At 38.0% G+C, this 120,286-nt stretch overlaps 1 protein-coding gene across 1 annotated transcript; it reads right to left on the reverse strand.

Annotated features, from left to right (window-relative positions):
• Positions 1-28,739: 28,739 nt before the first annotated feature.
• On the reverse strand, positions 28,740-91,923 carry OTC (ornithine carbamoyltransferase). The gene is made up of 10 exons (XM_036271314.1): positions 91,641-91,923; positions 78,778-78,916; positions 76,931-77,012; positions 68,370-68,457; positions 50,297-50,450; positions 48,036-48,158; positions 41,365-41,418; positions 41,135-41,284; positions 37,541-37,678; positions 28,740-29,171 (listed from the first exon to the last, which is right to left on the reverse strand). Exons 1-10 carry the CDS (start codon positions 91,715-91,717, stop codon positions 29,112-29,114), a joined length of 1,065 nt encoding a protein of 354 aa, XP_036127207.1. The 5' UTR covers positions 91,718-91,923; the 3' UTR covers positions 28,740-29,111.
• Between the last annotated feature and the right edge of the window lie 28,363 nt (positions 91,924-120,286).

Genomic DNA, 120,286 nt, shown 5'->3' on the forward strand with positions numbered 1-120,286 from the left:
AGAACTAAATCATAGTTTGATGGAGTCAAAATTCTTGAAACTTAAGAGTTTCTGGCTATTACTCTCCTCATGTCCTTTATAATGAACTGTTTCCTTGCTCCTTTTCTTGCCCTCCAAGAAGGGACTTCTGATGACAGACTAGCTTGACAGCTTCTGTGCTGGAGAATCACAAGAAAATGATGAAGTAGACTGTGTGAGCAAGAGTTTCATAGAGTCAGGGGTTTCTAGATATGGCTAAGATGTTCATGTAAGCATGGATGTCATGGTGTTTGTTAGAAGGAGAGAGATGAGGAAGCTCCTGTGGTGTGTGATGGGCATGCAAGGGAGAGGAATAAAAAGGGAATGTTGAGGCTGGTTGCTGAGGACTGTGTGTTTCCCTTCATGGAGTTGCTGAAGTATAAGTAAAAACTTAACCTATTTAAAATTTACTTTTAGTTGTATATAATATTCTCTTTTAAAAACAACACCATTTTAGGAATGGTTTTATAACACTAATTTATCAACTTTAAATTGGTAATATTAATGAGTAACATTTTATTCTGTCCCTTTCCCTCTCAGAGCACATATACAGTGTATGAAGCTGGGTCTTCAGATGATTTGTAAGAGCTAGTGTTGTTTTTTTTTTGTGAATGCAAAACAAACATGGATAATATTGAAAGATTCTCATGAAATTAGATTTGACATATTATTTGGGCCATTATAACCTGATTCAATTAAATTGTTCCATTTTCCACTTCATAAGAACCTATTACATGAGGAACAGATAAGTAACATTATTTTAATTTTACAAATGGGTGAATTTAGATGCAAGAGATTAGATGCTTGCTCTAGGGTCACTTGATTAATTGGGTCTCCTTATTAATTAAATTGCAGAGATGGCATGAACTTCCATTATTTTTTATCACTAAGAGAATGACCAGATGATTCTGGCAACTGGATCTGCTACAGAGGTAAGTATAAGGGTAAGATATGATCAATATACTGATGTTCCAGCATTCTCTCCATCCTAGTATCCTGCGGTGAACACCAGGATGTTCCCCAGAGATATCACTCTTGAGGATGGATCATTGGGACTTTTTTGTGCTTTGAAAAAGGCTTCACTCTTTCTTATATCCTGGACTTCACCTCCAGCTTCTCTTCTCCCTGCACATTACCCTAGAAGAATCATGTCCTTAACTATTTTAAGTTGGACTGTCATCTGTAGGGATTTCAGACATTGAGATTTTAGAAATTAAGATTTTTATTTTGCTGTTTTGAAGAGCAAAGACCTAAGAAATATTACGAATACAAGAGTGGGACAGAAAGAGGACAGAGTGTGAATTCTGGTTGAATTTATTTCTTTTTTATTATGCTGTGAAATAGAAAGTTTAAGATTGTACTTGATAACATACCCATGAATAAGTGGATCAGGGAGGAGTACTCTAAATCAGTCCTGTCACTAATAAGAGAAGACAATGTCATCAGCCTCTTAAACACTCTTCCATGAGTAACAGATCTATTAGGTAGATATTGTCCCTCTCGCTGCCAGCAGAACATGATTAATGTCATGGAGAAAGCTCAAGGGTGGTTGTGGAGCACACATTTTATAAAAAAGCCTAACTGTCTAAAACCTGAAATGTATGAATTTAATTTTCTCCAGAAATGGTTTGCAATTATCTTCCCTTGTCACTGCATTTTTCAGGATGGAGAAAGCCATTGTGTTTGTGATACTCTTCAAGTTCTTTGAGTGACTGATAACACTGCAAATTGGATGATTCAGGAAGGATTTTTATTCTCTTTAATGTATTATTTTAATAAGTACATTTAAGGCAGTCTATTCCTCCCACTTAATTGGTTTTGTGACATTCCATTGAGTCCTGGTAGTTTATATAATAAGGCTGACTCTGTTGGAAGGGTGACCTGCCTGGCCAGAAGGAAGAAAAATCACTTTTGGGCCTAAATTTATTCCCAGTGTTGACTCATCTTCCCAAATGCATTAATCAGCATAATCTTATTCACCGTGATCAAGGTTATGGCAAGAATGAGACCATTGGTCTGAGTCAAGAATTCTTCCAAATTCTGTTCCTGGTTCTTCCAAGGCAGAAATGCAAATTAAGCATCTGGCAAATGGGTTATAACCTTTGTTAGGTCACAGACCTTTTGAGTATCTGATGAAGCTGTGTTAATCCAGGTCCTCTAAAATGGGATTGGCCATGCAAAAGATTTATTGAGAGAAAGGCTTATGAGGGGAAATGAGTGGGGAGGCTAAGAGAGACATCAGACTGAGAAGGATATCTGATGTGACACACTGTATAGAAGAGAGCAAAGGAAGGAAGGTTAAGTGGAAGTGCCTTAAACTTCAGTGCAGTTTTAGGGGAGTTCTACAAGGCTCTCAGGGTTTCCTAAGAACCAAAGTTGCCTGTTAGAGCAGTCCCACCACTCCCAGGAACATGCCTGCCTTATTGACCCTGTCATGCTCACTAAATGCCTTGGGAGCCACTAGGGTTATCAGTTAAGTATACTGCCAATAGAAGTCTAAGAGGGGCATTCTTATGAAAACCAATCTACTCCTTGATCTGCACAGACTTACTTCACACAAATTTAAGAACAGATCCTGCATGGTTCCCATGGACCTCACTTCCTGAGGGGAAAACTCAGAAAAGGAGGGTTAGTGGGATGCATTACAACCTTTGTTGCTGCAGTTAGTCTTAGGGCTGCCATTATTACTCTTCCTCTCTATTTACTATCCATTCTAACCTTCTCTCACCTTCAGATATTACCTCTGTAGGTCTGGCTTTACCTGGTGATATAATCCAAACTTTCATTCCTGAAGTCTGAGCCCTTGGAAATCATAATCTTCTGAGGCATCATTTGCTACACTTGCTAATTCACAGTCATAATTGGGTAAGAAAGTAGCAAGAGGTAACCCAAGTTATCAACCTGAGTAACATACACATTCCTCCCTGCTGCAGTCCTATTTCCTCCTGATGATCAGCATCAATTACTCTTCCCATAATTGTGACTCCTTCTCTTGCTTGCTGATCTTTGTGCACAAAGTGTCCAAAGAGTCCTGCTGGTGTCCAAGGCATATAGTTCAATGGCACACTTTCTTACTCTGAAAAAAGTGTGTCCTCTTTGGGGACCATGATCACCAACGCTGTCATGCCCAGAGTTGATGGGACTGGAAGCATGGGGCCATCGTGTGGTATGTGGGGCCACTCCTGCTTCCAACTGTTGGTCTCTGGATCCATGTATTTTTTTCTACTGAGGACACAACACCAGATAGAGATCTCTGGTTTAATATATATATATATATATATTTCAGAATGTGGCCTAAAAACTGGCAATTTAGTTACTCCTTTGAAAATCCATTCCAGTGTTCTATGAGGATGGATAGTGTGGTATGTGATACTACCAGTAGATGCCCTAGAAATGGGTTTATTCCTGCTCCTCTTTTGCTATATAATGGGTCCCCTGTTCAGATCCTATGTTAGGCTATAATGCAGTTCTGAGGGAGATCTACAAGGCTGTCAGGGAGCCCTTGAGTCAGAGGTACCATCAGAGAAATCCTGCATTGTCTTGGAGTAGGCTGTGGGAAGTAAGGCCTTGGTGTCAACATAATGATGGACTTTAGAGTACTGACCATCAGTCACTTATGGTCCATGCTGTAGGAGATCTGAGAGAGCTGTTCTCATGCCTGTGACAAAAGCTTTGTTTTCCTTTACCGGAAAAAATATTCATATACACATGTAAAAAATGTATATAATTTTATGGGGTACATTTACCCTCTTAAATCCATTTCTTGAACTAAAGAAGTGGTTAAGAGCACCTGTTCTCAGAACTGATTGCTCAAATCATTTAATGAGAATTTAATGCTGTGGACTTCAGTTTGAAAGATAAGCAATGCATCTGTAAAATACACTATAAATTTTTTAAAGGTGCTTTACAGCCTCTTCATTAAAAAGGGGGATCTATATCCTCATAATATAATCTATAGTACAAAAACATTGCAGATAATCTGAATATGTTGGATGGGTATCCACTAAGGATTCCAGCAAAAATAGTCCCATTTGGGGGATAGTTTTGCAGTAGGATTGGGAAGTAACAATAGCTTTTCAATCTTGAAGCCCTGTCTTGTCTAGCAGTTTAGCAGAGCAGAAATTTTATGAATCCACCAATTATAGAAAGTTCAGACCTTTGTTCTAATGAAGAAAATACCGAATTTACTTAATCAAATAAAATTTTTCTAAAATATAATTCCTCTTTGGTAAACTGTGTCATTGAAGTAGTGTAGTGGAATACATTTCCAAATCCAGACAAAGGATGACCTTGGGCAACTCATTTAATTCCTGTGCTTTGGATTTCCCTTCCTTTTTTAAAAAAAATATTTAAAAATCTAAATGCATTTATTTAATTTTGATTTTAGTTGAGATAAAATTTATGTACTTCAAAGTGTAAAAATATTAAGACAACTGCTTAATATATTTTTACATTCACTCATGTAACCACAAATCAGGTCAAGATATAGAACATTTCCGGGATCTCCAGAAAGCTTCCTCATGCTACTTCCCAGTCAGTACCTATCCACATAAAGGTAACCACTACTGTGATTTCTATAAATATCGGTAACTTTTTTCCATCCTCTAACTTTATGAGCTCCTTTGTGTATGGCTTCTTCTACTCTGTATTCAGCCATGTTCTTGTGGATAACTGTACATACTTCATTTATTTTATTACTGTCTAGTATTTTATCGAGTGACTATGTTGTTATTTACTGACCCATTTTACTGTTGATGGATTAGCATTTTTGCCAGTTTGGGGCAGTTACAAAAAAAGCTGCTATGGATTCTTTAACATGTCTTTTGGTGGACACAAGCACTCATTTCTCTTGAGTACACATCCAGGAATGAAGTTGCTGGGTTATGGGACACATGTATGTTCAGCTTTGCAAGATATTGCCAAATAGTTCTGTAATGTGGTTGCACCCATTTATACTCCCATCAACAAGGTGTAAGAGTTTTAGTTGTTCCCTCTCTCACTTTATCCTCGCAGACTAAGTATTGTAATTTCTTTAAATTTCAGCCATTCTGGTGGGAATTTGACACTTTTTTTTTTTTACCATATCACAAATTATTTATTTATTTATTTATTTATTTAATTGATTAATTAATTTTTGTTACAGATGTTTCTCCTTTTTCCCCACAGATAACTTCCTCCCTATCCTGCCCCCCTAAACATTGTTGTCTATGCCCATTGGTTACAAGCACATGCATATAAATTCTTTTCATTGGTTTATCTCATCTCTCCCCTTTGCCCCCATACTCTGAGGTTTGTCAGTTTGAACAGTACTCCTTTGCTATTATCATTCAGGAAAAAGGCATGTTAGTGCTCTTAGAACCTCTTAGAGAGTTTAGGATGGTTTTACTCTACTAGATACACAAGGTTGTGATATAGATGTATTTTATTGACTCTTTATTATAGCATTTTTGGTTCTTTGAAAGTGGACTATAGAATAACAAAAGAAAGAGTTTTATCATTACAAAGGGCCCTTAGAAAAGCCACTGGAAATGATTCCTGGAAACTCTAGTGGAGTCTATGGTCCAAAATGAGGTGGTAGAAGGAGGGAAATGCTTCAGGGTCCAGAGAAGTGGTCAGCTCCAGAGGAAGAAATGAATCATGTATTTTACACTGACATTAACTGTCCACTCTTACTTAAATATGTATAACTTCTTCTAAATTGCATTAAATGATTAATAATTTAATTATCAAAGAATTTGGACTTTGTTAGATCAGAAAAACAAAGATGTTCACATCTATAAGATTCTGCTATTATTGAGCTTTTACTGATGACAAAGGGACAGGGAAAATATTAATAATTATAACTAAGCAGTTTGCTTTCTTTACTCTTAGACCCATGAGAGAAAATATGTTTGTTTGATCTATTAATCTATAAATCAAGATTTGAAGATAAGAAATATATGTCAAGCACCTTCTTTAATCCTTTTCCTTAACTATTCTCACCCTATAAAACTACCTTGATCTGTCTGTGGGGCTCTATTTTGAAAGGTATCAAGATAATTAAAATGAAAAAAAAAATTAATTGTTTTCCTTGTGCTAGATAAGGAGCTAGGGGTCCTTTTGTCTATTATCATATTTATGGTTCACACCAAATGTTATGTTTAAGTTCTCATCCCTGTAAAGATAAAATATTATAATTTATTAACACTGCTTTAAATATAGAACTATTGAGTCCAATAGATGATGTTACCTGCTTTTATATGTTTTGGGATCATTTCAAGTTTAAAGTGTTTATTCTTTCTCTTTGACTTATTTTTTTTCTTTTTTACTTTTTTTTAAATTAATTTATTTATTTTTGTTACAGATGTTTCTCCTTTTTCCCCACACTGATTCCCCCCTCCCTCTCCCTCCCTGCCCTGTCCCCAGCTTTTTTGTCCATGTCCATTGTTCATGCATACATGCATATAAGTTCTGGGGTTTATCTCTCCCCCACCACCCCCTCTTCTGGGGATTGTCCGTCTGTACACCACTTCCACGTCTCTGGGACTACCCCATTCCTCAGACTGTTATGTTCATTATATTCCACAAATAAGTGAGATCATATGATACTTGTCTTTCTCTGTTTGGCTTGTTTCGCTTAGGATGATACTTTCCAGGTCCCTCCATGTAGTCTCAAAGGGTAAGAGATCTTTCTTTCTTACAGCTGCATAGTACTCCATTGTGTATATGTACCACGGCTTTTATATCCATTCGTCTACTGATGGACACTTGGGCTGTTTCCAGATCTTAGCTATTGTAAATAGTGCTGCTACAAACATGGGGGTACATATATTCTTTCTTATTGGTGTTTCAGGCTTCTTAGGGTATATTCCTAGAAGTGGGATCACTGGGTCAAATGGAAGTTCAATTTTTAATTTTTTGAGGTAACACCATATTGTTTTCCATAGTGGCTGCAGCAGTCTGCATTCCTACCAGCAGTGTACTAGAGTCCCCTTTTCTCCACACCCTCGCCAACACTTGTTGTTTGATGATTTGTTGATGGCGGCCATTCTGACAGTGGGAGGTGATACTTTTAGATTTAACTTTTATGTCTTGTCAGTTTTGTCTCAGATCAACTCTTTCATTTCCACATCTGCTAATCTAGTTCAGGGAACAAAATAGCCATGAGACTGGTTTACCAAATAAATTTATACAGTATCACCATATCAATATTAATGAAACACTTCTTTCATTATGTCTCTCTCTCTCTCATGCTAAACTGTTCAGTGGTGTGGCTCCCCAGAGCCTGCAGGATAAAGTCCAAACTTAGTAGCTTATTGATGAAGGTGCTCCTCAGTTTTGAAACAATATACTTTTCCAAACACTTGTAGACACAAGTCTTCCATTTCAAACAATATGGACTACTCACTGATCATCACACAAGAGTTCCCATCTCACACATTCCCATGTCACATACTTGTTCACAGTACCGCCAACCAGAATGTCTTTCTTCTTTGCCTTTGCCTATCCAGATGTTGCCAGTCCTTCAGTGATGAAGTCAAATGCATCCACTTACCTGAAGGGTGTTCTCATTCCTGCATGAGGTTTTTTCTCCCCTTTCTGAAGTCCTGTGGCATTTCATAGTTGTATTAAGCAGACTGTAAATTATTTACAGACTAACAACAGAATGAAAGGTGGCATGATAAATTTGAAAATAAACTATACATTCCTTGAAATGAATGAGCTCCAAATCTGAGATGACAATATAAATGAAAATTTTAATTAGGAAATTGAAAGTATATTAGTAACATTTTTAAGCATATGCTATGTAATAGGTCATACACTATTTTTCCTGGGCTTGCACGCTTATTTCTATAAGTAGGCAGTATCATTATCCTCTATTTAAAAATGAGGAACCTGAGGCTTAAAGATGCTATAGGACTTAGCCAAGGTCATTCAGCTAATAAGAGGAGGGGTGAGATTTAAATAGTCCATATTCTTATCCCTTAGTCAATAGTTCACTTAAGATATGATCTCAAGTTCCACTTGTCCAGGAGGAAGACAGGGAGACTGGGAGACTGGGGGGATATAACACATTGAAAGACTAATAGGAAAATGAATACAAAGAAGCAGAGGAGGGCAAACATTAACAATGGAGAAATTAAAAGATGGAGTAAAGCATGAGTCAGTAAGATTCTAGAGCTGGATCTGTCAATAGTTGTCTTCCAGGGTCCTCCTCCTATAAACAGATATGTTGTAGATTCTTAAATGACTCAAATTCAGTCAGATATTTGTTTCTCAGCTTTAAGGCTGTGAAAGTGCCATTGTATTAGTCTGTCAACAGTTCAGTAGACTTTAAAGACTAACTCATACTAACCACATATCTAAAAGATTGATGAATAAACAAGATAACATTGTTTTTATACACACTGATGCTTATTTTACAATACACTCCACTCATAGCTGTCTTCTCAGAATATTCCTAATGGATACATCCTAGCAATGACTTCCCATTGCATTTACAATAAAAAACAAAATTCTTGCCTTAAGCTCAAAGGCATACATTGTCTAACTCTGTTAAACTTTTCAGACTTGTTTTAGGCTCCTCTCTTTCTTGCTCACTGTATTCTAGCTATACTCATCTTTTCCTAGTTCCTTGAAAAAGCCAAGCCTTTTTTTCACCTCAAGGCTAATCTGTACACTACTCCTCTAACTGAAATGTTATTTTTTCCATTCTTCACTTAATTATATGGAGATCAGAAATTAAATACCTTAATTTCTTTTATTGACCTTAGTTAAAGAAATGTAATTTTTACAATTATATTTAGTGAAAAGCCTTGAGGGGAGATAATCTTATTAGCATAAGTACTTTGAGAATTAATTCAAAGTGTCATGATGGTTGTACAAGCCTTAGGAAGATAACAAAGAGAATTTAGAGAACATTTACATTCTAGTGACTACTTTAAAAAGGCACTACTTAAAAAAAAATAGCTAGTAGGGGCATAAGTTTGTAAAGATAAAGCTATGTGCTCTGTCTCTGGTTAATGGAATAAGATCTTCAGTGAGTTTTATGACAAGGCTAGTAAATACAAAATGTCTAGTGTGACTTTTGCTCATAAAATATGTTTATTATGGGAATTCGTTGCTCACTTAAATGATAAAATATTTTTATAATAAGAAATGGAATAGGTTCACTTAAGCAGTAAATGTACATAATAGCCCTACAGTTTAACCTATAGTTGTAAAAGAATTGGCATCACCTCAGACAAAGCTGAGATCCAAATTCAATGAAAAGCTTGGGTCCTCCAGTTATTCTCATCAGTCAGGACTCAGTTTTAAAGTCACCTCTGAAAGGCTTTCTCTGAGTAGTGTATTTAAATCAGCACTTCTCAAATTTTGGAAAATCACTTGATAAAACTACAGAGGCCCAGGCCATCCCTACTTCAGTAAGCCAGGACCTCTGTATTATTTATCTATTTATTTATTATTTTATTTTTTATCCTCACCCGAGGACATTTTTTTCCATTTTTTGTTCAGATAGAGGCAGAGGGAGAGAGAGGAAGAGAGAGAGAGAGAAACATCGAGTGGCTGCCACCCGCACAACCAACCAGGGCCGGGGACAAACTGCAACCGAAGTACGTGCCCTTAGCGGGAACCGAACCCGGGTCTTTCTGTACCGCAGGCTGACGCTCCAACCGCTGAGCCAAACCGGCCAGGGCGATTTATTAGCTCTCCAGATGATTCTGATATTCACCGAAGTTTGAGAACAACTGATTCAAATGTGTACCTTTTCTTTTGTCCCGCCCCCCCCCCTTTTTTTTTATTAGAATGCCCATTCTGTTTCCTTCATAGCTCTTATTATGTGTGGTTGTCTGCCTCCCCTACTAGGCTATAAGCACCATGAAAGCAGGGGTCATGTCTTCCCTGTCAATTACTATATCTCCAACACAGTTTCTGGTATAAGGCTGGGACTCAAAACAACAGATGGATTGTTATGCATAAAATGAATGAAAAAAATTCAGTATGGATCTTGCTCATAGTTGTGCAGCCAAGACTTGCTTTATAAAAGTGAGTCATACACTTTTTAATTTTATACCAGAATCTTTTGGGGGAATGCTACTTAATATTACAGATAACATCAGAGTAGAGTAAACTATTCTGGTTTAATCAGGAATGGGTGTTCCAGAGTTCTTCCCTCTTGGCCTCCCTCGGATCCCTGGAGGTATTATAGGACCTTACTTTACAATGGGTAATCCCTGGTTCAGCTGGTTCAAAAGGGTTGGCACAAAGTGTTGGTGGCTAAAACTGCTGACACCTTAGCACAAATTAAGGCAATAGAACTAAGTCATTTTATTCTTCACTATCACATAGTCAGTTTTAAAAGCTAGATTCACTTATGGATATCCTTGATGAATCAATAAAAAATTTACTAATTTTAAATTTCAACCCTTGAGTATACATCTCTTTAATATTCTGTGTGATAACATGAGAAGTAAGCATTAAGCCTTTCTGTTGCATAAGGAAATATCATGATTGAAAAGCACTGTGCAGCCCTGGCCGGTTTGGCTCAGCGGTTAGAGCGTCGGCCTGCAGTCCAGAGAGACCTGGGTTCGGTTCCCTCTAAGGGCACATACCTCGGTTGCAGTTTGTTCCTGGCCCTGGTCGGTCGTGTCGGTGGCAGCCACTCGATGTGTTCCTTTCCCATCGATGTTTCTCTCTCTCTCTCTGTTCCTCTCTCTCCCTCCCACTCTACCTGAACAAAAAATGGAAAAATGTCCTCAGGTGAGGATAAAAAAAAAAAGAAAGAAAAGCACTGTGCAATTCTCTATGTTGTTGAACTAGCTACTTTTTGTGTAGTATACCAGTTTTAACTAAAAAAAAAAACAAAACAAAAAAAAAAAAAACCTCACATGTTATGGTCATTAGGACTTGGGCATTTAGAAGATGTCTTCTTGAAAATGAATGATGTAAACCTATCACTTCAAGGAAAATAAGTAACAGTTTAAACAGAAAATTAGAATCGTGTAGAATTTGTATCTGCTTCACAATACTTAAAGGTTTTTCTAATGAGATAGGTGGTTGTATGAGTCCATTCGAGCTGCTATAACAAAATTCTAGTTAGCTTGTAAACAGCAGATAATTAATTCTCACAGTCTTGAAGGTTAGAAAGTCCAAGATCAAGGTACTAATATGGTCATGTTCTGGTGAGGACTCTCTTTCTGGTTCATCACTAGTACCTTCTCATTATGCTCTCACATAATGGAAGTGGCTAAGGAACTCTGTGGAGTTTCTTTATAAGGTACTAATCCTATTTGTGAGGGCTCTACCCTCATGACCAAAGGCTCTACCTCCTAATATCATATTCTTTGGGGATTAGGATTTTAACATATGAATTTTGGGGGAACACAAACATTCAGATCATAGCAGTGGTGATATTAATGAATGTGATTTTTAAATTTTATATAATGTATATCATTTGGAATATATGCATAATTCAGTGGACTAATATTTTTCAAATGACCAATATGGAATCACACATGGGTAAAATATCTTTTTAAAGTGCAAGGCAGACATTAAGTTTAACTTTGTAGAAAACTTTAGAGATGAGGTTTTAAATTTCACATTGAAACTAATCTTTGAGGAACTATCACTTGTGGAGTTTCAGTGTAACATCAAAGAATATCCATGATTGTTTCAAAAGGCTATTAAAATAGATCTCCCTTTTCAAATACTTATCTGTGTGAGGCTGGATATTCTTCCTATACTTCAAACCAACACAGTGCTCCAGATGGAATGCAGAAGTAGATATAAGAATTCAGCTGTTTTCTATTAAGGCAGGCATCAAAGACATGAAATATATAAAACAAGGTCAGCCACTCTATTTGTTAACTTTGTTTTGAAAAATATAATTTTTTTTCATGAAAATATATTATTTATGTTGACCTATAATAGGTTCACTATTGTTAGTTTAGAATTAATCAACTGGCAAATATTTCTTAAATTTCTTAATTTTAATTTCTAATGTGGTAAAAACTGATAGGTATATCACACAGAAACAATAGCTCTTTGAGATCTTCATAATTTATGGGCATGTAAAGAGATTATGAGACCAAAATATTTGAGAACTACTGATTTAAGAAAAGTTTGAAAACGTCTTCCTTTGAGCAGTTCTAGTCTCAAACAAAGATGGATAAACCCTGACAAGATTTTTTCTAACCCCTTTTTCTTTTATCTGCTAGACCCAAGTCCAACAATTTCCAATGCCTTAGATTTATTTCATATAAATGTACATTCCTACCATGTTTTGCTAAGCAAAGAGTTTAGTCACCTTGATTAGATTTTCAGATTTGTTGGTTTCCATGATGGGGTTTGGCAAAGAGCCAGGTTGCTCACCTGGGTTGCATATTTACAAATCAGATCACAGAAAAAGATGGCCCCACTTAAGTATCAGCTGCTGGGTTCTGCCGACTTCAGAAGACAAGCTATGAGATGGGCATTATGATTTCTATCTTGCATATAAGGAGAACAGGGTTAGATTGCTCTTATATAGCAGAGAAGGGATGAAACCCAGGCCTTGGCAGATCCAAAGACAGATTATTACTAAAAAGATCTGAGTTGTGTCAAGTGCTTTATGATGGTACTTTATGGATGTGGAGATGAAAATACCTCAAATAAGTCTTTTGAATTGTCTCAGGCCAATGATTCTTAAAGCGTGGCCCCTGGACCAGCACCATCAGCATCCCTGGGAACATGTTGAAAACACAGATTCTCAGGCCCCAATACAGAACTCATGAGGAACTGATGGAAGAAGCCAGGAAACCAACTGAAAGGGCAGACCAACTAAAGAGCTACCAGGATTGCCAGTCAAGAAAGGTACTTAAATATCACAGAAATAAATCAGAAATATTATGTCAGTTAACTCAGATCTACTCTTCTTTGGGCAAAGCAAATTGGTTTCTTATTCCATGGAATTAATACATTCCTTGTTATGAATTTGAACATGTGACAAGAAAATAATATTTGTCATGTATAATGTTCTACTTCCTTCTAAGAAAGGTTGATCCTGGTAACCAAAAAAGTTGTTGCTTGCTAAGCACAAGCTTTTTACCATTTGTCACCATTTGGACTTTTATTTCCCTACTCTGCCCTCTATACCTAAAGGATAAGTAGTATAGTACAGACCTCTGAAAAAATCTTTTTTATGGATCATCTTAGATTAAATTCTCTAGGAACAGAGCCTGAGATGGAGATTCTTGTGTAAATAATTTATTGAGGAAGCACTCTCAGGAGAAGGAAAACAGGTTAGTAACAGGGAAAGCTAACTAAGGATGTGGTCTCAAACAGTTACTAGCTCCAGCCTGATCCCATGGGGAACTCTGGTGCATGAATTTCACCACAAAGTTGATCCTCCCTGGAAGAAAGTGAGCCAAGTTTTGGTACACCTCTCTATCAGTCTTCATTGACTGTGGACTTCCAGTGATGGGATGAGGGTGAGAGTCCAACCTTGTGGGCTAAGTGGTTTCTGGCGGCTAAAGGTACCTCTTTAGAAAAAGAGGTGGCCAATGGGGTAAAAAGGTAAAATATCTGTAACAAAAAAATAAATAAATAAAAATTTAAAAAAAGAAAAAGAGGTGGCGGTAAGCCATTAACAGCTAACTTTGACAGTCACTGGGGGATGGGGAAACCCAGGTAAAAGGGATCTGGATGAGTACCAACAGCATTACTACATGGATTTTTGGGGGGTCTCTGTTCATATCCCTGGATATCTGTACACATCCCTGCCTCAGGTGTGAACTCTCCTCTCTATCTGTTGGGCTCACAGAACCATAGTCCTGGACCAGCCAGCTTCCTATTCCACACTCAAGCATATGAAGTAGATCAAATCATGTGGTAACATTTGTAGGATCCCAGATAGTTTGCAGAGGAGTATTGAATAGATGTCTTATCCCTCCCTATAGAATATATTTCTATCCTAGGAACATTTTGTTGTTATTTCCGGTTTTCTTCTTTTGTAAAATGAAGGGGTTCTTTCTAAACCTCATTCTGGTTTAAAAATTCATTTGCCTAGTGATTTTGCTCCAGAAGGCAGTTGTGCTTGCATTTCCTCTGGGAGTGAATTTCACAAAAAAACATTGATTAGAAACTGAGTCTAGTGTCATTAATATAAGTCAGACACTATTAAAACTATGGAAAGATTTACTCCATAACAGGGAATTCACTTCTACATGTTCTGACCAAGATTCTTTTACCAATAATTGATATTAAACTTTCTGGACAATTATTAGAGATTTCTTTAAAATACTGAAGAATTGCAGAGTTGACCTCAAATTCCTGATTCAAAGATCTGTGTCATGTATTTGCCACATAAATATGAACAGACACTCATTTTCATTATGAGGTCTTAATGAAACTGTGGGAAACACTGAGGTAAGACACCAACACCATCACTGAAGTGTCCTGTGTGTCTCATTTTAATCAAACACAAGGTGATATTTTTAAAAATTCCTGATGTAGCCCTGGCCGGTTTGGCTCAGTGATTGGAACATCAGCCTGCAGACCAGGGAGTCCCAGGTTCAGTTCCCACTAGGGGCACGTACTAAAAAAAAAATTCTTGATGTAAATAATTGATGGTAGGGCCAGCCCACCAGATACTTGCCCTTTGTATGCTTTAAAACAAAGCCCCTTTTCAGGCTTATAAAATACTGAAAATTATTTCCTCTGGGTGGACAACTTACACAAAAGTTGTTCCTTCCTCTTGGCTGTAGGCCTGTAAAGGGCACAAGATGGTAACTGAAGTATAGACCAGGTTTCAACCCTTACTCATACTTTTCACCTGAGACGTTTGCACAGAGCACAACTTGTATGTTATATATAGTGTTCCTGGTTGTAGGAGTCTGATTATTGTGACTGTTTTTTGAAATGTTTTTCTTTTTTTTTCTTTTTAGGGAGAGAGAGACAGAAACATCGATGTGAGAGAGAAACATCAATCAACTACCTCCCATATAACCCCACAGAGGATTGAGCCCCCAACCTGGACATGTGCCCTGACCGGGAATTGAACTGGGCCCTCTCAGTCCATTGGGACGATGTTCAGTCCACTGAGCCACACCAGCCAGGCAACTTGATTGTTTTTAATTCTTTGATATGGCCTTTTATATTTGTCAAAAGACATCAATCCTTCAAAATTGTTGAGTGGTGCCATGTCTCAAAACATGCCTCAACAATCTCCATAATCTAGACATTGATGGGAACTTCCAACACAAAAAGGCTCAAAAGAGAATGTGTTATGGATCCATTTGTATGTATTCGTCATTCATTTTTATAACATGAGAAGTCTTGCTTTGGAACTTTTGCATTAGACCAAAGGGCCTTGCCATTTTAAGTGAGATTTCAGTGTTGCTTGAATATGAGTTCTAATGTGGCACTGCCATGCTAATCTGCACAAATCTTTCTGCCTGAGAATCTTACAGTAGTCAAATAATTACCACAATAACCATTAGAAATATCTGATTATAAACTTATCACTGAAAAAAAGTGCCCAAACATCTATTGATTCTTCCCTGACATTGAAATCATTGCAGTGTAATCACTTGATGTTTTTACTTCCAATGTTACGGTAGAGAAAGCCTGGAAGAAAGGGACTCTGGCTAGTTAAATATTAGTAAAATGGGTAGTATCTATTCTGTATACCAGAGACCCAAAAGGGTCATTGCTGGAGTTGTTGTTTTTTAACTCATCTTTATTGTTCACTGTATTACAGATGTTCCCCCCTTTTATTCCCCCATTGACCCTCTCCTCCCCATTCCCGCCCCCTCCTGCCTTCCCCACACTATTGTCTGTGTCCATTGGTTATGCATATATGCATAGACGTTCTTTGGTTTGTCTCATCCTGCCCTCCCTCCCCCTTTCCCTTTGAGGTTCATCAGTCTAACAACCAGTTTGTACTTCTTAATTCCTTCATCTTTTTCACCCATCCCCCCTCAGCCCCCACCCATCTGGTAAGCAACCAAAAGTTCTCTGTATCTATGAGTCTGTTTCTGTTCTGCTTGCTCATTTTTTTTTAAAGATTTAATTGTTGATAAATATGTATTAATTGCCATTTTATTGTTTATATTTTTGTTCTTCTCCTTCAAGAAGACCCTTCAACATTTCATATAATACTGGTTTGGTAGTGGAGAACTCTTTTAGTTTATTCTTGTCTGGGAAACTCTTGATATGTCCATGGATTCTAAATAATAGCTTTGTAGGATAGAGCAATCTTGGTTGTAGTTTGTTGCTTTTCATCACCTTGAATATCTCTTGCCACTCCTTTCTGGCCTGCAAAGTTTCTTTTGAAAAAATCAGCTGACAGTCTTATGGGAGCTCCCTTGTAGGTAACAAACTTCTTTTCTCTTGCTGCTTTTAAGATTCTTTCTTTGTATTTAACCTTTGGCATTTTGATGATGATGCGTCTTGGTGTGGACTTCTTTGGGTTCATCTTGTTTGGGACTCTTTGCTTCCTGACCTTGTATGTCTGTTTTCTTCACCAAACAGACATAGTTTTCTGTAAGTAGGGAAGTTTTCTGTCATTATTGTTTCAAATAGGGTTTCAATTTCTTGTTCTCTCTCTTCTCCTTCTGGCACCCCTATGATGCGAATATTGGCATGCTTGAAGTTGTCTCAGAGGCTCCTTACACTATCCTAATCTTTTTTTCTTTTTGCTGTTCTGAGTGGGTGTTTTTTGCTTCCTTATATTCCAAATCAATGGTTTGCTTCTTGACTTCACCTACTGTACTATTGATTCCCTGTAAATTATTCTTTATTTCAGTTAGTGCATCCTTCATTTCTGACTGGTCCTTTTTTATGTTGTTGATGTTCTCACCAAGTTCCTTGGAGGTCTCCTTAAGTTCCTTGAAGGTCTTACTAAGTCCCTTGGATGTCTCACTGAGTTCCTTGAACAACCTTATAATCAGTGTTTTGAACTCTGCATCTGATTGATTACTCATCTCCATTTTGTTTCATTTTTTTCCTGGACTTTTGTTCTATTCTTTCATTTGGGACATGTTTCTTTGTCTCCTCATTTTAGCTGTTTCCCTGTGATTGTTTCTATGTATTAGATAGAGTTGCTATGTCTCCTAGGCTTCGTAGGGTGGCCTATTGTTGTAGGTTTCCTGTAGTATCCAGTGGCAGAGCCTCCCTCATAACCCCAGCTGGGCCATCAAGGTGCATCCGTAGTGTGGACTGTATACCCTTCTGTTGTAATTAAGTCTTGATTGCTATTGGCATGTCAATGGGCAGGATTTACTCAGGCTGATCAGCTGCAAGGACTGGCTTTGCCCACTGACCACTGGCCTCTGATTACCTTGGAGGATCAGCTGTGTAGGGGCCCATCACACAGAGCAAGACTTACTTCATCAGGGCTTTGGTACCCACTGCGTCTGCTCATTGAGTGTGTCTCTTGTGGAGGTGTTTAGTTGTTGGTGTTTCTATGTGGTCTGAAGCTTTCCACTGGGTGTGCAGGGTCTGGGGCAAGGTCAGCCACTGCCTGTGTTATATCTGGGGCCACCTGGCATAAGCTACAAAGTGATCTGCAGATGGCTTCTTCTTGTGCTGGGCTTGAAGGTGCCCAGAAAAAGCCAAGTTGTGAACCAAAGCTGGTTGCTTCTAGTGCCAAACCTGGGGTCACTTAATGAGAGGTATGGGGCTTGCCGAGACCAGAAGCTGCTTGTTTGAGAGATTTTAGGAAACTCTGAATCAGGATCCAAGACAGACCAACCCTATGGTAAAGCCTTTGGAAACAGCTTGGGTAGGCCCGAAAGTTGGGTGGGGTGGGACCTCAGAGACTCACCAGGGTGGGGAAAACAGTGTGAGCCAGGTTGCTGGAGTTCCAGATATGGCGGCTGTCTGCAGTCCCAGGGAAGGGCTCACCAATGGAACATCAGCCTCCGCAGGCACGTCTGTCCAGGAGAAAGCCGCCTCTCCAGCCCTTGTTCCAAGACCAAACAGCTCAGTTCTTCCCTGTATGTCTCTGGCACCCCTAAGGCTGCTTCCCCTCAGAGTTTAGAGGGAGCAAGTCTGAGTAAGTCTGTGCGCGGGCCCTTTAAGAGAACTGCCTGGGGCTTCAGCAGCTGCACCCTCCCTCAGCCTCAGTTCCCGCTGGTTTTTCCAGCCAGAAGTTATGGGGACTTCTCTTCCTGGCACTGGAACCCTGAGCTGGGCACCTGGTGTGGGACGGGGCCCCTCACTGCTCAGGGAGGACCTTTCCAGCTGAAGAGTCCCTCCTGATATTTATCTACCACATGCGGGTATGCAACCAGCCTGTCCACACCTCTGCCCTCCCCCACCAGACTCAATGTGGCTGCTTCTTTAATTTCGTAGTTGTAGGACTTCCATGCAGCTCAATTTTAGGCTGTTCTGAATAATGGTTGTGTTGTAGTTTAGTTGTAATTTTGATGTGGTGTGAAAGGAGGTGATACTGCATTTACCTACGCTGCCATAATGACCAGAAGTCTCTGGAGTTATTGTTAATCTTTGTCATTGCAGTGGTTACATAGGACAAGTAATAAGGGAGGAAAGGGTAAAAAGAAACAGAAGATAAAAATAGTCTGGGAGCCCGGCTGGTGTGGCTCAGTAGTTGAGCATCAACCCATGCACCAAGAGGTCACTGGTTCGATTCCATGTCAGGTCACATGCCCAGAGTGTGGGCAAAATCCCCATTCGGGGGCATGCAGGAGGCAGCCATTCAATGTTCTCTCTCATTGATGTTTCTATCTCCCTCCTTCCCCCTTCCTTCCTCTCTTTCTAAAATCAATAAAAGGAAAAAAAATTAAAATAGTTTGGGAGAGGGTTTAAGATGGATGTGGCATGACAGGAGGCTGAGTGCCCTTGCTCCCAGCCATGGATAGGATTTATAGCTAAAATATTGTGTGGTCAGCTTGAAAAAACAAGATAAGTGTAGCTGATTGAACATATTTTGTCTAAGGAGCACTGAAGAAACACCATAGAAACTGGTAAGGGAGGGAGAATTGTGGAAGGGGGAACCTCCATGGAGCTGGTGCTCAGTTGAGAGGCCCGAGTGATATTGGCTGCAAATCTCCCTCCACTAGGGAATGTGGGCTGGTATCCCCATGTAGCGATCCCAAATCCTGAAAAGCAGAGACTGGAAGGAGAGCCCATGCAGCATCTGGCAGAGGGATCCAGGGGGACTCAGTCTGCCTGGGAGGCAGGGTTTGAACCTTCCAAGTGAAAGAGCATGCCTAATGGCAGCGGTCCCAGTGATTCACCCAGGGATCTGACTGTTGGAAAGGCTGCAACATTGTGTGTGGCTCCAGAATAGAAAGGGCCCTGAGGGATGTACCCAATTATGACTTAAAGGGACCCTTTGCTTTTCTGAAACACATTTGTTCAGAGTCCTAGAGAGCAACTGGGGTGTGTGGCAAGGGGAAGGGGCAGAGGACTCTGTCACCACTGTCTCACCACTCTTACCAAAGTGGGTTTGGGATCCCTTCCCCCACCTGTGGAATAAGCAGGCTGCTTCATCCTGTAATGCTGTTGGCAGGGCAGATCAGGATTTTTGGCCCACACTGAGGAGAGGGAGCACAAGCAAAGCTGGAACTTTTGGCCTGGCTTTGCTGAGACCAGCTGCATGGGGACAGTGGAATCCTGCATAGGTCTGACTTTGTAACTCCTTCTGCTTGGACCAGTCGCACAGGGGTGCTGGGCCCTCATAAAGCAGGGTTTTTTCTTTGTTTGTTTTTATTCTTGGACAGCATCCCAGGACATCCCCCAAGAAGGCTTATGTTGGGAAGAAGAGGTGGGCTTTGTGACTGCATTGTGGGAGGCTGAACTGGGTATCCTCTGAGTTCAGCCAGCCAGTACCAGAAAGGAGGGGTAAAACACATCTACTCCTTCTGCAGGCTGGGAACACCATCCCCAACAGGAAAAGGTGTGGATTAGCTCTTTGAAGCCCTGGATACTTCCTCTGAGCGCAGTTTAGTGGGGGTAGGGAGAACAACTCAGAGGTGGACATTCCAAGAGTAAGACCCTCAGAGGCTATTGTCTGGTACCCAGAGGAAATGCTTAGCCCCACTCCTGTGGGCTGGCCAGGCAACATGCTCACCAGACACTCTTTTGATCAATCCCACTGAGCCCAGGGCAGCTGAAACTTCTACTGCAGAAAAGGCTGAAGGCTATGTCCAACCTGAACCTGCACCAAGCCACCTTAAGGGGAACTAGAGTTGGAGGATAAGGTAGAAACTGAATAGTTTGGTTTTAAAGCAGAGATTCATTTCCCCTCATTGGGTGCCTAACAGAGAAATGTCTATGTAGTGGACCCACTAGCCCTAGCTATGCCAGCCTAGCTCCACCTTAAAGAGTTCAAAAGACACTGGAGAAAGACCAGGCAACCTCATGGCAGGGGTGGGGGTGTAGGGCTTTGGAGTAGCTGACAGGTAGAGGTGGTCCACAGAAAGCCTCAGACTGACCACAGTTACAGCTACAACAGGACAACAGGACAACAAGAGCCAAACTTGGACAGCTCCTGACATTGGTTGACACAAAAGTACCTCCTGGGAGGCCTGAAATCATCATATAAAACAGTGGGTCTCAAACAACATAAGCTTCCCAGAAGAAGTTCATTTGGCTGGCTATAAAAAATTATTATTATTTTTAATATATTTTTCTGTTTTAATGCTTTGATATTATTATTGTTAAGATTTTTGCTCCTTTCTCTCTTGTTTCATTCATATCTCTTATTGGCCTCCTTCCTTTTCTTACTCTATCTTTTTGTTTGTTTCTCCTTTTTCTTTTTCATTCTTTCTTTTGCTTTACCTTTCTCTCTTCTGTTTACTTTTGCATAACCTTTTTTTCGTTCTTTCCGTCTTCTAGTCTTTTTTTTTTTTTTTTTTTTTTTTACCATTTTCCTGTTCCTATGCTCTACACTTAACGTTTGCTTTCTCTTCTTTCCTTTCAGAATATTTATTCTGCCCCCTTTCTCTTCCAGTAGCCTCTTTATTTTATATTTTACTATTAGCAATATTATCTTTTTTTCTCTTTTTAGTTCATAATTCATGTTCTATTTTCACATTTCTAATTCTCTTTTCTTTTGTGGTTGTTTTTGCTTTTAATTTGGGGATCTTTTGTATGTTCCTGCTGTTTGGTTTTGTTTGTTTTGCCCTGTCAGCACCTGTACAACAGCTCACATGATGTGGTAGTGACTGAGCCTTACAGTTAGCTGTAAGTTAGCCTTACAGTTAGCTGTAAGTTAGCCTTACAGTTAGCCTTACAGTTAGACTGAGAGGACAGCCCATCGATGAACAGGGAAACAACAATCAAGACCCAATAACAACAGGAGAGCCCAAATAACCCACAAAAGTGCCACACATTGAGCATACAGCTCAGTAATATAAGAAAAGTGTGCCACTGGGTCCCACAGGACATTTACTACAAAAGTCCACCCCACAAAGACTAGGAGCCATAGCAAGTATATCTAATACATAGATACAAACACAAAAAGACAACTTAAATGGGGAGACAGAGAAATGACCCCCAAATTAAAGAAAAGGGGAGATCGCTAGAAAAAGACCTAAATTAGATGAGGTAAGTAAGTTGTCAGACATATAATTTAGACTAATGGTTATAAAGATGCTCAAGGAACTTAGTGAAAACTATAAGAAACATAATGGGAACTACAAGGAATTAGTGAGAACTACAAGGAACTTATAGGAAACTACATCACAATGAAAAATATATAGAAATCATGAATAGGAACCAAGAAGAAATAAAGAATAATATATCTAACATCAAGAACATGGTGGAAGGAATTAAAGGCAGGCTCCATAAAGCAGAGGATTGAATACGCAATTAGAAAACAAGGTAGAAAAAAACCCACTCCCTTAGAGCAGCAAAACAAACAAACAAACAATAAAACTTAAAAAGCACTAGGACAGTTTAAGGAAAATTTTGGATAATATGAACAAACAACATCTGCATCATAGGGGTACTAGAGAAAGAAAAATGTGAGCAAGGGATAGAGAACTTGTTTGAAGAAATAATAACATAAACTTCCCTAAGCTGGTGAAGGAAAAAAACACACACACACACACACACACACACAATTTCAAGAAGCACAGAGAGTACAAATCAAGATGAACCCAAAGAGACCCACTCTAAGACACATGGTAATTAAAGTGGCAAATGTTAAAGACAAAAGAGAATCTTAAGGGCATCTTGAGATAGATAGTCAGTGCCTACAAGGGAGCTTCCATAGGCTGTCAGCTGATCTCTCAACTGAAACACTACAGGCCAGAAGGGAATGGCATAAAGTATTTAAATCAATGAAAAGCAGGGATCTAAAACCAAGACTTCTGTATCCAGCAAGGCTATCATTCAAAACTGAATGTGAAATATATAGCTTCCCAGACAAAAAAGTGCTACAGGAGTTTATTACCACCAAACTTGCAATGCAAGAAATGTTAAAGGGATTTTTTTTGTAAGAAGAAGAATAAGAAATATATAGAGAGGACCATGCACATAAAGAATAAAATGTCAGCATAGCCGGTGTGGTTCAGTGGATTGAGCATTGTTCCATAGACTGAGAGGTCCCTAGTTTGATTTGCAGTCAAGGTACATGCCCGGGTTGTGGGCTTGATCCCCAGTAAGGGGTATGCAGGAGGCAGTGGATTGATGTTTCTCTCTCAATCAATGTTTTTATCTCTCCCTCTTGTTTTCTCTCTCTAAAAAAAAATGAAAATATTTTGAAAAAATAAAACGGCAATAAATAAGTACCTATTGATAATAACCTTGAATAAATGGATTAAATGCTCGAATCAAAAGACATAGGGTAGGTGAATGGGTAAGAAAGCATGATCCATATACAGTCTGTCTACAAGAGACCCACCTCAGAACAAAAGACTCACACAGAATGAAAGTGAAAGGATGGAAAAAAGTTCCATGTAAATGAAAACAAATAAACAAAACAGGAGTAGCAATACTTACATCTGACAAATTAGACTTCATAACAAAGGCCTCAACAAGAGACAAAGAAGGCCATTACATAATACTAAAAGAATCATTACAACAAGAGAATATAACACTGGTAAACATATATGCACCTAATATAGGAGCACCTAAATATATAAAAAAAGCTCTTGGAGGACTTTAAGGGGCAGATTGACAGCAATACAGTAATAGTAGGAGACTTTAACACCCCACTGACATCATTGGATGGATCTTCCAGACAAAAAATCAACAAGGAAACAATGACCTTAAATGACACACTAGATCAGATGGATTTAATTGACATTTACAGAACATTTCACCCCATGGCTGTAGAACATACATTCTTCTCAAGTGCACATGGATATTCTCAAAGATAGACTACATGTTAGAACACAAAATATATCTCTACAAGTTCAAGAAGATTGAAATCATACCAAGCATCTTCTCGGATCACAATGGCATGGAACTAGAAATCAACTACAATTAAAAAAATTCAAAAACATTCAAACACATGGAGGCTAAATAGCATGTTATTAAACAATAAATGGGTTATCAATAAAATCAAGGAGAAATAAACATGGGAAACAAAATAAACACACAAACCCAAATCTATGTAACACAGCAAAAGCACTCCTGAGAGTAAAGTTCATAGCATTATAGGCCTACCTCAAGGAACAAGAAAATTTTCTAATAAACTATATAACCATGCGACTAAACAAATTAGAAAGAAAACAGCAAGAAAAGCCCAGAGTAAGTAGAAGGAAGGAAATAATAAAGATCAGAGTAGAAATAAATGACATAGAGACTAAAAAATAATAAATACAAAAGAACAATGAAACCAAGAATTGGTTCTTTGAAAATATAAAAAATATTGTAGAAACTTTAGCAAAACTCATCAAAAAACAAAGAGTGGACACAAATAGATAAAATCAGAAATGAAAGAGGTGAAGTAACAACAGATGCCACAGAAATATAAAAGATTGTAAGAAAATACTATGAACAACTATATGCTAACAAATTGGACAACCTGGGAGAAATGAACAAATTCCTACAAACATACAATCTTCCAAAACTCAATCAGGAAGAGTTAGAAAACCCAAACAGATGAATAGCAACTAATGAAATCGAAGCATTAAAAAAAAAAAAAACTCCAAACAAACAAAAGTACCCTGACTTCACAGGGGAATTTTATCAAACATTCAAAGAACTAACACCTATTCTCCTCAAACTATTCCAAAAAATTCAAGAGGAAGGAAGACTTCCAAGCTCATTATATGAGGCCAGCATTATCCTAATTCTAAAACCATAAAAAGACACTGCAGAAAAAGAAAATAATTGGCTAACTTCCTTGATGAACGTAGATGCTAAAATCCTCAACAAAATATTAGGAAATAGGATACAGCAATACATTAAAAAAATCATACACCATGACCAAGTGTGATTCATCCCAGGCATGCAAGGCTAAAAGATTTGCAAATCAATGAATGTGAAATATCGCATTAACAAAATGAAGGATAAAAGTCATATGATCATATCAATAGATGCAGAAAAAGCATCAGACAAAATGAAGCACCCATTTTTGATTAAAAAGCTCTCAGCAAAATGGGAATAGAGGGATCATACCATAAAATGATAAAGATTGTATATGACAAACCTAAAGCCAACATCATACTCAATGGGCAGAAATTAAAGTGTTTCCCTTAAGAACAAGAACAAGGCAGGGATGTCCACTTTCACCACTCATATTCAACATAGTGCCAGAAGTCCTAGTTACAGAGATCAGACAAGAAGGAAAAATAAAAGGCATCAAGATTGGAAAGGAGGAAGTAAAACTGTCATTATTTACAGATGACATAAAACATAGAAAACCTTACAGAATCCGCCAAATAACTTACTAGGTTTTTATGGTTGATAAATGGGTTCAGCAAAGTTTCAGGATACAAAATTAACATCCAGAAATCAATGTTATTTTTATACACCAATAATGATTTCTCTGACTGAGAAACTAAAAAATAAATCCATTTTACCATTGCAACAAAAATAATAAGATACCTAGGAATAAACTTAACCAAGGAGGTAAAAGACCTGAACTTGGAAAACTACAGGTCATTGAAAAAAAAAAGATAAGAGGAAAACACAAGCAAGTGGAAGAATAAACCATATTCATCGACAGGAAGAATTAACATAATTAAAATGTTCATACTGCACAAAGCAATCTATACACTCAATGTCATCCCTATTAAAATACTAATGGTGTAGTTCACATTATCTAGAACAAATACTCCAAAAATTTATATGGAACCAAAAAAGATCTCGAATAGCCTCAGCAATCTTGAGAAAGAAGAACAAAGTTTGAGGGATCATAATACCAGATATCAAATTATACTGCAAATTATACTGCAAAGCCACTGTAATCAAAACAGCCTGGTACTGGCACAAGAACAGACATAGATCAATGGAACAGAACCCAGAACCCAGAAATTAACCCAAGTTATTATGCTCAATTAATATTTGACAAAGGAGGCAAGAGCATACAATAGAGTAAAGACAGTCTCTTCAATAAATGGTGTAGGAATAATTGGACAGGTACTCGCAACAATATAAAAGTAGACCAACACAATTCACAAGAATAAACTCAAAATGGATAAAAGACTTAAATGTAAGTCATAAAACCATAAAAATCCTAGAAGAAAATGTGGGCAGAAAAATCTCAGACATCTCATGTAGCAGAAATTTGATGAATACATCACCTAAGGGCAAGAGAAACAAAGGAAAACATAAGCTAATGAGACTATATCAAACTAAAAGTCTTCGGAAAACAAAAACAAAAAAACAGCATCAAAATGAAAAAGGCAATCCACTGTATGGGAGAACATATTTGCCAATAGAACATCTGATAAGGGGTTAATTTCCAAAATATATAAAGTACTCATCCAGCTCAACAAATAGAAGACAAACAATCCAATAAAAAAAATAGGCAGAGGAACTAAACATGCAAATGGCCAAGAGATATATGAAGAAATGCTCAACATCACTAATCACCATAGAGATGCAAATTAAAACAATGAGGCATCACCTCACACCTGTCAGAATGGCCGCCATCAACAAATCATCAAACAACAAGTATTGGTGAGGGTGTGGAGAAAAGGGGACTTTAGTACACTGCTGATAGGAATGCAGACTGATGCAGCCACTATGGAAAACACTATGGTGTTACCTCAAAAAATGAAAAATTGAATTGCCATTTCACCCAGTGATCCCACTTCTAGGAATATACCCCAAGAAGCCTGAAACACCAATCAGAAAGAATATATGTACCCCCATGTTCATAGCAGCACTATTTACAATAGCTAAGATCTGGAAACAGCCCATGTCTATCAGTAGATGAATGGATAAAAAAGTAATGATACATATACACAATGGAATACTATGCAGCTGTAAGGAAGAAAGATCTCTTATCCTTTGAAATGACATGCAGGGACCTGGAAAGTATTATCCTAAGTGAAACAAGCCAAACAGAGAAAGACAAATATCACATGATCTCACTTATTTGTGGAATATAATGAACATAACAGTCTGAGGAATAGGGTAGACCCAGAGATGTGGAAGTAGGGTACAGACTGACAACCCTCAGAAGAGGGAGTGTGTGGGGGAGGGAAGAGATAAACCACAGAACTCATATGCAGTACATATAACCGATGGACATGGACAACAAAGCTGGGGATGTGGTGGGGGGAATGGGGAGGAGGGTGTCAATGGGGAAAAAAGGAGAAACATCTGTAACAAAAATAAATTAGTAAAAAATGTTTTAAATGGAACCATCATGTGACCCAATGATCCCACTTCTAGGAATATGTCCTAAGAATCCTGAAAGACCATTCAGAAAGAATATATGCACCCCTATGTTCATAGCATCATTATTAACAATAGCTATTATCTGGAAACAGCCCAAGTGCCCATCAATAAATGAGTGGATAAAAAAGCTGTGGCACATTTACATGATGGAATACTATGCAGTTATGAAAAGGAAGGATCTCTTACCATTTGAGAGAGCATGGAGTGACCTTGAGAGTATTATGCTAAGCAAAATAAGCCCGTCAGAGAAAGACTAGTATTGCATGATGTCACTTATATGTAGACTCTAATGAACAAAATAAACTGATAAACAAAATAGATCCATAGACATAGAAGCATAGAACAGACTGATGAATGTCAGAGGGAAGGGATGGGGGAAGAGATTAATCAAAAAACATATCTGCATATGCATAACCCATGGGCACAGACAATAGTGTGGTGAAGGCTTGGGAGGTAACGGGAGCAGGGTGGAGAGGGTCATTGGGAGAAAAAAGGGGAGACATCTGTAATACTCTCAACAATAAAAATAAATTTTAAAATAATTTGGGAAAAATTAAGGGTAAACTTTCCTTTCCTGTTTCCTTTATTCCGGATAATATAAATAATGTCTTCTTAAGATGAAAAATTAGGCAGGCAAATAAATTTCTACAGATTTGGGTTGAAAAATATTAATTTGTGTATATATAAATGAGAGAGACTTGGGGCTTTTTGAGGTAATATTTTGGCAAGAAAATGATTATGAGTTATTTCTTATTCAGGGAGTAAGTTTATATCTTCCATTTGGTTCAAAGAATAACTAGTAAAGAGATGAGAACTTATTACCATGAAGGACCATTTAGAAAGTGGAAGGATACTCGGGATTATGTCCTTTACACGTAGGCAGATTGAGGGAGAGCCTCAACAATCCACATGACACCTTCTAGTTAAATCATTCCTATACCCTCTGTTGAAAGAAGATAGTCCACTAAACTATACACTTTCTTTATTGTATTCTTTGTATATTACCATAGACAGGAAAAAAAACTTTGGTGTTTACTAGGAAAAAAAAACCAAAAACTTTCCTCCTGTAATATTATGAGCCTTTTCCCCTACAGAATGTTCTATTGCATCTTCATTGAAAATCTAATTTGTAGTTCATCTCTTACTCATTTAAGTCATAGATATCTGCTGGAAAGTATCAGTCAACCAGCCTGAAATCATTCTTCTAATGAGGGAAGTAGAATGTAAACATAATTACTTTTTTTTTTTTTGTCCTCTGTAAAATACATTATTTTTAAAGTTCCACTGATGTTACTTAAATTTTTAACTAAATATTTTAAAATTACATCATAATGATTCAACCTTCCATATTTTAGTCACCCACATGTGACACCTAGCTTTAATTACATTACAATAATCCAGTAATACAAATTTTATTATCTTGAAGAAAAACGAGTAAAATCGGGCTAAAATATGGCAAGTAGTGTATTTATGGAAATATCCAAAGTGTGGTATGCGTAAATGCATGATGAACATAAACATGAAAAAATTAAATAGTTCCTGCTGAAGAACTTGAACCTATGAAAATGTCTCTCTCTCTAATGGATCTTACATTCTTAGCTAGGTATATCTATGGTTTTACCACTGTTCACAAATATTTCCTTAGTGTTGTAATACTAAGTATTCATTACAGAACAGAGATATGTGCTCTAGAAGGACTCTCCTTCCCACAAATCACTGGAAAAAACTCCAGAGATTAGGCACAGTTATAGCTGTTTTCTAAGAATTTCATCATTTGCCTTTATAAACGAATGTCTGTTTACCTCATTTGCCTGAAAATTGCAATATATCAATAAGATGGATCATTTGGCTTCTTTGTTGGTCCTGTGGGATATGAACACAGCCCACAGTTCTACCAGCAGCTGACTGCTTGGTAAATGTTTACTTATAAATTAGTGTGGGTGATAATTTATTAAGGTAATAAGCATAGATTACATTTAATGGCTTAGACATTATGTATTATGAACACAGTATTTTATGTTTAGTTGAGGCAAATGTATAAGATTATTAATATGATACCTAAATATAACTCAGAAACTGTGAATTAGAGAGTTGAAACCAGGTCAAATCATGTATTATAATGCATCGTTACTTAAATTAAGGGCTTTAGAAAAGTTTCACAATGGCAAAGCAATATCATATTGTTCACCTATTCCATGTATCAGGATTTGTTTATTTCTTTTAGATTCTCTTCTCCTTTTCCCATAAACTGACTCATTCTGTTACTGAAGAACATCATTTCTCTCTTGAAAATCATTACAGCATTAAAACTTTGGCTTCTGGAGCTGAGGTGAATAATCTGTCAGCAGGGACACCATGACAGCCTAGGATGACACAACAAAGAAAGAGAAAGAAATAAATGGGTATTAGCAAGAGTCTGCTTAGAGACCTAAGGGGAACTGGGTTGCAGTTTTGAAGGCCTGTAGTTAAAATATGTTTTCCCAAGGAAATGATAAGGGGACACTTCCAATCTAATATTTATTTTTATTTAGATAAAGGAAAGTCAAGAAGGATCAGACTGACCCAAATATATACACAAACACCATGCTTATTTAGGCCTCATTCCAAGATTAGTTGAAATGAGGTATCATGGTGGTAGCCATGATTAGATTTTCACATGGTAAATGAAACCTACGTATTGGCTGGTTTTAGAGAAATATAATCCCTCCCATCCTCATGTTTATACTGTGGTTTGGGCACTTGTAATCTAAGTCAGATGTAAAATAATAAAAGTGAATTGTCTGGGCTAACAAATAATATCTATTTGAATCTGAGTCCTGATGAAAAAATATTTATAACCAAGAGTACAACTTCCCATTAGACTGTCAGCTACAAATGGGAATTTTCACTTTCACCCTTCCTAACTTCCACTATAATGGCAATAGAAATAATATCAAAGAATGAGGACAAATGTTTATTGAGTGCTTACTATGTGCCAGACTAAGTGTCTTATCATGATTTGCCAAGCACTGTGCTAGGTGCTGTGGTAAGCTGGAGAGAAATGTTTATGCATTATCTCATTTAATGCAACAGCATTCTGAAGTAGCTTCTATTATTATCATTCATTTATAGATAAGGAAATCTGTCCTGGTAATGACAGATAATATAGAACTGGATTTGGACCCAGATTTCTCTGACTTCACTCTTTTTTTTTTTTATTGCTTTTTTTTTCTTTTTTATTAATTTATTTTTGTGACAAATGTTTCTCCTTTTTTCCCCATTGACACCCTCCTCCCCATCCCCCCCACCCCATTCCCAGCTTTCTTGTCCAATGTCCATCAGTTATGCATATATGCATATAAGCTCTGTGGTTTAGCTCTTCCCTCCCCCCACACCCCCTTTTCTGAGAGTTGTCAGTCTGTACCCTACTTCCACGTCTCTGGGTCTTCCCTGTTCCTCAGACTGTTATGTTCATTATATTCCACAAATAAGTGAGATCATGTGGTATTTGTCATTCTCTGCTTGGCTTGTTTCACTTAGGATAGTACTCTCCAGGTCTCTGCATGTCGTCTCAAAGGATAAGAGATCTTTCTTTCTTACAGCTGCATAGTACTCCATTGTGTATATGTACCACTGCTTTTTTATCCACTTGTCTACTGATGGACACTTGGGCTATTTCCAGATCTTAGCTGTTGTAAATAGTGCCGCTATGAACATGGGGGTACATATATTCTTCCTGATTGGTGTTTCAGGCTTCGTAGGGTATATTCCTAGAAGCAGGATCACTGGGTCAAATGGCATTACAATTTTTCATTTTTGAGGTAACACCACATAGTGTTTTCCATAGTGGCTGCATCAGTCTGCATCCCCACCAGTTGTGTACTAGAGTCCCCTTTTCTCCACACCCTCACCAACACTTGTTGTTTGATGATTTGTTGATGGCGGCCATTCTGACAGGTGTGAGGTAATACCTCATTGTTGTTTTAATTTGCATCTCTCTAATGATTAGTGATGTTGAGCATTTCTTCATATGTCTCTTGGCCATTTACATGTCCTGTTTGGAGAGGTGTCTATTCAGTTCCTCTGTCCATTTTTTAATTGGGTTCTTTGTCTTCCTTTTGTTGAGTTGTATGAGCACTCTCTATATTTTGGAAATTAACCCCTTATCTGACTTCATTCTTAAGAGGTAGGTTTATTACCTTTCAAGTACTTGCTCTTTCTTTTACACCATATTTCATATGTTTCTCTAGCCTATATCAGAAGTGCAGGTCTTATATTGAAAAAGTGTTCACTGAGTATATTTGTTGTGCAATGACCATGTGCTGGGCCTTGTGTTGAGTGCTTTATGTGCATCCTACTCTTTAATAACCCTTTCTACTGTGAGGCATTAAGAGATAAAATACAGATGAGGAAACTGAGACATAGGTTTTTTCCTGAGTGGTGTTAGTGAGGATGGACTTCGATTGCCTGTCCCTAGACCTTACTCTTACCTCATTTAATCCTCACAATCTTATGAAGTTGTTTATATTTTTATTCCCATTTTTTATATGAATAAATTGGGCTTAGAGAAGTTACAGTACTTGATCAATATTATACAAAGAGCCAGGATTGTAACCTGATTTCCAAAGCCTGTGTTCTAGAACAAGTACCCTATATTGCCTTCAGGCTACAAAAATGTATTCTTCCTGATTCTTCTTGTGCACATATTTAGGGTATTTGTCAGGCACCATTTTAAGTATAATAAAGAACAGTACAGCCAATATCAGTGCTGTAATGGATGTTTTATTGTAATGGGGGACAGGCAACAAACAAATAAGAGAATATCAGGTAGCCTAGCCAGTGTGGCTCAGTGGATTGAGCATCATCCCATGAACTGAGAGGTCTGTGTTCAATTCCCAGCCAGAGCCCATGCTGGGGTTGTGGGCTCAATCCCCAGTAGAGAGCATGCAAGAGGCAGCCGATAGATGTATGTCTCTCACTTTGATGTTTCTATCTCTCTCTCTAAAAAAAAATCATTAAAAACATATTTTTTTAAAAAAGAAAATATCAGGTAATAATAAAAGTTGTTAAAAAATAAAATTATATAAAGGCGCCTGGGAAACCACTTAAAAGTAGGGGCCAGTGAAGACCTTGTTAAAGGAATGACATTTAAGTTGAGATCTGAATGAGAAGAAGAAAGTAAAAAGGCCAAATTCTGGGATTAAAGCATCTTCCAGGTAAAATATTTTAAGCTTTTTTATAGGTTCCTGGGACCTCATCTCAGATTTTATTTTGTTCTTAATTGTCATTGCATATGTCAAATTTATTTTCAAAAGTAAAATCTTAGAAATTCAACCTGGAGTAGAGTTTCCAGATTTAGCTGAACAAATAAATACAGACAGACACTTAAATTGGCATTTCAGATAAACAAGGTTTTTTGAAACTATAAGTATGTTCCAAATGTTGCATAGGACATTAGATATACTAAAGAATTATTTCTTTATCTGAAATTTCAATTTAACTGGATGTCTCATATTTTATCTGGCACTCCTAACATGGAGATAAGAAAGAGACTATAAAATAATGTGAATTATATTTTCAGTGGTGTTGTATATCTGAGTGTGATCCTGATAGCAGTACTTTTGAAATGTCAGCTTTTTTGGCAGGATCCCTTTAGGTTACTTTAATTCCACTGCAAAATTTGTAGGCAGAGGAAGAAACACTCCTGATTTTTGTGAGTCCTACAGCCTTACTAATTATTGAAAGCTTTTGGTGGAGGAGAGGGTGCAAAATAATGATCTGAAGGCTTTTGCACTATGGACAGAATGATATGATTACTAGAGTGTTATGAACAATATTGCAGGAAATCACCAAGCGCAGAGTCCTTAAAAAGCTACTGAGTGCTGAAAGGGTATATTTTTTAAAGGTAAAATAAAAAAGAAAGCTATGTTTTTAGAACAAGTCCTTCACCCTATTCACTGTACCTTATATACCAGTCATTATGGGCATCTCAGAACTTGAAGGTAGGGTTTATCTTTCCTTCCGCCTTCCATCCTGATCTTAAATGAAATTGTTTGTGTGGAAATCATTCTCTAGACTGTAGTACTGTTCAGTAGAACTTTCTGCAGTGATGAAAATGTTCTATATCTGTTCTGGCAAATACAAATAGTGTAGCCACTGGATGGCTATTGAACACTTCAAATGTGGTTAGTATGGCCCTGGCTGGTTTGGTTCATCAGTTAGAGCGTCAGCCCACCAACCAAAGGTTGTAGGTTTAATTCCTGATCAAGGGCAGGTACCTGGGTTGAAGGTTTGATCCCAGACCCTGGTTGGGGTTGTGTGGGAGGCAACCAATTGATTGTCTCTCTCCCATCGATATTTCTCTCTCTCTCTCTCTCCCCCTCCCTCCCTTCCACTCTATGAAGAAATGCTCAACATCACTAATCATCAGAGAGATGCAAATTAAAACAACAATGAGGTATCACCTCACACCCATCAGAATGGCCGCCATCAACAAATCATCAAACAACAAGTGTTGGCGAGGGTGTGGAGAAAAGGGAACTCTAGTACACTGCTGGTGGGAATATAGACTGGTACAGCCACAACGGAAAACAATATGGTGCTACCTCAAAAAATTAAAAATTGAACTGCCATTTGACCCAGTGATCCTGCTTCTAGGAATATACCCTAAGAAGCCTGAAACACCAATCAAGAAGAATATATGTACCCCCATATTCATAGCAGCACTATTTACAATAGCTAAGATCTGGAAAAAGCCCAAGTGTCCATCAGTAGACGAATGGATAAAAAAGTGGTGGTACATATACACAATGGAGTACTATGCAGCTGTAAGAAAGAAAGATCTCTTATCCTTTGAGACGACATGGAGGGACCTGGAAAGTATTATCCTAAGTGAAATAAGCCAAGCAGAAAAAGACAAATACCACATGATCTCACTTATATACGGAATATAATGAACATAACAGTCTGAGGAATATGGTAGACCCAGAAACATGGAAGTAGGGTACAGACTGACAACCCTCAGAAGGGTAGTGGGGGTGGGAAGGGATAAACCACAGAACTTATATGCATGTATGCATAACCAATAGACATGGACAACAAAGCTGGGAACGGGGTGGGATGGATGGGGAGGGAGGTGCCAATGGGATAAAAAAGGAGAAACATCTGTAACAAAAATAAAATTAAAAAAAAAATAATTAAAAAAACCTGGACATAATCCTAGCAGGCAACTAAACATGTAATGAAAATAAAGGTAATGCAATATCTTAAAAAAATAAAATTAAAATTAAAAATAATAATAATAAATGGAAAAATATTCTTGGGTGAAGATTAACCAAAACAAAAAAACAAAACAAAACAAAACAAAAACAAAAAACGTGGTTAGTATGTCTAAGCAATTATATCTTAAATTTTATTATATGTTCATTAGAAGTTTAAATTTAAATAGCCACATGCACCTAGTAGCTATTGTATAGAATCAGAAAGTTTGAGAGGAAAACAAGTATTGTGCCTTTAGAACATCCCAGAAGTCTAACAAAGAAATGCTGAGCCTAAATGCCATTCTAAATAAGCTGTCTAAGAATAATTTATTTGCCTAAGAATTTAGACTAGATAGTCTCTAAGATCTCATCCTACTTGAAAATTATATGCTTTTATGAACTTTACAGGCTGCAGGGACTGTACAAAATACATATTTTAAACTCCAATGCCTGGCATACAGTGGATATTCAGTATATGGTTGTTGAAGTGAGCTTAACTCAATGGGACATCCAAATCATCTAGCTTAGAGACATAAACAGTGTAGTATGTATGTCATCACCTCCCTTTCAGAATCCATGTCAGGTATCACTAGTCAGCTATACCACTCTTTCTTTCCATTAGCACAGATAAGCTTAAAACTGTCTGAACATAGGACTCCAAGTAGCCTATTAATGTAGTCCCTGGACCAGCAGCATCAGCATCCCTGGGAACATGTTGAAAACACAGGTTCTCAGGCCCCAATACAGAACTCATGAGGAACTGATGGAAGAAGCCAGGAAGCCAACCAAAAGGGCAAACCAACTAAACAGCTACCAGAATTGCCAATCTAGAAAAGTACTTAAATATAACTTCAGATTAAAAGCTAGTTGCCATCTATATAGCTGGATCTGCTCACTGTACATATGAGGAAACTGAAGTAGAGCAGTAATATGTATCTAAGATGATACAGCTGACTAGTATTATAGACAGTTATAAAATTCAAGTCTCCTCACTACCAGTTATGTGTTCTTTCTATTTTAGACTCTCCATCTTCATTTTAACATAGCTATATTTCTTGTTTTCTTTAAAATATAATTTCCCCTAATAACAGTGGAGTACCTCAGGAAATTAGGGGATAAAGAGACAGTATTAGAACATAGAAGGATGGGAAATGGGTAGGCATAAGATTTCATTGTATGTATGTATATATACATATATATTTATATACATATAGTTATCCTTATAAACATTTCAACTATGTGAATATATTATGTATTTAATTTTTAAAGTAAATTTAAAGATGTTGTTTAATTAAAGTTCTTTAAAAATTGAGAAGTGCAGTGCTTCTCCATAAATGATATTTTAGAAAGCTTTTTTTTAGTTTTCTTCCCTTCCCCTTGAATTTCTAAAAGGAACTACTTTAACTATTTAGGCTGATTTATCTTTGTAACTTCAATCATCTTCTGATAAAAAATAGAGCTTGAGGAAATTTTTGCTGTTTCTTCTTGAGGTATATGGTTGAATAGCTCACATTTCCTTCCTTCCTTCCTTCCTTCCTTCCTTCCTTCCTTCCTTCCTTCCTTCCTTCCTTCCTTCCTTCCTTCTCTCTCTCTCTCTCTCTCTCTCTCTCTCTCTCTCTCTCTCCTCTTTCTTAGCATTTGCTGAGTAGGCATATTGTCTGAACAATGATCAAAGCATCATTTTTCTTTCTTCGTTTTTTTTTTTTTTTTTTAATATTCCCTGTGGATGCTTGCTGTTGTCTGGTTTATATGATTCTACTTTTTATGTTCTTTTTTTTCCCACACATTTTTTTTTCATTATCTAGGTCTTTGCTTTTCAAAATGTGGTCCACAGGACAGAGGAATCTGCATTACCTGAGTGCTTGTCAGAAATGCTAAATCTCGGGCCCCATCTCAGACCTAAGACCTACTGAATCCCAACCTGCACTTTAACAAGAAATTAAAGTTTCAGAAGCACTGGTCCATGTGACATGGCAATTGCCATCTGTCCATAGTTAGCATCCTGAAGTGGCAAGCTAGAAGGTATAGTAAAAAAAAAAAAAATCATCCTTCTTATTAGATACGACAAATTTAGGCCTGATACACAACTTTCCATTGCAAAGGGAGTCATGAATGGCTTTCCAGTCAAGCCATAGTGGAACTTGAATTTCTACTGGTCACTGTATTGGATCAACAATGAAGATGCTGATGGTTATAATTATAATAACAAGGTTTGCAGTGTATTAGATATCATACTAAGTTATTTACATGTATTATTTTAATGCTCACAATAAATATCAATCCCCATTTACAGAATAAATAAATAATTAGCAGATAGTCCTTTTTAGTTTATTTTTTGCTACTCCAGAGGATGAAAGCTATAAACTACATTTCCCAGACTACCTTGCAGCTAGGGTTCAAACATGCCACTTAGCTGCATATACTCAAGACAGGGAGCCATAAGTGATCTAAATGCAGTGGAAGCCATTCTCTGGGAGAGTGGATCTTCTGATCCATATACAGGTAGAGATATTTGGTTCAGCTGGGGCAGCTACAATGCAGTATCTAGCATTTAGTTTAAAAGGCCTTAGTTACAAGGTTATGGGTGGCTGTGTCAATGCTGTTTTTGCTACAAAAGTACTACAGTGTTGTTAGGTGATTTTATTGCCTGTGTTGTTTCTGAATGTGGGGTGTCCAAGAATGGTTTGCTATACCCTCTTTCCCTAGATATTCTGGGAGCTGCTTAATGTCTTTTAATAAATTCCTTTCCAATTACCTACCTAGAGTAGACTCTATTGTTTACCAGTAAAACCCAGACTGGTATAGTAATTGAGATCAGTTAAACCACTAAAGGCTAAAAAAATTATGGTACTAAATTATGACAGTATTCAGTTTTCCAGAAAAGAAGGTGAAATTTGGGATATTGTAAAGTAGAGACTTGAGGTTAATGTTTCCTAGAAAAGCAGTGATGAAAATGAAACTGGTAGCATTATGTTAAAGGGACCAATAATTTTTAAGTTATTTTGCTGCAATTCTGGAAATGTACCATACCTAAAAACAAATGTGTCTGTATGGCCAAAGTCAAGTAGAGAACCAAAACCGTTATCTAGGTAAGTTATGAAAGGAAGGAAATAAGATTTCTTTAAATGGCTCATTTTATAGCAGGCACTGAATAAGGGCCTCTATAAACATTAGCAAGGAAATTGTAAAATAAGAATTATACAAATTATAACACTTAGTAGGCAATGGTGGCTTGTGTTCAGATCAAGAAGAGTAAGAATTTCAATTAAAATAGATATATTTGGAGTGAGATTAGTTTTACTCAATTAAAATATACTAAGAATGATACTAAGCAATAATAATCTATTATGAACTTTCTGGAATAAATAAATGCTATATAAGCAAGTAAAATAGGTGGATAATCTCAGTTGCTTATTATTTGCCAAAAAACATGAATAACCAAGTTAGGGCCACAGAGAGAACTCCTTATTCTCTATTCCCCATTTCTTGCTTACCATGATTGTCCACTTTCTGTTTTCAGCCTCTGGGAATACTAGTGATCTTGGTGAATAAAACACTTCATCATCCACTTCTTCTGGCTTTCTAGGCAAGCAGTGTAAAAATGTCCAGTCAGAGGCAGCAACTTTAGCAGTCTAAGGAAGAGATGGGGATACGACTGAGTTTTGAGTATTATATGTGGCGATCATATTTGTATTCTTCAATATTTAAAAACATATATGGCCTGGAGTCAGAGTTCATTGCAGAGGGAGAGATTAAGGGTCATGCAAAGAGACAAAGAAGGGTGTAAACTCAAGGCACCCAGGAGAAATGTATACGGTACTTTCAACTTATGGAACTTTATAGTCATTTTTTAAATTTGGGAAATCATCACTCCAAATTAAACCAGTAACTCAGTTTTTCTGGTACTCTCTGTAGGGGGGTGGTGGACATTTTAGTAAAGAACTCTATTAGTATAATATGTGGCTGATAGCAAAAGTCACCAATTATCACCCAACATATTTTAAAAGTTGCTTTTATGTGTTATGTTTTTTTTGTTGTTGGTGTTAATCCTCACCCAAGGATATTTTTTCCATTGACTTTTTATATAGAGTGGAAGGGAGGGAGGGTAGGAGAGAGGGAGATATATATATATGTGTGTGTGTGTGTATATATGTATATATATATATATATATATATATATATATATATATATAGAGAGAGAGAGAGAGAGAGAGAGACATTAACATGAAAGAGACCCATTGATTGGTTGCCTTCCCGACTGGGGCCAGAGATCAAATCTGCAACAGAGATGTGCCCTTGACCAGGAATTGAACCTATGACCCTTTGGTGCACAGGCCAACGCTCTAACCACTGAGAAAAACCATTCAGGGCTAATTATGTTATATTTTGAGCTTACAAATTATGGTTTTTAGTACTTGAAGCATGCTTTACTACCACTTAAAACAACTTGAAAAGGAGCGCTGAGATAGGAGTGCATTAAGCAGGATTATGGGCACTGTGCATGATGTTTAATTCTTAATGCAAATGTCCTAACAGTTTTAATTTTCTTCAACAATTAATTCTTGCAAGTTACATTTTCCCATCCATTTCTATTGTTCAATTATAAATTCAAAACTACATTCCATCATAATTTCTTACATCAAAATTAATGCCTTTGTATTTAAATTTTGTTTTAACTCCCACTCTAGGTCTAGATTCAGAACCTTCTTAGTTTCTAAATACTGGAAATGTGACAAGGGAAAAGAATAAAATTTGAACCTGTCATACATCAGTGAGATTGCAGCTCTTAATGTCTACAATTCCAGCACCAGAAAAATGTCTAAGTTTGATTAAGGTAAGTATGAGGTAAACCACAGGGAACTTAAAAATTCTCCATGGATACAGAGAACAGAGTGACAGCTCTCAGAGGGGGGGGGGGGTGTAGGAGGGCTAGAGGGAAAAGATGAAGGAATTAAGCAAAATAAAAAAAAACACCAACAACTGATAGACTGACAACATATGGCGATTACCAGAGGGTAAGGGGGTGGGGAGAGGTAAGAGGGTAAAGGGGGGAGATAAATGATGATGGAAGGAGACATGACTTGGGGTGGTGAATACACAAAACAATATACAGATGACATATTTTAAGATTGTGCACCTGAACTCTGTTTTTTTCTCAGTGGTTAGAGCATCAGCATATGGACTGAAAGGTTGTGGGTTTGATTCCTAGTCAAGGGCACGTACTTGGGTTGCAGGTTTGATCCCCAGCCCTAGTTGGTGTTGTGTGGGAGGCAACCAATCAATGTGTGTCTCTCACATCAGTGCTTCTCTCTCTTCTCTCTTTCTCTTCCACTCCCTTCCCTTCCACTCTCTAAAAATCAATAAAAAAATATCCTTGGATGAGGATTAACCAAAACAAGTAAACAAACAAACAAACAAACAAACAAAAAATGATTGTGTCCCTGAAACCTATGTAATTTTATTAACCAATGTCACCCCCAAAAATTCAATAAAAATAAAAATTCTCCATTAAAATATTTGCCATATATATGACAAGGGCTTGGCTATAATATATAAATAACTCCTATAACCAATAATGAAAGGCAAAAGAAATAGAAAATGGGCAAAAGATATGATAGTGGTTTATAGAAAAAGACATAGAAATAGCCAATAAACACAAAAAGGATGTTTAATTTCATTAGTCATCAGGGAAATACAAATTTTAAACAGCATGAGATGCCAATTTTTAAAATTAAAAATGTAAATAACCGTAATGGAGAAACTGTGGAACGACTATAAGTTGTCAATCCTTTCGGATGGGCAATTTAGCAGTATTTCACATGTCTTAATAAGTATGTGCCATTTCACCCAGAAATTCTTCATCTAGGGATCTATTCTCCAGTAATATTTTCACAAAGAAATATATATATAAGGATGTTCATTGTAGTATTGTTTGTAATGGAGATAATTGAAAATAGCCTACTATATTAACATGAAACATTTCAAGTGAATTATATAGTCCACTAATACTTTGGAATTCTATGCAGCCATTAAAAGCAATGAAAAATATCTAAAAGAAAAGATATAAAATCTAAAATTTGTTAAGTGAAAAAGTAAGTCAGAATAATATGTATAATATACCATTTATGATAAATCAATAGTTGTTTGTATAGGTATATGTAAATACACACATCAAATTGATAAACACTGGCTATCTCTGGGAATAGTTAATGTTAAGGGGAGGGGAAAAAGACATTTTTACTTTTTATTTTGCAAACTTTGTCCTATTGACATATATAAACAAGGAGCTTATATTTATATATTACTTTATCAATAACATATCTACTATACTTGCTTAATCTCTTTCTGCACTAAAACAGATTATTTGCTCTGCTGACAAAATCCCAATGTCCACCTGACTTCTAGGGTTTTCCTCCAGAACAGTGGTTCTCCAAGTGTGACCCTAGAGCAGCAGCATTGCATCACTAGTGAACTTGGTAGAAGTGCAAATTCCTGGGTCCCACCCCTGACCTACTACTGATGCAGCATCCCTATGGGAGTGAGGTCCTGCCAGCTGGTATTAATACCTCCTCCAGGCAATTCTAAGGCATGTTTAAGATTGAGAAGCATTGCTTCAGATATTCATGAAAGGCCTCCCATCAGATGAGACTCCCCTGGGAATGCCCTGGAGACAGCAAAACTCAACTGGACTTGAGTCCTTAGAAAACAGAGTCAAGGACCAGCCTGAAAAACATAATTATGGGGCTTTTCTTAGAGAAGAAATCAGAAGAATCTGCATATAACAGAAGTAACCTTATGTCTCTAAACACATAAAGCATAAAGCATTCTAACAACTCCATTGCTGTGAGAGGAAAAATATTGCTTCTTTCTTCTGTTTGGGTTTTAAATTTCTTCAACGAGGACAAAAGTATATTTCTAAAGGACAAAGCTAATCTTCAGGAGAAGATAAATCTCTAGGGTGTAGAGTCAGTGAGTCCTTCATAGGGAATGAAAGGACAGTCTGCTCTCCCAAAAATAAATGAGTGATTAGATGGTTCTGGCCTTTATGAATGGACTTTATGAACCTTCAGAGAGGCATCAATTTGTACCTTCATTGTAACCTGATAACCTTGGAAAGCCTGGAGCCGCTTTTTCTTCTCCTCTTCTTGTCCCATGCTTATCCAAGTGTCTGTAATTAATACATTGCCTCCACGAGCCGCTTCCAATGGATCATTTGTCAGCGACAGCTTGGTACTATTCTAGAATATACAAGCATGCCAATTAAACAACTTCATGGGACAGAGAAAGGCAATAATAATTTCATATATAAGGAACATACCTCCTTGGCATACTGCTCTGCCAACTTGATTATACTGGGATCCGGCTCATAACCCTGCAGGGGGGAAGAATTTAACTGTTATTTAGGTCATTTTACTATATATATACTTTCTTACATATGCATTGTATTCTTTTTAACAGTATTCCCACGCTTTTTCCCTTTTTTTGCTTTAAGTTGTAGAGCAACTATGTTCAGTAGTATATGATATTTACAACTTGATCAAACCTTAATAGTGCTTTTTGAAATTTGAAAAGATAACAAATTGCCCCATTTTTCTTTTATTGTCTTGACTTCTTTAGTCATAAAGAAATGGAATAGGATGCTTTTTAGATCTTGGTAGCACTGATTCTTGTTCCTCTAATAGCTTCAGAGGATCACATACATAATTCTACAACCTTAAGAATTTTTGTCGCAGAGTCTTTCCATGAGACGTTTTTTTTTGTTTTTTTTTCCCCAATGCTCTTTTGTCTGAAATGCTTTTCCACACCCAGTCCATGAAGATAACACTTTCAGGTCTCGGCTCAAATATTTCCTACTGAGAAAAACCTTTCCTGACCACCCCAGCTAAATACTAACGACTTATATGCACATCTTATTCTTTTGCACTCATTAACAAATGTTCTGAGTGTTGGGAAAGCAAGGTGCCTAGGGCACAGAATTGAAGGAGGTGCTCATTGTGAAGATTATGCAAACACAAATTTTGCACCATCAGGTGCCTCACTTGCACACCCTAGTCTTAACTCTAGGTGACGGGACATTATGAGAGCAACTAAAGCCACTCATGCTATTCCAGACTGAACAGGTAGCTCCTCTGCCTCCATCCTCTGCTTCCTATTTGTTCTGTACTTTACAGCAAGAATTGTTTTCTCTGAAACTTTCAATGTTTACTTTTGTTTCTTAAATTGAAGCTGATTAAGAGTATCAAGGTTCCCCACTGACATCCCCTGCTTCTGTCTAATTCTTCTCAACATCTTGCTGCAGGAAAGCCAATCTTATTGACATCCTTGCATATGTCTTTCCCTTTTTTTGTCATCAAAAAATGTTCCCTTTTTACCCTTGAACACCTCCCATTTTGTCCCCTCCTGGGTATCTTCAAAGGAACATGTCAGCTCCTCCTTTGTCAAAACACTTGCCCAGCTTCACCTCTGCACCTTCCATATGGGTCTTGTCAGTCCAAACACCATAATTATTCCCACTTTCCTTCATGCTTCCCATTTTCCTGAATTCTTAGCATTGATTGTGAGTTGGTTTCTATAAATTCTCAGTATGGCATTGTGGTGGATGCTGTGATGTGCCACCTAGATTCCCCTTAATGAATAAAGGATTCCCCCCCACCCCCCCAGCTGGTGGGCATGCTGCTGAAACATGAAGAGAGCTGAGGCACTCAAACTCCCACACATACCTTTCTAGGGCAACCTACATTCCATGATTGGTTGATGGGAGGGTATGAAAACCTCACTCCTTCCTCCCAACTCAGGACAGCTCTGAATGGCCATCTCAGATTTATCACTCTCCATAAGGTCAGCAGAGGCTGTTGTTAGGCCTGCATCACAGCTTCCTTTCTCCCTATGCTTACTCCTGCTTCCTTTTCCTCCCTTCCACAGGTGTTGATCTCAAAGGCATGCCCTAATAAATATCCTGAACAAGATACTGTCACACAATCTGCTTTCCAGGAATCTCAATACATGACAGGTATGTTCACGTTTATTCATTTGAAATTGTGTTTATTTGCACGTGATTGTCTACCATCATTTCTTCTCTCATTACAAAATTCTTGAAGAAAGAAACTATTTAGATGTTGATGATGATGGCTACCGACATTTTAGCAGCTTTACTACCCTTCAAATAGCCATACATTTAAAGCTTTGTTTATGGGGCTTTGGGGAAGGTAAATTATAAAGGTTTGCTAATTTACTAACTAATATTGTGACCATTCATACTGGTAAACATAAATGAAGAGACTTGGCTATTACCCCATGTGCCTCCTGCCCTGAAAATTTAGCCTTTTCTTTGAAGAGCAGGTTTTTATACTCCTTAAGCATAATTATTCTTAAAGAAAGAATCAATAAGTACTTAGGGAACCAACAGAGAGGTTTGGAAATTAGAAAATCACCCAACCTTGCGTGCACTGGGCCATGACTGAGAGTACGAAGCAGAATTCTTCATTCACAGTTTAGCTTTCAATACTAAATCACTCATTGGCCTTTACATAAATCTTAAAACCAGAGGAAGAAGCTGATTAACAAACCCAGTTCAATCTAAATATTCACTTAGAATGATGTTAAAATCATTACCATCAATCGTTTATGGAGCAATTTTACAATCAAGGACAAAATTATGTTTTCTTGAACAAGTAAGTTACTCTTGGTTGAAGAATGGGGAAACAGATTAATTATGGCCTTGGAAACTTTTTATTGCTTCTTAAATTTACAATAAATCTCCTAGCTCTATCTCTAAAGGAAATAGGTCTGCTTATAAATTGATGGAACAACTTCTACATTATCAGACTTTCCAGAAGACATTTTAAAACTCTTACTCGCACCAAGAATTAACCAGGTTTTAGTACTCTTTATCATTTAAATGAGTTTCTGCATAAGAACAATACTGAAATTACTCTGTAATATTGGAATTTTTTTCTTTGATGATGATAAAACATCTTTGACATGCAATAAGATGTTTAAATCATATTCCTCTAACCAAATAAATCCCTTTAAAAAACACTGTATAGCAGGGAACAATTATTGTTAATGTATGTTTTATCTGTAAAAAACTAAATGCAGTAATAGTTCTCATTAATACAGTGTTTTTTTTTCAAACTAGATTTTTAATGAGAGTGCTAACTCTTCTGATAAAGAGAAGCACCACCTTAAGCACATGTCAGACCTGGCCCTTTCTGTTCATGTTTAACAAAAGAAGATTGTTGTAAGTTATCTCTCTGAGTCCCCAACGTTTACTATAATGGGGTGGCTTCCAATACATGCTATTGCCTTGGCCTGCTTTTTCTTCTATGGCAAGTATATCAGGCAGAATAGTGTCCTCCAAAAACTTCATTACCATCTAGGACCTCAGAATGTGATCTTATTTAGAAGTAGGGTCATTGTAGATGTCATTAGTTAAGATGAGATCATGCTGAATCAGGGTGAGCCTAAATTTACTATGACTGCTATCTTCATAAAAGAGGGACATTTGTAAAGAGAAACACAGGCAAAAATGAAGAAGATAAGGCAGAGATTGAAGTGATACAACCACAAACCAAGGAATGCCTGGGGCCACCAGAAATGGGAAGAGACAAGGAAGGATCCTTCCCTGGAGGTTTCAAAGGGAGTGTGGCCCTCCAACACCTTGATTTTGGACTTTTAGTCTCTAGAGCAAACAGAAACAATAAATTTCTATTGCTTTAAGCCAACCAGTTTGTGGTAATTTGTTAGCTCCTGCAAATTAAGGCAGCAGGGTGCATTGACTAAAACTGGTCCAGCAAGAGTACTAGGGAAAAGCAATTTGTTTTGTTTTGTTCTGGTAGGATGTAGCAGAAAATGCTGATGCGCTACATGGATGCCATCAGAGTGTCCCTTTTTTTAAAATATGTTTTTATTGATTTTTTTTTATCCTCACCTGAGGACATTATTCCTTTTTGTTGTTGTTGTTCAGATAGAGTGGGAGGGAGGGAGGAAGTGGGGGGGAGAGAGAGAGAGAGAGAGAGAGAGAGGAGAGAGAGAGAGAAACATTGACATGAAAGGGACACACATCGAGTGGCTGCCACCTGCACGACTCAACCAGGGCCGGGGTCGAACTGCAACCGAGGTACGTGCCCTTAGCAGGAACTGAACCCGCGTCTCTCTGGACCACAGGCCAACACTCTAAGTGCTGAACCAAACCGACCAAGGCTTTTATTGATTTTTTTTAGAGAGAGAGGAAGGGAGACAGAGAGAGAAACATCTGTGTGAGAGAGAAACATCAATCGGCTGCCTCCTGCACGCCCCTCACTGGGGATCGAGCCAGCAACCCAGGCCTGCGCCCTGACCAGGAATCAATCTGGGATCTCTCAGTTCATGGAACAACGCTCAATCCACTGAGCCACACAGGGTGGGACAGATGGCCCCTTTTCATAGCTTTGTTCCCTCTCCTCATCTCAATGTGCTTTTCTAATAGAGTGCTCACTCTTCTTCAGAAGATGACTGTTGGGCTACTAGCTGCTTTTCCTGCCAAAAGTGCCAGGAGATTTGGCACCACACCAATCCTTGCTGTTCTTGACCAAGAAAGAAGTGGTTCAAAGGATGAAAGCCTGCTTTCCTTTCCCCACGTTGAGAAAATTCTGGGGCAAAACTTACACTCCAGAGCACTTGTGGGATCAAGCAGAAGCTCCCTTCTGTGAGACTGTACCTGACATGGCACTATAGTTTGCTTGGAACTCTACCAGTTTTAGCACTGATAGTCCCATGTCCCCAGAAATCTCTACTCCTGGGAAAACCATGATGGTTGGTCACTGTAACTGGCATTCTTGCTTAGATTCTTCCCTTTCTTCTGCTCCCCCTGTTCCCCTACAGGTTTTCCTTAGGAGTACTTTCTTAATAAATCACTTGTATACAAATCGTCATGGGGGGTCTTCTTTTCGAGAACCTGGCCCAAGAAATTGATAGAGGGTGGGGGTGAAGATTCAGTGCATGAACACCTCAAGGACTGGAATATTTCCTGCTGGAGAAATTCAGTTATTAATCGACATTATCAAATTTATGTTCTCAATGATTGGCAAATAAGCATCTCAAACTCAAGAAACAGAAGCTGGGAGGAATTTTCAGACCTCACATATTTACCTCTAAATGTCTTAGCTTATCAGACTAAACCATAGCAGTGCCTATTGAGATAACAACAAACACATGCTTGATTAGAAACACACTGGTGTACAATAATTGTGAATAGTCATTGTTAATGAAGGGTTCAATTCTATCTTTTACTTTGTTTCTGAAATGGTTTCTATTCAGGCTACTTTTCCCTTCAAAAGACTCCTGATAAAATATTATTGTTCAGTGAGAAACATAATGGAGAGAACAATTCAGTAGAGATGGGATTTTTTAAAAGATTCTGTGGAAGTCCTTCATGACTGCTTTGTGTACGAGTCTTTTAAAGGTTTAATTTTTATCCTCTAAAAGGCCAATTTATTTGTTTGAGGCTGTGGGTATCTTAATCTAGGGCTTGTCCTAGGGAGATCTACACTTTTTATTTTGATGTATTTATTTATGCTTTTAGGTCATTATATAAGTAAAACATTTACATTTTAAAAATTTTAAATCATATAAAGGAATATACCATGAAAAGAAAATCTTCCTCTTTCCTCTATTCTTGAACCTCCCAGTTCCCCTTCTTGGAGAAACAACTATTATCAGTTCATTATATATTAGAAGGATCACTTTGGACCTCTGAAAGAAGTCTTGCTTCCTATATATTCTATGAGAGATTAGCTGAAACATAGGAAGGATGTGGGAGTCAGGTTCACAGCCATGTGGGACTGAGATTTAAAAAGCTTACAAGTCCCTCAAGTTGAGTTTAAAACACTAAACTGGTATAGATGCTATTACTGTGACCTTCATATTAAATTGACATTTTTCTATCAGACTGTAGTATAGTAATCCTCTGTTATATGTGATTTAATTTTTCCCAGTTTCAGTTACCCACATTTAACCATTGTTCAAATATACTAAAAGGAAAATTCCAGAAATAAACAATTGATAAGTTTTAAATTTTGTGTTGTTCTGAATAGTATGATGAAATCTTGCACCATCCCTCTCCATCCCACCCAGGACATGAATCATCCCTTTGTCTAGCATATCTATGCTGTATACACTGCCTGCTCTTAGCCACTGAGCAGCCACCTCAGTTACCAGATCAACTGTCAAGGTATTCCAATGCTTATGTTCAGGTAAGCCTTATTTTACTTAATTATCTCATTCACCTCACTTCATCTCATCATGTAGGAATATTACCATCTCATATCATCACAAGAAGAAGGGAAGTGCACTACAATAAGATATTAGAGAGAGAGATGTCACATTCACATAACTTTTATTATATATTATAATTGTTCTATTCTATTATTAATTATTGTTAATCTCTTACTGGGCCAACTTTATCATGGAGATATATATATATATATGTGTGTGTATATATATATACACACACACACACACACACACACAGTGTTATATAGAGTTTGGTTCTCTCCATGTTATCAAGCATCCACTGGAGATTTTGAAACAAATCCCCCATGGATAAGGGGTGGACTACTGTATTAGAATAATGACAGCATTCTAGCTGTGCCTTGTGAAATCTATACTGTCTGGATTTTATTGCTTTCTTCAGCCTTTGTGGTAGCAATACACAAGGATGCCAGTCATCACAATGGCTTGTTTCAGGGCATTTGAGGGGATAATTCAGACCTGCTTTTACATAGACTCATAAGATGAAAGGCATCAGCCAAGACTATCTCTTATTATAGAGATGGGAAATTGGGCACTCCAGATGCCAAATAGCTATAACAGTAGAGCTGGTAACATAACCTAAATGTTATGTCCTCACTGGTGCTTTTGAATGCAATAGAGGTTTGTTTTCACTGGGTAATTGCATCTGGGGATGATTTAAGGAGGGGGGTTTAGTTTCAAGGCAGAAAGTTTCCCTACCTTTGGAGTAGCTGCCTGAATGTGCATTCCGAATTTTGCTGCACTCATCATTATGGAGTGCAGGATGTTGTTCCCATCCCCAATCCAGCTGAGAGTGAGGCCTTTCAGAGAGCCATAGTGTTCCTAAAAGGAAAGGGATGAAGGAGGTTATATGTGGCAGGAAATCCACTTATGTGAAACAAATATTAGGGTTAAAATAGAAGAAACAGTCTTTATCCCAATTTGAATACTTTTTTGGAATGATTAAGCTACTTTTTGAATTACACAGAGTAATTAAATAATATGCATGTATAACCACAAAAAATAGCAAAATTGCCAGATATCTTAAACCAAGATAGCATATGAATTCATATAAATACTCATATTTTCAAACTTTTAAAATTTGAATCTTTGCTGTATTTATTCATTCATTCAACAAATGAAGCACCACCTATGTTCATTTTCCTTGGCTCTGTAGGTATAACAATGAACAAAGGAGAGAATAAAATTACTACCTTTATGGAGCTTACATTTCTTGGTATAAGAAAGGGCAAAGAGCCTTGGCTGGCATGACTCAGTGGTTAGCATGTGGGCCCAAGCATCAGAGGGTCATGGGTTTGATTCTCGGTCAAGGACACGTACCTGGGTTGCAGGTTCAGTCCCTGGCCCCAGTCCCTGGAGGCAACCAGTCAATGTATCTCACATCAATGTTTCTCTCTCTCTTTCTCTCTCTCCCCCCTCCCTCCCTTCCACTCTCTAAAAATCAATAGAAAAAAACAATCCTTGGGTGAGGATTAACCAAAAAAAAGACATGAAAAGAAAGGGAAATACAGTGAACCTAGAACAGTGTAGCATGGTACTTGAGTATGTTTCCATGTATATAAAGTTGAAAAACATGCCCATTAATATTCTTAGCTGTTTACAGATATAGGCATGTATAGCTCAACTATAAACACATGCCTAGGAATTATAAATACAGATATCAGGATCATAATTACCTTGTGGGGTGGGAGGAAATGAGATTAGGAAGAGTTACATGGTCAGCTTCAATTCTATCGGTAATGTTTTATTCAAAATCAACAAAAAAAGTCTAAAATAAGATTTGACGAAACTGTATGATGGGCATATGGTTGTTTGTTTTATTTTTCTTGAAGTATCTGTAGGTTATATATAGAAATAAGATTAAAAAGGTAAAAGCTAAGCAATTTGGAGATCACAGAACTACTGGGTGGCTAAGCTAGGATTTAAATTTGGGTCCATATAATTTAGATTCCATGCTCTTAATAGGCTCCTATTTATTCATTCAGCTCTCACTTTGAGGATCGTCTATATGAAGGCATTGCAACAGGTCCTGCAGGGGACAATATGATAAATAGGATATTTCACTGTCCCTCAATGAATTTATAATCTAGTAATAATAAAGCCCCAGGGCAAAGCATTCAGTTATCTGGCATATATGTAAAGCCACATTCACAAATTGCCACTTGGTATCTAATATCGTTGTATCATTCTCTCTGCATGAATCTTATCCTCATCACCAATGAGTTTCATTTTGAGTTTAATTCACATTTATATGTGCATAGCTTATTCAAATGAGGAGGAATATGGACCTATCCAGTTTTCTGTCTCCCCAGAATAGTCCATAGGCACAGAAACCATGGTTTTCAGTATTCCCAGTTGCAAAACTATATAGATTGGCTGTGACAAAACAAACAAGATAAATCTTTCAAAGTTATTCAAGTTCCTAATTTGGGGGTACATGGCTAAATTTGAGCCTCAATTCTATGTATTCTCCATGTCCTTAACTCCATTCTTAAATTAGCAGTTTACTAAAATGATAGGAAATAGCCTTCTTCTCAGAAAGTGATTTTGTAATTGACCATCTTTGAATATTCAAAGTACACTCCACCAGTTTTCACTCCCAAGCCACGGGGCCTGATGTATAGAGGATTACATAAAGCTTTTTTATTCTGTATGTTCCAGCATTCCCTATTCACCCATCATGTTAAATATGGCACCAAAAAGCAAAATGATTGAAAGAGCAGGGGATGAGAGAGAGGTAAAAGAGGCTGGGAGTTGGGTTGAAAACAGAAGGCTCTTATAATATTTTTAACAATGCCCTGTTCCTTGAATATCTAATATACAAGCATATGCTATAATTCTTTGCCAAGATGATATATGAAAACAAAACACCAATACCATCATTGAAATGGTTCCATTTAGAGCTAGCCAAGAACTATTTATTGATTTTGCTCTTGTATAAGGCAAGGAAATAAGCCAACCTGGAGCGTGAGGTAATCAGCCAGGATCTGGATAGGATGGTACAAATCTGACAGCCCATTGACAATGGGGATGGATGCTTCTTTAGCCAGGATGTCCAGATCTGATTGTTTATACACTCGAGCCAACACTGCATCTGTCATGCTGGATAACACACTGCAGCAAACCAAGAAAAGATAATTTAAGTTAATTATGCATAATAATTCCTTCTTTAATATAGAATCTTAAACAGTAAAAAGAAATGCTGATAAATTAGAATTTTTCCTAAGTTACAACTACCCATCACCACAAAAGATTTAAAAGCTAATATTAAACATGTCATCACAGAAGCCAGATGTTGTTCCACTGATGTCTTAAACAGTGGCTACTGATTTTACTATTTTTTACAGAGATGAGAAATCAATTGTGGGACTAGCAGTCATAATGATGAATTATGATTAATAAGTAGCAGTTGGTAAAGTTAAAAGAGATAAGACCACAAACGAGATGTACAAGGAAACATTAATGACCTGGCATGTGGCTAATTTTCTTTTGCACCATTCCACAGACAAGTATATATTTTCACTTTAAAATGGAAAGTACCAGTGTAGCAACCACAGAAGTGTACACACAGATTGCCTTACAAGAGAGAACCTTCTAGGAGGAGTGTCATTGGTTCATAACCCCCAGCTGCTGTACCTTCAGAATCCACTGCAGCTTTCTTGCTGAGGCCCCACTTTCCTCAGGTTGTTCCCACCAATGACTGAGCATGGTGGAGGCACCAAAGCTGGGCCATTCTACCTGACACAAGACTTTTCTGATAAGCACTCTGGTAGGGCTCCTCATCAGCCTGGCCGAGAATTTCTCAGAGCTGCACGGTGACTGAAGTTCTTTGTATCCTACCCGTTCCTTCCTCCTCTCCTTTCACTGGGGTCAGACCTGCATCACCCTCTGAAAGCTCTCCCTGGTTACTTCTGCTTTCTCTCTCCTTAATGCTTTATAGTTGTTTTCCCAAATACATCTCTTGCATGTCTAAGTCCTTCCAGTGCACTTGTACTGACCTAGCCAACAATGAACTCTTGCAGAGGCTGAGCCTGAGAAGGCATTTAGCCCTTGTCCCTGCACTCTGCATATCTATCAGCATCTCTGCAAAAGACAGAAATTGTTCAACATCAATTGTACCACACACACACACACACACACACACACACACACACACTCTACCAAGAAAGCAACACAAATCAAATCATGGCCACAATTTGAAACCATAGAAAGATAGATATTATTAATCTCATCTTATAGTTGAAGGACCTGAGACACAGGGAGCTTAAGTAACTTGCCCTGAATCACACAGCTAATTAAGTTGGAGGAGCTCATATTCACATCAAAGCCAGTTTAACACAAACGTCCAGTTCTTACCATTACAACACATGGCCTCAAATTTGTAGATGATACAAATCTGAAAGGAGAGCCTGAGATTCAAATTTTAAGATCTCTCCACGTGTCATAATAATGGTGGTCCCTCAGCTAAAGCTTCAGCCTTACAAAAATAGCAAGAATCGCTTTTTGTTTAAAATCTTATTGTTGTTGTTGTTGTTGTTGTTATTATTTAAGGGAAACCCTCACAACAGAGGCTTCTAATCATTTTAGTTTTAAGAAACTACTCTTAACAGCAAAATTTATGGAAATCCTCTCATGATAGTAGTTATATTAAACATAGAGTCATGATTATAAGGTATCCAGTTAGTCTGGGGTTCTAAATCTGGGTCTGTAACTTACTGTGTGACTTTGGACATGTTTTTTTAATTTACCTATGATTTAGTTTCTTCATCTGTAAAGCCATAACAATATCTATCCCATTGGGTCATTGTTAGGATTACCTGAGATAATTTATATAAAATGCATGGTATGATGCCTTGTTCATAGTAAGAGATCAAAAAAGAGTAGATTTTACTGTGTCAAAAAAAAAAAGGAAAAAAAATCTGGTATGTATTCAGTTAAGTCTTCATAAATTTGTATTTTAATAATCATATACAGGTGGAACAAAAGTAGGTTTATAATTGTGAGTATGTAAAACACAGTTTATTCTTATATTACTATTGATTAATTATTGTATTATTTTTCATGCAAACAACTGTAAATGTACTTTGGCCCACCCTGTATATTTGGAAAATTAGACCCTCTTATATATCTGAGACATATTATTTACTTGGTTTATAGAAAATTGTTGATACTTGTAAAATGTAAGGAACACTAAAAAACTCCTTGCTCCCAGGGATTAGAGAATCAAAGATTAAAAACTATATTCTTATAATAATATTTTCTAGACTCAGATTTTTCAAGCTTTCATTGATTTCTCATACCCATAGTTCTCAGACTTTCAGATTTCATGGATCAGCAAAATTTCCAAAAACATATGGAGATCAACATAAGATTCCCAACTTTTGTTTAGTAAATTACAGGCATGAGGAACAAGCTGATAAATACATATAATTTGTTAGTATCTCCACTTAATAAGTGGGCATTTTGACACCAAAAAAGGTGTGGATGGCCTAATCTCAAAGAATTATTCTTCAAATAGAATTAATTTATGAAATTTACATATTTTCTTTCTTTCTTTCTTTCTTTCTTTCTTTCTTTCTTTCTTTCTTTCTTTCTTTCTTTCTTTCTTTCTTTCTTTCTTTCGTTTTAATTTGACCTGTTCTGATGAAAACTTCCTGTGGCACGGCATCAGTAGAAGGGTCAGGATAAGGGATCCAGTGCTCTAAACTATCTAAGCATATTGTATATTATAGCATGAAAGAGCTGAATAAAGGAGCCACTATATAGTTTCTCTTGTAAACACATCATGTTTAATGGTTAACTAAGACAGGGGTTTTCAAATTTTGCTGTACATGAAAGTTACCTGGACAGATTTTAAAACTCTTGATGCCCAGGCCGTAATCTCTATTAATTATGTCAGAAAATTAGACTCTCTAGAGGTCAGTATTTTTTAAAACTTTCCAAAAAATTCCAATGTCCAGCCAATGTTGAGAACCAAGGCAAACAACTCATTCCTCAGATCAACAGTATCAGCACCAAACTATAGAATTACAGGCCCAACACAGATTTACTGAATCAGAATCTACATTTTAACACGGTTTTCAGGTGACTCATTTGTATATCAAAGTGTGAGACTTTTGATAAAGAAGAAATTGAGGACACCATATTTTTTAAAGTACCATCCATTTTTTCTTAGAAATTTAACCAGTGCCACCACCGCGCCCCCCCACCAGAAACAAAAACAAAAATAAAAAACAAATAAACCAAGAGATGGCAGCCCAGAAAGACAGAGACTTTCTCTGTAATCTCATTAACAGGGAGTGCTTTCCAGTTCCCTGCCATTAAGGCCCACTCCTTAGAGTAATCAGCTACCCTGACCTATTGGACAGCCTAAGGCAATGGTTCCCAAACTTGGGTGTGTATCAAAACTAAGTGAAGACCTACTAAACTACAGAGGCCCAAGCTCCTAAAATAGTGTAGAGTCTGGGTCTTTTTACTCAATTCCCTGTTTCAGAAGAATTAGTTGATTTTATGATCCCTAAAATCCTATGAGAGGGGTGTTGGACCCCAAAGGATTTCTTTAAATATTCATCACTCTTTAAAGTGTATACAAGTAGGATAAAGAAAATCTGGATTAACTATTGCAGTTGACTTTCTGGAATCTCACTCAGAAAAACAAATTTACTTCTACTGTAGCCTCTTAAATAATTGTAGGCAGCTAGGCCATGGCTGTCAACTCTTGTTGAGTTTTGCCAGATTTTGTATATATTACACATAAAAGTTATCTTTTTTTTTTTTTTATCCTCACTCGAGGACATTTTTCGATATTTTGTTCAGATAGAATGGGAGGGAGAGAGAGAGAGAAACATCGACGTGAAAGGGACACATCGAGTGGTTGCCATTCGCACAACCCAACCAGGGCCGGGGACAAACTGCAGCCAAGGTATATGCCCTTAGCGGGAAGCGAACCTGGGTCTCTCCAGACTGCAGGCCAACGCTCTAACCGCTGAGCCAAACCGGCCAGGGCACATAAAAGTTATCTTAACCTCATAGATGAGGAAACTGAGATCTTTGAGAACCTTGAAGTAACTAGCACAAGTTTAGGAAAGAATGAAGAAAGATGAAGCTGAAAGATGGAGATGATAGGGAACTAATTGGAGACATCGATGCTATACATGTGAGTTTTTCAAGATGATTAAAAAAGCGCATTGTGTTCCTTTTGTTGAGTTGTATGAGCACTCTATATATATTGGAAATTAACCCCTTATCTGATGTTTAATTGGCAATTATGCTCTCCCATACAGTGGGTTGCCTTTCCATTTTGATGATTGTATCTTTTGCTCTGCAGAAGCTTTTGAGTTTGATGTAGTCCCATGTGTTCATTTTCTCCTTTGTTTCTGTTGCCTTAGGTGATGTATCAGTGAAAATTCTGCTGTGTATGATGTCCAAAATTTTGTTGCCTACATTTTCTTCTAGAATTTTTATGGATTCATGAGTCACATTGAAGTCTTTTATCCATTTTGAGTTTATTCTTGTGTAGGGTGTAAGTTGATGGTCTAGTTTCATTTATTTGCATGTAGCTGTCCAATTTTCCCAGCACTATTTATTAAAGGGGCTGTCCTTCCTCCACTGTATGCTCTTGCCTCCTTTGTCAAATATTAATTCAGCATATTATCTTGGGTCCATTTCTGGGTTCTCTGTTCTGTTCCACTGGTCTATAAGCCTGTTTTTGTGCCAGTACCAGGCTGTTTTGATTACAGTGGCCTTGTAGTATAAGTGGGGTACAGACTGACAATCCCCAGAAGAGGGGGTGGTGGGGGAGAGATAAACCACAGAACTTATATGCATATATTCATGAACAATGGACATGGACAACAAAGCTGGGGACAGGGCGGGGAGGGATGAGGGGGGAATCAGTGGGGGGAAAAGGAGAAACATCTGTAACAAAAATAATTAATTAAAAAGAAAAGGGCATTGTGGTTCCCTCCCTTGAACAATCCCAATAGCTCTCAAAGTAAAGCAGTCAAAAGGCAAGCATGCAATTACTTCCTTTGTTTATAATGTGGAGTTGGTATCCCTGGAACCTCTATAGTTTGCTTTATTGAGGTAGCTCAACACCTCCTAGAAAAGAGGTCCTCAAGTTGGCTGCATGTTAGTATCACCTAGGGAGCTATAAAAAATTCTGATGCCATATTCTGTCCTTTGGAATGTTAAATCAGAAGCTGTGGTGAGGGATTCACATCAATATTTTTAAAGCTCCCCACGTTATTTCAGTGTGAACCACTGTCTTAGAAAATATATAGAGAGAAAGGAGGTGGGAGGAGAAGGGTATACTCTGCTGATGGATGGAACAGTGGGTCAGTGAAGAGGAGGAAATTCTTAGTAGTTGCTGAAATCCCATATTATAAGAAAAGTAAAGAATAACAACATGATGTGTTTTACTGAAAAGAATGAGATCTTATACACTTGTAAAAGAAGTGTTTTTCTTTCATCTTAGTCACTATTAACAGCAGTCCCATAGAAGTAGCAGTAGCTATAATCTGTTACCAATTGAACTCTTATAAGTGCCCAGATTTTGGTTTTAATACTGTTATAAACAAACAAACAAACAAACACACAAACAAACAAAATCAGAAAACATTAGAGGATAGTCAATTTCATCTCCTTGAGCAGGATAAAATCAATATAGGTCTGTAACACCCTGTTGTTACCAGGAAGCGAAAGTGATTTTAAAAATAGCAGGGACAGTGCTAAAAGAAAAAAAAAAAAGAATCAACTTAAAGGAAATCCCATTGTCAAGTTGTGATCATTTATAGTAATAAAAATCATTAAATGAAACAAGGTATGAGTTTATTTTTTTTAATATTTTTATCTTTATTGATTTTAGGGAGACAGAAAGGGAGGGGGAGAGAGAGATAGAAATGTCAATGAGAAAGAACACTGATTGGCTGCCCTTTGCGTACCCCCCACTGGGGATCAGGACCACAACCTGGGCATGTGCCCTGATTGGGAATTTAACTGGTGACCTCTTGGTGCATGCTCAACCACTGGGCCACACTGGCCAGGCAACATTTGTTGTCTCATATAAAGTGAAGTAGGAGTCCAGCAGTTCAGTAGCACCAGTTGTCATATATAATTTCCAAAAAGAGAGACGATACAGCCATTCATTCCAAAATAATAACTCAGTTAACTGTACTAAAGAAATCTAAATGTTTAGTCTCGCTTGCCTATCTCTCTGGGAATGAAACCCCTTGATAATCCAACTAAGTATAACACGATACCATTGGAAAAGGCATGTATTTTAAAATATTTAAATTAGGCCAGGTTAATACTATATATCATGAAAATATTATAATGTGTCATGTAACTGCCATAGATTAAAACAAATAAAAATTAAAGAATACCTCATCTTTTAATTTCATTTAAAAACTCAAAATTTATATGAAAAACAGGAATAAGGATTCTATGGTAGACAGAATAATGCCCACATCCTAATCCCCAGGTCTCATGAATATGTTTCCTTACAAGGCAAAGGAATTTTGCAGATGTGATTAAATTAAGGATATTGATATAGGGAGTTTACCCTGGGGTGGCTCCAATATAATTACAATGGTCCTTAAAAGAGAGAGGGAGAAAGTCAGAAATGAGAAAAGATGCTAGCTATACTACTGGCTTTGAAGATGGAGGAATGGAACCATGAGCCAAAGAATGTAAGCAACTTCTGGAGGTTTGAAAGGCAAGGAATGGGAATCTCTCCTGGAACCTCCAGAAGGAACACAGCCTGTGGATTAATTTTAGACCTCTATCCTCCAGAAGTTTTTAAGATAATATATTTGTGTTGCTTTAAGTCACTAATTTTCTGGTAATTTATTAAAGCAGCAATCAGAAATCAAAATAGAGCCCATGATGAAAAGTGAAAACTATGTGATAAAAATATATTCAGCCTAGTAGCCAGCAGCTTGAGTTTAATTCATCTTGAATTTAGCAACCAGTTCTCAAAACCAAATCAAACTTAAGTGGTCAGCAATCTGCTAAACTTGCATTCCTTGCCTACGAAGATGATTTTTTTTTTCTTCCATTCTGGCAAAATTACATACATAAACCCTGAAAATGTATAAAAATAGTCTCTTGTAGAATTCCAGACAACCCAGCAGTATATAGAAGTTTAAATTCCAGAACTATGTAAGAATAAGAATAAAAGTAGGGATAAAAATGTAAAACAATATTAAATCTATGATATTAACAATATTATGCCCAGTTTTGGTGTTAAATATCAATCAGTTCAATAATCAAAGTGATATTTTATGTGTATCTTTTCTTTTTAAAATGTTTAGAGCATTCAAGGAAATCTAAAATGTTAGGCTTGTGATTGAGTTAAATGTTAACCATTTGATTAAGTTTGCAATCATGTTTAAATGGCTAAGGAAACTTGTTTTATTCATTTAATATGTACTTGATTTATTGGTTGGATAAGTAATATGTGAGTGTTTACAGCAATTGTTCTGAACATTCATCAGAATCACCAGGAGGGCTTGTGAGAACACAGCCAGTCACGTTTCTGGTTCACTAGGTCTGGTTTGGAGCTCCAAAGAATTTGCATTTCTAACAGGTGCTGCTTATGCTGCTGGTTTGGGGAGCACACTTTAAGAACCACTGAGGAATGTTTGCTATTTTATGTTTAAAGGAATGTTACATGTTTGATAAATTCATAAGATTAACAGATTGGACTGTAAAAAAAGTAGAGTAGGGAATATTCCTAAAGACACAAAAAACCCTTGGACATGAAAGCATCAATGGGCAAAAGGGACCACAACAAACTTGAAAGAAAATACCACTGCAATCCTCCTTTAGCCATGGAAGGTTAAGGTGAATGTGAAGTGGAATCAGTAATGTGGGGAAGGAGGAGCATCTCCCAGGTTGTTTTCATATTGGAATCACTTGGGAAAACAGAGATATTAAAGACATTTAAGTAGATCATTAGTTCATCTTACTTTGTCAATGATGTTGATTTCTACTTTATGTTTCAAGTTGATACAAATCATGGAGAAACCACTATTCTTATTTTTCTTCTTCTAGACTACTAAACATCTTGAAATATAAAAGGCCTTTTCACTGGAAAAAATGACAACTCTGTAAATAGAGCTGGACTTATAGGCACATTAACTATAATTTGGGCTTTCTATAGCTCTACATCAATTTAAAATCCCTGCTTTAAACATTGTAAAAGCTGTGTTATATGTGCTATGAATGAAAGCTTGACAAGTTAAAAATAGTCTCTGGCTGTGTAATGACTTTTCATTTGGTCTCTTTTCATTCTCATTGAAAATATAAAATTCTGTTTGCCTTCCAGTGGATTCCTGAAACTTTGCAGACAATCTTAGGTTTCTGTCCACAATGGTAGCAAAACAGCTTTTGCAAAATTTAAATTACCCAAATTTAAAGTTTCTCACACATAACAGTCTCCTCTGGATGTTTAATAGCCAATATTAGAATTAAAAATAATTGAAAAGTTAAAAATTTATTCAACTCATTTTGCCTAAATGTTTAAAGTGTGTTCAATTTTCTCCCTACCCCCATCATCTCTTCTGCTGCTGTTTAGAAAAAAAAAAAAAGAGAGAGAAGCATGGCATAGGACTTTAAATGGAAAGATGGTTCAGGAGATAAACCATCTTGATTATTTCTAGATGATGGCAGTATTGGTGGTTCTGTCTATATTTTGAAAATATCTTTAATAGTTTCTACCAAAAGGAGTATTATTGTAATAACCAGAAAAATCATATTATTCAAAAAATATAGTTTTTTAAAAATTATTTTTATCAATTTGTTTTTGTTACAGATGTTTCCCCCTTTTCCTCCATTGACATCCTCCTTCCCATCCCCCCACCCCATCCCCAGCTTTGTTGTCTATGTCCATTGGTTATGCATACATGCATATAAGTTCTGTGGTTTTTCTCTCCCCCCCCAACATCCCCTCTTCTGAGGTCTGTCAGTCTGTACCCCATGTACACAATAGAATACTATGCAGCTGTAACAAAAAACATACTTTTGATAGTAATTGAAAATGAACTAGGGCTTCTTAGAACAATGGCTAATTCTTGGTCTTGGTAAAAAAAAAATGTGCAAGATGGGCTTGAAATATCTTACCATATCCAAAGACAAGAGAAGTATCAAAGACTAATAGAGTTTTGTCATGACTCAGTAGCCAACTTGAAGACAGAGCACCTTGGATGAATATGGGACAATTTGAGCATCAATAAGAATAACTGCAATGAATTGAAACCTTAAAATATGTTAAAATGCATAAATTTATAAAGATACTAAAAAAAAAACATTGAGAAGAGTCATAGCAAGACCACTTTCAACTCAATTTAAAGTTGAATCGTCAGTCAGTTTGTATAAACTCTCATCAGAACAGTCAGATTGTATAAAATAGAACAAGATATTTCAATATGTAAAGAGTGCTCTGTACTGAATTTTTTCATCAGGCTCAAGGACAAATTTGAAGGAACGGTATGGAGTAATGAGAAGGATGGTTGATCTAAATAACCCATGTAGACCTTCCCAACCTCAAGTTTCTATGATCCTTTGATATTTTGTCCTTTGGTTTAAGATCAAAACTTGTTTATGAATTTACCAGAACACCCAGAAGACCAAATCAAACAAAACAAAAAACACCCATGGACCCAGGAAGACTTGCTGCAGAGTCTCTGTGGTTGAGTGAACAGATACTCAAAACAAAACAAAAAACAATAGTGTGCTGCACCAGATCATAAGCAAATGTAGATACTGATGAGATGTACAATCACATAGCAATCCTGATGCTCTTAGAGGGAGCTGAGTTATTCCTAAACTGTTGGAACACAGTGAATATGTTTCAAATGCCAAAGGCAAACAGAAATTGTATTCTCATAGGGTCCTGCTATGCATTCTTCCTTTTGTCCCCATCCTGCCTTAAATAAGACTGTGTGCCCCACAAATTCCAGTTTGTTATCAATGATATCTCCTATCAGTAGAATAGCTAGCTGACTGGCAAACAGCAGGAGAAATTTTTGGCTGTGTATAATGATACCATTCAGAACCTAGTAATCATAAAAAATATTTACAAGTATGTTTCCAATTTTATTCTTTATTAAAGCAGGCCAAGGCCATAGAGGAAACATAGACTTTATCCCAAAGTAAATTAGTAAAGGAATAAACTCGCTGAGTCTCCTTCAAGGAGAATATTCCAGCACTTTGTTATCTCTACCCAGGTTATAATTTTAGTTATATCAATATAGGAATGATGAGAAAACAAGGTAATACCTTTAGCTAACATAGATGGGCTCCTCTCAAATGGGCTGGTGTCGGAAGAAGCCCAGGAATGTTGAATGAAATTGCCATATGCAATTGATTGATGAAGGCTTCTGTAATAGCCAGATTATTTTTACTTAGATGTTAGTTCCTAGCTTTGAGGACCTCAGAAATAAATGGGTAGGGCATAATGGCATTCAGAATGACCTCCTCAAAATGTGCTTTAGGAATTTTAGTTTTGTGTCAGCTGAGATGGTCATAATTGGGTCAGAGCTTATTTGGAGACTGAGCTAGGCCATCACTTAATTCAACTAACATTATTTGAATTTCTTCTGTGTGCCTGTCCTTCACAAGCATGATCTCTTTATCTTCATATAACTCACTGAGATAAACATTTGTATCTCTGTTTCACAGCTGAGGTACATAAGACTCAGAGCAAGTGGTCCAAAACACAGGGTCAATAAGATATGAGTTGTGAAATTAAACTGAAGCCTGACCCTGCTTGAAAGCCCCTGCCCCTTACACTTTGGCAAACTGCCTCTAAACTATGAATATATAATATTTCATGCTGGAAGGGACTGTCTTTTGTTACCATTTACCCCAAAACATATAACTGTCATGCCTGCTACCTTCTTAGTGACCACTGTAAAGATTCATGGAGATAACATATTTCCTATTAGATATCAATTATTAGGTACATATTTCCCACTAGATGAAAATATTTTAAACATTTTACTAAGAAACCTAAGAAAGATTGCTTTTTTTTTTTTTTGGTCTTAATATCATTGCTGTAAATACCTTTATAACAGTATTATAACTTTTTAAGGCATTCCTTTCGATGTGAAATGGTTCATTCTTTCTGTTGAGGACTGTGACTCATCTACAAATTCCTCTACCAGAGTGACAATGATTTAAATCCCTTTCAAGTTGTTTCAGGGGCATGTGGATATGTGCTTTATAGTGTTTGAATGGTGTCCCCCAAATTCATATTCACCTGGAAACTCAGAATGTGACCTTGTTTGGAAGTACGATCTTTGTGCATATAATTAGCTAAGATGAGGTCATACTGGAGTAGTGTGGGTTCTAAATCCAATGACTGATGTCCTAATAAGAGGAGAGGATACATAGAGGCATACAAAAAGAAGCCAAAATGACAATGGAGGCAGAGTTTGGAGTGGTGCATCTATAAGCCCAGAACTGCCAAGGATTGCTAGGAGCAACCAGAAGCTAGGAAAAGACAAGGAAGGATTTTTCCATGGACCCTTCAGAGTGACCATAGCCCTGCTAACACATTTAATGTAGGTTTCTAGCCAGAACTATGAGAAAATAAATTTCTGTTGTTTTAAGTCACCAAGTTTGTGATCATTTGTAGCCCCAGGCAACTAATACAGTGGTTTGTGCTGATTTTCCTTTCTATTAGTTTTACATCGACAGAACACACTTTAGCAATCAGCACCATAAGTGAATTACATTTATAAGGAAAGTAATTAGAGTAGAACAACGTTACATTATTTGGTTTTATATGGAGCTTTTCATACACATGGTTCCTGAAGCTGCATTATAAAGTACTGTATTAAAGTGAAAATGACTATGAAGCTATTATACACCTTTCAATAGTGAACTCAGAGCATTAGGCATGAACAGGTGTCGTTATGGAAGAAACAGAAAGCCTTGAAACTGGAATGATAATGTCTGCTGTTCTTAAATTCCAACCAACTTTAAATGTCTAAAAAAAATCAATGATCTGAGTCATGCTAAGGTGTCACTTCTGGTGTCACATATAAAAGAACAAGCCTAGAGCAAGCAAAAATAATAATAATAATAATAATAATAGAATATCCAACTCAACCCCAGCAGAAAACCAAAGAATTGACAACATCTGAAAATATCATCAAATCTGAAGCAAATTTAACTGAATATATATGTATATGTTTTGTGTCTTCTAATATATTAGGAAGTAGAAAAGAGTTGCTATGAGATACTTTTCAAAAGACGGAAGTAAGCAATGGTTGATTCTATTCAATGGGAGTCTGGCACTACAGGGACCCACATTGAACTGAGGACACAATTCAAATCCCTTAAGTGTAGAGTGTAGGATATACTCCCCTACCAGTTAAAGCTTATCTAGGTAAAAGATAGTTAGAAAAATTTAAAATAGAGATGCGAGCCCAGGTGTGAAAACAACAATAACAACAATAAAGAGTTAACATAGCAGTCCTGACATGGTTATCTTCAAACGATCTGCTTACAAGGTTGGCCCTTGGCTAGTCTCTGGAAACTTTGACTTTGGGAGGGTTTCTAGCATTCTAGAAATAATAAGGATGACTCACGACATAAACTATAAATGCTATGGATTATGCTGAATGCCTGATCTTCTTTTGGGAGTCTAGAATATAGGTTCATGCTAGGCAGAAGGTGCCCATGTGACCAGCCCCCAATAAAAATCATGAGCACAGAGTAAAGACTCACTGGTAAATAACATTTCACACCTGTTGCCACAACTTGTTGCTGGGGGAATTAAGACTGTCCTGTGTGTCTACACTTGGAGAGAAAACTTAGAAATTTATGCCTGATCTCCCCTGGACTTGGCCCCATGTGCCTTTTACTTTGCTGACTTTGCTTTGTATTATTTTTTAATGTAATGAATCTTAGTCATGAGTATGACCATATACTGAGTCCTGTGAGTCCTACTGAATCATCGAAACTGGGGGTGGTCTTAGGGAGCCCTGACACACCAGCTTCTCCACAATGTCAGTCCATGGCTTTATTTCAGTGTTCCCCCTTCTCCCCACTAGCATCCTCAGATTACACAATATTCAATTTAGACTTAACTAAGGAGAGTTTTCCCACAATATTTTGAAGAGTGAACAGGTTTTATTATTTTAATCATGAAATAAAAGAGCAACACATTTTATTTTGGATGTGTATTTAAGTTTTTGACTCCTTGATCTTATTTTATTTTACCTTTCTTTGGTGCCTGAGATAGGACCAATTCATACGGGTACTATTTTTATCTGTGGATTTAAAATATGTTTATCTGCAGACTTTAAAACATTGTTGCCTGTTCTTCTGTTCCTGAATACATCAAGCTTGCCTTAAACTTTTGTACCAGCAGTTTTTTCTGTCTGCTATGCTCTTCCCACAGCTTTGCATACCTGGCTCTGTCTTTTCAGTCAGTTCTCACCTTAACTGTCACCTCCTCAGGGAGGTCTTCCCTGACCACCCAATGTAAAGTAGCCCTCACCTCACCCACAGATCACCCTGTTTTAGCTTCATCATAGCACTTATTTCAACGTACTAGTCTATTCATGCTTTATTTATTTGTTTGGTGAAAGCTTCCTCCCCCTAGAATATAGTTTCCACACAAACAAGGCTCTTATTTGATTTGATAAGCCTTTTAGTCTCAGTGCTAAAATAATTTGTGGAAGAAAAACTAGGCATTTAATAAATATTTTAATTAAATTGACTAAATAAGAGAGACACTTTGGAAATTGCATTTAACAGTTTTCAGGGTACTAGCACCCAATTTTGCTTTTTTTCACCCTGTTGCCGCATTCACTGTATTCCCACTCAGGTTCTTTTTTCACCAGTGGACAGTCACTTGTTTTTATTTCAGGTCCCCCAAGCAGCCAGACAGGCAACTAGAGAAGCAATGCCATCAATCATTGTCAGGTAGGCACTGTTCTCTTGATTTGAAAGAGCCAGCACTGTTATTTAAACACCATCCAATCTCTTTGCATCTTACAAAGTTTAACTTCTACAAAAAGCAAGGAGGCAATTGCTATGTACTGTACAGTGCATGTTGGCAGATAGATGTCATTAAGATTTACTTCCATCTCCTGTTCATTTGCTTCTGTGAAAGGTAGTGAGTTTCTCTTGTCTTCTTCAATTTAGATTTATTGAGTTTCTGAATTTCAGCCATATCTTGTTTGGCAGATATTTTGGCAGATGAAGTAGTAATGGGGTACACAAAAGAAAGTCATATTTCCACAGTGGTCATTCCACCCACTTTCTGACATTCCCATCTCCCATTGCAGCCTCATCTGATATTGCACTAGCCTTATTCTCCCAGTACCCTGATCATTTCCTCCAGTCCTCCCTTAACTGCACCTGTCCTCAAGATTCAGCCTTCTGCAATTCTCCCACAAAGAGACTCTGGAGCTCATTTTCTACCACTGAGCTTATACTTCTATTTCTCCAGCTTTCAACTTCACCCAAGGTCTTTATCCCCAATGGCCTGTGGTCATTTATTTGTATTTGGAGGTTCAATCTTTAATGAAATATGTTCAATACCCAATCTATCACCTTCTCCTCAAAGCAGAAACTTCTTTCATTTTCTTTCTTCTAATATATACATACATATTTTAATAATAACTAATCTGAAACCATTTTGTCTCTACTGTCAATGTACCCTTCATAATCAGTTATCATGAAACCACATAAATAGCTTATTAGCTGTCTCTCTTCTTTACCATTCCCTAGCATAGATTGACAGCACAGGAGCCCAGAATTACAATACAAAATTTCAATTAAGCTTCTCTCAAAGTGTGGTCTAGCCACCCTTACAGCAGAATCAGTTGAGGAGCTTGTTAAAATACAGATATCCAGACATCATCTGAACCCTAACCTGCAGAACTAGAAATTACCTTTCTACCTTCTATGTCCACCCCGATTAACTCTGCAACTTTCTACACATGGTTTACATTGGGACAAACCTCTGTTTAGGAACTACACCTTTGTATCTAATACATTTCCATACATTTGAAAGTATAAAGTTAAACTTAAGGATCAGAACTCCCTCACATTTTAGAAAAGGAAATTAACATCCAGAGAAATTTTCACCTATGGAGTTTACCGAGTAGGTAAGTGGCAAAGCTTGAAGTAGATCTAATGTCTTGTGATTTTCAAGCCATGCAGAAAAGAGTTAACTGACTGCTATCTTTTGAAAATCCTGCTTGTAAGTTGCCCCTGGATGGCATCTGGGAACTTTGATTTGGACAGTGTTTCCATCATTCCCAGGATTGATAACACTTGTTCGATGTGCCTAAACTGTTTTTACAAGCAATATGGTTTAAAGTAAACACCTGCTTTCCTTCAGGGAGTCTGAGCTTTGGGTACATGTCAAACAGAGGATGCTGTGTGACCATCTCCCAGTAAAATCCCTGGGCAATTGGTCTCTAAGGAGCTTCTCTGGTTGGCAACATTTCACACGTGTTGCAACAACTCATTACTGAGAGAATTAAACACATCTCGAGTGACTCCACTGGGAGAGGACTCATGGAAGCTCGCACCTGGTTTCCCTTGAACTTGGCTACATATGCCTTTTCCCTTTGATGCTTGTGATTGGTATACTTTCACTGTAATAAATTATAGCCACGAGTATCATTATATGCTGAGTCCTGTGAATCCTATTGGTGAATCATCAAATATAGGGGTGATCTTGGGGAACTCATGACACAAAAGCCCATGATTTTCATAACATATTTCACTGACCCTCTCATGGGATGTGTAGAAGAGGCAGCTGGAGTAGTCAAAACAGCATAGCCTTCAAAACACAGTATGATAGTCCGGCCGGTGTGGCTCAGTGGTTGAGTGTCAACCCATGCACCAAGGGGTCGCAGGTTCTATTCCTGGTCAGGGCACATGCCCAGGTTGTGGGCCAAATTCCCAGTGGGGGGCATGCAGGAGGTAGCCAATCAATATTCTCTCTCATTGATGTTTCTCTCTCCCTCTCCCTCTCTTCCTCTCTCTCTAAAATCAATAAAGGGTAAAAAAGCTAAAAACAAAAAACAAAAAAACACAGTATGATTTAAATGCCGATTTAGCTGCTAAGTCTGAGTCATGATTTCATTGTCTATAAAATTGGGCCCATTTACTTACTTTATAAGGTTTTTACAAAGATTCAGAGATAATAGTACAAGAGGTCCATAGTATACACCCTTTCAGGAGGAGCTATTATTTTCATTCATAGTCTATTGCATAAGATGAAATGATTAGAAGAAATTCTATGGGTCAGATTTTATGTATCCTTATATACATGTAGCAATGGATCTAATTACATATGTGGACTAAAAGGTCCCAATCATGTTGTAACCTGTGAACAGATTGTTTTTCTCAGGATGTGTGTAGAGCTCCTCTGACTAAGGACTTACAGTGGGAATTGTGTGGAGCACAAACACAAAAAGAACATGTTTATACTCATCCTCAGCTTTCAACCCATGCTTGGCTACTTGTCTCTTGCTTTTGGGGTCCTGCTCATTCCACTGATTTCTGGGCCCTGACCTCTTTCTGGCTGCGAGTCTGCCTTCCTTAACTATTTATTGGGTGCTTAGCTGTTCCTCCAACTCTGTCCTTTTCCAACCACTAGTTCACACATGACTGACTCATTCACCATCATTCACTTGGTCCTATATGGAAAATCCCTACTGTAACTCTATCCTGACTGTGGCCCTGGCTTAATCCCTTGACCAGCTTGTAATATTTGCTCTTGAATAAAGTATACTTCACTTTTGTTAAAGGAGAATTATTAGAAAAATACAATCCCAGTCAGTGGCAGCATATTTGGAAGAAAAACTAATTTATGTTTCTTTATTCTTTTTATCCAACACTTCTTCTTAATACTAACATTGTCTCATATGAAATAATGTAACAAAAATATCTAAAGTTAAGTTATTTAAAATCTCTTCAGCAATTAAAATGAGGTGTTTTCTTTAGTATATACTAGGTAGCTGCCATAAAAAGCAGGCAGTCTGCAAGGAATTGCTTTATGGTACATTGTTTTCAGAAAGAAAAAAATAAATAAAGAAGAAAAGGAAAACATTAGTCTTTCATATTAAGGTTAAAATATCTAAACAAAGACATTTGCTCTCTATTTATCAACCAGAAACGACCTAATGGTGAGAGTACTGTATGGGGAATCAGGAGACCTATGTTTGAATCTTTGGTATAGTTGTTATGAGCCTTTTTCCACCTCTACTTCCATCTGGGTAGGGGTGAGCTACCAGAACGTGCCAACAGAATGTGAGTGGAAGTGATTGTTCCACTTCCCTGCTCAGATAGCTTTGAAGCAAGTATCCTGTATCCATGCTCTCTTCCCCTAGCTCCTGCCTGAATGCTGACACACAGAATGACCTTAGAGGCTATATGCTGAAGATTATAGAACCACTCTCATTCAGAGTCTCTCAATGGCCACATAAATAATCATTCCTTCCCTCTTACCAATCAGGAACATCTACACTATATTAAACCACTGACGTTTTGAGATTTTGTTATAGTAGCTAGCACTTCCTTAATAACGTTGTTTTACCTCTTTATGCCAATCTCTTTGGGTTGTTATAAGGATTAAATGAGTTAGAACAATGCTGACGCATAATAAATGCTCAATAAATGTTAGCTAATAATATCATTGCCTGCCTTAATGCTAACTAGTTATGAGTCATTGAATGTGTCATTTTCCCTGACCTCCATTTTTTCCATTGTGAAATGGAAGGGTCATGCTTGATTATTCCCAAGTTTTTCTAAATTTGAAAATTTATATCAGAAACCTCTTCAAACTTTTAAGAAAAAAATTATGTTAACCCACAGATAGTGGCCAATGAGGTAGAGGCATTCAGAATATCAAGTAAAGAGGGAAAGAAGGAAAACAGACAACAGTACAGAAGACACTGAGAGGGAAAAAACATTATTAAAAAGAAGCATATTTTCTTTTTGAAATGTATCCATCAATTTTGAAATAAGCTTTTGAAGAGAAGAAGATTTACAAACCGGGCTGTGTCTGTGAGACTTTCATTCACACCCAAGTGAATGTCTTGTGTGGTAAGAAAACAAGGGTGTCCTCCCAGAAGTGCAAAGCCTACAATAAAAGAAAGAGAGAGGAAAAAAGCATTTTGAAAAAAAGGACTAAGGTAGGAAATACAATTATTAAGAACTGTCACCATTTCAATTGAAAAGTCAAAATCTTTAAAGTTCTCTCACTTCTCTGATAGGGAATTCCCAGGCAAAGCAAAATGAGGAACCGAGGGAATTTTCTATATAAACATTGAACTTTATTTCAGATGCATGCCCATTTCTCCCCCTCTTGTGCAAAACCTGACAATAATAGGACATTGTTCCCTTTTGGAAACTGTGCCTGGTTTTGATTCTTTAAAATATATAATGATGTCTATCCAGGAAAATGGAAAAATAAACCTTAGTATGGGATATCATGGACTACTACTCAGTAATAAAAAGGAATGAACTAATAATACAGACAGCATGGATGAATCTCACAAACATCACTTTACCTTCTCCTTCTATCCTATATCTGGGCAAGCTGATAAGAAAGTGCAAATGCTCCCTCCATTGGCACTAGACAGAGGTTCAAACTATACAAGTCCTGGCCTATACATGGGAATCCTCACCCATCCCCACCCCATAACCAAAAAAAAAAAGTGCAGGCGAGTATCATTTCCTCAGTCTCTAATGCCATTTTCAGAACACCTTGGGAACCAGCCCTACTCTCTCCAGAAAGCTACATATCCTTTCATACACTTTTGGTGCATGGTGGTGTCCTCACTGTCAACAACCAAGCTAAACTTGGTGGTAGACAATCTTGTCTCTGTGGAATGACCACAACAGGTATTGGCATCACAGCATGGTCCTGAAATGTATTCATTCATTCTAAAATTATGTACCTGGTACTATTCTAGACACTGGGGAAAGCATTGTAAACAAATGGTACAAGTTCCTTGCCGACATGGAACTTAAATTCTACTGGGGACACACAGATAATAAATTGCATGAGTAAATTACAATAGTTTCTTCTTTTCTGTGGTTTTGCTTTTTGAGATTTCAGTTACCTGTGGTCCACCACAGTCTGAAATATTAAATTAAAAAATTCAGAAATAAACAATTTATACATTTTAAATTGCACACTGTTCAGAGTAGCATGATGAGATCTTATACCCTCCTGCTCTGTCTCTCGGATGTGAATCATCCTTTTGTCTAGCATCTCCACCCTGCAGAGACTCTCTGCTTGTTATTCACTTGGTAGACATCTGTTATCAGAATGACTGTTGCGGTATTGCAGAGCTTGTGTTCAAGTAATTCTTCTTTTACATAATGATGACACATTCACGTAACTTTTATTACACTATATTATTACAATTGTTCTATGTTATTATGAGTTGTTGTTAATCTCTTCCTGTGCCTAATTTATAATTTAACTTTATCACAGGTGTGTATAGGAAAAAACATAGTATATACAGGGTTCAGTACTATCGGCTACTTCAGGCATATCTTGGGTCATATCTGTTGTGTATAAGGGGGACTACTATAAATATCATGTATGTTAGTTGTTGATACATGCTATAAGAAAAATAGAGTGGGGAGGAGGGATAGGAAATGTAAAGAATAGGAGTTGTAAGTTTAACATGGTCAAGGAAGCCACACTGAAACATGCAGACAGTGGGAAGAGCATGTCCTGAGGTCCTGAGGAAGAGTCATGATTGGTAGGTTCAAGGGAAAACATGAAGGTTGGTGTGGCGGGTGCAGAATGTGTAAGGAAGAGAGTAATAGGAGCTGAGGTTGAAGAAGGAAAGTGAAGAGGAAGCAACATTTTATTTTTAAACCTTCACTCGAGGATATTTTTCTATTTATCTTCAGATAGACTGGGAGGGAGGGAGAGAGTGAGGAACATCGATGTGAGAGGGACACATTGACTGGTTGCTTCCTGCAAGATCCTGACCAGGGCTGGGGATGAACCACGACCGAGGTACATGACCTTGACTGGAATCAAACCTGCAACTCTTTGGTCCGAAGGCCGGCACTCTAACTGCTGAGCCAAACTGGCCAGGGCAGGAAGCAACATTTTGATTTTCGTCTGAGTAACATGCAAAGCCATTTGAGGGTTGGAGCAGAGGGGTGACATGATTGGACTTAGGTTTTAATAGAACATCTGTAGTGGGTCATGGGTAGAAGCAGGGAGATCATTCAGGACACTGTTGCAAAAATCTGGGTGAGAGTTGATAGATTGGACCAGGGTAGTAGCAGCTGAAATGATGAGAAAGTAAATATATTCTTGATATATTTTGAAAGTAGAGCCAGGACTCATGAACTTGCTTCCTATCTCACTGAAAAAAGTGGTAGCAATAAGAGAAATTTCAAATTCCACCACCACCCCATTTTCCCACTTGCTAGCATCTGTATCCATATATTCTGTTTTCTTTCCTGTTAAGCTTTGAAGAACTTTCCATGCCACATGTATGCACTAAAAGCCATACCCCTTGCCTACTCAAGCATGTTACTCTTCCCTTTCTGCTTTACATTACCTACACCTCATTTTCTCACTCACTAATAAAGAATAAATGCAAATGTTCCCTTGTCCTTATTTCCCCTGACAGGTATCCTTTGAATTATTTGCTCCCTTTGCAGCAAATCTCTTTGTTTTTTCTTTCTCTCTTCAATCCTTCTTTTTCATTTCCTTCAAACCTATTCTCACAAGGCTTTGGCCTCCCAACACTGCACCAAAACTGCTCTCACCAAAGTCACCAATTACCTTCATTTTGCTACATCTCTTTTTTCTTGACGTAGCTCCATCTAACAAAGCTGTTCTTCACCTTCTCCTTGATAAACTTTCTTGACACGCTGCACAGGACACCACACCTTCCTGCTTTTACATCTACTTGGTAATTGGTCCTTCTCAATCTCCATTGCTGGTTCATTTTCTTTTTCCTGACCTCTTAATATTGATGTGCCCCAAGGCTAGTCTTTGGTCCTCTTCTCTCCATCTACCCTCATTCCCTTTATAATCGTATCCAATACCATGGCCTTAAATACCATCTATATGCTGATGACTCCAAATGTTTCTAGGCCAGATCTCACTCCCTTACTCCAAACTAATATCTGACTGTCTTTTCCACATCTTTGCTTGTGTCTAATAGACATCTCAAACTTGATACTTCCAAAGGTGAACTCCTGATCTTTCCCTCTATTTGGCTTCATTCTCCTCACAGTTGCTCAGACAAAAACCTTAGTCATCCCTAATGTCTCTCTTTTACCTGATACATCAGGAATCTCATTGGCTCTCCCTTCAAAACATATCCAAAATCTATCTTTCTTACCCACTCTATTGCTACCACCCTGCCCCCAACCTCTATGTACTATAGCTACCTATTAACATGTTTCACTGTTTCTATCTTGCCTCTATCCCCACCCCAACACTTTATCCTCAATAGAGCGGTCAGAGAGATTCTTTTAAAATGCAAGTTAGATCATTTCCCTCCTTAGTTTAAAACCATCTAAACTTTCCCCATTTCACTCAGAGTAAAGCCAAAATCCAAATAATGGAGTATGTGTTTTTCTCCAGTTCCAGGAACATTTTTTCTCCTTGCTGAGAGCACTTATCACCTTCCACTGATATTGTATTATCATCCACTTATTGATTGTTTATTATTTATTGTCTGTGTACCCACTAGAATATATGCTCCATGGAGGCAGGGGTTTTCCTTTATTTTGTTCACTGCTGTATTACTCTCAAGAACCTAGAATAAATACTGGTACATAGTAATTGCTCAACAAATACTTGTTGAATGAATTTAGGAGGGATTTTGACTCCGGAGAGAAGGCCCACTCATTTCACTTGCAAACATGGAATTTTGTTAACAGAAAGAACAGAATGTTCTATTGTGTGAGAAGTGAGCAAATGGTATTTAGTGATGATTATCTTCACTAATCACTCTTGAATACTTAACCTGTTCATAAACAGGAAAAGTCATTCAAATAAATATGAATGTTTTAAAGTCATCAAGAAAGTATTTATTGCCCTGGCTAGTTTGGCTCAGCGGTTAGAGTGTCGGTCTGTGGTCCCGAGAGACCCGGGTTCAGTTCCCGCTAAGGGCACGTACCTCGGTTGCGGTTTGTCCCTGGCCCTGGTTGGGTCCTGCAGGTGGCAGCCACTCAATGTGTCCCTTTCACATCGATGTTTCTCTCTCTCTCTCTCTCTCCCTCCCACTCTATCTGAACAAAAATATATATTAAAAAAAAATGTCCTCGAGTAAGGATAAGAAAAAAGAAAAGAAAAGGAAAGTATTTATTGTGTGCCCACTATGTGCCTAGCACAAGAATGAATGTCATTGAGGGTTGGGGACTATAGAGGAACATTTCACACAAAGTTTAAGTCCTCCTGGCAGCTCTGCTCCGAGTCACACTCTTACTTTGACTAGAAGTCAGTTTGCTGTGATAATTCAGGATTAGTTTTTTACCTTTTCATTTCCCTCTGTGTGCTATAAAGAAGAGTCACAGCAAGCCTGGACTTATGGGGTAGGGGGAGGAAGAGGGGTTACAGAAAGTGCTAAGAAGTAGAAGTCAAAGTCTTCAGCAGTTCTTAAAGGAAATAAAATAGGGGGGCATTACCTCTGAGAAGGAATTTCCTCTGCAATTTGGTCACTGATCAGAAAGAAGCCTCAGGCCCCATTCCAAAAACACAGGTCAAGCATTCACCAGTTTATCAGACCTGGGTGGCAGTAACTGCTTTAGGATGGTGTCAGAGGTTTTGAAAAGCCACTAGGAGCTGCCATTACTGAGGAGAGGGGGGCAGAGGGATGGGTCTCTACTCTCTCTTTACCCTTCATCCAGAGAAGTCTGCTTTTATCTGTGTCATTTGCTTATGCATTCACATCAAATATTTTTGAACAAAGAATTTCACTACTTCTGTTAATATCTTAATTTATGTCTGGGAAAATAATAGTAAATCTTATTTTGCCCTTTTTTTTTCTCACAGACCCCTGGAAGCTTTGGAAGAAGGGGTATAAAATAATTCATGCACTAGAAATATGAGGGCTCCAAAGGCTCTTACTGGTTTGAACTAAGGCAGGCATTAACCTCTCTCTGATCTTCACTTTCCTACCTGCAGAATAGTATCGTGGTTTTTATATTATCATCTTTGTAAAGGTGATGAATACAAAACAGCTTGGAAAACACCAGCTTCTATTTCACCTTGAAAGTCAAATATCAGTGTTAAATAATGAAGAGTCATCTCTTAGGATGCCCTGTGCATTCTTCTATCAGCTACTGTACTTACATAGATCAATAAATGTATCTGCCTATTTGCTCAATTAACTTGCAATAAAATAATATAATCATGAGTAAACACATAGAAAAATTGTACAGTTTGCCAGTCAGGCATACCAAAAGAGTGGGTGAAGAATAAATGATCTACAACTACATGCAGTGACATTGATACATCTCACAAACAAAATGCTGAGCAAAATAAGCTAGACACAAAAGAGCATATGCTGAATGATTCCATTTATATAATGTTCAAAACAGGCAAAACTAATCTGTGATGTTCAAAGCCAGGATAATGGTAAACCTTGGGTGAGGGGAGTAGAAACTGGAAGGAGATACAAGGGAGGACTTCTCTTTGCTATTAATGCCCTGTTTATCTATCTAGGTATTAGTTATAAGGATGTGTTCACTGTAAGAATTCACTGAATTGTATGCTTAGTGATTTGTGTATTTTCTATAGATGTGCTACACTTTAATAAAAATATTATATAAGCAACTAATATGGTTTAAGTTGGGTGGAAATTTTTATTCTGTCCCCTGGGATAAGTAGAAATACTGCTATATCTCTGCAACTCAGGCTTGGGATGGAATCCTCAAGAACTGTCCTGTGAGGATTACCTCATCCCAGAGGCTGGCACAAATCCGGGGCAGCGATAGGCAGTTTTAATTACATACTATTTTCATTCTAAGTTCCAAGGTAAAATGTTTTGATGAAAAATTGTGCCAAGGGACAACTATTAAGATGCACATATATATAATAGAAAAACTCTACCATGTTCTTGGTTGAGGTTTACCATTTCTGTAAGCATTTAAAGCAGCTACTTACTCTGACTGATTCTTCTACTGTTGAGCTTGGCAGAATGCCACAGGCAATTAGAACCAAGGGTGCTTATTGAGGATAATGATGAATACTCTGTGAACCATAACTTTTGATGGTCTCGTGTTCCTTTTCTTATGTATTTGTTGTTATAGTTAGTGATTTTGTGCAGGTTTCAGATCATTTCTTTGTAGAAAGCCAGCATCTAACAAAATGCTTAATGCCACTTGAAGAAATGATATTACTGGAAAAAAAACATGACTATCACATGTCTAAATTAAATTAGATACTTACAAAATACATTTAATAATAGCTTCCAACCCTGGGTCTGCCATTTATTAGCTATGTGTCTGTGGGCTATTTGTTGAACCTGTTTCATCCTGTTTTCCATAATGTTACCTTACAGAGTTGTCATGAGTATTAAGTAATATAATCCATGTAATTAATGTAGAGTACTTGACACAGGGCCTGTACCCAAAGGCTTATTAAATATTCACTCTTGGTTTTATTAGTAGCTTAAGAACCACATTATATGTGAATAATAAAACTAATCACTTATTCAGGGAATTTGATATCAAAAATAACATTTGAACAGGGGAAAATGGTAGAAAACACCATCAACAAAGAGAATTAGCTTTAAAAAACTTAAAATTGAAAAATTTATATGTATTATTTTGATAACTTCAAACAAAGAACACTCCTGTACTAATGATAAAATAAAATCCTGTCCAACTCATGGAAGACCAGTGTTGAAAGGAAACAGAATTTGAGAATTACTAACTGGTTTATGCAATACTCATCTTTTCCTTACTATATGATAGATATCCACATGATCTCTTAAAGGAGCCAGCTTTAACGAGCAAAATGTTTCCAACTGTTTTTTTTTTTTTCTATGACTTTAAAGATTAGGTGATACTTTATATGTTTCCCCTCTTCCTCCTTCCTTCTTTCAGGGGACAATGTGAGTGCATTAATAAAAACAGCATCTGAATCCTGCTGCTATTTGTATTAATTGAGTGAACTTAGTAAGTCACTTAATCCTTCTGAACTTTATTTTGTTATGTATTTGATAACTTCATTACTGATTATTACAAAGCAATAATGGCACAAAGAAGATGTTTGCTTCTAAGCCCTAGAAAGCTCTCGTGCTTGCAAGTGGGATAAGATATGTGAAGAATCAACCAATGTATTTTTGTTTGTGGTACCTCCTCCCTGATCCTATCCATTAGCCCATTTGGGCAGTCATATTGTTGATTCAAGGGAGGTCTGATATAACAGAAATGTAGAGAGAAAGAAAAGAGCAATGTGTGGCTTATAAATGTCAAAATAGACTTTCTGAAACTTAGCATACAGATAATCATTTGAGAAAAAAACAAACTTTTGTTTCAACAGCCTAGGATTCCAGCTACAAACAATAGATTTGAAATAATACATGGAAGTCCGAGTGATTTTTTTTCCTCCTACTTTATCACTGGGCCCCCAATACTGTGAAACTGGAAGGAAAAGAAGAAGAGTGAGAAAAAAGCAACAGAAATAGAAATTGATGGATCTTTGACACTGTTAACTCCTGTCTGTCCCCCAGGCCAAGTACTTCAGGTTGGGAGCATGATGGAAATTTCAGAAGAGTTTGGGGAACCCCAAAGCTGAGAACACCTATGTTGTGCTTTTAAGACAGCTCTAGGAAGCAACAAATGTTTAAAACTCCCTGGCATTCAGCATGAGGAAGGAACAAGAGACTAGAGAGAGCCTTTCAGTATCTCTGTGTCCAGTGTGGTGTGCAGAGCTGCCAAGAAGTTGAGAGAGCCAGACTAAGATATATTTCAGGTCTTGTGATCAGAGCGAAGCAAACTCCACAGTGAATGGGAGACAGCCAAAGTCAAATGGGGATACAGAAGTCTCAGAAGACTTGAGCATGGGACTTTGATGATGATGTCTTGATGACCAATGACCAGATACCCATAGTCCTAGATGTCATATACTCTCTAGGACTTAACCATGACTGTAATGTAAGGGATGGGAGAGCCTAAATTGACAAAGCAAACCCTGAAATGACAGGATTGCCTAACATTGCAGAGATTAGTTTTCCACCATCCAGAAAAATTGGTACAAATAAGAAAAAATGATTTATGTATTAGAAAAATACACATCTCTTGACCACATGAGTTTAAGGCATGAGAATGTGTGCCTACTTACATTTTGTACTTAACACAAAGTGCTTACTATTTGGTATTTCTACCCAAGTCCTCATTGAGTTCCTACAGATGAAGCTAATTTTTCTGCTTCCAGCTTCTATGATAATTGGAAAGGGCATTTAGAAGCTTGTTACCACTGGTCCCAGAGACAACATTTCCTCTTTATGGCTGCCAAAGAGAAAGACAGATCCCCCATGGGCTACTCCTTTCTCCCAGGTCCTCACCCTCTGGCCCCCTCTTCAACACAAGGATGACTCTGTCGGTAGACTTACCTGTTTCTGTAGACAATCTTGTTCGAGTACTTCTTTTTTCAAAAATCATGCTTAAAGACTTCCCTTGCAATAAAGGCAAATACTGAAAATCAAGGACAAGAATATAGTTAATATGAAATACACACACACACACACACACACACACACACACATATATATACACACACATACACGCACATATATATAATATCAAGGAATATGTTTCTAAACTTACTCTTTACATTATCAAAAAAAAAGTAGAATAATTAATCACTACTTCCAAATAAGTATTCAAAATGTTACTTAAAAAGTGAATTTAAAGTGTTTTATTTTTTCCTTTTCTACATAAATAGGGGAAGGAAATAGAAACTCCCACAGATTATTGACATATAACCAGAAAGTATTTTTACTTGTTTGGGTTCAATCTGATCACTTATTTCAAAGTATATTAATATTTCACACTGGGACCACCTTCTTACTTAATTCCATGGGAATCCTCATCAGTGTTAAATTACCTTCAAGATACTTGGTTTGGAAATCTTTTCTCAACTAAGAACATGATACTCTGTCACAACATAGGGAACTAAGACTCCTAAAGATGAAACCTCAGAGTGTCAGCTACACTTTCATTATGCATCCTCATGGGAGTGCAAAGGCTTTGTTTCTGAAACAATCTGGAGAGTTTGGTGTGGGGTGGGGCTCTTCCTCCTCCCTCTTCTATGCATGGACTTTCTTGATAGGATGAGCTCTGGAACAAACAGATTACTGACAGCTAAATATCCTCACACACAATGTAAAGAACAAAGGCCTGGGATTTGTGGGGGAACTTTTCTCTTTATTTCAGATCTTTTTTAGGAATATCATCCCATAACAGTTAGAGTCACCCTGTTTTCAGTTTGTTTTTAAAGAATTTGCAGAGCCCTGGCCGGTTTTGCTCAGCAGTTAGAGCATCTGCCTGCATCCGGAGAGACCCAGGTTCGGTTCCCGCTAGGGGCATGTACCTTGGTTGCAGTTTGTCCCCGGCCCTGGTTGGTCGTGCAACTGTCCCTTTCACATCGATGTTTCCCTCTCTCTCTCTTCCTCTCTCTCCCTCCCACTCTATCTGTGCAAAAAATGGAAAAATGTCCTCGGGTGAGGATAAAAAAAAATAAAATAAAATAAATAAAGAATTTGCAGAGCTAGTAAACTAGATAAGAAAATCAGGGTTATGTAAAACTTTCTCAGCCTGAAATCAATTTTTTATAAAAACTTTTAAACAAGTTTAGAATACAAAAATGCTTTCATAACTAAGCAGCCTAAATGAAGCTACTGCATTAATTAAAAGTGTTGCAAACATAAATTTCTCAAAATGCAGAATAATGATTACAGCTAAGCACTATATCCCATCTTTTCTCCTACTTGGTTAACATTTAATTGTTTCTTTGCTAATCTAAATTTTTAAAACACTGCCACATCATTGTAAAGTTTTTGACATTATCTTAATGATAATATATCTGATATGCATTCACAATTGAAATTTGTGGCTAGAAACAAAATATATCATCCTTATTTTTAACTTGACAAAAAACATCCAGATAAAAGAAAGAAGGTATAAAATTTTTCCGGAGAATGATTCTTTAGGTTCTGATCCAGTTAGTGATGAAGTTTGACATTCCATATGAAAGAAGTGCAATGACTTATCATTGAATAACTAATTTTTATGCTTTTTATATGCTTGTACACTTATGATAATCAATTACCTTGACTGTGTGGCTTCATTACTTGCTACTGTTTAGGAATTTTAATGTTTTCTTTTCCCTCTATCTCTTTGGCTGTCTTTACAAAAGCTGATGGGTAGTAATGGAAAGTAAGATGGAAATGCTACATACCTCTCCTTTCTGTTTTATCCTATATTTCAGATCTGCTGATAGCCATAGCATATACTTAATTTCTTCTCCTGTAAAGTTTTTTAGAGTGAGGAGGTCACGACCCTTCAACTGTACTTTATTTTGTAGTGGTTGTCCACATCTACAAAAAGAAACAAGAAAAGGGAAAAAAATTAAAATATATATGTAAGAAAAAATAACAATGTATTTTTGTGACTCATTGTTTTTTTTAGTCTTGAAACAAAACAATAAATCGCACATAGCCTTATGTGTCTCTGCAAAGTACTAATGCATTGAAATTGATATGGCTGTGGTTGGCATTTTATATATCCACTATTTTGATTGTTGAGAGAAGAGAATTTGAAGAAAGAAATTGAATTCTTATTTGTTGCAAATAGCCATACAAGTGGCTTTGCCACTTACTATTTGTGCAACCTTGGGCAAGTTACTTAATCTCTTCCTTACAGGGTTGTTGCTAGGGTGAAATTATTTAATACAGGGAAATCACACAATGGCTGACATACAATAAGCATTTGATAAATTTTAACTACTATCATTGAAATCATTGGATTGTACAATCAGAATTTATAATATACATACAATAGAAAACAATGTCATTCTTTTTCCCTATTGGCCTTCAAATAATGGAGATTTATTCTTTTTACTTGTCCCTGGTCAAATACAATGAACCCTGTGGCTTTTGTAGTAACTTTCAGGGGAAAAAAAAAGTCATCTGCTTGCTTTATTCCCTCAATGTGTCTCAGCAAAATGATGTGTAATAATAAGAATGATTTTTTTTTAACTTTAAGAACTGTACTGCAAATGAATATCTTTTGCCTTCCAGCTCATACCTAATTCAAGCAGGCCTCCTCTATAGGTGGAAGAGGGACCATAAGCTGTTTCCTCTGATTTCCTGCCTTCAGTTCATCCATGTAAATCTAAGGGAAATTAAGCAGTTAAGTGCCAGGCAAACTCTGGTTCTGTTCTAGCAGTGTAGGATTGGTATGGGTACTTGAGGCTGACTCTTTCTCTCATGGGGTACTTTTCATGGTCCTTTGGAGAACTCTCATCACTGGGAATTTCTCACAGCAGTCCTTGGTGCCAGACAATTACATGTCCTCTGCCATCTAAGAGATCACCTCCAGACATTTCTTGCTGACATCTCCCCACCCCTTAAGTAGGTCTCTTGGTCATGATGGGAAACAATACCCTGATAGGTCTCTTTCTTATTCCATATTGGTTCATGGGAAGCCCATCATGTTCTTTGCTCTTACAAGAGTCAGGTCCATCCCAGTATAGATTCCTCTCTTGTTCTGCCATAAAAACTGCTAGCCATCTAGTCCCACTTACTTTAGATTTCCCAGGGATGGGCCTGAGATTAGTGTACTATGTTCCCAAGCTTTCCCATTGATTGGTGCCATTGGAAATATTGTCCCTAGGCATGAGATGAGGAAAGAGTACACTTCTGTATGGGGCACATTGTACAGTTTAAAAATGCTCTTCAAATCTGCTACCTGTTTCTCGGTTTCTGCAATATATTTTAGAAGCCATAGGAAGTTACCAATGGGTTGCAAAACTAATTCTTTTTTAAAAATATTTTATTTATTTTTAGATAGGAAGGGAGAGAAAGAGAAAAAAAATAAAGCATTGATGTGAGAGTGAAACATTGATGGCTGCAGTCTGCAGGCCCCCTACCGGCAATCAAACCTGAAACCTTTCAGTGCATGGGACAGCACCCAATCAACTGAGCCATACCAGCCAGGGCGAAACTAATTCGTATATATACCGTTTGCAAGTCGTTTTGTGGTCTGGCATCTCACTTTGGAATGAGGGAGGAGTCAGCACCTACTGGGCCTGAGCAGAGAGTGAAACCAAAAGAGTTCCATTCTAATATTCTGTTACATTGTGATGACAATAATTGTTATTTGAGATGATCAGTATATAAAATGAACCCCATTCATTCTTTCAGTATTCCCAGGGTTATCTCTACTTAACAATAATTAGTACTGTATACCATTAGAAATTATGAATAACCAAGGGAAAATATGGTTGACCACATGTATTAAACCTTAGTTTTATTAGGAGTAGAACAACTGTGACAAAATGATCATGCTTACATTTTAGCCTAAGAAGAGATGTTGGGCTACTTGAGATAAAGAGTAAATTCTCTGGTGGGATTTATGTATGTCTTTTTGCTATGATGATAAAATGATAGGTAGGAAAATCATAAATTCACTCAATTTGTTTTCACTATATGATGTCAAATAATTTAGACAAATATTTCGCTAAATATCTAACTTTCTGGCAAAGTTGATTTGTTCATTTAGTGTTCAGTAGGTGAGTAGATTTTTTTTTCAGAAGACCTTTTGTGAGATTAAGCCCTTCAAAGATTCTAGTTATTAAGGAAAGGAATTTCCAAAATGATGGTTTGTGGGTCAGTTGGCTAATGGTTGATTGATTTAATACAAGATACTAATAATATTTTCAACTCCAATAAAAAGTAGTGTTTTCAACTTATATGTGAATCAAAATTTTGGGTAGCATTCCTATTTCAAAGATATACCAATTTTTTTAACTTTTAAAATATGTGATTTGTATATTCTCTAAATGGAAATTTCCTTAAAGCACCACTCTTCAATTATTTTATTACAGAAACCTAATATTAAAAATTTTTAAATGGACATTCAATATATACTATTTATAATATATGTGTTAATATTCTAATAGATTATGTACATAACAAAACATAAAGAAAAATAAATAAATAATTAAAAGTTTAGACTAAGAAGAACCAAATATTTTAAAACTTAATGGTAAATATAAAGAATATTTTGCTGGCTAAAGAAGTTTCTAGAATAGACCTTCATTTTATTCCTTCTACTGGAGCCCTAATAAAAAGCTTACAAAACTGTGTCCAAGATCTAGACAATTGTAGTCAGCAATTTAATAGCTTTAGAGAGACATAGCATTAGGCAGGAAATTTGTTTTTGCATATGTGTCTTGGTAATATGTTTGGTTCTGATTATATTAATTAGTGATACTATTAAGCAATACTTAGAATATGCAACTGTTGATATTGTTTAGAAGTAAACAATTTGACTTCTATTCATGCATTTTCCAGGGTCAACTGGATTTGTTTTCTGAGGATATGTAAACAGGTTTAACATATCTGGCCTGAAATGGAGACATGTCAGCTCCATCTTTCTCAGGTCACATTTGGGGCAGTTTTGAAAACACTTTTTCTTCTGGAATAAGGTCCAAGCAACATAAAGTCACAGAAGATAATCTCTCTTGACTCAATGTCTTATAATAATATATTAATATTCTTTGGCTTAAAACTTCCTCCAATATTATTTTAAGGGGGGGATTTGCTAGAAAACCCTGCTTCTGAGAATTCAAGGAATTTGGGGAACATCACTATAGCTGTTAAGCTCATATCTATCAACAATAGTAAAAACAACCCATGAGCTAATTTTGAGGCCTTATTTTTTGTCTAGAGCTCAATTAATAGGCACCTGGTTATTTTTTATTTAAAAAAATTTGACTTCACGCAGGAAAGATTTCACAACACATGTCCAGGTGATTTTTGAGAATATGTTTACTAAAGCTGGAGACAGTGAAACAAGGAAGGGCCTAGGGTGGAAGAAGCAAGGGGAGAGAGCCAGGGAGGAGCTGCTTTGGCTCTCAAGAAATGTTTTGGGAAAGAAGTGAGCCAAGGCTGGGCTGCTCTCAGCTTACTGGGAAGTCAGAGAAAAGGGACCTTGGGGTTAGCCTGGGACGAGCTGACACTGCCCATTGCTCCTCTAGTTGCAAGTCTTGTGGCAACCCTAAAAGTTTAGGAAAAAGAAAATTGACTCAAAAGAGAGAGGGCATGCCAACTCCTGGTTATCTTGGAGCCCACAAAAATTAAGTCTCCATACTGCTAACTTAAGGTATTCAATACCCTCCCACAATCTCAGCCCCTGTAGGGTTTTGTTGTATCTACTCTCTTCTAAATAATCACAGGACTAGGTTTCATTTAAGAAAATGTACATCTTAGAATAGTGTTGTTGTTGTTGAATTTCAGAGAAAAAGAATTAGAAATGAAAAATTTTAATTAAATCTTTTTATCTGTTCATTGTCCCCCTCCTCCTGGTTCCCGTCCCACCCCAGGCCTTCACCACTCTACTGTCTGTGTCCATGGGTGATGCATATACACATGTGAGTTCATTGGTTAATCTCTTCACACTCCTCTCTCCTTTCCTCTGAGATTCATTATTCTGTTCCATGTGTCCATGCCTCTGTTTCTATTTTAATCATCAGTTTATTTTGTTCATTAGATTCCACATATAAGTGAGATCATGTAATACTTGCCTTTCTCTGACTGGCTTATTTTTCTTATAATACTCTCCAGATCCCTCCATGCTGTCTCAAAAGGTACCAGATCCTTCTTTTTTACAACTGTATAGTATTCTATTGTGTATATGTACCACTGCTTTTTTATCCTATCATCTACTGACTGGCACTTGGGCTGTTTCTAGACCTTAGCTATTATAAATAGCATTGCTATGAACATAGGGGTGCATATATTCTTTCTGATTGATGTTTCAGAATTCTTAGACTATATTCCTAGGAGTGGGATCACTGGGTCAATTTTTGAGGAAATCCCATACAGTTTTCCATAGGGGCTGCACCAGTCTGCATTCCCACCAGCAGTGTACTAGAGTCCCCTTTTCTCCACATCCTTGCCAGCACTTGTTGTTTGATGGTTTGTTGATGGCGGCCATTCTGACAGGTGTGAGGTGATACCTCATTGTTGTTTTAATTTGCATTTCTATGATGATTAGTGACTTTGAGCATTTTTTCATATGTCTGTTGGTCATTTGTATGTCCTGTTTGGAGAAGTTTCTATTCAGGTCCTCTGCCCATTTTTTAATTGGATTGTTTGTCTTCCTTTTATGGAGTTGTATGAGTACTTTATATATTTTGAAAATTAACCCCTTGTCAGATGTATCAATGGCAAATATGTTCTTCCATACTGTGGGGTCCCTCTTCATTTTGATGCTGGTATCTTTGGCTGTGCAGAAGTATTTTAGTTTGAAAATTTTGCAGGGAACTAAACTATTTTCTCCACTTTCTATGCAAAGAAATCAGAAAATAATGGTGAAAGAGGAGGTCCAATAACACCTTTAGCTACTTCTTTCTATTTTTAAACTCAAATCTGTCAATGCAGATTTCTGCATTGACAGATTTGAGTTTAAAAATAGAAAGAAGATACAAACATCCTGCTTAAATCTTCCTTTTTGTCAAGACTTCTCATTTTCAAATTTATATAGCAATGGAAACTTTATTTCAAATTACTTTTTTTAGACCACAAGTGATCAGAATACCTCTTTGTGACTCCAGTCTCTACATGGCAGCCACTGATAATGTTGTCCTCACTCTTGTTGCCCTGGAATTGCACCTCCAATAAATGTTAGCAGATAAACTTTTTTGGTTGTTGTTAATCCTCACCTGAGGATATTTTTCCATTGGTTTTTAGAGAGAGTGGAAGGGAGGGAGGGAAAGAGAGAGAAACATCAATGTGAGAGGGACACATCGATTGGTTCCATCCCATACAACCCAAACCAGAGCCAGGGAGCAAACCTGACCAAGAATCAAACCCACAACCCTTCAGTCTCCAGGCCGACACTATAACTGCTGAGCCAAACTGGCCAGGGATAACGGGTAAGCTTTTTTTTTTTTTTTTTTTAATGCGGACAATTCTGGCTTTAAATGGTAGTGAGATTATAAATAACCATTAAATCTTAATAATCAATAGGAAAAATCACAATTATCTGTGACTTTTAAAATTTGTCAAAACATTAAAAAGTATCTTATTGTCAGGATAAATACATGGGAATATTAAAACAATAGCAAAACTGATATATATTTAGTACACTGTAATTTAAAACATTAGAAACATTAAGAAGTTTAGTGTTTTATTTCTTTGTAAAAACTGTCAAGAGTAGTTTGAATAGTGCATACCATCTTCTTATTGTATAATTTAAGATACCAAGCAAGCATCCTTTCTATGCTTTGGTGAATTGTCATATTCTTTTCTAAGTCTGAATCAACTTCCAACATTTTATCCTTTGTAATTTCAATATTGTGAAATATATCTGAGAATTCCTTTAATATGAGGTGTTTTGCTGGTGACACTTCCTCTGAAAGATCTTCATACATTTTGTCAGAACTATTTTCCTCATTTAGGTAGATAATTTTGTCTTCACTGAGTTTCTCTGGCTGTATATCTAGAGCATCTCTGTCGGACACTTCTCTTCTTCAATTATCCATTTTTATAAAATGTTGCATGGGTTTATCACTGGGAGAAAAGCAGGCAGCCCCACTATGCTTTCTGCTGTCTGTATGTGAACAAAATAACAGATGCACAGTAAGCAATCACCAATAGACTTTGAAAGAAGGGATGTGATTGGTCACTGATCATGATGTGTATCTAGGTGCATAGTGATTTTTGAATTGAAGAGCTAACAATAAAGTTTTTATTTTATGCAACTACTCACAATTAACATACTATGACAACTGAAATTTGAACCATGTACTTGGAAGACTGGATTTATTTAAATAAACTGTGGTAATTGAAATTCCGGAATATTGGGACCATGCAAAGGAAGGATGCCTGTACTCCAGACTTTTTCCCATTGTAAGATTTTTATATACCATTCCTTCTACCCAGAATACTCTACTCCAAGTTTTCAAGGCTAGCTTTTTCTCTACCTTAGGATGGAGGCTTAAATACCACCTCCTATAAGATTCCTTCCCTAACTACTAAGTCATCTCCACTTTGCCTTCATTTTGTTCATAACACTGATCACAATTTTAATATATATTTATTTTTCTGTTTATTACTTACTTCTCATCTTCCCATTGGATTATATGATTCATGATGTCAGGGATCCTGCCTGCTTCATTCATTAATATTTATGCAATGCTTATTGAAGTGACTGAGATATAGTGGGCATTCAATAAATATTTCTTAAGTAAATTAATGATTAAATGTCTCTGGGGCAGAAGTACATCCATATATATAAGAAATTCAGCAGATTTCTAGGAATGAATTTAGAGATTTTTCATGATGGATTTTCGAGGTCCTGACCGAGATTTATGACAAAAAAAGAAGACTGAGCGCCCCCAAACCAAATTAATGTTGAGGCAAGGACAAGTATGGGCTATGGCCAAGCTCTAAGAGTCATGGAAGAGAATTCATTGTAACCTAGTCTTTTGCTGAAATCCCCTAGGGTTCAGATACTCCAGTTCAGTATTTACAGTAGAGGGAATAATGGTTAGACATGTGCATGTGAAACAATAAAGTTATAACCCTGTATCCTAAGTACAGCTGTCTGAGTCAAATGCAAAATATTAGAAAACTGATATGAGAATGTGATGGAACAAGTTTTTAACTTTGGCAGCATGAAGGCCAAATCCAAAGTACTATGATAGTGAACTAGACCGATATTTGGTCCCCTCTCTTCACCAACCCCTTTTGGACAGAATGAGTCCCCAGGGTTATTGGGGACAAAAGTGGTGAAGAAAGATGTATGTCATACTGATAGGTAAGGGCTTCAGTGATTAACTAAAAAATTTTTTAAATTTCACCTCAACTGATAATGGGGGTTATACTGTTTATACAACTGAAAAATCATTGGAGTAGTTACCATCTTTCTCAATTCAATCTAGGAGGTGGGGCAGGAAATGTTTGGGAAAAAGTTGTTTTTCATAGATACCAAGACCTAACCAGGAAAATTTATCACTGGAAGGAAAGCAAACACAATGGTTCCAATTTAAATTCCTATCCTGTTTACTATCTCCTCATAGCACCCATGCCTTGGCTCTAAAATGAGACCACCACACCTCTTTCCTTAGCTACTTAAAAATTAGAGAAAAGTAGGAGAGCTCTACAGTTGCCCCATGCTGAAATGCCTCCGCCATAGGCCCCTTTCTTTCTACTATGTATCAAGCAGTTCTTGCTTTCTGGTGATAAACCCACACTTGAATTAGCCAGTTAAAACCACTGGCATAAATGACTATTAAGTTCTCCTAGAGACCCCATGCTGCAGCTGGAGGCAGCCTAGTCTGGTTCAAGAGTACCCAGACCAGGGCCAGAATCATTATTTTATTTTCCCCATAAAAGCATACCCTCCTTGTATTCAAATGTGTCTCCTTGGTAAACCAGACCTAAACCACATTCATGCTTAACGCAACACATAAAAGGGAGGATACAATATTGAAGAAAACAATGGGAACCACGTATAGAATTTTCGTCAAGACTGTCATTGCAGCCTGGTTAAAGTCAGAATTTGAAAAAAGTCAAGACTACTTTCTTATATTAATTTTATCCTTAGGAAAAATAATTATAGATATTTTTCAACCCCAAATTTGTGAATGCTAAGAAGTTAAGCCAAGGTAATAGTAGATACTTGGTGTTAGTTTTATGCAAATACCTTCCCAGCTAGAAAATGGAAGAGTATTCTCTATTGGAAGCATGAACTTTTTATTGCTAGAATCTACATTTTTTAACTCTGTTAAATTGATTGGAGCGTGGGGGGGGGGATCTTGATGTGTTTCTTTGTATAATTGTATTTTGTTGGAAGAAAAGTGCTTGATTCAAGTAAAATGTGGTCAGTCAAAAACACACTTTACCAGAGTAGGAAAAATTTCAGTGTTAAATGATATTTTGATTACTGTGGAGAATTTTTTTTTTTATCCTTACCTGAGGACATTTTTCCACTTTTGTTCAGATAGAGTGGGAGGGAGAAAGAGGAAGAAAGAGAAACATCAACGTGAAAGGGACACATTGAGTGACTGCCTCCCGCAGGACCCCAACCAGGGCTGGGGACAAATCGCAACTGAGGTATGTGCCCTTGACCAGAATCGAACCTGCAACCCATTGGTTCGCAGGCCGAATGATGCTCTAACTGCTGAGCCACGCTGGCCAGGGCAATCACTGTGGAGAATTTAAGATAAAGACTTTAGCTTCTGGAGGCATAAGAGAAGGCTAGTGACCCCTATGGCTGAAATTTTTGTGTTACTTGAACGTTACAGATTGATGTATAACAGTTAAGGCATATTTTCATTTTGGTTTTTTGTTGTTGTTACTGAGATATTTTGGCTATACCCCCAAAAGAGGATATTGTGCAAGAATACATTGGCCAACTTGATCAATTTGGAAGGATCAAAGTAATTAAAGCAGTGGAAAGAATAGAGCAGTAATTTTAAATATTCAAATTCTAGTCCTAGCTCAACTATGACTTTGGGAAGATAATTTTCCATCTTTGGCCTCAATTTCTCATCTGAAAAATTAAGAAAATGTATTAGAAGTCAGTAATTCTTTATGTCTTTGTGTTCCACAACATTCACAAAGCTCATAAACACAAGATTTCCCATGGGGTATACTGCAGTCATTGAATTCTCAATGGCCTAACTTTAATTCTATCCCTTTCTTTCTATCTCAAGAAGGCATGTTAGAATGCATGCAAAGAAATGACTTTATTTTCACAAAACTCTTGAATATGATCCTACTGATTTGGAAAAAAAAAACAAATTATTTTTAAATGTCTTTATTATTAACAAGAACAATAATAATTTATTAATAAAAATTTACTTAAAACCTTTCTCACTGTTGCCACATACTCACATGTGGCATAAATTACTATTGATAACTGGTGACAAGGTAGTTTCTAAAATATCTTAGTTTATCAATATTCTAAGATTGTGAAATTTCCCCTCATCTGAAAATTGAAGAGTGATGTTGGTTAGATTTTTGCAGACCTACTATTAAAGGGCTGGAAACACAAAACTGATGAAAATCTGTGATTGCCTCTACTTCTTTTATCTTAGTTAAATTACTAAAAATAACAAACTAAAAATAAAACCCAAATTCTACTGTTGACCAAGAGAAACATTATAACCTTATTCCATTCCTGGTTTCATGCCTGGTATTGTTTTCTGAAGTCAAGAAATATGTTTTTTAAAAGGCATTCCTTTTCAGTTATGACAGAAAATGTGAATAATCAAAGGGGACTATTTTTCTCCTCTACCCAAAAACATGGATGGACTGTAATTGCTTCTTCTGTGTCCACGAGTGAATAGATGGGCATCAATGTGGGATGAAGGGAACATAATGAGTTATGTAAGCCCTTAGAGAGGTCTGGAATGAAATACCTGAAAACCAGTCACCTCCAGCTCCAATCCATAACCTCCACAGAATTGTGTGGCTTAGCTCAATATTCTCTGAAGAAATTTCTATTTGTGAGATGAAATTGAATTGCACTTACGAATTGGTCTTCTCTGATAAAGAAAGAGATTTTTTAGTGGTTTCTTTAAAATATGTAAGTGGTTTCCCTAATAGGCAACAAATCATAAAACACTGTCTATTATCCAAATACAGCCAGGCTCTAGAGCCTCATTTGTGAGATTAAAAGCCTGTGGATTGGGTGTTTTTCGGCACTCTTGATGTTTGAGCCTATTGATTTTGTAAAAATGATAATAATAATAATAATAATAATAATCGACTAAAAATGACTGATCCAGGAGTCAGTGTGGATGGCTTCAGCCTCACTTAAGCTGTTATTTTATCATGTCTATGGTGACATGGCTGCTCACTTCAAAACAGCGCAGTCCCTGTTTCGTGTCACTGCCAAACCCTAATTACATATTTCCTATTACTCTCTAGTGGTAAACTCACATGGTAGGTTTTGTAACAAGGGCCTTCCACTTTTCCCAAGAGAGAAGGGGTAGAGGGTCCAAATATTTGTGGAAGGCTGAGAATCAAAGTTAAAGTACAACAGAAGCAGAGTTGACAGGCAGCTTTTCTCTGTTGTTGAGGGGTTATGAAAGGCTGAAGGTCTTAATGGAGATCAGCAATTCTAATTTTATCTAGCTGGCAGCTAGTGTGGCTATCTAAACGAGTAGAAAAGAAAAACACCCATGACACATGAGAATGACACCCTTTCAGCATTATCCCATTTTTAAATAGATATTCATGCTCTTAAGTTCCTAATAATGTGGGTGATGTGATGCTTTCACATTTTTAAATATCAGGTATGGATTTAGGCTGATTTAGCTATACTTTTGCCTCAGCTCTCATTCACTATGAGAGATGGCTAGCCAGGATTTTCAGAATTGTAGTCTGGTGTAGCTGGATGTAGACAACATCTAGCCCAAATATTTTGAAGAGGTTTTGCAAAAATTTAACCTGTAATAATTATTTTTTAAAAACCAATCATCACTGTACTTTTCAAAGAAGAATATAACTTTAAGTGCCAGGCTTTGGTTATTCATTCCGTTGGTTGTCTTCTGCTCAATGATGATTCTTTGTTCAAAACCGTGGAATAAAATTTCATCACATTTAATCTGATGTGACTCAGTGAGATGGAATAATAAAATAATTAACATATGTCTATCATTTTACAGTTTTCTCAGACATTATCTCACTGGTTGTAAGTAGATTATGATTTCAAGTGTCTAGAATGAAATATCTTATTTACTTTATTTACTACTGTATCTCCAACACCTTGCCTAGGGTGTGGCACAAAGTAGGTGCTCAGTACCTATTTAGTAAATAAATGATTGAACTATTCTGTGATAGAAGCAGAGCAGGTATTACCCCCACCCCCGGACTCTGTAGGTAAATCAATATCACAGAAAAGTTTAGTGACTTGCTCCAGATCATATAGCCAGCAAGTGGTGGCGCCAGGCCTTGAACCTAGTTCTTGAGACCCTAAAACCTGAGATTTCCTCCAGATTATTGGATATATGGTCTAATTCTGGCACTAATGGGTAAACCCCATAGTCTCTCTGGACTTCATTTACTTTATCTCTATATTAAGAGAAGGCATTATTCTGTGGCTCTGAGGTCCTAGTTAGGTCCAATACTATCATTTACAATGACATTCTGTCTTCTGAGAGTTTTATATTCACCAAAGAAGTGATGAAGTCCAGAGAGCTCAGAACTCTGAGGTGGCCCAGAGAAGGGAGACCACGGACCACTATCACAACCTCACTTTCTAACAGTGAGAAGAAAGTTCATACTAGAAGCTTCCACCTTTAGGAAGTCAGTGAAGTTGTTTTAAGTTTGGTTTACGTTGTAAAGAGTCCCTGGGAAAAGTAAATCTGGTTGGTAACATGTCCTAGATACTCTAGAAGCTTTCAGGTAACAAAGTCCACATTTGATGACCCTGCTTACACAACTAGCTCACCACCCTTGTCCCTCCCCCACAGACACACCCCACACCATTTCCCACCGCATGCTTCCATGGCTGTAAGCTGGATGTAACTTTTATAGTGGAGACAGCCTCTTTTGCACATGCTACCAAGAATTTCAGGAATAGATATCAAATTTTGGGAAAAAATCATTCTTCTCATATCACATAAGGCTCCTTTGCAGGAGATTTGTAAATATTAATCTAGTTGCTATTTGGGGGGGCCTCTTCTTTTAAAGAAGTGATTAATCCCCATGCCCTAGACTGATTTATTGTTTTTAAGCAAAGCCAAATACAAGCTGAAGGCCCTGTGTAAATTAGTTCTAATTTTCTTCAGCCCGTTGCTCATTTAGAACATACACAAACGGAAGATGCCAAGAACATTTAATCTGTTATACCTGCTGTGGTTAGTCCCCCCAACCCCCAGCACAAGATGAAATCTGATTACAGAGGAGTGAGCAATGAAAGCACAGCTGAAATTAGAGACAGCTGTCTCTAAGGGTCAAACCTAACATTACACCCTGCAGAAAGAGGCCTTTGAGGCTGCACTCCTCTGCAGAATAGGTAAATTTCATTTACCACCATGGTTCCTAAAACAGACTCAAATCTCCGGCCGTCGTCACTTACCGAAAATTTCGAACCACAAAACTGTGACCATTTCTAAGAGCTGCATTGTTCAACAGGATCCTCAAATTAAACAGCATCTTCTTTTGCTAGTGAAAAGGATGACTGACTGTATGCTCTTGAAAATGCCTCACCACGGTAGTCGGTGGAGTCCACCTAAAAGCTAAGAATGCTTTCGATTGCAGTGAGAGAGCAAAGGTAATATTACCTTATCAAACTCCCCTGTTTAGAGATACTGCAGGGCAGGGTTCAGGGGTATTTGAACTTTAAGCCAAGCTTCACCACTGCGTTTTTGTTTTTTTTTCTTGAAAAAATTCTGACTCTTTTGGTGCCCAGACTCCTCATTTTTCATAATATATTTATGCTGTCACATACTTGTACAAAATCAATTGACAAGTACTCATTGAGCATATAATGTATGCAAGACACTGCAGTGCTAGCTGCTGTGAAGGCACATAGGAATAACTCATTCAGAAAATGTGAAATGGCAGTGCCAAACCCCAGATGTAGATGTGACAGTCCTGAGTATTTCCAGTGATATCACCTTCTTATTTCTAATTTCCACCTTTTACAAAAACAAACAAACAAACAAATAGAAAGAAGTGCCCTGGAAGCTTTTAGTTTTAGCTTTTTCTTTTATTTTTTGGTGGCAAGAAGCTGAAGCTCCCATTGTATCTTGCATGTAGTAGGTCTTCAATAAATCAGTAGCTGCATATTAATTCTAGCAGGAACTCAGAATTAGTAGAAGTGGGGAGGGTGATTCCATATGCTTCTCCCCTGGCAGCCTTTCCAGATCACTAAGGGGCCAACCAAAGCTTCAGATTGATTCATTCACGCACACTTATAAATTGGATATTTCAAAATCTATTCTGTGTCAAATACTGAGTTAGGTTAGAAATTCACATGAGGAAAATGGTCTCACCTTTGCAGAGTTTACAGTTCAATAAGGGTGATAAGATTTGTAATTAAATATTTATATCACAACCCCATAGAAGAGGTCCAGATGAAGTGCTACCACCTCATAGGAAAGGGGAAATGCTCTAAGCTGGGAAGAGCAGGAGGCAAGGGAAGAGAGAAAGGAGTAGAGGCTGCTTCTTCTGATCAATTCATTTGACTTGAGCAAACCCAGGTAAGCACTTGCCAGAAGTTTATGTAATACAAGAAAAATGTCATTTAAAAACCAACTATGGCCACTTCAGGGGCAGGCATGGTTGTGATGTCATAATTAAGATCAGCAAAGAAATTAATCCTGACACGATTCCCTTCTACTTCAGAAAATGATGTGGGATAAAGAGCAAGAAAGACCAAAATTTCCAAACCTTTGCCAAATCTTCTGTTCTGGAAAGAGTAGTCCAGGCAGAGACAAGTGTTTGCAAAGGACAGAGTGAATACTCCAAGTGGGAAAACAGATGGATACTTTGTAGTAGGGAAACTGAATGTTTGCAGGGAGATTGAGGGAGAAGAGGTCAAACTGTATGCTAATGTAAAGTCCATATCTTCAGTCAACTGTGCTACTTTCAAAGACAACTCATATGAGCAATGTTTGGGGAGAAATCAAGAAGTATCTGCTGTAGAGAATGTGAGCAGCACTTCTGAGATGTCAAAGCAACTCACAAACCCTCATAATTCTATGAAGGTAGGCACTCAATCCATCACAGGGATTAAAAACAACAACTAAAACACCCATAACCCACAGATATACTGGAAGAAAATAGCTGCCCTACAAGTGGGATGAGGTTAAAGGCAATTTCACTGAATTTCAAAAGACAATATATGTCAGCTGAAATCTGAGTCACATGTGGAAAAACACTTTAAGGGTTTGTCATTTGTCCTCTTATTCCATGACTCCTCTAATTCCTCTTCAACTGCCTAGTTTGGCTCCCTACCTAGTTTCCTTTGTCCATCCAGCAGCCCCCCCCACCACCACATTTACTCATATTTCTCTGCTGCCAACAACAATTGTGTTGACCAGGTATCTATGATAGGTGGGCTCTAAGGGATATAGTGATAAACAGGAGTGATGAATCCCTTCCCATATGGCGTTTACCATTTGAAATGACTGCACAACACTATTTCTGTACCTGTCCCCTGACCCCATGCATTCTAATCAAGGAGGAGGGGCTTGTTCCCTGCTACCTTGCTTCAGGCCCCATGGGACCTCCAGCTTGGCTTGCTCCTCATCTAGCTTCCAGCATCGGGGGTAGGAGTAGGTATTAGATGGGGTTATTAGAAAAGGTGGCACTAATCCTTGATGAACTGGGAAGAATTAAGGAATTGTCAAACTGGAGGGACTTATAAAGGATATTACAGTAAAGGAAGGAACTTGTGAGTAGACCGAGAGGCAGGGACAAATAGGATATGTGGGGTAGCAACAAATGTTTCACAAGTGACAGCGTGGATCAACCCTATCAATGACCATTTACATGAATCCATGCTACCACCAAGCAAATTCTAAAATTCATAAAACTATAAGTGTCTATGTCTTATTCATATCCCTTTGGCATTTAGTTTACCCCTACATACCTGCCACTTCTTAATGCAAACATCCCATATGCCTCACTCTTCTTTTTTAAACAATTTTTTTTCTTTATTAATTTTAGAGAGGAAGGAAGAGGGAGAGAGAGATAGAAACATCAGTGAGAGAGAACATCGATCGGCCGCCTCCTGCATGCCCCCCACTGGGGATTTGGCCCACAACATGGGCATGTGCCCTGAAAGGAAATCTAACCGGTGACCTCTTGGTGCTGGGGTTGATGCTCAACCGCTGATCCACATCAGCCAGGCACGCCTTACTCTTGTGTGGGCAACAATGAGGCATGTTTTAGTCACTCTCCCAAAGGTCTCCAATGGGACAGAGCCTCAATTGCCCACAGTATAAATCTGTTTATCAATGTGCCCTGTATTAGCTGTTTTCCCTTCATAGTGTCACTTGCCTCACTCCCATACCAGTGATTCCTGTGATCATCCTCCAAATAAACCACTTGAACACAAATCTCTTTCTTTCTTTCTTTCTTTCTTTCTTTCTTTCTTTCTTTCTTTCTTTCTTTCTTTCTTTCTTTCTAATGAATTTCATCCGTTTCTTTTTACTTTATTTATTTATTTATTTATTTATTTATCCTCACCTGAAGACATGCCTCCATTTTTTGTTCAGATAGAGTGGGAGAGAGAGAGAGAGAGAGAAACATCGATGTGAAAGAGACACATCAAGTGGCTGCCACCCACACAACCCAACCAGGGCCGGGGAGAAATTGCAACCGAGGTACGTGCCCTTAGCGGGAACCGAACCTGGGCCTCTCTGGACCGCAGGCTGATGCTCTGACTGCTGAGCCAAACCAGCCAGGGCACAGATCCCTTTCTTAATGCCTGCTTCTGTGGGAACTCAATTTTTGCCCAGGTATACCTTCTCAACAATTTTTTAATGCTCTGATTCTTGTTCTCTTCCCTTAACCCTTATCTCTGATTTGGTAACTGGGCTTTCAGTATCAATATCTTTGTCCCCCATATCATAAAAAAACCTCACTGTCAGATTTAGTCCTGGTTCCCCTGCAACTGGTGGTGTGCTGGTAAATGTTTAATAACCAGCTCTTCAAAAAAGGAAAAAGGCTTTGATTTGTGGCATTGACTGATTTGCCTGGTGTAAATGTTCCTACCATGCCATGGTCAGCTTTAAGCTATCACAGTGACATCACTGAACACAGAGTTCAGAACAGAGGTATAAGATTGGCTCTTGCAAGCCACTGTGAGCTGGCTCCAGTACACCACTGACTACAACCTCCACCTAGAAAGGAGGACTTTTTTCAAGATTTGAAAAGGAATATTGGAGTCAAATTGAGGGCCTTAGAAGATCATATTATGGAGTTAAGAATTTAATCTGTAGTCAAAGGAAGATTAATAAAGTTTTATAGCTGGGGCAGACAAGGATATGTCATTATCTGCATTGTGTTTTGAAAACACTAATTCAGCACCATTGTGTAAGAAGTACAGTGTGGAGAAAATGAAGACAAAGAGACAGAAGTTGCTGTGTTATAAGGGCCTGAGCATATACTGGAGCTGTAGAAATAGAAAATAGGGGATGGCTGCAAGGAAGATTTAGGGATTAGAATCCACCTATCAGAATACTTGATTAGATCTTGAAGGAAGGGAGACGGAAAAGTTAATGAGATTCCAGGATTTTTAGTTTGTGCTATTACATTTGAGTCTAAAATTCCAAATAGCCAAATTGGAGATATAAACAATGTGAGTTTCCTAACATTTAAAGCTTTTGAGTATCATGTATGAACTTGCAATATTTCTTTTAAATCACTACTGTATATCCCCAGTGAAATCCAAGCACTGAAGAGGTAATCAATGTGATATAAAGGAAAGAATTATGAGAAGGATGTTTGAAGATCAAATGTGATCTCTGGCTGGGTCACTAACTGGTGGTGAATTTTTCTAAGTCACTTGACTCTAAGATCCTCAGAGTCCTCATCTCTTGAACTAAAGTTTTTATAAAATGAGCTGTTACACTTCTTGGGAAACATGCTAACCAAACATGAGGTACAGTGTCTACAGGCCTCAGCATAGCTAGTGCCAAAGATCTATCACAAATTTGAGCTCGTTACAAATAAGACATATGGCTGTTACTGCAGTGAGAAGCTCTGTTTATCTCAGAATGTTACTAATTACATAAATACTTTTCATAGCTGGTTGACTGAAATGTTTAAGACCCTAAGAAACCACAGCATTTACATGCAGTACACACTTTAGTTACAAGCTACGTGAGATTGTTGCTAGTGATCTGTCTTCCACTGGATATGAACAAGGAAGCACATATTCCTGTCTAAGACCCGTAGCCACACTGTGAGCATGAAGAGTAGAATGAAGTTGTGGTTTGGCAGAGTGGAAGAAGGAAGAAACCTTGGTCATTTATGACATTTAATTGTAAAATCAACCCAACTTCATGACTCTTCTTACCACTGAACACCTTGTAATGTAAATAATAAATGCCCTTTTTCTTTTTAAGTCACTCTGAATTAGGGTTTTTGTTACTTGGAAACAAGTACATGCTGATACATAATTTGGCTTAGGTTTTTGAAGGTTTATTTCTCATGTAACAATAGGTAGAAAATGATGTCCTTCAAAGATGTGGTTCTAGTTCAGAACCTATCATTTATTCATTGAATGACCTTGGGCAAATCAGTTAAAAAATGGAAACAATAGTCTTATTCTCTCCTTTACTTTTTTATATTTTGTTTAAATGATTGTACTTGATATGTTTTCTTATTTTTAATTTTAAGGCTGGATTATATGGTAGGTATATGTTTAACTTTAGAAGAAATAGCCAAAATATTTTCCAGAGTGTCTATATTATTTTACAGTTTTCCCAGGAATGCATGAGGGCTCTAGTTGCTCTGAATACTTGTCAGCCCTTGGAATTATCAATATTTTTTATAGTTGCCATTCAGATAGGTATGTAGTAGTTTTTAATTGTAGTTTTAGTCTGTATTTCCTTAAAGGCTAACAATTTTAAGAATTTTTCTTTGTGCTTATTTGCCATCCATATATCTTCTTTGGTGAAGTTTCTGTTAAATCGTTTGCCAAATTTGTTTTTTTTTAAATTGAGCTATTTGTTTTCTTATTGTTTAATTTTGAGAGTTCTCTAGACACAAGACCATTATTAAATATGTAATTTGCAAATATTTTCTCCCAGTCTGTAACTTGTCTTTTCATTCTCTTGATAATGTCTTATGCAGAGCAAAAGTTTTAAATTTTGATCAAGTTCAATTTACCACTTTTTCTTTTTATGGATGATCATGTTGATACCATGTCTATGAACTCTTTGCCTAACCAAGGTTACAAAGATTTTCTGCTATGTCTTATCAATGTTTTTATAGACTTACAAATTATATTTAGATCTATGATCCATACTGAGTTAACTTTGTTCAAAGTATAGTTTTAGGATGAGATTTTTGTGTGGAGGCATATGGATGCCTAATTTTCCTTTGCTTAAGGGCCTTTTATGTCCTAGGTCATATACAATTTGCTGGAGAATCCACAAAACCCTTTTGTGTTAATGTCTCTGGACTGCTTCAGAAGCTATAAATCTGTGTCCTATTGTAAGAATTATATTATTATGTGGCTTGGATCTGCATGGAAATTGGCAAAAAAATAAATTATAATTATGATAGTAAAGTAAATCACCCATGAGCTGGCAACTACTTTCCTCTCCACTTGTATATATGTCATCCATAGAGCTCCAGCTTTACAGATAATCTGAAAATTACTTTTTAATTAACAGATGGTAATGGGACTTTGTCAAAATATTGATTCAGGGTGTTTTCTTGCTACACCACTGCTAAGTATTTGTTTGAACATGCCAGCTCTAGGGGATATTGTGAAATCAGTGAAGATTATCTATGATCCCCTCTCAAGCCCTTTTCCCACCATTCCCTTTCAAATGAGACATGTAAAGAAGGTAAACAAGGTCCTAACATGAAAACCAAAATTCTGAATGAGATCATGAAATACTGATCATCAAATTCAAGTCCAATCTCTCTTCTCTCTTACACATAAACCGCATTTTTGTTGAAGTCACTTTTCTGTTAATCATTTACTCTGGCAGTTGTTGATGTTCAGCAGAGCCTAGAATTTTTCAGAGCTTAGTTAGAGACAAAAATCTCAAGTTTTCATATGTGATGCTTTTTATTTTTTGATTTGGTAAATTTTAGCATTAGAAGACAGGACTAGGAAATGCACACACAATTTATGAAGTAGGGAAAAGGTAAATAAATATGGTTAATGGTCTAACCTTTGTATCAGAGGCAGATGAGGTGCAAAAGGTGAGGTTATTGTTCATGAGTGCCCTTTTATTTGTGCAAGCTCACATCCAGAATCCTAGAGACATCTCTTCCCCCATAGGCTGATTCCAGTTCCCCCCCCCCCCCCCCCCCCCGGAACAGAGATCAAGCTGTGCATAAAGGAGATTTATTAGCTGACCAAAGGTTATCAGGCATTAAGCAAACAGGGAACTCACAGAGGTTCAAAGTCCACCAGTGTCTCAATGATCGAGCTTGATGCTTCTGATTCTGAATGATGTGGGGAACCTGTGAGGGTATTGGCGTTGCTTCCTACTGCCCAGGGCTTGTCTAGAAGCACTGTCCCAATAATAACTTCTATGACAATATTCTCCTCTTGAGCACAGTACACATACTCTGGATGTCCTTAAAAATCACTACTTGGTAAATGCCTCCCCTGCCCATTTCTAGTTCTTAAAGAAACCTGTGATTATCTTTGTGGTGGTGCCTCTGTCTAGAGTCTAGACAATACTTGAGGAGTCCTCTTGATTTGTTCATGATTGCTTTATTAGGCCACATCTGCTAAGCAAGGGTTCTGCTTTTATCTTAAGCTACTAGCTAAATGCAGCCTTCTTCTCTTAAGGCTGTCCACTGGTAAGAAACAATTCTGTGTCCTGTGAAGTTGGGTCCTACCCAGGGCCCAGAAGATAGGCTATGCAAATTGTGTCCCCAAAACCAGATAGAAATAAGCCCATTTTCCTGGAGCTTTGTTGACTATTTGGACGCTGTGTCATTGAGATTGGGAACTCATAATATACTGATTTTATCCTCCAGAATTCTTCAACTGGAGTTTAGTATATTTTCTTCCAGAGAAACAGGGAGTTAATGGATTCCCAGATCATCCTCAGTTGTCACCCGGTGTATGACCACTAAAGAATAAGCAATTTGCCCTGGCCGGTTTGGCTCAGTGGTTGGAGCATTGACCTGTGGACCAGAGAGTCCCAGGTTTGGTTCCTGCTAGAGGCATGTACAAAAAAAAAAAAAAAAAAAAAGAATAAGCAAATCATCTAGAGGCCCTATACGGAAAATTAATCCAAGGATTTGGGGAGTCAGTTAATTAAAATTGAAGACCTATTTATTTTTAGCAAATTCTTCAGCCTCTCTAAGCCTCAATTTCCTCTTGTGGCTTTTCTTGTTTTTTTTTTTTTTTTTATCCTCACCCCAGGACATTTTTGCATTTATCTTCAGATAGAGTGAAAGGGAGGGGAGGAGAGAGAGAGAGAAGCATCAATGTGACAGAGACACATCGACTGGTTGCCACCCACATGACTCCAACCCGGGCCGGGGACATACTGCAACCGAGGTATGTTCTGTTAGCGGGAACCAAACCTGGGACTCTCTAGTCCGCAGGCCAATGCCCGAACTGGCTGAGCCAAACTGGCCAGGGCTTGTGGATGTTCTTATAGCAGCTTATATCTCGTGGCTTTGTTGTGAAGATGAAATATAATAATGAATATAGAGTACTATAGCACAGTACTTGGTTCCTTGTTCAATATATGTTAGCTTTTCTTAGTTACTAGCATCAGTACATATAGTGAGAGCCCCCACCTCTATGCATTTAGTTGTTGGCTTATTACAGTCACTTTCTCAGAAATAAAAGTGTTGAGGAGGTGACCTGCCTTTTTTTTTTTAACCATTGTCCTCTAAACCAGCAATTTTCAACCTGTGTCATCTCATGGCACACATAAGCTAATTATTAAAATTCTGTGGCACACCAAAACATACATTTTTTTTGCCAATCTAACACAAAAAAATAGGTGTAATTTTGATTCATTCACACCAGAAGGCTATTGTTGTGTTGGCTGTTATCATTTTTTAATTTGACAATCTAAGGGAAAAGAGAGAGTACCCCTGCATAAATAGTCAGGCATTACATGTTTTAAAAAGTATTACAGCTGGTTGAAAATCCCTGCTCTAAACTAAAAAAACAAACAAACAAAAAAACCCAAAAAACAAAACAACCAGAAACCGATGTTTCTCAATGAAGATCTGTGCTACTTTCTTCTTTCTTTTCCTTTCCCCCTAAATTATGGAAAAACCAGGGACTTTGTTCTCCCTCAGTACTTCAACTGCCTAACTTTTTAAGTCTCTAATCTTTTATTGTCTGTTACTATTTTCTTTCTGTATCCCTGCAATGCTAACCAACCTACTCCATTTCAGATAGATTCGAGATAAAGTAATTAATGTTTGCTAAGTGCTTTGAAACTACAAAGGACTTTATAAATGCCATGGGTCATGATTGCCTTTCAGTATAATGAAATGCTATAATAAAAATGGATCATAAAATCTCTTTGCTACCATGGCCACTACTTGTTTTGAAACCAGTTAAAAACTACAGTTGCAGCCTGTTGGTTCCAAGCTATGAGAGATGTGAAAACAATTCTTTTTTCTTAATATGTTTTTATTGATTTTTTAGAGAGAGAGAGAAAGGGAGAGAGAGATAGAAACATCGGTGTGAGGGAGAAACATTGATCACCTGCCTCCTTCACGCCCCCTACTGGAGATCAAGGCAGCAACCCAGGCATGTGCCCTGACTGAACAGGGACCTCTCAGTCCATGGGACGACGCTCAATCCACTGAGCCACACCAGCCAGGCAATCTGGTCATTTTCTAAAGTAGGTGTTCCTGATCAATGGAATACAAAATGACTCCGGAGACAGCAACTATACATTTTCAAAATTTATGTGAGAAAAACACATTATGATCACCTTCAGTTTCTAATGACATCACTGACTCTCCCCCTTCCCCAAGCTCTTTTTCTGCAATGAATGTGCTATTCATCTTTTATGCACATATACATTAGTTTATATCACTACCAGGTGTTTGTTTTTATGCACCATGCATCATAGCAGCAGGACAGTGGACAGAGAGGATAAATAACCCAAAAAAATTTGGTTTAGGTAGGGGGAAAACTGTAAATGCATATGGAGTTTAGAAAAAAACAAAACTGATCAACTTAAAAGTTTTTGCTAGTTTTCCTATTATAATTGCAAATGGGACAGCATTTTAAACTTGCCAGTTGTAACTGCCATAACTGGAAGCCTGCCCATTTCTTTGTGTTTGGGGAAGCCAGAGGATGTTAGTGAGATTCTACAAATGCTTAAGACATATGGAGGGATGTAAAGAATTAGGTTTCCATTAGAGGTTCTGAACATATCAACGACCCAGGATGTAGGGTTGCTTTGAAACCAAACTCATATAAAAATGTTTAACAATTTTGAAATTGACCACAATTTTCAGAACATTCTGTGCTATTTTTTGCAATCTGACATTGCCCTCTGATTTGACAAAGTAATGTTGGCATCTGACACTATTCCTTAACTTTATTAAGTGAGTATAATTAAGAGTTATTTGCATTCAATTATTTGCTTATCTGCTTCTTTAATTGTACTTTCTCTTTTCATCAATACCAATTTTAGCTTCATTTAATCAAAGTGGTCAAATAATTAGATAAGAGATTTAAAGTAAAACTGATGCACCAACCTTGATAAGACCCTAAGGCCTCCTGGAATATTAACTTCCTGTATCACTGTTCTTCCTAATGTTTACTTTGATTTTTATATGCGTTTTAACTTTGGGGGGTGGTTACTAAGAAAGCTATTAAAGTCACCATGAATTATCAAAAGGCAATTAAGGTTAAAATGCTTCAATATCTAATATTATAGGAGGAACTCCACAAATATGACTTGCTCACATATGTAGAAGTTTCATATACAATGAGAAACTGGGTCAAAACGATCATTTAAAAGTGTTCATTAGATAAAAGGAAAGATCTTAGACTGTGTCGGCATGTTTATAACCCCATAATTGATGATTGGTAAATTATTGTGCTGCTCCATAATTGATGATTGGGGAAGTCACTGTATGCCCTCTAGCTGAACCTGTTTAGTCAAAATAACCTCAGTAAATTGGAATACTCCCTGAACCAAGAAATTGTTGGGAGCTGGCTACGTGTCTGACAGACTCCACAGAGCCTGGAAGTCTTGAGTCAGAGACTCGACCTTCCCCATAATCTCAAGGAATTAGGCTTGCATTGTGTTTGTGCAGCTCGGGGCTAAGTGTGACCCAATGTACCTTGAAATATCTGAAATACCTGGGTGTTCCTGGGTATGCCTGGGTGTTCCTGTTATCCACAAGGCAAATTAATTCTATACAACATTGTTGTGTCCCTGGGCATTATATCAAGAACATCCTATTTTCTGTAAGGTATAAAAGGCATATCGGGGCTGATTCCGAAGACTCTGTCACAGGAGTGTTCAGAATCAGACGCCGGCGAGCTAATAAATGGCTCTTATTTGGACTTCAATTCTCTAGTGGTCTTTCTTTGACTCTGTCTCGCCACAACATTTGGAGGCCCCAGGGCTGGTCTCCGAGAACTCGGAATCAGTCGCCAGCAGGCTTTGCTCTCTATTTGGCTTTAATTTGGCTCTGGTGGTCTCTCGGTTCTCTCGCACCACAAGACTATGTATTTATTAAACTTTTAATGTCAGCATAATACCTTCTTTACTAGATTCTTGAGAGGTCTCAGATCATATAGTGTTGGATATAGATTGACCCTGCATACTTCAGTTCAACTCTCTCCTCTAGAGGACCAGGGAAGTACGGTGACTTTTGCAAAATCAGGTAGGGAGGGAGAAAGAGAGAGAAAAAAAGCAAGTGAGAGAGTAAGAAATAGAAAAAGGCTTATAGACACCACTGAAAGCTCTCTCCATTACTTATTGACAGAAAAGGAGGGGTTTTCATTGACCAGCGTCCCAAACCCCCTCCAGTTCTCGTTGTGTGAGTCTTAGTGTAGCATCTTAGTATAAAAACCTTCCCTCCCTCTATTCACTCCCTGAAAAGCCCAGGTCATGGCCACATAATCCAGCACATGCTCTCATCTGGGGCTTTAAATCTTGAAGAACTAAAGAAAAAGAACTGGTGAAATGAGATTTACAACGCTGTGGTCTCTTAGCATTTCTGGCTGTGTCAAGTGGCCAGAACACTCTTGTCATTGTGATTAGGTCCAGTGATGGCTGTGGACTAAGTCAACAGCAAGATCCTAACCCAATCTCCTATTGCTTTGTCTACCTACTATCCCCATTTTGCCTCAAGCATGCCTCTCCAAATTTTCTGTTAATTCTTTCATTAAGTTCCTTGATGATTTCCCAGTGAATCCTTTCTTCCCTGAAGAACTCTGATTGGTTCACCAAAAAGTGAGCTGCAGGCAACTGACCTTCAAGAAAATGTGACAAAACTGGGATTGGTTGACTGACATTAAAACTCCCTCTTAAAAATACAATGACAAAATAGCTGATTGCTATTTTGGTCACCTGGAATGCTGACTGAGTTCAACTTAAGGAGAATCGTGTGAAGGGCACGAGAAGTTCAATGAAAGCCAATAAGTTGGCTGCTTCATGTAATGAATAGCTAAATGGTGAAAAAAGTCATCTACCCTGCAGATCTGAGATAGTCAAAGACAAACTCAGACTTTAGTTTGATCCAGTGTGCTGATTAATTACAATATCAGTAGTATTCATATCCCTGACAGATTTCTTAGGTGCATATTGTGGCATTATATAGAGTGAGACTGAAAGCTATAAAATTGACATGGCAATATATGAGAGGATTCAGAGGACCCTAAGAATGCTGAACCCTTAACACTCATTGAATCTCCCTTGGCAGCTCAAGAAATCTCTCCTAGCTTATCTGATGAAATTGTTCTTCCCATGATTAGAGATGCTCTTTTACCTAAAGGAGTTACCTTGCAAGATGAAGCCAGTTCTCTTCATGCTCCTCCCTCCCCCACCAATTCCAAAGATTGTCAGATTTCCACATAACCCTGTGAGGGAATAAGAAATGACAAAATTAAAAGCCAGAGAAGGCCAAAAAACTCCTGGATTTTAGTTTATATCAGGAAAAACTCTGGGGTGTGTGTATGGGAATAGAGTATAAGGATGTTTGATCAAGGATCAGAAATGTAATTTTGGATTGGTCTGGATCCAACAATTCAAGATTCACTGCAGATTGAGCAGCTATACTGAATCTTAGTGGGTAAGAAGGGGAAAACTACGAGTGGGCAAAACTTGAAGCCATACACCTCTCTGGCATTTTACCAGGAAAGAAAGAAAAGCCTTGAAACATGGATCTATACCAAGTCATGAGCAGTGGTTAGTGGCTTGGCCAGATGATTAGAGATATAAAAGGAACAAGATTAAAGACTGGATGCTGGCTCTCGGCCTGCCGGATCGGTGCAATACAATGAAACTACAAGCACACGCTGCTTGGAGTGAGGGGGAGCTTTGCAAGGGAGCAAATGCTCCAGATTTTTGGACGCAGCCCCATTTATTTGCAGGTTGGTACCCCCAGGCTACAAGTGGATTTAAGTAAATTATTTCCTTGAGATGGCGTTTCTGCAAATCATACACCTAGCTTTGTCTCTTGCTTTTTACAGGAAGAGACTTTGAAGCCAAAAGATAACAAACCCTTATTCGCATGCAAATGAAGCACTCAAAGCACCTGGGTGGGCCAGGTTTCCAAGAATGCATTAACACAAGGTTGAGAGTGCTTTAACACAGGTTACAAAATGTCCATCTTCCAACCCCCCAATTCCACATCTCCCCCCTTTTTGTTCTCTTGAAATTGTGGGATCACCACTGCTGCGGTGGTCAGGAGCGTCATCACTCATTTTTTGGTCTTCTGTATAGAGGATACCATTTGCAGAGTCCTCAGAGAACCATATCAAGTCCCCGGGTTGGAAAGGGTGCACATGGTCCGAGGTGGGCACCGGCAGGGCATCGCAGACGAGTTTATGGACAGCTTTCTGGGTTGACTGCAGGGCCTGTAAGAACTGTAAGAGGGCAAGGGGGAGCAGAGTGGTCCAGTTTTCACCGGTTTCTAAAGTAAATTTGGTTAAGGTTTCCTTTAAGGTCCTGTCTTCCTGTAATATGTATGTCCCTTTCTTTTATCCTTTCTTATTTTTTTATTTCCTCTGCATAATCTTTCTTTAACTTGCATAGACCCTCTGTGACTTTCCTAGTCCGTTCCCTGACATTAATCTGAGAGCTTGCTAAATCTATCTGCTGTCTGCACATTGCCCAGTTTTCCTTTTCTCCCTCCCTACTCAGACCCATATATTTTTGCTTCTCTCTGCCTTCTCCCTTTCCCTGTGACTTTACTGGACATTATCTGTCTCTCAGGAGTTTAGTAAGTTTGGTGTAACCTAAGTGGGTAGTCTGGTGCAGCTGGTTGACTAAACTCTGACTTAAAGCCTCTGGGACTAACAACCTCCCATCAGGCAGTGTCCATCGTCCATTGATTCTTGGGTGGTTTTCTGACCTAGTGTATCTGGAGAGGCCCCGCTGGTTTTAGGGCTGCCTCCCAAGCTTTCAGGTCTGTAGTAGATTTTTCTTGTCCCATCGGAGAGCCTGGATTAGGGCTATGAGTTCAGGCCGTTGGGCTGAAGTTCTCCTACTTAATGACTGAGACCAAATGACGTAGTCCAGAGTTATTGTTGCTGCCTCAGCATATCTGATTTCTTTCTGGACATAGCTGCTCCCATCCATGAACAATATCTCTTCTGATGATGCAGTGCCCAGACCTCAAGGATGGTCTGGGCGGGCTGTCTGCACTATGTTGATTACCTCCAGGTAGTCCTGTAGAAGTTTCTCTTGGTCATCATGCAGGAGGCAGGCTGGCAGGATTGATGGCCAATGTCTTGTAGAACTTGAGGTGGGGCTTACCTAGAGTGGCAGTGGCCAGTGATTGAGCAGTCACTGGAAAAGATCACGTCTGAGTAGGGGGTATGGGCATTCTGGCATGACCAGAAACAAATGAGTCACAGTATTTCTCCCAAGATCCATAGTCTTCTTTGAAGTCCAAGGGTAGGTTAAGGGCCCATTGGCTCAGTCAGGACTGAGTCTGCTGCACCAGTATCTATCAGGAAACTAATCAGTTTGTCCCCTATTATCTTGTTATTCTAGGCTCCCAAGGGCTCATTTGGAAATTTTCTATCCCGGCTTTGTCAATTTTCTATCCTTAATTGGAACCTAAGCCTGCCATCTAGACCTAGATCCTTCCTAGGGTGATCCTTCCCCCAGGGCCCTGTTTCCCTTAAGGCTGTTACTACCACCTTTGCTATTTCAGCTAATTGGGCCAATAGGTCTAACAGGAGAACACGGTGAAAAGTGTCCAAGGAAGCCCTCCCCTCTGCAGTATTTGGGTCTCACCATGGGCAGAGGGATAGAAAAATATCCTCTGACCCCAGGTTTTCAAAAGGACGCAGGAAAGGGAAGCATCATTCTAATGTGCATGTTTATGTGGAGCAGAATATTTTTTCAACTCTCTCCAAGAGCACTTTGCACCCACGCCTGGGATTCCTATTTTCAACTCCCCAAAGTTCAGAGAAGCCAGTTGGAAACTTGCTGCTGCCAAACCTGGGGCGGCAGACAGGCGAGCCGCCCAGGCTGGCACTGAAGAAACACACCCCCTCAGTGGCCTGACCGCCCTCCCCAGGTAGCCCTTTGGCCCCTGCAGCCTCCTAGTGAGTGCCTGTGCGCCTGCCCACCCACCGCCCCTGTTTCCCAGGATGAGGGGCTCTCCACATCGGACCCCAGTCCTGAAGTGCTGCACCATGCAGGACGCACAGAGAAGCCCACCGACAGGGATAGCCCTTGAATCACTAATTATTCTGTTAACTGCCTGTAGCAACCGAGCTACAAAATCTTGATATAGCTCTTCAGGTTCTTGTCTGATGGATGTATGATCTAGAGAATTTTTCTCTTTTGTTGGGAGTTCTTTCCAGGCCTTCAAATCACAAATATTAATCACAGCTGTAGCGGAAGACGGTGGGGGAGTTTTTAAGGACCCATAGCCTTTCTCAGCTTTCCTTGAGTCTTTCACTACACCTTTCTTCACCACCATTTTGTTTCCTGCACAGGATCAAGGCAATCTCTAATTAGGGCCCAAAGAGTATATGTTTGGGCCAGAAACTTGTTCAGGCCTTTAACTGTAACTCTGCCTCACAGGCACTGCCCTATCTTAGCCCAGGTTTCTCTTGGGGCCCAGTTTGTGGCCCACTACCAGTACTTGTGCCCTAATCAGAACCTTCCTCAAATCCTTCTCTAAGAATGTTTCAAAATGCAACCCAATGAGGTCTACCGGGCACTAGGGCTGCCATCCATGATTAGACTAACCGTAACAAAGTTGAGGGAAACACAGTAGGGAGGCAGATGAGGAAAAAAACAAGGGAAGACGCACAAAACAGGTGAGGACTCACACAGGCTCCGCAACAAGTGTCGTGGAGCATGGTCACTCACACACAATTACTTTCACACAGTCACACTTACACACTGTTTAAATTTTCTTCCAGAAATTTTCTATCCTGAGTGGCACCTATGCCACTTGGGAAGTGATCAGTCTCCCCTTCTGCCCCAGTAGAGGGTCTGAATGAACAGAATTTGCCAGATTTGATCCCCACCTAACATCTCAGGGTGATTCCCAGAAGAGGAGAGGCTGTGCCATGTCCAACCCTCTTACTTTCAACTAGATAGACCGGTCACCCAGAACACACCTCTGGAGGCTTTTACCAGGTCTCCTTTAATCTTTTTGGGGACATCGTGCCATCTCCCGGCCACTCATCGGAAACCCAAGTATGATCTTTGGGGCCCTGAAACTCAAGGGGTGCCTCCCCTCAGATCTATAGGGGTCCAGTGGTCTGATTGGGAGAGGCTGCCAGTCCTAGGCATCTAGCCCTTGGTGTAGCAAAATACCAGGGAATCTTCCTGGGGCCTCCAAATGTTGTATCTGCTGCTGCAGGGTTCAATGATATAGGCAAGCAGCATAAAATACCTACCCTAGATTGGGTGGAGATTTTAGATAAGTAAGCCAAAAAATATTCTCTGGGGTAAGAGAAGCCCCCATTCTAGTTAGCATTTCCTCAGAACTTTGCTGCAACTGCTTGACGCTTCCCCAGGTAACCCTAGAAAGGGTTTGAGAGGGGCCCTGGGACTGAGTGCAAGTTTTACGATCAATGTCCAAGTTCAGCTGTGCCATCTGAGGAGTCAGGTTGAAGGGCAGGTTCTTCCTGTTCATGGTAAGGTTTTATCCACTGCGCTGCCAGCCACTTGACCTGTAGGAGACAAAACACAAGCATACCCCCACCTCCAAGCCAGTAACTGCAGACCTTGTGATTCAGGCCCTTGCTGTGGATCTCTGTACTGGACTAAAGGCTTGGGCCTTGTGGCAGAAACCTTTTGCTGAAAATGTCGCTCTGCAGCTGTAGTGCCAAAGCGATCTTGACTTAAAAAGTTTAAGGTATAGATTGCCAGAGAAAGCTAATTTACAAGGGGTTCTCCCATACTCCCCACTTTTTGTTTTGTAATTAAAAATTTTAAAGTAGCCTAAGCATGTTCAACAATAGCTTGTCCTGTAGAGTTATAGGGGATGGCAGTTTTATGGCTAATGCTCCATTGTTGGAGAAAAAATTTAATGCTCTGAGATGTATAGGCTGGCCTATTATCTGTTTTAATTTCCAGTGGCACCCCCATATGTGCAAAACAGGACAGCCAGGGATGCTTAAGGTCTTTGGCTTTTTCCCCGGTAGCAGCGGGTCAGAAGAGGGGGTGGGGAGTGTGGGAAGAGATAAACCACAGAACTTATATGCATGTATGCATAACCAATGGACATGGACAACAAAGCCGGGGACGGGGTGGGGGGTGGGTCGGTTGGGGAGGAGGGTGTCAATGGGGTAAAAAAGGAGAAACATCTGTAACAAAAATAAAATTTAAAAAAATCAATTTAAAAGAAAAGAAATAAAATACTAGGAACATACTTGTAAAAAAAAAAAAATCGGAATGGGTATCTATAGTAACATGTATCCATTGAAATCAACCAAATGATGGAATATGTGTTACATCTGTTTGCCATAAGGCATTAGGGGATAAACCCTGAGGATTGACTCCTGCTGATGTTTCCCTCCGGAAAGTTGGCAATCTGGGCAAGCCTTAATAATATCTTGAGTTTGCAAGAGGGTCAAATGAAAGGTTTTCATGAGTGCTCGAGCATTTTGATGAAAAAAGGCATGCGAACACTGCTCTTGCTGAAATGCAAGAGTTGTTGCTAAGATGGCATCCGCCTGTTGATTGCCTTGTGGTAAAGGTCCAGAGAGTATGGAATGAGATCGAATGTGGGTTATAAAAATAGGATGATTCCATTGGTCTATTAAAGCTTGGAAAGACAAGAATAAGGTTAATAGATGTTGATCAGTTAAAGGCTTGTTCTATTTTTGTAATACTTTAACTACATACTGTGAATCACTAACTATATTTAAGGGCTCTTCTGTAAAATGTTGAAGAGCTAATATTGCAACCCATAATTCAGCACACTGAGTTGACCCAGGCTCAAGGCTGCTGATATTTTTCCATTTCTCATTTTCTTTCCAGGCTATTCCTGCTCTGTGAGATTTATCTGATCCATCAATGAATATAGTTTTAGCCCAAGGTAATGGGGTTTTACTGATTTTTTTGCACCAAGTTAAGGTGTAATTGAGGAATATTTTGCAAGAATTTATTTGCTGGAAGAGAGTAATTAATTTCTCCAGTGAAATCTGCTAGAGCTATTTGGAAGTCTATTGCCTGGGAAATCAAAGTGGTAAATTGGTCCTGAGAAGAGGCAAATGTAGAATCTGAGGGTCATACCCTGTTAGTTCTTGTTTTTTTTTTTTTTTTTCTACCTTTGGCTATTAGATTTATAATAGCATTGATTGCCCTCAAATCATGTAGTAATCTCCATTTTCCACCTTTTTTAGAAATTACAAAAATGGGAGTGTTCCAGGGACTGACTGAAGGTTCTATATGACCTGCTTCTAACTGCTCTTTCACTAATCTGTTTGCATGTAACAATTTTTCCCCTTTTAAGGCCACTGATCAACCCATACTGGCTCTGTTATTTTCCAGGCCAATGAAAGGAGGAGAATTTTACCAGTGACCCCCCCCCCCCCCAGCTAAAAGGCTGGATTTGAATAACCATTCTCCATTGAGAGAGAAGATCCCTTCCCCACAAATTTAGGGGAGACTCTATGACATAAGGTTGAATTCATCCTTTTTGTCCACCTGGACCTGTACAGGAAAGCGAGCGAGTACTTTGTTGAGGAGCTTGAGTTCCTCCCACTCCTGTAATTAATAGGGATACTGGGGCTTTAGGCCATTCCTTAGGCCGTTCTCATGTTGTTATAATAGAAATGTCTGCCCCTGTATCCACTAATCCTGAAAATAGTTGCCCTTGTATATTAATGGAGAGCAAGGGCTTTTTGGTGTTAATAGCCGCAGTCCAGAGAACATCACACTGACCAGTGCTCCCAAACCCTGCATCCCCTCTTATTGTGGAATTGGCTCCAGGAACCCAGTAGGGTAACAAAAGGAGTTGAGCTATTTTGGTTTCCAGTGTTAATACATGAAAGCCCATAGCCTTAAGCATTACTTTAATTTCTCCTTCAAAATCTGAGTCAGTTACCCCTGGCATCACTTGTATGCCTTTCATTGTTAAACTAGACCTTTCAATCAGTAAACCTACTTTCCCCTCCAGCAAGGGGCCATACACTCCTGTAGGAACTAAACAAATATCATCAGATTCCTTAAGGGTTAGTTCTGTGGTGGTGATAATATCCAGGCCAGCACTTCCTGCTGTGGAGGCTCAGAGATCTCCAACCCTCCTTTTGAACTTCCACATGGCAAATTGGGCCGGCATCAACACTGTTTTTGCTAGCGCCGTCCAATCCCAGGGAGTCATCAGATAACTACCAGCTATTCCCACCAACATTCCTATAGTAAAGGAACTTTGCAAACCATTCTCCTTTATACTTTGCCTGAATTCTTTAAAAACCTTATAGGGCAAACATTTGTGCACAGGTTGTATTATAGCTGGGAAAGCCCCAAGGTCACCTGCTTTCCTGGCCTCTATAGAACAGCCCTCCATTGCCGGGCGTGGTGAGGCTAAGAAATCCTCCACAAAATGTGGAGGATGGTGAGGGGAATGTTCCTTTTTGTCGACCATGTGGGAGCTGTAGGCTGCGAAGTTTCCTCCAAAGGGGAGGTTGGAGCCACCTCGCTGCTGGGACTGATCTCCTGAATCAGCTGCTGTAATGCTATAAATACCGACCCCATACTGTCTTACTGGAAACCCCTCACGACACTAGATATGCTGGCAGCTGTCCCAAGCCAGCGCCACTGGCTCAAGAAAACTCTTTCTCGAGTGAACTTTACTTTGGATCTGGATTGCTAATTCCCTTTTGCATACTTTTATATTGCTGGTCACATCAAATCTTGTCGCTGCATACCCAAATCACATCGGGGGGTCACCACTTGCCATCTCTCGGCCTGCTGGATGGGTGCAACACAATGAAACTACAAGCACACGCTGCTTGGAGTGAGGGGGAGCTTTGCAAGGGAGCAAATGCTCCAGATCTTTGGATGCAGTACTATTTATTTGCAGGTTGGTACCCCCAGGCTACAAGTGGATTTATGTAAATTATTTCCTTGAGATGGCGTTTCTGCAAACCATACACCCTAGCTTTGTCTCTTGCTTTTTACAGGAAGAGATTTTTGAAGCCAAAAGAAAACAAACCCTTATTCACATGCAAATGAAGCACTCAAAGCACCTGGGTGGGCCAGGTTTCCAAGAATGCATTAACACAAGGTTGAGAGTGCATTAACACAAGGTTACAAAATGTCCATCTTCCAACCCCCCCAGTCTCACATTTGGAGACAAGAAATTTTCAAGAAAGAAAATGCAAGTGAACTTCTCAGATAGTGAGAATATTGATCTCCCTTGTGAATGCACATGAAAAGACACACCGTGTGCAAGAATCTCTTATGTCTGTCTCATTTATTACTCTATCTATTATAAAAATGTGACACTACACTTTAGGAACATAAATATGTATGTTTCCTATATCAATAGCAGCTGAAAAATTCCAACATTATATTGATAGAAATACGTGTTCAATGAAGTTTAGGTATTAACAACCTAATAGGTAGATGTTCTGTCAGACAAAACATTGATTAGGGCATTCTGTTGGGTGGGCTTATGTATATATTTGGCTGCCTAGCATTTGAACCCCCAAATGAATTTGAGGATCTTAGTCCTGCTCTTTTGTATAAAAATATAAAGAAATAAAGGGACCTCCCTAAGATCAGGAAATGGGGGAAGGAAGGAAATGAGAGAGAGAAGATAGAAAACTGGAAATAAAAAATAAATCTCTGCACTCTTGTCTAGTAGTCTTACTATTGCAGATTAATAAAGGAAATTTAAGAAGACATTTGTTAATGGAGATTTGTCTTATTTAGTAGAGACAGAGAACTGCCTTTTAAAAAAATTGGTTTTGTTGATGTAACCTTGGTTCATATCATAATATAATCTCCAGGTGTACAACATTATGATTTAACATCTCTATGCTCTATTGTGTGCTCACCACCAAAAATCTAGTTTCTGTTTATTATCATATATTTGTCCTACCTTGTTTTTTAGCTCTTTCTTAATATTTACAAATCCTCAAATGTGTGTTTTGAAAGAAGGCAGCAGCCCAATTCCCATTAGGGAAGCCAAAGGAGGCAATATTCTCTATCTCCACCCCTTGGCAAAGAAGGTGAACTAGTAGGTGAACTAGCTTCAGCCAACTGGATGTTCCCCCCACCCCAGAACTTTGCTCTCAAGAATGTCACTGAAAGATGATGAAACAACGAGATTAGAAGCCTGGTGAAATTAGTGGCTGTATCCAGCAGTGGTGTCCTAGCCAGAATGCTCCTGCTGGGTGGGTACACTTCCTTGAGGTCTGCATTTTTATGAGCCAATATTTCCACTGATCCTGTGCACTAGCTAATAGTCTCAGGAGATCTACCTAGGAAAGCTGATTTGTATGGGCTACTTCAATGAGCCCTCATGTCTTCTAGCTTCTGGTTGAATTTGGCTATTGGAACCCCAGCTGAAAAAATGAAGGGAGGGAATAGAGTGAAGTCAGAATATTTATTCTAATGGTTTACCATGAAATTACCTTGGGTAGGCTGTTGCTCAAGAGAAATTCACTGTTCCTCTCAAGGTGGCTTACCCTGCACATCTCTCTCCCCTTCTGTGGTCTAATAAACTCTCCATCCCTTTATCTCTTTAGGCCAAAGGATAGTAGCTGCTCCACTGTTATTTATCCTGGGTCCTTGCACTATGCCTTGTGGCTGTCCCAATTCCCTTCCAACCCTTTGAAATTAGTTCTTTTGTAAGTAAACCCTTTTCAAATTATCCTAATAGGAAGATGTCATCTTTTTGTCAAAAAATTTACTGATATGCTTTCAAGTGCTTTTATTTTCTGGTTAACTTTGTACCAAAGAACCCCAACAAGTTTAGCATTATAAGAGGAGGAGAAAGAAGAAACAAAATCCCAGAGTTGGGATCAAAGGTGAAATTATCAGTGAATGGTAATAAATAACACTGAATGCAGCCAAGAGACCCTGTTAGGAAAATGTCACCCATGGGACGGCACATAAAAAAATAGCTCAAAATCCACTCAGAGAGTCTTCAAGCCTGATTGTCAATCACAAAAGGGCAATGGCTACTAGTGTTGTAACCCAGGAGATCGACCACACTCAGACTCCATTTTTCAGTTTTTGGGGATGTTTTATTACCTGCGCAGGGACTGCAGCCAACCTACACAGAGGAGAACTGCAGCCCCGAGCTCAGGGGGAGGGTTGCTTATATAGGGCCGGGGTCACTCAAGAGTTTAGCAGAGCAAGCAAGCTGCTTGTACAGAAGCGGAGGCAGTTAGCGATAAGCAGGAGGGAACGGAGGGGGGAGGGAGCTGAGGCGAAAGGGAACTGGGTGAACTGGGTCAGCATACATCTGTCCTGCTATTCATTCCATTATCCAAGTTTTAAAAACTAACAAATTCGAGACAGATATCAGCAGTCAGTCAGGTGCAATACACACATGTTGAACAGTTACAGTTTTATGGGGTAAAGGGAGCTTCAGTTTCTCCCTATCAGTTTCTTTACAGAGCATGCAGGACACTCTGGCCTTGGGGCCGTTTGTGTCCTCCCTTTTCTTGAAGGATGTCGCTTTTCAAATTCCCAGTGAAGGTCAAACTCTAGTTAATTTTTATGGGGCTAAAGCCCTCTATAACATTCCCCATTGTTCATCTTGTTGTCTCTGAGGTTGTTAATTAGGGCAGCTTAAAGACAAGTTGGATTCTAAGGACAGTGAGCTACAACACTAGCTGATATAACAGGGAGCTTCTGTTCACAGACATACAATTACTGAACAGTTGAGCCATTTATTTTTAAGTGTCTGAACATTCATTAAGTCTGCCTTCACTCTCTCCCAACTCATATGGTATTTTGCACAAAATAAAATGCACATAGGTTTTTCCACGTCTCCTCCACAGTTTTTGTTGTTGTTGTTTTCTGCTGTCAGAGAGACACATTTGCACCATGGTATGCTAGAATGCTAGAGAATGAGAAAGCTATTGATCTGGCTCCATCTAGATGCACCAAGTCTAACTACAGGGCTGCCTCCAGCATTGTTACATGCGTATGTACAAAGTAATACACTTTTAAACACACAGACTATAAAACAAATATTGGGAACTAAAATTATAAGGGAAAGTAACATGTAAAGAGCTTACTGAAAGCCAGGCCCTACAGATTTTGTACACATCATCTCATTAAAACCACACAATCCTGTGAATTGGGAGTTATTATCCTGATTTAACAGATGAGGAATCAAGGGCAGAGTAAGCAAGTTGCTGAGATTACTCATGTAATAAGTGATAAATCCAGAATTCAAAACCATGCTACCCAAGGCCTATTTTCTAAATTGAGGTGTGTGTTCTCCAGGGAATGCTCAAGACATCCATCTTGGTGAAGCCAAGCAAATATTAGAACTTTTAGTTATGTTTATTTTTTATCTCGTCATTTAAAATCTTTTTGTATATGTTTTAAAATATAAACATATTAGTACAGCAGTATATGCATACAAATATGTAAATACACATGTATTGCTTCATAGCTTTCCTTGATCTCTGCCTTTATTTTTTTCTGAGCCTCATTCCTCAGTCTTCTCAGCTATAGCTTCAAGTACTAGATATGTACCCAGAAAGATTGATTTCATGGGCCACATCAATGAGCTCTCAGGTCTTCTGGTTTCTGGTTTGTTATGAATGAGGATGTATAATCTAAAAAGCTTGAAGCCCACTGCCCTGTGCTCTTTCAAGAGGCAATATAGTGCAGTTGTTAAGAGCTGGGATTCTAGAACCATGTTGCATGTGCTCAAACCTCAGCACTACCACATTTTAGCTGAGAGACCCTGGGTAACTTAACCTCTCTGTACTTCAGTTTTCTCTTCTGTAATATGCAAATTTAAATAACTAAATAAATAGAGTGTTTAGACCAATATGTGGTGCATAATATTAGTATAATTATCTAAGCCATTATCATCACATTACATGATCCTTTAAAATAGTCACTCGGGAATTATGTAGTCATACAAATCCTGCCATCGACCCCTCAAAACTCTTCTTTATTAAATTTATTATTTTTAAAGTATAGCTGACATACAATATTATATCAGTTTCAGGTGTGCAACACAGTGATTTGGCATTTATATACCTTACAATGTCATCACCATAACAAGTCTAGTAGTCATCTGTTACCACACAAAGTTATTACAATACTATTGATTCTTTTCCCTATACTGTACATTATATCCTCATGACTTATTCATTTTATAACTGGGAAGTTTGTACTTCTTACTCCCCTTCACCTTTTTCGCCCATCTCCCCAACCCCCCAGAACTCTTGTTTTGGAATTGTCTCCTGAGATAGTGTGTGAGCTACCCGAGATCATCAGATACATTTCTTTATAGTCCCCCTTTATTTGTCACTGCTAAAGATATTTTTCTTCTTGAAAATATTTTACATGTTTCATCTATTTCAGTTTCAAATTATTATTAAAAATAAATCTATTTTCTAAAACCTAATACAAATGCAAAGATTAAGGATTTTCACTTCTGTGACTTTTAACAAGAACAAACCCCAAGCTCCGGAGCCTGTTTCAAAAGAAGCAGCAAAGCACATTGTCAGCAATTTCAGCAATGCTAGATGAATTTACTGTCCAAAGAAGAGGAAATGTCTAGGTTATATCCAGGAAAAATATGCTCACATTACTGCAAAAATAACCATTTTATTAGAGCATTGTGTAATGTAGAAAATCCAATCATCAGTGTCAATTAAAACTAGGTTTGAGTACTGGCTCAATATTTACTAATAGAGTCACAGATCATTAATATCTGTAAAGTGATTTAATAATTCCTTGCCTGCAGGTTTGGTGAGGGAGATGAGCTTAGTGAGGTGTAGAGCTAGGTGATGCATGGTCTTGTAGGCCATTGTTTGGACTTTGGCTTTTTTGAGTCAGCAGGGAACCATTGGAGGGGCTTGACAAAGGGGAAGGCATAGCATATCCTTAAAAGGATCATTCTGACTCCTGGGTTGTGAATACTGTTAGGGTGGAAGCAAGGCCACCAATTAAGAAGTGGTGGAAGTAGTGTAGGTAAAAGGTAAAGGTGTTTTGGAACAGGAGGTAATAGTATAGGTGAGGAGGCATGATGAGTTTGCAAATATGTTTTGAAGCTAGATCTTTCTGAACATATATTTAAAAGGATAATGTAGGTAAAAGGCTTCGATCAGATATCTGGTATACAATAAAACTCATAAAGAGACACAATCATTACAACTCTGTACTTAAAATATGTGCAGTAATCAATGGCTAGCCAGTTTGTTCTTGCCTAGTATGAACTAGGATCTTCTAACATTTTTCCTTCCTAAAATATTTTTATTTTTTCCTTAATAGGTAGATGAGATAATCCTAAGAGTTAGGGTTCTGCAGTCAGACAGACATGGGTTCAAATCTGGACTCCACCTTAATAACTGTTTGACCTTGAGCAAGTTACTTAACCGCTCTGTACCTCAGTGTCTTCATCTGTAAAAATGGGACACTCAATAAAATATACCCCAAAGAATTTTGTGATGATTCAGTAAGTTAATGTATATAAATTACTTAAATTTTTGCCTGCCACATAGTAAATGCTCATTAAATATTAGCTGTTATGATTGTCAGCTTCTACTAATTTTTTGGTTTATTATTTTACATTTCTTGTTTTGATTAAAAAAGCAAATTGTTTTGCTTAGGATAATACTCTCCAGGTCCCTCCATGTCATCTCAAAGGATAAGAGATCTTTCTTCTTACAGCTGCATAGTACTCCATTGAGTATATGTACCACAGCTTTTTTATCCATTTGTCTACTGATGGACATTTGGGCTGTTTCCAGATCTTAGCTATTGTAAATAGTGCTGCTACAAATATGGGGGTACATATATTCTTTCTGATTGGTGTTTCAGGCTTCTTAGGGTATATTCCTAGAAGTGGTATCACTGGGTCAAATGGAGAGTATCATCCTAAGTGAAACAAGCCAATCAGAGAAAGACAAATATCACATGATCTCACTTATTTGTGAAATATAATAAACATAACAGTCTGAGGAACGGGGTAGTCCAAGAGACGTGGAAGTGGGGTACAGATTGACAATCCCCAGAAGACGGGGTGGGGGGGTAGAGATAAACCACAGAACTTATATACATGTATGCATGAACAATGGACATGGACAACAAAACTGGGGACAGGGCGGGGAGGGTGGGGGAGGGGGTATCAGTGGGGGAAAAAGGAGAAACATCTGTAACAAAAATAAATAAATTAATTAAATTAAAAAATTTAAGAAAAAAGAAAGAAAAGAAAATACAAATATAAAATAAAAAGCAAATTGTGTTCATTGTAAAATATTAAAACCATACAGATATGAATGACTTAGAAATTAGGAGGCCCTTCACATTCCACACCCCAGAGGGAATTATTATTAAATAGTATAGCACACCTATCTATATATGTTAATTTACTTTTTATGAAATGGGATAATACTTTGCATATGATTTTGCAATTTTTTTAATCAATTAAACTTTGATTTTAGATATCTTTCCATATAAGTACACATAAAACTGTAACACTGATTTTCATGGTTGCATCATATTCCATTGTATGGAAGTCCAATCATTTACTTATTCATTAGCTTACTGAAGTCACTTAGGTGTTTTAAAATTTTTTTCAGTCTAACAAACTGGTGCAATAAACATATTTTTGGTGAAAATTAGTATACTTCTGTAGAAAAACATTCTGGAAGAATTTATTTATACAAGTGATTATGAGTAAGAATTATATGCCTTTAGAGGGAAAAGCCAGTAGGGGTGGGTGGTGGTGGGCAAAGTGAGGATTAATGAAGATAGAAAGAGACTTTGCTTTGGGGCAATGGGTACACAGTGAAGTGTGCAGATGATGTTTTGTTGAGTTGTACTCTGAAAACCTGTATGGCTTTGTGAACCAATGTCACCCCAATAAATTCAGTTAAAAATTTAGATAATTTATAATGCCAAATTGTCTTTTCAAAAGGATGTGCCTTTTATTTATTTATTTATTTATTTTTATTTTTCTTGGTATGTGCCCCTAGAACCTGGGACTCTCTGGTCCGCAGGCCGACGCTCCAACCGCTGAGCCAAACTGGCCAGGGCACGATGTTCCTTTTTAAATTCCCATGAACTGTGAATAAATGTGTTTGTGTCTCCTGCTAACTAGACTGGGCAGTCTTTTTAATCCTTGCCAATCTAATAGGCAAAATAAATAAATAAATTTTATTGTTTTATTTTCACTTTTAATAGTAGAGTTAATTATCTTTTCAAATGTTTAAAATTGGATTTTTTGTACAAACTCCCTATTTTTGTTCATTGTTTTTTGTTTTTGTTTTTGTTTTTGGCTGGGTTCTTTTTATTTTTGTCCCTTTTCTCTTCTTTAAAGTTTGAAGAAGGCAAGCCATAGGCTGGAAGAAAATATATTTTTTTTAAAATAAAACTCCCTGGCTTTGGATTTGTGCATTCTTAGTTCATGTATTCTGGAACTGCACCACTAAAATTCAGAAATAAAAGAAGCCATTAGTATCTAATTTGTAAATTTGGACGCTTATGGGACTTCATACTAGAGTTTTCAAAGAGGAGGCACACCTGTTTATCTGATTCCAAATACAGAAATAAACAGTGATGACAGCTGCATTGTAATGCAACTCAAAATACTTGGAAATTTTGTTGATTACTATCAAAAAAAGGAACTAGTTCAGCTGAAAAACATAATCCATCAAATGTCTTGCTTGTTCATACATGCCTCTATTTTTAGTTGATACAAAATGCTCCAGAAATGAATAACAACTGGAATTAATAGGGGAAATTGCTAAGAGTTGTACATGTTGTCAAGTGGGTGGTGACTTCTGTATATCAATATGATTTCCTGAGAAGTATATTAGCAGTTGGCCATGTATGAAAGGGGCATCAAATGAGTCATACAATTATACCCCTTTGAACTCTCTGTCTTCTCCAACACAAGGCAGGTGACTCCACAGGCTGAAACCGTTTGGCTACAGGGATCGTGGCAGAAGTATTTACTACTCACTGAATGTCATGGGCACTCCCACATTTCCCAGCCTCCCTGCAGTACAAAGGGACACAGAAGACTGGATCTGGCCAATGGGTTGTTGAGAAAGTGACATGTGTTACCTCTGGCCTGAGACATTGAATATCCTGCTCCCTCTCTCTCTTGCCCTGTTACAGCAACCAAAGAGGTTGGAATCACATATGGTACCATATGTGATGATGTGAGCTACCAGATGGCTGAACCTCTATCCGTAGCCTGGGCTCCTGAGGGACC

The sequence above is a fragment of the Molossus molossus genome, unplaced genomic scaffold (assembly GCF_014108415.1).
Source record: "Molossus molossus isolate mMolMol1 unplaced genomic scaffold, mMolMol1.p scaffold_m16_p_2, whole genome shotgun sequence".
In the NCBI taxonomy this organism is placed as follows: domain Eukaryota; kingdom Metazoa; phylum Chordata; class Mammalia; order Chiroptera; family Molossidae; genus Molossus; species Molossus molossus.

Coding starts and splice junctions, on each gene's coding strand:
- OTC (XM_036271314.1), bottom strand. CDS start 91,717: ATGCTGTTTAATTTGAGGATCCTGTTGAACAATGCAGCTCTTAGAAAT. Junction 68,458..76,930: donor AAGATTGTCTACAGAAACAG/GTAAGTCTACCG, acceptor CTTTTATTGTAG/GCTTTGCACTTCTGGGAGGA. Junction 29,172..37,540: donor ACAGAAAGTGGACAATCATG/GTAAGCAAGAAA, acceptor GTGTCATCCTAG/GCTGTCATGGTGTCCCTGCT.